General features: G+C 41.4%; 8 protein-coding genes across 9 annotated transcripts; 3 read left to right on the top strand and 5 right to left on the bottom strand.

The window, feature by feature from the left end:
• Positions 1–9,160: 9,160 nt before the first annotated feature.
• coro1b (coronin, actin binding protein, 1B) lies at positions 9,161–20,107 on the bottom strand. 2 transcript variants are annotated; one of them, XM_080741207.1, is made up of 11 exons: positions 19,945–20,107; positions 18,625–18,830; positions 16,694–16,816; positions 15,545–15,674; positions 14,061–14,242; positions 13,433–13,552; positions 12,415–12,519; positions 11,594–11,739; positions 11,399–11,456; positions 10,937–11,260; positions 9,161–10,626 (listed from the first exon to the last, which is right to left on the bottom strand). In XM_080741207.1, the coding sequence occupies exons 2-11, from the start codon at positions 18,826–18,828 to the stop codon at positions 10,504–10,506; spliced, it is 1,515 nt and encodes a 504-aa protein (XP_080597333.1). In that variant the 5' UTR covers positions 18,829–18,830; positions 19,945–20,107; the 3' UTR covers positions 9,161–10,503. The 2 variants fall into 2 exon arrangements, with proteins under 2 accessions (XP_080597333.1, XP_080597334.1); XM_080741208.1 differs by lacking the exon at positions 19,945–20,107 and adding an exon at positions 19,614–19,937.
• Positions 20,108–24,009: 3,902 nt separating this feature from the next.
• On the top strand, positions 24,010–26,229 carry LOC308297958 (cullin-2-like; the record flags this gene model as incomplete). The annotated part of the gene is made up of 1 exon (XM_080741522.1): positions 24,010–26,229. One exon carries the CDS (start codon positions 24,010–24,012, stop codon positions 26,227–26,229), a length of 2,220 nt encoding a protein of 739 aa, XP_080597648.1.
• An 8,050-nt stretch (positions 26,230–34,279) lies between these two features.
• Positions 34,280–52,477, top strand: LOC308297672 (oxysterol-binding protein 1-like). The gene is made up of 17 exons (XM_080741204.1): positions 34,280–34,571; positions 35,370–35,543; positions 36,106–36,314; positions 36,813–36,972; positions 38,176–38,287; positions 38,618–38,801; positions 38,947–39,094; positions 42,681–42,738; positions 42,827–42,991; positions 43,653–43,898; positions 47,027–47,147; positions 47,635–47,738; positions 47,887–47,982; positions 48,243–48,430; positions 48,802–49,037; positions 49,164–49,202; positions 49,392–52,477. Exons 2-17 carry the CDS (start codon positions 35,407–35,409, stop codon positions 49,532–49,534), a joined length of 2,346 nt encoding a protein of 781 aa, XP_080597330.1. The 5' UTR covers positions 34,280–34,571; positions 35,370–35,406; the 3' UTR covers positions 49,535–52,477.
• A 1,946-nt stretch (positions 52,478–54,423) lies between these two features.
• LOC308297957 (N-acyl-aromatic-L-amino acid amidohydrolase (carboxylate-forming) B-like) lies at positions 54,424–58,100 on the top strand (the record flags this gene model as incomplete). The annotated part of the gene is made up of 6 exons (XM_080741521.1): positions 54,424–54,662; positions 55,548–55,743; positions 55,927–56,020; positions 56,148–56,255; positions 57,660–57,772; positions 57,864–58,100. The coding sequence occupies 6 exons, from the start codon at positions 54,424–54,426 to the stop codon at positions 58,098–58,100; spliced, it is 987 nt and encodes a 328-aa protein (XP_080597647.1).
• A 2,575-nt stretch (positions 58,101–60,675) lies between these two features.
• On the bottom strand, positions 60,676–64,548 carry LOC308297676 (claudin domain-containing protein 1-like; the record flags this gene model as incomplete). The annotated part of the gene is made up of 4 exons (XM_080741209.1): positions 60,676–60,896; positions 61,924–62,061; positions 62,945–63,052; positions 64,254–64,548. The coding sequence occupies 4 exons, from the start codon at positions 64,546–64,548 to the stop codon at positions 60,676–60,678; spliced, it is 762 nt and encodes a 253-aa protein (XP_080597335.1).
• A 2,269-nt stretch (positions 64,549–66,817) lies between these two features.
• Positions 66,818–75,446, bottom strand: LOC308297956 (tryptase-like; the record flags this gene model as incomplete). The annotated part of the gene is made up of 8 exons (XM_080741520.1): positions 66,818–66,953; positions 69,988–70,047; positions 70,305–70,369; positions 70,533–70,952; positions 71,551–71,690; positions 72,569–72,846; positions 74,271–74,433; positions 75,365–75,446. The coding sequence occupies 8 exons, from the start codon at positions 75,444–75,446 to the stop codon at positions 66,818–66,820; spliced, it is 1,344 nt and encodes a 447-aa protein (XP_080597646.1).
• Positions 75,447–75,608: 162 nt separating this feature from the next.
• LOC308297954 (serine protease 27-like) lies at positions 75,609–83,246 on the bottom strand (the record flags this gene model as incomplete). The annotated part of the gene is made up of 6 exons (XM_080741518.1): positions 75,609–75,677; positions 75,841–76,206; positions 76,832–76,971; positions 77,667–77,944; positions 79,385–79,547; positions 83,165–83,246. 6 exons carry the CDS (start codon positions 83,244–83,246, stop codon positions 75,609–75,611), a joined length of 1,098 nt encoding a protein of 365 aa, XP_080597644.1.
• Positions 83,247–83,405: 159 nt separating this feature from the next.
• Positions 83,406–117,477, bottom strand: LOC308297953 (serine protease 27-like; the record flags this gene model as incomplete). The annotated part of the gene is made up of 6 exons (XM_080741517.1): positions 83,406–83,474; positions 83,642–84,019; positions 84,646–84,785; positions 85,486–85,763; positions 88,069–88,231; positions 117,387–117,477. 6 exons carry the CDS (start codon positions 117,475–117,477, stop codon positions 83,406–83,408), a joined length of 1,119 nt encoding a protein of 372 aa, XP_080597643.1.
• Positions 117,478–144,179: the final 26,702 nt, after the last annotated feature.

Below are 144,179 nucleotides of genomic sequence, written 5' to 3'. Positions count from 1 at the left end.
TCACTCCATCCTTTTCTAGCCCAGAGCGCAGACAGAAAAGCAAGCAGTAGCTTTACAGACCAGCTAGGGCAGTGGTTCTCAACCAGTGGTCCGGGGACCACCAGTGGTCCTTGAGGGGGTTCCAGGTGGTCCCCAGCTAAACGATGGAGAGTTGGTAATGGACCCTTATAGATCTTTAACCCTTGAGAGTGTCAAATGAAACCAAATGGACCCGTGCATTACTTAACTTACTACCTAGCTGTTATCTCTCGTAATGATGGGCACCAATATCAACACAGCATGGAATTGTGGACAAAATCGTGTCCAACGATAGCAACATTGGGTCTGAGAGGCAAAATCTCAACAAATGGTGGTCCGTGGCTCAAATGCCGATTAAATATTGGGCCTTAACATGAAAGGGGTTAAAAAAATGTACTCCCTATCCCTATGCAGATAATGTGACGTCTACTGAAATCATTTCTGTGGTAGTAGGTAGCCTACAGTCAAGTTAGGGTGAGAGAGGATGTAATTTGGCTGTTTTGGGGGATTCGTGCAGCATGGGTGCAGCAGCACTCACTCATGAAGTAGGTTACTGTGTGACAACGCTCGCTGTGGATCTGCTTTGTATCCCAACCTGATCCCAACGCTTCGAGTCGACACGTTTAGAACAATGTTAAAATTTAACGTTAATGAATCTATCAGTGGAACGTTCAGTCTCGGACCACGGACGGACGGATGGGAACAAGACAAGACAACATCATATGATGTGGTGGAAAAACATTTTTATTTATTTACTTGAGTTAATCAACACAGCAATGAAACAAATACTCTGTTAATGTAACGGAATTCAAACATTTCTTGAGTAAAAGTAAAACAATCCAAATCTAACTAGTTTTCAAATTAGTAGTAGGCTAGTAGGCTATTAAGTGTATTGAAAATTGGAAATACTCAAGAAAGTACAAATAGTTAATAAGTACATTTATGATTTACTTAGTTAGTAGCCTAGTTACTGTGTACACCACTGTAGACAGCGCTGGCCTGGAAATCATTATACCGGCAAAAACTGACATGTATGTGCGTGCGTGGACTAGCATGCACATTGGCACGCCCCAGAAAGCAATATAGTCCAATCAAATTCAGGAAACACTTCCTTTCGTTGAATATTCTGCCAATGATGAATAGCCTCATTTGCCATTCATTCTTTTATTATTATGACCGATCATTTGGGTCACATAATAAAGCCTTGCACCTAAACTTACTAGTATTTGATTAAGCTAAAATAAAATGCTAAAGTTATGGAGATGCCGGGGATTGAACCCGGGACCTCATACATGCGAAGCATGCGCTCTACCACTGAGCTACATCCCCAACTGTCATAATACAGCTAAGAAATACTCTTACAAATGTAGAAAAAATAAGAGAAAAGTCTCGTTATTTAAGGTAATTAGTAATAACTAAGCGTAAAAAAAACAACAACAGCACTCCGAAATAAAAGTAAGTCCATATGTTTATTATTCCATATTCGGCTATCCAGCCTTCATCAAACCTCGAGCCAACCGCTCCTATGTCTGGCTTTGAGTGTAGCCTATCTGTATGAGTGTCGGTATGGATAATAACTGACGTCACGGACAGAACAGCCCATACAAGGAGATATGCAAGTGTTGAAGGAAGGGATTTTCATTTAATGCTGCAGGCAAAAGATTAAGTAGCCTAATTAAGGTAAAAAATACTGAATCTTTTTCAGATCTTCCGAATGCTGACATCATAGCCTAGCTCCTTTACGGGTTCCAAAAGGAGCTATCATAGCCATAGGTTCTCCTGGCCATGAAGTTGTTGCTGAATATTGAAATAAACCCCGGGCCCAGCCTTCCAATCCAGAAGGCTATCTATTTTATAGCATTTTCAAGTACAAGTAGACTACAGTAGATGTTGAGCAAATAGCATAAAATTCTAAAAGCATCACTAGCAGCCCCTAGAGTTCGTGCTGCTCTTTACATCCAACTGGGATTAGCAGATGGGTGATAGAAAGTGTTGAATGGAGACTTTGAGAGCAACTGCTGATGAAAAGGTGATTTGCCAAAAATGGAGATACCTGCATGAAGTTTTTGGCCTGAGGGTGGTGGCAGAGGATAGGTCATTTGGGCTTGCTGAAATAGGTTACACCACCACCATGGAGAGGGAGCCTGAATGCCCAGTAGGTTTCATTAAAGTTTCATGAATCTGTCCATTAGATTTTGAGATATTTTGTGTGCAAAGTTATTGGAAAACCTTGAGGCACTCAAGAGGGTAATATATTCAAAAAACCTTTAATATCATGGCTGGACAAGGATAAAAACACACCAATGGTTTCAGTCATTAAGGCCTTCATTGATTGATTGAATGATTGATTGAATGATTGATTGATTGATTGATTGATTGATTGAATGATTGATTGATTGATTGAATACTTTATTAGTCAGAAATGTAAACAGGCTAACAGCACGTGGTACAGTCAGACATGAAGGCTAAAAGGATAACACAGATTGATTTAATACTTTATTAACAGTTTGCAAAACAAGCACAGAGGTACAGTTCCATACAAAAGGATGCTAAAATGATAACCCAAAGAACTATGGCTTGTTTCCATTGGTCTTGAGTATTCAATTCATCTAAACTTTTAAAGACAAACAATAATATACAATAATATGCAAAAACATCATATAAACGAGTAGTAGGCCTATGTACAGTAAACAGTTGGGGGGTGGGGGGGTATTTTTGGTGATAATCTTAGACTTTTTACAGGGGCCAGTTATGAATTGCAGCCACCTGTAAGTGCTCTTGTTTCCATTGTGGTCCTATGAATTCAATTCTTCAACATGAGTATAAAAAAACAACAATCAACAAATGCAAAACATTATATGTACAAAGGAGTCATCAGGGCAGATATAAAATGGGCACCTTTAGGTTGCTTCCATATTGGAATAAGTCACATTACCAGTGACATGATCACCATAACAATCTGGTGACATTGCATCAGAAACCTCTGTTCAGAATCATTTGCATATAATATTAATATTAGAGCAGAAAAACAACAATGAAATACAAAACAACAGGAAACAAATAGAAAGACTACCCGTGATACTGTTTAAAGTACCTACATCAGAGACAATTACAGAAAAGGGGAAAAGTCAAGTTCCCCATTCCAAAGTAATTTCTTTCGTAAGCCTTTCCATGTGTGCAATCAGAATGAGGTCACCAAAACAGTAAGGGTCATCCTGTGGGGATGAAAGTGTGTGACAATTCACATGTTACTTCCAACCAGTAGGCTACTTTTTGAAATGTTTTTATGGACCAAAGTGTTGAACGGGACATTCCAGCACATAGACACTATACTTGGAGCCCTACCTTTTTCTTTTTTCCTCCTTTTTCTTTAATCTCCCTAACTAAATACCCCACTGCCTACTCTGCTTGCATCTGATAAGGAGGACTATCTACTGATTAGTGCCTGGACTATTGTGGAGTGTAACATATTTTCCATTCAGAGTTCCTGGTGATTTTCGTTCACCATTCCAGGGTTGGGATGGGAGAAAAAAAAGCAGAAGATTATTTTCTTGATAAATAAAGTTATGAATTATGATATGTGGTCTTTTATTGTAGGTCAGAGGAAAACAATATATATATATAAATATATTTAACAGAAGCAGGTACGTTTCGACCTTGCTGTCTTTTTCAAGTACATCCTTGAAACAACAGACAATTTGCCCTAACATGACATTACAGCCACTCTGAACTAAATTTGTAAAGCAACATACATTAAAAGTGTAGCATTTATATGGCACCTTTCTGTAAAGCGCTTCACATTCACACATTCGACGGCAGAGGAAACTAGGACCAACCTGTTCAAGTTTTCCCACACATGGACATTACAGCCACAATGAATAAATAAAATTGTTAAGCAACATACCTGTACATAATTTGTCAAATTCACCCACCTTGGTTTGGTTTGATAACCTATCCCTAATTCTTTTTTTTTATATTTTCTTATTATAATTTAAATTTAGTAGCCTAATTATGCCAATCATTTCATCCCCACACACGTCTGTGTGTTGTATTGTACTGATTCACCTGCCAGTGAAGAGCCCCCACCGGGAGGACATATAGCTTCCATATACTCGTCTGCTGACAGACACCACCCCAGCCTGTATAGGACTACATGCAGTTACAAATATTACCCTCCCCAAAACACAGGCCGATTGTGTTCGCATATTGCTCGACAAAGCCGGATGCACCAGAGTGAATTGAAACCAATGTGGGCAGGCATCAACTTTACCACACTGCGCCACCCAAGCACCTGCCTCCCTTCCTTTTGCACAATTCTAAAGCCTATACATCACAACCACCCTGGCCTTTGCTCTAGGCTCATTTACTGTATGTGTTCACAGCGCTGTCTGATCACTGTCCTTGTTGTCAGTTGTCTTTTCCTCTGACCAGATGGCACTTCCAGAGAACTGCTTTAGGTCTATCAATAGGCCAGTTCCTCCACTCGCTCCTCCTTCACTCTCCTTGTTTTCCTCCTCTTCCTCCAGCTCTGCTGACCCACCCTCTGCCCTCCCCATCTCCTCTCGCTGGCCCCTGAGTTTTGCCAGCTCCCTCAGGTCACAGCCATCCAAACTGGAGTAGTCATCCGATGAGTCGTCATCTTCTCCCTCTCTCCCATCTCCGTTGTCCTCCTCTCCTGCCTCACTCTCACCTCCCCGGCTCCCCCTCTCCACATCTCTCCCTCCACCATGGATCTCCTGCATTTCCCCTCCGTTCTCCTCTTCATCATTCCGAGGCCACAAGCGAATCCCAAGGCAGGACTGCAGCGCCATGGCTGCACCCCTCACACGGTCCCTAGCCCCTCCCTCCCCATAAACCATACGGCGGACAGTGTACTGTCCATCAGTGTCCTTGTTCAACTTCTTGTAAAGGAAGATAAGTACCAGGACCAGAAAGACAAGTAAACAAAATAATAATATAACTGTTTTGTCAATGTCTCTCTCTATTTTGACTGATGTGGATTCCTTAGACGTAGCCATGCCTAGAAGACAGGGAGAAGAGAAAAAGAAAAGGGAATTATTGTATTTCTTGTATTTCTGGTGGAGGACGCTGATGAATACTTGATTATATTGATATAAAAATGGAATTGTGTTGATCTTGGTATTGGTGTGGTTCCAATGTGGATCTTGGACTTCATGTGGCTATAGACTGTGACGTCAGTCATCTATGACTTAACAACTGTATGACATGAATCCATATCTGGGCAAGGTTACAGCCAAATCAAAGCCCCATTGACTTACTTATAAAAAGTTAAATATTTCAAAACATATACAAAATTAGTGAATGTATTGTCTACTGTGCATAACTAAGTTTGCGCACAGATCAGTCCAGGGGTTTGCGAGATCAGCTCTGGATAAACACACACGCACGCACACTTTATATAATAAGGAGAGACATTGTCCCATGAATGCTTGCAACGCCACTGTTATAATCACGGCCTTATCTGTATGATCAAAAACTTGATCTAAAGTAGGTCAGATGAGATGTAGAAATATTCTGTACCTTCTCACGAAGTTTTCTGCAAAATGCAATGAATCCTAATGGTGTGACGTACCAGTTCTGTATTAAATTCTGATCCAAATCCAACTTCTTTCAAAGAAAATGTGATGTATTCCCCAGGAGGACATTCAATGATATATATTCAGGGTCTGAAAAAGAAAAAAGGTTCTTTATTAGAGAAGTATCAAAGTAAATTCCAAGATACAGTAGATAGAATAGAGTAGTCCCCACTCCTTGGGGTGTTTTTTATGCCACTGTATATTTGCACATAATATGTGAAATTTATCCTCTGCATTTACCCATCCTATAACTATTAGGGGCACTGGAGCAGTGAGCTCGGGGATCAATTAGCGGTTAAGAGTCTTGCTCAGGGACAAACATTGCTGGAATCGAACATGCGACAACCAGGACCTCTGGCCCCAGTCGGGCTCACTAAACAACTATGGTGCTACTTAAATTGGCTAATGGGTGGGCAGGCCGGGTTAGGCTCGATATTTCTTTGTCATTAGTTCGACTGGGTTAGGTTTAGGTTTAGGCATAATTTTAGTGAGGTTAGGGTTAGAGTTTGGGTTAGGTTTAGGCATAGTGGTTAACAATTCACCAGGTTAGCATTCACCAGCGACGGCAGGTTAGCATTTCACCAGGTTAGCATTCGCCCACGTCAAACTAATGGGACGTCGAACAAATGTTGCAATATCGACACGCTCCCGTGCGGCGGACAACCCTGTCACATAACCATAGAGTTCCCACTGCAGCTACACTCAAATATGCCATAAATGGACAAGGACTGACACAAACAGAGATCTCCATATATGGGCATATCAGTCGTATCGGCGGCTTGACATAGATGTGAGCCAGGGCTGCGTAGCGGCCTGAACTCTAGGTGTGAGGGTAGAATAACGGACCAAAGTTATTGAAAATCCTCTTGCAGAACTAGGCCTACTAGGAAAAACTTACTACAACATTAACAACAGTGCAATGTGCAATGAGAGGATGTCTATACTATAACTCAACCATATCTTAGGCATATCATCTTTGGCAATAACATAAACAGCAGCATGAGATTCACTCAGTGAGGCTTTGGTTGTTGATCTCATTTTGATTGCGGTTATGCTTTAAAATATTATATATATTAAAATACTGTCTCGATGGCACTGAAATGCAATTTCTAATATCATATGATCCTCCACATTAAAATATCTTCTGATCTTATAACATATATTCAGATGTAAAATTGGAATAAAAATATAGTAACAGCTATAAATACTCACGTATGTTAGAGATGTTGTACCACTACTTACACAGGATATCCAAGTATGACCCTAACTGTGCATGACTAGAAACTCTACGAGACAGGAAACCAGCAGACGCTTGCTCACAGTTTTGCTGTTTCCTGTCTGAATGTCAATCAGTCAGCCCACAACACGTTGCACGCGGATGTACACCCCCATAGTGTGTGTGCGAGTGTGTTTGTGTGTGTGTGTGCGCGCATGTGCATGTGTGTGTGTGTGCGCGAGAGAGGGTGTGGGGGATGTATAAACTGGTTGATGGTGAGGTTGCAGATACTGTAGGTGGAGAACAGGAAGGAGCGTTAGTAGATTTTGAGCGGTAAGAGGCAAATCTAAATGAGGTGTTTGGTGCAAACATGTAAAGACTGCAGTACTGTAAGTGCATAAGTTAGATGTATTATTATTATTACTATGAAAGTGAAGAATAAATAAAAAACCTTTTAGCCTGTGACCCAAAAGGGAAATTTGCCCAGGATCCATTTGAAAACAGCAGATCTACACTACAAGCTCACAAAGCATCGATTTGCGTTATGTTTGAGTTTGTAGATCAGCTATTTTAAATACTTCTTAAACATTTTTTTTAATGGATTTTCTTAGATGTCTTTCATTTATTAACAGAATTACTTGTTACATTCAATCAAATGTTTACTGTGGTCAAACCTTAGGGCCTCAGAAGTGCTTCAGGAGTGTTTTTTCTGGTTTGTTTTTTTATTCAAAAGATTTCAAATGTGTTTCATTAACGCAATGGTCCCCATTTATGCCTAATACTTTGCAATCATTAACATTAAAAACTGTCTTGGGCTACCCCAACTGTAGCCCAAGACAGTTTTCAGCTGACAGTGACTAGGTTCTAAACAGTGTTCACAGCAATGCTATAAACATGAAATGGATTGACCACAACATCCTGTAGCTCTGTGGTCAGTCAGTTTCCACCCACCTTGTCGCTCTCTAACTTACTTTGGAACGAAATGGGGCTCATGCTATAGGCTACTTTTACGTTGATTTGTCTTGTGGGCTGGATTGATTAGTTTTTAAGAAACACAGTGACGGTAAATGGAAATCTGTTTGACCACGTTTGCATCACCACTGGCTCCCCACAGGATGTGTGCTTTTGACTCTATTATACAGTACACAATGTCAGTGTGAAAATTACAACCATTTTAACCACTCGTGCCCTTTATATTTGAATGACAAACAAAAAATCTCACAACTTTTAGCTGTAAGCTTGTAGATCGGCTATTTCCACTATTCTTGGGGAAAACATTGTTTGATATTTGAATTTCTTTAGTTTTTTCTATTTCTTTATTGATTGATGTCTTTATTGATCATTAAGTAAAATGTCACATACATACATTTTTAACAAACCTCTGACCCACCATAATCAACAGAATATAACACAAAAAAAGCCTACAGCTTGGTTCCATTGCTTTCCCTGATTTTAAGAAGAATTGTGTAAGTCTGCTCCAGGATAATGAGACCAGCCAGTCATGCCATCCAAAGGCCTTACATGCTGTGTGTTTGTTGCTTGGTACAAGTGTGAGCTAGCCTGAGCTATGGTTAGGGAGCCTTAAAGGAGTAGTTCACCCTCAAAATAACCTTTCTTCTATTGATTACTCATGCCATGGAGACTTGAGTTCAATAATGTTTTTTTTGTAATTATAGTAAATTTACTCCAATTGATTCCGGATGGGGACCCGAATGGATTTGGGTCCACATCCGGAATCAATGGAGGTACATTTCTTGCAATAACATTTTTGTCTTAGGAATGAGATTATTGAACTCAAGTCTCCTGGTGTGAGTAATCAATAGAAGAAAAGTCATTTTGGGGGTGAACTAATCCTTTAAGGTTAATAACTGAGTTATATGACATTTTTCGTTTGCACACCAATATAATATGCCTACAGGTTGTATGGACCTTTTCTCACTAACTGGAGAGTTACTTTATATGTGTACATGCTGATTACCGTATTACTAATCTTTCAAGACAGATTCAGCAGCTCAGCAAAAGAAGAAAAGCTGATGCGTTCCCAAAACTTCCCATATTGCCTTATTACTATTTGGATAGTAGCCAGTGGCCACTGTGCTTGGCTTTGAACTTTGACCATTAGACTCAGAGGGAACTATCTTACAGTTTCCTAAGCAAACAAAATTGCCCCCATGTCAGAATACAAGATTTATGTAATGCTTGGATTATTGCCGACCATTCCACAAAAGTGATTATGTACTTATGTAGTACAATCTGACTTGAAATTCACCATAACTCCATGAACAGGTCATTCATTTTAATAAACCAGCACAAAAAGAGGAACACGTGTTTATTCAGTTTGCACAAAGTATCATTTGCTACTGGTTTACAACCACAAAGAAAAAAATAAGTGTCAGACAGTCAGTGCATAATTAATTTCATTTTAGGTTACCCAATATATCAATCATTCCTGACATGGAATGTAGAGGTTACAGTATCATTGATTAAAGAGTGAGGTAACAAAAGAAAAGGATTACAAAAAGAAAAAGAAAATAGTGTAACAAACAAATATATATTTTTTTTAGCTGTTCTTTCAAAAATGCACTCTAGGAGCTTTAAATCAGGAAATGTGAAAGCAACAGCTGTGGCAAAATTAAGCCATAAGACTATAATGTAGGTGCTCGACTTGTTTCACTTCATTCACATTGTAAAAATGTCTCACTTCATTATCACTTCCTTTTTTCAGTGCACTGGAATCACTTATTGAACAGTCTGAATAACATTTGTTCACATGGTCAATGGCCAGCAACAGGTTTCTTACACCAATATAAATCACTGGAGTTTAGTGTGTTAACCTTTTTGATGCAGACCTTTCCGCGCTCCGTTTAACCATGTGAGATTACAGAAACCTAACCTCTGTGACATCGCCTTTGCAGTTGTTCTCTCGATACAGCGAGCACAAATGCTACCTTCTGTTTGAACATAAAAAAAAGACACAGATTTACAATATACACATGATTTCAACTACATTTTCATCAATTCTCATTCGCGTCCCACTATCAGTGTCATCGTTGTCTATTGGCAGACAGATGTACCTACTCATCATTAACGTTTATGAAATGATTAAAAAAAAAAGCACAAGCCAAAAATGTATGAGCCCACGTATGACACAATGTTAAAATTCAGCAGCTTATCAAACATCCCTAATGGATACAAGATATGTATCCATTAGTGATGTTTGTGCAATTTAGGGTGCCACATCAAACATTGATTCAGAGGTAACCGCAGTACCACTCTGATGTGTAAACTTTACCAAAGTCCATCGAAATTATGATGTGTTTCGGTGATTTTACTCAAGCTATTCAAACATCTAAATCCAAAAAGCTGCTCTATATGCACCCACAAGATGTTATTTTAATGCTCTAATAAAGAAATGCATTTAAGTTACAGTATATGCAGTCGACATCCCTTTTCAATCACAACCTATCAAAGAATCATGGAAACATTGTGGTCTTTAGTCCTTCACTAATCGTTGACCTTGTTCTAGGCAACTGTGATTCACAGTTACACAAGTCACTAAACCTACACTTCAAACTACATTCTCCAACACGCACAGCTTAAAGGTACTGTTGATTCTAGTAAGGCTATGGTCTATGGAGTTTAGGAAGAATGCCCCTTTGGGCTCCCTGCTGTTCATACGTCCCCGTCTTCGATGCGTGCCAACTGCCGCTCCAGAAGCTCGATTCTCTGGCTCTGAGCGAGCACCACCGCACGCAAGGCCTTCATCTCCGCGAGCAACTCGTTCAACACGTCGTCCTGAAAGCAAGACGAGACCTTAAAGAGGTGGTGCGATAGTTTTGTACTTTTTCTGTTTTGTATCCGTCTATGGAGTTAATTACTCTAATAGACCCCAAGGTGTGGTTAATATGCAAATATGTCTTCCCTGTGTATTTTTGGTTACTTCCTGGAAGCTGAAAGCCTTCGAGTCAAAAGGCCCAGTTGAAATACACCGATATAATGACATCCTAATATCATCCCCTCCCCATTTTACCATTCAACTGCCCCTTTAAGTAGAACTCTCACAAACCAATTACAAATAATTAAGCCTTTTTTGTCATTCACCAACCTCTCTCTTTGGCCGATCCGTCCCGTCCATCTCTTTGGCCACCTTGGGCTGTGGCACGACCTCCGGCTCGGTTTCCCTGGTACATGTGGTTGTTGTGGTGGCGGCGGCGTTGCCCCCTGCAGGCTGGGTCGCCCCAGAGTCTTGTGAAGTCACCCTGGGCTTGCCCCTGAGGGTGTCTCTGTGCTTGGAGGGGGGTGCACTGTACCCGCCACTTAGGGACACCAACAGGGGCGGGGCATCCTGCCCAGCAATCCACTCCTCGGCCAAGAGAGAAGGCTCCAAGCTGGCCGTATCTGGGTAAAGGTCTCCTTGGAACAGATCTGACTGGGGTCACACAGGTAAAATTAACGTTAACGGCAAGCTTTGAATGCAATTCTGTGTGCAGTGAATGATATTTATAATGTTCCATTATCCATAATTCCTCACATGTTTTATGTTATTAGTGTGGCAGTCATAGCTTACTTTTCGTGGCACAGTCATGGAGACTGGTTCAACTTTCCTTTCATGCAGCTTGTAAAACCTACAAAAGTGCAAGAGGAGATTGTGGCACACATGTTTGAGGTTGTGAAAGAATCAAGTGCAAAGGATAACATGATGTGTATTATCCAGGAATAACAATGATAACAAACACAGAACATGCAGAAAGAAATAGCTCACCTGGCAATTTCACACTTGTTCACATCTACACCTCTTTTGCTGAGAAAACCTGCCCCTCTCTGAGGCTCCTTGGTGCTATACAAGCTGAGGAAATGAAGGTATGGTGACTCATCTGTCACCTCAAAGTACCGGATGGTGCAGTCGCCCTGAATGAGAGGGACAGAGTGGTAGGTTGGATCACAAATAAAGGGACACCTTACACCAACTGAACTAAATGAAATGATGAAACCCTTAATTGTTGAGGATCATCATAGTCTATGGCCAATATTATTCATATACATCATATTGACACTGGAAAATTCCCATTTGTGTCTATTTCAAAGTTCTGTTTTCTTACAATTCCCATGATGCATTTCCAGCCTTAACTGTTTACACGGTCTCTGGCTGCCATTACATCAACCTGATTTATATTCTTTGAAGTCAAGGTCACGATTTTGCCATAAATGGTGGACAAGGACAATGTCACGGCCACCGAAGGTAGTGATTAAAATCCAGGTAGTAAGGGTTGTAGTTTTCACTTTCACAGGTTGTATCCGAGTGCGCAAACAATATGTAGAGATTAGAGAATGTTGAAATCGTTTCCCTTTAAGGTCTGCTCAAATTACATATCAGAGGAAGTGCAACTAAATTTCAAGAAAGTTCCTGCTGAAACTGAAAAGTAACATATTTGCACCTTGTAAACAGCAACCATGTCTACTGTATCAACAGCCTTTAAAACTACAGTATCTTTGAGCTAGGCATCGAACCCCAACCGGCTCACTTATTATATTACATTGAGTAAGAGCACCAGCTAAATTCCTAAAAAGCTCAATTGAATGTACCTTTCCACACAGGTAGACCATATTTGTATCGGGGTCGTAGAAGGGGATAAGGACCCCATTGCTGGTGTCCATCTCCTGAACTGCCATTGGCTCCGAGAGATCTTTCTGCATGAAAAACAAAAACAAGCCCTCAACATTGTACCCCTGAAACCGATAATAATCTCTCCAGAAGTAGGCTGAGTGGGTGCCATAGTTCACATAGACCAACTCAGACTTTGAGCCAAATGAAATTTGGAATGTTAAAACATAATAAACAACGTGTTTTAATGATAATAATAATAATGAATTGCATTTTTATAGTGCTCAAATTATATTATATGTACATATTTTGAATTTGATCATACGTTGTAAAGTCTCCAGGTTTATGTATGACACAGATTTACTATGACACTATGGCACATTATGTTTTCAGCAAATTTTGATTTAGTCTTGGTCTTTTGAATAACAAACCATTTAGTCTTAGTCCTGTTTTAGTCTAGTCAAAATATTATTTAGTCTTAGTCTTTACAGTCTTAACAGTATCAATCACACCTGACACCGTCTGCTACTCTCTGTGCATCATCTAAAGATAAAAGATGTATTTGGCTTTAATTTCAATGCACAGTTGCATACCAGTTACAGCCATTAGGCTTAGTCTTTGGAATAACACACATTTAATCTTGTAGTCTTTTAGTCTTAGTGAACAAAATTAACACTGGTGTCCAAGCTAGTATTAGTGGTTCTCAAACGTTTTATTTGCCACTTTAACTCTGAGAGTGTACAAATGGAACCAAAAGGGCCGGTAAGGGTAATTTGTACACTCTCAGAGTTACATACCTGTTAAGGTCATTCAACGCAATCTCTTTATGCGTTTCTGGTAATATTATTGTCCACTCCTTTTTTGTGTCCGTGGCCGAAAAAAAAAAAAAAAACACAAGCCAACATGGCACTATGCATTTGTTGTATTGTTGTTGATGTACTGACATTATTATGCCTAAACTGTAAACATGGCGATGACCCCTGGTCATACAGTACATACCGTGTCCCACAGAGCCACCTGTCTCTCACTCATACGGCTGAAGCCTGTCGTCAGAATCTTCCCATCAGAAAGGAACACGGCTCTCATTGGCCTGGTGCCATCATGGACCTTCTCTCTCACCTAAAAGCCATGTTGCATACACAAAGGATTGATGTCAGTCAGGCATTCATTCAGCTGAACACAATTAGTGTTTTTTATGGGTGTGTGACGGTAGACAAATGTGTGCACCGGTGTACAAAACACAGGTACAAGCTTCTGTGACGCGTTGTAAGCTTGTAGATCTGCCATTTCCGGGAAATGTTTGAAAAATGGAAACGATTTATTATGCAAAGTAATTGCGATCATCTCAAATGACAGGCCTAGCTGTGTCTTCTATTAAAAGCTGAATTTTAAGTGTTTATGCTGGTCTATGAGTAAGGAGAGTTGCTCCCATTTATTTAAACAACTACATGCCTCCCCTGTGGTCCCCAGACGGAGTTGCTGTTCCTGTTAAACAGGTGAGGCGAGTGCGCAAACAAGAACACTCACAATGGTGTTTGTCAAAGCCGGGTCTCACCACCCGGATGTCCCCCCACTTTAACTTATTTGTATACATGATTTGCGTGCACAGAGACGGGAGTATTGTCACCTTGAGGACGGTACCCCTTCGGGGATCAATGACACGTAGAGCCTTGTCCTTGCAGACAGTGCAGATGGCACTGCCGTCCTTGTTCCAGCCGACGCTGTAGATCAGGTCTGGGTGTGCGTCGCTCAACTGGTACACAAGCTCTCCCGTGCCAACATCCCACACACACATCAGATTATCACAGCCTAGGCGAGTGAGGGAAAGCGAAAAGAAGGTGTTAATTCGCCATTAACATCAGTTTAAAAGCTTGCTGCAAATTGAGATAACGTAGTATTGTGAATAAATGTAAAACATGAAACACAACACAACATTGCATTATGAAGCTACCTAACTAATATAAAAGGCAGAGTTGATTAATGTGAATGCCCATTCTAGACTCAGAGGCTTTCAGCTTTCAGGAAGAAACCACCCAGGGGTCTATTAGAGTTATGTTAACTCCATAGACACATAAAAGTACAAAACTATGGCACCACCTCTTTAATGTGTTTACTCTGGCAGTCGATGAGTGAAGATGAAAATATACCATTTCCATGTGACCCTTAACTACATAGTGCTTTTAACTAGTATTACATACTGTTAATTGCAGAAGAGAGAAATTCAATTCCTTCCCTGTATAATGCAGGAGGGATTGAGTTGGCTGTCATAGAACACCAACTGAGAACGCCAAGAGCCGAACCCTCAACTCTCACTATATGTTAGTTGGGTCTAATGTCAAATAGGATCAGAATTATTTGTATTGCCAGGTTTGCACAAACAAGGTAGTTGTCTGTGTGGTGCATTACACTAAATAATTACATTAAGAAATATTTACAGTACACCGTAGGTTGGCTACAGACAGTACAGTAGGCAACAAATATTAAGATAACACTAAAGACTGTAGACAACGAAAATAGAAGCAATATGGCAAATATGAGTAAATAAATACTGTATGAATTATTCCACTTGTGCTGTGCACACAGGAATATACACAGAACCAATACACAGAATCCAACACAGCATATACATTCAGCATTGCACTTGTTTTTGTATTACATAACAGGACTACTAGAAGCAGCAATTGAATTTTCAAATGAATGTGCCAGACTGATCTATTTTATATGGGTCATAGTCGAACCATGCCTGTATAAAGATGCCATACCTTTAGATGGCATCTAAAGGGAATACATTCTGCTGTCAATTATGGGGAATTACGTGGGGAATTGTTAAATGTAGTCATTTAACACATCGCAAATAAAAGGCAGAATAGTAAATTCATGAATACCAATGGTTGGTTGCCATGATCAACAACAACAAAAAACCTGGTGGGCCTATTGGTTCAGACTTTTGTTCAAAGTTACTTTCCAAGATGTTGATAAACTGGAACGGTGACTTACGACAATTATAGAAACTTGCAAACCTCTGAACTTGCCCTTAAAAATAGTCAAGTCAGAGGAAAGCAGTCAGCATTACCACCACACACAACAAAGGTTGAAGACAGCTGAGATTACCTGCAGTTAGGAGAATGTTTAATGCTGTTGGATGCCAGGCCAGGATCCCCACTCGTTTACTGTGACCCTCAAGGGTTACTGCAGCATCAGTGATGGGAGCAGTCAGGCCCCCATCGGGAATGTGCCACACCTTCAAATTAGACACAGAAAAAAAACACACTTGCTATAGTAGACTGAACTGAACTGCTTTTTATTTCACAAAATTCACATGGAGTAGTACAGTTGGAACCTTTAAAACCACTGTTTCCCAAACAGTGGGTTGGGACTCGGGACAGTCGGGAGGGACCCATTTGTAGGTCGCGTGTTGATTTTTAAGGGTTGCAAGCAAATATCCTTCATTTTTGTTTATTCCTACATTTTGTTTTTAATTATTTTAAAAGATTTTACATTTTACCCCCCCAAAGGATTTAGTTTTCATGAATTAAAAACAAATTCAGATGCATGAATAAATACCAGAAATCTAAGAACCATAAATTCGAAAACGAATGTTTAAGAAGTAATGAAAATAGCCGATGTTCAAGCTCACAACGTGAGCTTGTACACAGCTTGCACTTTTTTTCAAAATGTTCAGAAATAGCAGTACTAGCTCGCGGCGCGGCACAAAGTGGTGCGCTGTGAGCTTGTAAATATGCTATTTTTCTACTCATTTACTGCCCAAGCCAGAGTTTCCCTGAGTTATTCCCGATGTCTTATTGAGATTTTTGGAGGCGGGACAACATATTTCTCTGTGGCCCCTTTCTGCTGTTTACTTCTTTGTCTGCTGGCGCAGCAATGCTAGCATGGATTAACATGGGGTCTTTTGTATTCACAAACAGACCACGTTAAAGGGTTTTATGGGACAGTCAATAAGTTATTATTAGTCAACGCAAAAATCTAAAATTACACAGATTATTTAATGGTTTTAATGGGTTAATACAAGAGAATGATCAGTAACATTGTTGTTACAATGGCATAACATGTCGCATCACAGCACATTGTTAAAACGGATTAATATTAACACAAAACTTCTCTGAAGTGGGCCCCCGGCATCAATTATTTTCAAATGGGGGTCTGCGGCCAAATATAAAATCTAAATTTGGGAGTTCTTGACATGAAAAGGTTAGAGAATCGCTGATAAAGACTATGCAATACTTTTACACCGTTACTTACCTTTACAGTGCAGTCCTCTGAGGCACTTGCAATAATATTGTCATCATGAGGGCACCACTGGATGTCCAGCACAGGTGCAGCATGTCCACAAACAGTGGGTGAAGACTGGTCAATTCTTCCACTCTGTAAGGGGGGAAAGTGGACATTTATGACATAACTCATCATTAGATGAGCCAAATAATTCAAAAGGAACCAATTCGGGCACTCAGGTGTTGTTCCTGTCCACCAACACCAGCATCAGTGTGCCACCACCACATGCGCTGCATCCTCCTAAATGGCAGGTGAGACAGCAGTTGTCAGCAGTGACTACATACAAGTGTGCTAGGAATTCAGGAATTAGTATAACAAAAAAACGTGAAAATAATTATTGGCAACTCAAAGAATACATAAATAAACATTTATAGAATTCTTCTTCTTAAGATTCTATATAAACACAAATGGCCTGTGTCGGGCCGGGGGACAGTAGCCGGGCGGGAGGATGTTATTTGTCACTGCATGTAGTCCTATGGGCTTGGGCGGCACCTGTCAGCAAGGAGAGTTGGGTGGGAGGTCAGGAGTAGGACAAAGGCTCCACGTTCTCCCTTTGGGGACTCCTAACAGGCAAGAGTAGGATACAACAGTGGCAACACAGAAATGTGTGTGGGGAAGAATCGAGTATCGACCAGTACTATTTTGCAAAGTCACTCGACTCTAATCTAATGACTCGAAACATAAGGGACAGTTTTTATTTTTACTGGATGCTTCAAAGTATGTAAGTCGGTTGGATCAGTGGATCTCCCAAAAATATCTCTATTTGAGGAATACGCTGATGTGATTAAATTATGTCAGACTAGCATAGATAGATTTCATATTTTGGGAGACATGACACAAAAGTCCATATGGGCATAAAAGGGACATAGATACAGAAATCTCCATACATGGGCATAAAAGGGACAGACAGACAGCCCTAGTCATAATTTCTTGAGAGAATCTCTGTACAGATTGTGAGTAGGGATGGTCCGATCAGGTTTTTTGGAACCGATCAGCGAGCACCGATCACAAAAGTTTGATCACCCGATACCGATCAATCACCGATCCGATCAAGTTATTATTTATATTTTCTAAATGTTAATGTTTTAACTTTAATTCATTAATTCACTCATGAATTCATTTATATATTTGCCTTATAGTTATTTACCAGCATTACTATGTATTTATTATCATAGCAGTAACTAATTATTCCTTCAGCACTGTGGAAATCAATACCCCAAAATGGCCTCAAGTGGGCATACTGAACGGCTGGTTGATCGGATGCACCGATCGGATCGGATCGGTGAATTTACCTTTTGATCTAAACCACCGAATATCGCCGATCACGCTTTGATCGGCCCGATCCGATCCATTGCCGATTGATCGGTAACATCTCTAATTGTGAGTAGGTCAGGTCAGGGAATGTCCACTAATCTCTCCATTCATTTCCCAGGCAAGAGGCATGCAACCAAAGTAGTGCTGACAGTTTCCAGCGCAAATGACAAACGGCTCTTAAATTAGCACCACTCCAAAATATTCATTGAGTGTTTTGAACAAAATGCCTCAAATCATGAAAGCAGTGTCCGATAACAGTTATTTTCGATAACGTCCGAGCTTGGAGGAAGAAAAAAAAAACAGTGACGTCACACTGATATATTACGCACCTCCCCTGAAATAAAATTGCACCTGTGCGAAGTGAGCACATGCTACCAAACACAACACACATGCATATCTCCTTGTATGGGCCGTTCTGTCCTGATCTGCTCCGGTGATGTCGGTCTCTGTGTACTTTCTATGACTTTAGTCTCGTGCTCGTACGGACACATTCAGACATAGGGCATAGATAGACCTGTGCTCAGAGGAGCACAATTTCCTCGTCTACTGTCAGTATGCTGAGTTGATTGATGCTGCATGCGTCTCACCTTGTTAAGTGGCACAACAAGGAAGGACCCTCCTCCGCCTGCTTCAATAATGACAGCGATGAACTTGGGGTTCACCACACACAGAGGACCATCCCATGTCACACGGGAGACCCGAACATCATCTATGCAATGCTCTGCCTTCCATGCCTGGGCAAAGACGTGACGAAACTTGCTCTGTCTGACCACACCTCTTCGGAAAGACATGACTGTGAAGAAACATATGATGCTAGAATTAATTACACACATTCAGTGACTAAAGAAGAGAACACAGAATGGCATAAGAAAGCAGTCCAACAGTCTTGAATCAACAAAAGCGAATTTCACCAACTGTTTTACACCTGTAAAACTGTGATGTGATAATGTCCAATTTAGTTAAGGAATCTTGTGTGATTCAACCAACATGTCATATCATGGAGGTGATTGCTGGACACACTAGTACATTATGGACTCAATAGCTTTATGCAGTGAGAGACCCTGCATCATGATGATGAGGAAGCAAGTATTTTTCTAAGCAGCAGCAGAATGTGAGGCAGTTAGTTGCAAAGTTCAAGTTATAGCTCAGTGGACAAAGGGGCATGATCCGCCTAAAACCAAAACATGGCAGGAGAACAAGGGGGGTTGGGCACACAGAAGAACTGACCACTGAGGAGGAAGGGCAGGGGAGGAGAATGTAATTCTATACTCACGGGGGTGCCACCTAATGCTTTACAGTTGTCAAAGCAAAGCATGCTACATTGTAGCATCTACTACACACATCTAACGTGTGATAACGAGGCCTCGTTTAGGCGCAGAATCCAGTCTGTTTTGTAAAGTAAAATGGGGAAGAGAACAGTCTTAATCATGTGCAGGCTGCAGCTCATCGGAAAGAATGAGAACGGTGTATTGTTTAAAGAGTGGCTGGTTGAGCAACAACAACAAAGAACATAATCCTACAAGGAAAACACCAAAAACAAGACAGTCTGGCAGACACTGATGTTCAAGTACTGTACCTCCTCAGTTTGAGCAACCTCTCCGAAATCGAAAAGGAACGCAAAAAAATGAAAAGAAAAAAAAAGACTCGTGCGTGAGAACAGGCCAATAAAATAATCCGTAAACTTAATCCTTTCCTATGTCGGAGAGGTGGATATAATAGCTGACCGACCGATAACGGCGAAAAAAAGAAAAGTGTCGCCTGTTTATTGAATAGAGCTACAATGGTTGCAAAATATATATTTTATCCTCACGGCGAGTAATGTCCAGTTTTTTCCTGCAGGCCTGACTGTCACACCAGTTCGGCGCATGTGTTTGTACTTGTAGTGAATGATGATATAAAACCCTAACCTGCAATGGCATGCCCGCCCCCCTCCTACGTGCTTCTTCCAAATGTCAGGCGACAGACAGACAGAGAAGAGAACGATCGATCGATGGACGAAATGATGGGATCGGGCGTGCGGCGCCGTGCAGTGCAGATGAGATGGGGGAGAGATGCTGACACAGTGCTCAGCACTCTTCTTCCTGTCCGTGTTGGAATGATTGTTGTCTGCATCCCATTCCCGGGAGGGACAGCCGCGTTGCCATTGGCTAGTTGGTGCACTGTGGTCTGTGTGGCGTACACAACAATACAAACAACACAACTTGGATGATGACGGTTGAATAATAATAGACCTACAAATCATATGTGTGTGAATTTTGGCCACTAGTTAGGTAAGTAGGCTACATAACACATTAGTTAGTTAGTAAAATAACTAATAACACACACGCGCGCGCGCGCGCGCACATGCACACATTTGTGATTTAGGGCTTATGCACATCCATGTTTCTACACAAATAGCTTACATCTCGCCTCCCTCCTTCGCTCCCAAGAAAGGAACCGATAGGCCTACATAGTAATCTTGTTTGAGTTGTAAAAGGGACCCCCATTTAATCAAGCCAAAAGCTTTCTTGTGGTTTTATCCTTTTAGTTGACCAGAACCATATAACTGTACTGTCCTCCTGTACCTTTTCCTATGCAAACTATCTCAATAAAATCTTCAATCAATCACTCAATCAAGCTAACAATGTAGACCTATTATTCAAATAATGGCAGAAGAAGCATCCTCGTTTCTTAGCCTTACATTAATTCTGTCCTGTAGTAGCTTCTGCTTTGATGACGTCTATGGCGTCATCAAAGCAGAAGCTACTACAGGAGAGCATTAATGTAAGGCTACTCGTTTCTCATTGACCACTCTGAAAAGGAAGCAAAACGTTTAACAATTAAACTGCACAATCTTCTAAATACATTTTACCAGTTGGGTTTAACCACAGTGGTATAAAGTAACTAAGTACATTTATTTAAGTACTGTAGGACCAATACTTTTACTTCTACTCTACTATATCTCGGACTCGGATCCAAATATTGTAGGCCTACTTTTACTATATATTGAAATCTTTATTTACTAGTTACTTGCAGATATAAATTATAATATTACAAAACATACATTAACCACTTTAGCCCTATATTTTAGACTTAAAATAGCCGATCTACAAGCTCACAATCGCTATTTTATAACATTTTGTACTTTTACTTTTGGTATTTTAAGTACATTTTCATGCCAACACTTTCATACTTTTCTCAAGTGCATTTAGAATTCTAGACATTTATTTTTAACAAAGTATTTCTAATTGCAGACAGTATTGATACTTTTACTTAGTCAGGCCTAAGTAAAAAAAATGTGATAAGGCCTACTTTTTCCACCCGTTTATATTTGCCACAGTATGAGCGACCATCCCTCTGGACTATGGGATCTAGCCTCCACCATAATCGTTTTGTGGCAAAGAATTCCAGACACTTCCGCCCATCACAGGATATGCCTTGTAATGTAGATGAAGTTTGTGTTGTTTATCTCAACCAAAGATCTCAATTGAAGCCACTATAGTGGTGAGATGCTATAGGTCCCGGGCCTATAGGTCCCGGGCCTGTCAACTCTCCTGGATTTCCCAGGAGTCTCCTGGATTTTGAACCCCTCTCCTGGGAGTCTCCTGGATTGGCAAATCTCCTGGATTTCTCCTGGATTTTGTATCAAACTCCCAAAATTCACCAGAACACAGGAAATGACATCTACTATGTTGAAAGTTTTCTGGGGGAGGACCCCCAGACCCCCCGCTTTAGGGGTGGGGGCAATGCATGCAAGCAAGATCATACAGATATTCACTTAAGTAATGACTTAAGGATGAGAAATCATTATTAAAGATGTCCTTTTGCTTCAGTCATCAAATCTGTACACCAACATTTGGCATTTTAAGGCTGAAATTGTACCCATGCTTGATGCTAGTAAAGCAAGCCTGATAAAAGTATCAAACATGCACAAAATTCACCAGAACACAGGAGATTAAATCTACTATGTTAAAAATGTTCTGGGGGAGGACCCGCTTTAGGGGTGGGGGCAATGCATGCAAGATCATATAGATATTCACTTAAATAATGACTTACAGATGAGACGTCATTATTAAAGATGTCTTACTTTGCATCTGTCATCAGATCTGTACACCTACATTTGGCATATTAGGCTGAAATTGTACACATGCTAGTAAAGTAAGCCTGATAAATGTATCAAACATGCACAAAATTCAACAGAACACAGGAAAATATATCTATTAATAAGTTTTGGGGAGAGGACCCCCCAGATCCCGGTTGGGGAGTTCCGCGCACCCCCCAAAAATAAATCTCCTGGATTCTGACAGTCCAATGTTGACAACCCTGTAGAGTGTGTTGTTGGGAGTCTTGGGACAGAGAAAGGTCGATAATAAAGAAGAGTTTCTCCTTATCTGTGTCTATCCAATATTTAGTTCCACGACCGTGGGGCTAGTTCATGCTCCCGTGCTAGAAATTAATTGACTTTAACCTGCTTCCGGTCTCCTAAAAAGCTATTATTGCTTTCTTCTACTACTATAAAGGTTTATTTCCCTCTCAACCAGTTTTATAGTATTATGATGTCACATAAGACTTGACCAATCAGGGAGATTGGCCCATGTATTGTCTGGTTGGCCGAAATGTCATGTGAAGCTCACCAATTAACCAATCCTCAAGATTTTCACCAAGAATGCTGGCCTCTCATTGGCTGTTGATGGTGATGATGTTGACATCATGACCCAGTTGATGACACATCACTCTGTGTTATTTCAAGGGTTTTCCCATTGGATGATGTAAGGCAGCATTGGATGATGTAAGGCAGGCAGACAGACAGACATAGTTAATTTATTGATTTATAGATAGATAGATAGATATGTAACAGAGGTGATCCGAACCTCCCCACCCGGCTTCGAACCCGGGTCTCCCGCGTGAAAGTCCAATATCTTAACCATTACTCCAAAGGGATATCCCTGGAATGAGGGCAGATACTAGACTTTTGAGGCTTCAGGCTGGGGCTGCGACTCTCTCCGCCACAGATAGATAGATAGATAGATAGATGTAAGAAAATAGCACCTGTGTGAAGTGAGCGGTGCTCACTTTGCATGGTATCAAACATGACACTTGCATATCTCCTTGTATGGGCCGTTATGTCTGTGACATCAGCTGTGGTGATGTCGGTCTCAACATACTTTCTATGTCGTTGGACTTACGGATCCCGAGGCACAGGATATTCTGAATCCCGAGGTCTGAGGCAGAGGCATCGGTTCTATGATTCTCTGGCAGGTCTGTCAGACACCTTGAGTGATACTGTAGCTTTGTGTGACGTTTGTGCTGGATAGTCTGTGGAGAATGTCTCAAGAGTCCAAACTGACTGTGAACTGTGAACTGACTAATCAAATGGCAGGTGTGGCAGTGGCTCAGGGGTAGAGTGGCCTGTCCTTCACCTATCAAAAAGACCTGACTGATCAACTTTAAACTCTGCGTGTATATTGCAGAGGACCCAAGGGAGTGTGGTGCCCAGTGTGAAGTCGAGCATTTGTCATCTATGCCCATTCAACCAATATGCCCATTTATAGACATGAAATACAATGTCGTCAACCAATCATCAAGGACAATGATACACTTAAGAAGAAGAGATCCAGTTGTCCAGAAACGCATATATATATATATATATATATAGCCTATATATGATATGCACATATCTGGGCATATACTAAAGACATCAGAGGTCACCATATATGGTCATGAATGCTAATGGATTGACACACCGCAGTGATGTAAGTATGACATCAGTGTATTCAGCATATATATAAGAAGACAGGTCAAATTAAATTGCAGTTGGATTGCAGAGAATCAGACTATCCCACTGTAATATTGTATTATATACAGCAGAGAATACAGAGGAGATTTATAGCATAGATTGAAGAAGACCTGTAACAACTGAGAGAGATCGTACCAAGACCCTGTGATTGACCGGAGAACTTGACTCGACTTCTAAAGCCTGAAAGAGGACCACAATGTCATTGAAGCCCAGGGTGGTGGATTTTGACAAGAAATGGGGCACTCTATTGCCGACGCTCACAGCAGTGCTGAAGCTTCAGCCTGTGGCCAGAGCTACATGGAGTGACCTTATGGCTGACATTTATTCCTTGTGTGTTGCACAAAACCCGCAAAGCCTGGGTGAAAGATTGTACTATTCAGTCAGAGAGTTTCTGCAAGATTATGTCAAGCAGTTGTGCCAGCAGACGAAGGATTCAGATGAGAAGATTTTGCAGATGTACGCCAGGTTCTGGGAAGCGTACCGTAAGGGCGCAGAATTGTTGAACCACTTATTCCACTATCTCAACCAATATCTGAACCCTCTTCATTTCACCAAACAAGAAAACAAAACAGATACTGAACTGCAGAATGACAACAGCGAGCCACTCCCGGGGATTCAAGAGCTAGCGATAGACATTTGGATGGAGGTGATGATCGAGCCACTCCTGGACAAGCTGATCCCTATGCTGTTCAATGAAATAACAAATGACCAGAAAGAAATTTCTGCGATCATCGACTCCTTTCTTCAGGTTGGGCAGTACAAGAAGAACCCAATGAAGTTTTATCAGGACATTTTTGAGAAGAAATTTCTCTTAAAAATGGGGGAGCATTACAAACAGGACGCCTCCAATCTAAAGCTAGAATCCAACGTTTCAGAGTACATGGAAAAGGTTGTAGCACGGTTGAAAGTCGAAGAGATTCGATTTCATAAGTACCTCATCAAGAGCACCTACGACAAAGTCATCCACGCATTCCAGCATAATATGGTGGCAGAGAACCTGGGCTTCATCCTTTCGGATTGTTCTGACTTTATCCGTCAAGAGAACACGAAAGACATGTCCAACATGTACACTCTAGTGCGGGATGTGAAGGATGGTTTAACCGACATGACCCAGAAGCTGCAGGAACATATCAATGAGGAGGGCCTCCAAGCCACTAGTAACCTCTCTCAGGAAAATATGCCAACCCAGTTTGTTGAGTCTGTGCTAGAGGTTCACGGTAAATTTGATCAGCTCATTAAAACAGTTCTGTGTGCGGAACCACATTTCTTGAGTGCACTTGATAAGGCCTTGACAACTGTGGTGAACTACAAGGAATCCAAGCCCAACCAAAAGGAATCCAACATCTGCAAAGCCCCTGAACTACTGGCCAGGTACTGTGACAATTTGCTGAAGAAGTCTGCAAAGGGAAGGACAGAGAGCGAGGTGGAAGAAAAACTAAGCAGCTTAATCACAGTGTTCAAATACATTGATGATAAGGATGTCTTTCAGAAGTTTTACTCCAGAATGCTATCGAAGCGATTGATATATGACTTGTCATTGTCAATGGACATGGAAGAAATCATGATCAACAAACTAAAACAAGCATGTGGCTATGAATTCACAAGCAAGCTCCACAGAATGTACACGGACATAGGCGTGAGCAGCGACCTCAATACTAAGTTTGAAAACAGCAAAGAGGTTGACCTGGGCATCAACTTCCACATCAAAGTGTTACAGGCAGGAGCCTGGCCGCAAACACACACCGCCTCTACCTTCACCATCCCACAAGAACTAGAGAAGAGTGTACAGATGTTTGAGAAGTTCTACAGTGAAAAATTCAGTGGTAGAAAGTTGACCTGGGTGCACAGTTCTTGCACAGGTGAGGTCAAGATGAACTACCTGACCAAGCCTTATGTGGCTATAGTGTCCACATTCCAAATGTCTGTGCTGCTGGCCTTCAATAACAACATTCAAACAGTGACCTACAAAGAGTTGCAGGATAGCACGCAAATGAACGAGCTGGAGCTACAGAGGACCATCAAGTCCCTGGTGGAGTACAAGATACTCAACCAAGACTCGCAAAAGGAAAAACTAGAGGCGGAGTCCACGCTTTTGTTGAACATGGGCTTCACCAGTAAAAGGATCAAGTTCAAGATCACAACAGGGATACAGAAAGACACACCACAGGAGATAGAGCAGACAAGGAGCGCCGTAGATGAGGACCGCAAATACTTTTTACAAGCTGCTATAGTGAGAATCATGAAGGCCCGCAAGGTTCTGCGACACAATGACCTCATCCAAGAGGTCATCAACCAATCCAAAGCCAGGTTCAACCCTAACATCAGCATGATCAAGAAGTGCATTGAGATACTCATCGACAAGGAATACATTGAGCGCAGTCAAAGCTCTTCAGACGAGTACAACTATGTGGCGTGAAAACAAGAAGGTCCAGGAGCATCCACAGATATCCTCCCTTCTCAACCACACATTAACACGACTGACTGGCCGGGTGGCCCATGTAGGTAAAACATGGGCCGAGACTCATTAATGTAGTCCTGCCGTCAGTGCGTGTATCAAAACAGTAGTAAACCAGTGGGCCAGAATAGTAAATCTTCGTCCCCCTCGACTTTCGGCACCTCCACACGGTCCAAGTGAACACAGCGGAGCACTCCCTACCTCCCGTTCAGCCAATCACAAGCTTCTGCTGTAACCCAGGCGCTGTTTTGATACACGCACCGTCAGCAGACAAAGGAACTGGCTGTGTCCTCCAGCTTCAGAAAGCAGCAAAAAGGAAAAAGGTTGCCACATGATGTTTAGACAACTACAACACACCACCCAGCCCATCCACCGGTCCCCCATTCCACCCACTCCCACCCATTAACATTTTATATTGTACAACATTACTTGTGTGTCAATGAAAAATTGAATATATATATAGCTATTGGAAGCTACTGGAAAAAAAAGGGAAAAAATATGATAAAAGAGGAAACCATTGGGCTGTGACATTGATGGCATGTTTGGATTGACATTTTTTAATATGAAAAAGAAAATGCGGGAGTGAATTGAAAAGGGTTGTGAATATGATTTTTTTTAATTAAAACTTTTACCAAATGACAGCGTTTCTTTTTTTCTGATATTTTGTTGGTTTGAATTGATACATTTTACTTTGTGGCATCAGCACCAACAATATCACCGTAGAACACTACGGCTCCTTGTAGGCAAGCCGTTTAGAAGGGTCTGTGTGTGTTTGTGTGCACAGTATGTGTGGTGCATTCGGCTAATCTTGCACACTACTGGACCAATCAGTGCCGAAATTCTTGCGCATGCTGGCCAATTAAGTAAATGCCTGCATTTTTTTTTGATGTGAATTATTTTCACACCTCTTTAAATCCAAGAATCTCTGTGTTTCAATCAGTTTTATGTGGATTGGCTGAAAGGCATTTAAGCTATGTGTGATGTGTGAAATATGGACTTCACCAGTAAAAGGACATAGTTCAAGATCATGATAATTATGATCCTGAATAAAAACGCTACTGATGAAGAGCACTGTAGACAACCAAGAACAGCAGAATGCATTTAAAATCTGCTATAGTGAGTGAGAATCATGAAGGCCTGCAATGTGCAGCACCACTACACCCTCATTGAAGAGTTTATCCACCAATCCAAAACCAGATTCAACCCCAGCATCAACATGATTAAGAAGTGCAATCGGGGCAACAAGCAGTATATCAAAGCACAGCCAGCCAGAGAAAAACATCAGACTAGAGTGTAGCTATGTGGCATTGAAAAACCAAACATCTATGGACAGACATTCTCCCAAACCACACAGGTGTGTAAAAAAGATCAAAGATCAGAACAGATTCATTCATCCATTTATTTTTGGACCGTTGCTGTCTTGTGTGCTGTCCTTGGTGCACCGAGCAGGACTGTCTCCTGTATCTCCTGAAATCAGCAAAGAGGAAACATCTTTTTTTCCCCTTTCTTTTACCTGATGGTCACTTGATCAGAGAGCTCTTTGTAAGACCATGGCCAATATGGAAGTTGCAAAAGACACATAAAAAACATAAAAACAATAATATTCACAGTCCAATTTACACATAGTACCTGAGATATCTTACAGTAAATACGAGAAGTCTCTGCGTGCGTGCGTGTATGTATGTAATCCGTGTATCTTGAGAACCGTTCGTCCCACTGGCTTCAAATTCGGCACACACGTTCCCCGCTGCAGCAGGTAGTGCAGTGCCTGGCCTTGACCCGACCCGATACGCGATTTTCCGGAACCGACACGAAAGGTTCGGATTCTCCGTATGCGGAACTGATGTCTGACATCAGTGTTTTCCGGAACCCGGCACTGTGTCTGTGCAGAGATCTCCATATATGGGCATAAAATGGATGCAGACAGACAGGTACAGATATCTCCATATATGGGCATAAATGGACACAGGCAAACAGATGGTCAAAGCGGGTCCTATGATAACAGGTATAATGGGGTTTGCATTAGACAGATATCTCCATTTATGGGCATAGAGAAAATGGACACGGATAGACAGATACCTCCATATATAGGCATATATGGGCATACAATGGACACAGAATCACAAAGATCTCCATATACAAGCTTAAAAGGAACACGGACAGATACAGAAATCTCCATATATTATATGGGCATAAAATGGATGCAGATAGAGAGATATCTCCATATATGGACATAAAATGGACCCAGAATCACAAAGATCTCCATATACGGGCATAAAAGGGAGACAGACAAACAGATAATGAGATCTCCATATATGGGCATAAAATGGACGCAGATAGACAGATATCACCATATACAGTATGGGCATTCTGACATCAAAAAATCTCTGTGAGTGTGTATGTATGTATGTATGTATGTATCTCGAGAACCGTGAGTGCAGTGGCCTCGACCCGACCCGATATGCAATTTTCCGGAACCGGCGGGAAAGGTTTGGATTCTCCGTATGCAGAGCTGATGTCTAACATCAGGGTTTTCCGAAACCGGCACTGTGTCTGCAGAGATCTCCTTATATGGGCATAAAATGGATATCTCCATATATGGGCATAAATGGAAACAGGTCCTATGACAACAGGTATAATGGGCTTTGCTGACTAGACGCTCGGTCTGTGAACTGTGCATGATGGACCACACAAAAAAGACAAAAGAATGTACATGGGATTAAGGTGCAAAATGTCAGTCTTTGCACCTTAATGCACATGCACTAAGCAACAAGAAAACACTATATGCAATTTGCACAATAAGCCATAGAAACAAAAGCCTGAACTTGAGAGAAGGAGGATCATGCAATTAACAAATTAGTATTTTAAATAGCTTTATTATGTTGCTTAGAATGGCAGATTTCCAACTCTTGTCATCAAGACAAATGTTTCCAATTTCTCTGCGTCATCCCCCTACAGCAAGTTGTATTATTCTAAATAGGCTATAGCTTTTCATCACTAATTCTGGTAGGTTTGTTTAGCCGGAGCCTGGAACTGAAGCTGTGGCCTTCATTTTGGGAGGTGCCCACTCGCATTCAGCTATAACAGCCTGGTTTAAATTAGCTGCAAAGCATTACGTTTTGCCTTTTAATAAGACCACTTAATTCCTACAGGGGAAACTAGGTTTCATATTTAACTTACTGAGGAGGTCATATCTAGCAGGCAGGAGAGCAACTAGGAGATGGGAATGCCATTGATGAACACCTCAACACATTGTGGGGGACAGAAATATAACCATTAGTTAGGAAATAAGTCAACACAGGGTACCGTTAATCTCCACCACCTGTTCCCTCCCCACCAGGTAAGACTGCATCCAACTCACTGCTGCGCTGTCAAGGCCGATGGCTTTTAGTTTCTCAATCAGAATAGAATGGTTTACGGTGTCAAATGCCTTCTGGAGGTCCATCATGACCATGCCGCTATATTTGCCGTCATCTGCTTCGCGTTTGAAGCGGATGAGCCCTGCCTTTCATTTCAGTGATTTTCTGAATGGGCGTGTCTGAACGGTACTCTTTTGAAATCAGCCCCTTGTTTATGTCACAAAGGGGCGCATTTCCTATTGGGCCCCCTAGAGAAGGGAGGCTATATGAGGTGGAACCATGAGGTAAAGTGGTACTAAGATTGCCTTGAATGGATTGACTCTACATGGTTCTAATCATGGTACCATGCTATTCTTCTCTGTATTATTCAAATTTTAGCCCAAAGACAGCGTTGTCAACAAAGCATTTTGGTATTGCATCTGAAATGGTTTGGAATTAGAGAAATTTTAATATCCGAGTAGTTGTTTAGGCTAAAACCTTCATAGAAATGTGAGTCTGCATGTACAGTATATGTTAGGGGCAGACTCAGACTGTTCTGTAATATTTATTGGCTCATAAAAGCTAAAATGTTTAACTTAAAAACATTTCAGCTTGATTTCTTGTAGGTATAGGTCCAAAGTTCACGTGTAGAAGGTTTCGTGCACATTGCGCAAAAATCCCAGGAGGAGATAGATTTTAACAGTTTTTCATATAATTCAAAATGGTGGGAGATCTAAGGGTCAGAGGTCATACTCTTAGGTCACATACCTTATTTGTTCCTCATAACGAGACAAATATGTGTAATGTAGTTTCATGGCTGTAGGGGCATTAATTATACCTGTTCAAAGTTGAAAGTCCGGTGTGAGCTCCTGGGGGACCTGAAGATGGACAGGCTGCAATTCTCCAGGAATGTCCTTCATGGCCCAACATATGGACTACATCTTTGCCATGCCGGGGAATAAGATTTTTGTGTTGGTCTTTGCAACCTTTGTTTGTGTGAGCAATGTGTGGACCGATTCCGCCAGAAAACCCAACAGAACCAGAGACTCGTTGCCAGGAATCCCCTGGAGAACATCCTTTTGACTCCCCTGTTAGTGAGAGACACAAAGACTGTGACTATTATAATGTATTCTGAGAACGTGACGACCGCAGAAGTAGCAACCTGGCTGGCCTTCCATTGCAAGGTGGAGAGAGGAATGGAGTTGAGGGACCAGGATGGAATAGGAACCAGGGCACGTCGTTTCTATGTGAAACTGAGGCAGTGTGTTTTACCAAGGCCAACCCAGGAGGTGCAGAAAGTGCGGTTCGCTGAGCCACCTGGCGGCCGAATGTAACAATACCACATATTGCAAAAGATGCAAATCGTCCAGACACACCACCAGAGACTGCGTTCAGCAAATAAGATGCAACCTCTGCAACCCCGTTCCAGACACTGACCCTGATCCAGACCCCAACTCTGCTCCAGACCCCAACCTTGCTCCAGATGCTGAACAACCCCAGCAGGATGATGTAGCTCCCAACCATCAACCAGCTGAGCCAGCCCACGACACCCAGGGAGACCCCCCCACAGCCAGCACCGTACCAGCACCACCAACAGTGGCGTCAACCCCCTCAGCCACACGAGAATGGACAACTCGGAGAGGATGGTCATCTGGACTGGAGTGCCACCCCAGCAGACGACAGCCGTCAGAGACTCAGCTTGACCTGCCACAGCGACTGGCAAATTCCACCGACATCTGTGCTGAACGCACTGTTCGTCAACTTCCCAGCAACCCCAGAAGATCCCAACATCTACCAGCCTAGTCACAGACCCGAGGCAGCTGTAGGACCTTCCCAGTTTTCATCCCTTTTCTCGGGCGGCTTGACGGACCAAAAGTCTGCATCCCAGAAGCTCCCCCAGCACTCCTCAGGAGAGTCCATCAACGCTAACCCTAACCCTAAGTGCCTAAGAGCCATGAACTTTTCAATGTCATTGTCATTGTCTCTTACAGGGTTGAAAAGGTAAATACTAGGGATGGTCCGATCAGGTTTTTTGGAACCGATCACCGAGCACCGATCACAAAAGTTTGATCACTCGATACCGATCAATCACCGATCCGATCAAGTTATTATTTATATATTATTTATATTTTCTAAATGTTAATGTTTTAACTTTAATGAATTAATTCACTCATGAATTCATTTATATATTTGCCTTATAGTTATTTACCAGCATTACTATGTATTTATTGTCATAGCAGTAACTAATTATTCCTTCAGCACTGTGGAAATCAATACCCCAAAATGGCCTCAAGTGGGCACACTGAACGGCTGGTTGATCGGATGCACCGATCGGATCGGATCGGTGAATTTACCTTTTGATCTAAACCACCGATTATCGCCGATCACGCTTTGATCGGCCCGATCCGATCCATTGCCGATTGATCGGTAACATCTCTAGTAAATACTATTATATGGTTTAAGAGGACAGTTGGAACCAAGGACATTCAGTAGGACAGTAGCTTATAGGTCATGTTAAAGTGTTTTTTTGACAGAAAAAAAGAGAGAGTTGACTATGCAAGGTTCAAGGTTACGTCTTTTGTACAGGTACATAAGAGTAAAAGTTATTTTTTGTTCAGCATCCTTACAGACAATGCAGAGATATATATACAATACTGCAGAACAACAGAAAACAACACATCTAAAGATAAAATAATAAGTAATAATTACTTAGGAAAGAAAGAGTGCAAAAGCAAAAGAGCAAAGAGAATGAGAAAAGCATCTCAGCTGTACATGTGCATAAAGTTTGGTGTATTTTTACACCAATGGCATTTTTTTCCCATAGTAGCTACTGTACTGTAACCTTTTGTAAATAACTTCACAGTGTGTTCTATGTGCAACAGGTCGGTATAATAAAAAACTTCACAGTAATATTTATGTACAATAATAATAATAATGCACGTAATTTTGTAATTGTTGTGATTTATTCTGTGTTGATTGCCTATAGATGCTGAACATGTATTTGTTTGTTTTTAAAGCGTCATTGATAAAACAAAATGTATCTTATGTATGCACTTGCCTTATAACTTATGTATTTTGTTACAAACATGATGTGACTACTGTATGTTGTGATTGCCTGTAATATATTGACAGAATCAAATAAAACTAGAAGCAGTGCTCTTACGAGCACAGGTCTCCACCAGGTCAGGTATTAGTTATTGTGGCCTCCTGGTGGCGCTAAATGTGAAAAGGGTGCCATGTCTTCTTTGGCCTTTAAACGTGACACTGCATGCATGATTTGAGGCATTTCGATAAAAAAAATTGTTTGGCAAAAGTTGACCTGCTGGTGGCGCTATAACAGGCCAATATGAAAAGAGTGTAATTTGTTCCTTGACCTAGTGGGAATGTGCGTACAGAATTGTTCTGTAATCACAAGCTGTGTTAGTCATTTTGTTCAAAATGGACCAATCCTGCAAACTTTGGAAGCCAATATTAGCCAATTAGGATGGATTATGGAAAATCGGACAGATCCATGTCGATCACACGACAGAGATACTGTAGAGATACTGTCTACCGATTTGTGTGATTTTTTGACAAAATCTGTAGGAGTACTGGCAAAAGTTAGTTTTGCAAAAATCGGCCTCCTGGTGGCGCTAGAACAGGCCCATGTGAAAAATTTGGGGCAGAGGTTCTGAATTGGTATCCAGGAAGTGTGTGTGCACAGTTTGGCAGCGACCGGGCCAACGGCGCCGGAGATTAGCTGGTAACAGACGGACGGACGCACGCACGCACAGACGGACGGAGGCGAAAACATACTCTCCCCCATGCCTTCGGCTGGTGGAGACAATGACTAAAAGGTGAAAGTGAGTTTTGCAGTGAGGTGATGGGAGCTTCCACCACTCGTATTCTAGCTCAATGGTGCCATCAGGCGTTCCCTACTAGCTACTGCCATATTGATTTCTCTCGTGTATAACTGTGTATTCCCCGCGCAGCGCGGCGGTCGCCGTGGGGAAAATAGTGCTGAACAGTGCTTGATTCAGTACTTGTTTACAATTAGGAAATAAGGAAAAACTGATAATAACTAAAGTAACGTCACCACTCACCATACGTTTACTTTAAACTTGCCTTCTCTGCCCATGCGCAACAGGTGGCTCTGTGGCGCAATGGATAGCGCATTGGACTTCTAGGCAAAATTTCACTTGCGATGTGATTCAAAGGTTGTGGGTTCGAGTCCCACCAGAGTCGAGTTTTTCCTCTTTCCTCAAACATCGATCTGTCGTGACTTCTGGCACATCTGCTATTTTCAAATGGCCGAAACCGAAACTAAAGCGTTTAATGTCCTTTTTTATTTATTTATATATAATAATAATAGTTTAAAATGTCAAAGAAAGTAGTGACCAAAGTTTTCATCAAATAATAGACTAATTATTGGAATAAAAGTAGGCCTACAATATTTCACCCTGAGATGTAGTAGAGTAAAAGTAGGATATTGGGAATACTCAAGTAAACTACAAAAACCTCAACATTGTACTTAAATACGGTACTTGAGTTTTCAGAAAGCCTGGTGGGCGAGGTTAGTACTTGAGTAAATGTACTTAGTTACTTTCCACCGCTGGTGGTAAACAGGAGGGGACTGTCTGTTTCCAGACGACATAGAATTGCGTGGCACCAGAGTGTCAACCAACCAACGAGATGCTAACACATTAGCCTGCTCTGCTGCTGCTGCTCACATAGCTGTCTAGGCTACTAGTCCTTATGAAACATGGCAGAGTAAAACTCGGCTCCACGGCGTTGTCGTCTGAACTCCTCTTCGCGACTGTAATTCACAGTCCTAACATTGTTGTCTGACAGGTCGTCGTGGTGGATTTAGCCCTCGTTTTATTAATTATATATAGTAATTAGCCAGCTAGCTAGCTACATAGCTAGCTTATGGGCGTCAAAGTTAGCCGTGACTTCACCCTGATCTCGCATTACGGACACGTCAAGGTAAACACAACCACCACCACCACCACCACCAGCTAGCTAGGGAAGCTAACATGCTAAACTTTGCCTCGACGATGCATATTTTTCATATTATGAACTTCTCAAAACATGAATTAATGGGAGAACGGTGTCTCACAATCTGTGAGCCGTAATGCGTTCACCCTGACGTGCCTATTTTGGGCATGTCATAGGCACAAAATGTTCAGATGTATGTTCAGATCTGCAAACTGACAAGGCTGATTTTGTATTTTCGAATAGGGCTTAAGTGGTTCATAATATAATATTAACCACTCAATTAACTCGCATATTAACCGCATATGTACGTTACGTAACTTTGTTAACTATTTCTTATTTTCTTATGATCAACGAGTTGTTAGGTGTATTATATTTTGGCTGGTGTTTAACTTTAGTGGTTGACAGGAAGAAGAAAAAACTGCTATACTATCTAACTAGAATCGTCTGATTTTGATTTGGTTGACAACAACCATTATATTGCGTTATATTGCCATTATATTGATGAAGTGAACTTAGTGAAGCAAACCTACATCTGATGAAAATAAATCAACTTCTAGAGTAGTCCAAGTTAATGACATTGGATGGATTCTAGTCTTGACTTAATTTTTGTTGTTATGCAATCTTCCTTGATTCTTACCCTTTGACTTGTCAATCGATGAGCTCAGCTGCTGCTATCTATAGCAATAAAGCAAAGTCATCAAGTCTAAATAGGTCTCGTGATTGCGCAGAACAAAATCATTATACGCATCCCTCTTTATGTCCTATGATGTCTGTATTTCATCAAAGGTCCCCCAGATCTGTGTCTTCCTTCGGGGGGGCTGTGATGTCAGAGCCCAGGAGTCCCACGCCAACCCCAGCCGGTGACACATACAAAGGCTGGGTGTTCAAATGGACTAATTATATCAAAGGATATCAGCGCCGATGGTTTGTCCTGAGCAATGGCCTGTTGTCTTACTACAGGTATGGATTGTCAGTGCTACATATACCATGGGTCTTCAACAGGGAGTCCGGGACCCCTAGGGGTCCGGGTCCTCAGAGTTACTAAAGGGGGGTCCTCCAAATCTTTGAGTGATAGAAAGTGTTTTTCCTCCTTTTTTATATTATATAATATTTCCAAATCCATATTCCGTGAACTTTAGCCAAAAATAGCTGGTCAGCTCTCTCTCTTAAACTAAGGGGTCCTTGGCCTGAAAACGTTGAAGACCCCTGACATATACCATAGAAATGTGTAGCATCTTGCTACGGTCATGTTACACTTGAAACCTGCTCTAAATACTGTTTTATAACACTCAATAGATTTTCTTGATCCTAAACACAAATCCATATGAGAAATTGAGAATCTAAACTTGGGGGTATTGTATGTGCGATCATCGAATTTTCCTCTTCCTTTTATATCAAGTCTTCATGTCTGTTGTCCAATGCTTAGTAGTGAAAGTATTAACACCTTCATCTTTGTGGCATCTGGTCTGATCCATGCTGGTCTATGGAAGTGACTTAAATGCCGCTTGTCCCTGAAAAACAGGACCCAAGCGGAGATGGGCCACACGTGTAGAGGAACCATTAACCTGGCTACAGCAACTATTTCCGTGGATGATGCCTGCAACTTTGTCATCTCTAATGGTGGGGCACAGACCTATCACCTGAAGGCCAGCTGTGAGGTGGAACGCCAGCGCTGGATCACTGCCCTGGAGCTGGCCAAAGCTAAGGCTGCACGCATGCAGGCTGAGTCAGGTACTTGGGCTTGTTTTATCGTCAATCTTGACAAAATCATCCCACACCACAACTCTTATTGACATTTCCAAGCGAGCTTTCAAGCACGCACAAGCAGGAGGAGGAGGTAAACAAAACCAGTCAGCACGCACATGTCACGAGAAGACCGTGCAGACGTGCACTAGCGCAGACATGCACTAACACAGACTCTATGAAACATTGTGAATAGAAAGATGTAAAGCACATTTTTCATAGTATAGATGTGTTATGAAATACTCATAATATATACATAATGTATGCATAATATAAACATATACCTAGGACCGCTTGTATCAGTATCACATTTTGTTCCATGGAGGTTTACCATTTGCGATTTTCCTACTGTACTGATACTGTATTGAAGATTAATATTCTACTTCTAAGAAGTTTCTTTGACCTCATGAGTCATGTTAGGTGAGTGTGTAATTTCTGAACCTTTTAATCTGAGCATTGTGTCTGTGTTGCCTTGTTTGTCCTTAGATGATTCTGGGGATGACTTTCCCACAAACTCTCCCCAAGGGCAAGGTGGGGGATCTCAGAACTCAGAAGTCCAGTCCACACTCAGGACACTGGGCAGTAAAGTGGAAGATCTGAGCACGTGCAATGACCTCATCTCCAAACATGGTTCTGCCCTCCAAAGGTTAGTCTGTAACCCAGGAGTAAATAAAAATAATTGGAACTCAATGCTGTGGCTCTCTCGACCGTGCCCATTTTATGCAAATCATAGCGACCGCTCTATCCGGTTCTTCCGGTGTTTACAGTCTGACCACAGCAACAGCACTGCAAAAGAAACATCTAGATAACAGATAAGATGTTGATAGCGTTCTTTTACAAGTTGATAAGGTACAATTCCTTCCTTAAAACCTCATTCAACACTTTTGTTTGAGGTACTTGTTAGAGCATCAGGACACTTTGGTATGTCTGGATCATTTATTTTACTTGGCCAACAGTAGGGTCACTAATGATTTCGGTAACCAGAATAGCGATAGCCAGAATGTGATCCACTTAACGTACAAGCTATTTTGACAGTTGCATATGTTTGTTACGGTTAAATAGTGGTTGCTGTAGTGGTGTGTTATTTTGGGAAAGTCCCGAAAGCGCGAAGCCCGAAAGCGCGAAGTGGGGAAATGTCTCCTACCGCACCGTTAGCGCGAAGTGGGGAAATGTCTCCTACCGCACCGATATTGTATGGTAGTACAGCTCCTTGTGAACGTTGATAATATGCAGTGCTCGATATTGTATGGTAGTACAATGTCTCTCTTTTCATTCACATGCTCCACTGTGCACGCACTGAGCACGCAGCTCCTTGTGAACTTTGATAATATGCAGTGCTGTCTGCACTCAGCTTGTCTCGCAAAATAGCTGATCTGCAAGCTCACAACACGTCGCATCCACGAGACAACGTGAGCTTGTAGATCATTTCTCTGCCTTCAGCCCTTCACAATAAGGGTCCAGGAAGATATATTGTGTGGTAGTACAATAGTTTCGACAGGGGGCACCCTTTTTCATTTAGTCAAATATATTGTGTGGTTGTGTAGTTTCTTACGGGCTTAAAATGTCCTCACGCCTCCCCTCTCGTTCGCGCTAACGGTGCGGTAGGAGACATTTCCCCACTTCGCGCTTTCGGGCTTCGCGCAAAAGGTACGCACCCGTTATTTTTGGTGAGAGGTTTTGGGGCCGGGGGAACAGGATGTAAAATTGACTGGAGGGTCAGGGGACCTTTAAGCAGTCATATGTATTGTTTACACATGCACGTTTGTACACAGCCACACACATACTGTATGTGCATGCATGCATATATGTATAGAACAGCTTTCAAAGATATTTTGGCAATCTATTCCAGGTCTTTGTCAGAGCTAGACAGTTTACGTCTTACCGGAGAAGCTGGGGATAAGATCCGTCAGGTGACAGAGAGAGCAACACTGTTTCGCATCACGTCGAATGCTATGATTAATGTGAGTGTCACCTCTGTTTTGTATGAATGTATCTCTGCCTTTTACTCTTTCCCTTCCAATCTGTGTTTCATGGATCAGCTTAATGCACAGGCTCCTGCAGGTTTTTGTTAGATCTGAAACCTTTATGATGCCAGTGGTGTCATCAACATTGTGCATTGTGTCTGAAATATGTTGTGAATGTGCCGGTGATCATTAACACTTAAATGGGTTGTTGAGCGGCATTCTGTAAAAAAGTTAAAAAGCAATTCTCAGCGTAATTAAAAGCATTTAAATTAAATGAACCTTTTAGACCCAGGTATATTGGATATGTTGTGACATTTCCCTCAATAGGCCTGCCGAGACTTCCTATCGTTGGCCCAGGCCCACAGTAAACGCTGGCAGAAAGCCCTCCAGGCTGAGCGGGAGCAAAGAGTGAGGCTGGAGGAGACCCTCGAACAGCTAGCTAAGCAGCACAATAACTTGGAGAGAGCTTTCAGAGGAGCCTCACAGGTTAATGCTGCCACTGACAGCAAAGGTAAGCACACAGGCCCACGTGAAATTGCAAGGTGTCTGTGATTCAAAAAATACATCAGTGCCTGTTTGAGCAAATACCACGACAGCAGAGAACAAGGTCATCACAAAGCACACCTGACTCGTCATAATCATCATTTCCCCTCCAGGTATTGCCGGGCCAGGTATTTCTGGACCAGGTGTTTCCGGACCAGGAAAGGGTGAGGCGAGTGATGAAGATGACGACAACGAGTTCTTCGATGCCATGGAAGAGGCACCCGAGTTCATCACTGTACCCGCAGACCCGCAGTTCCATAAGTCAGTCTGAGTGATGCTTGATTACAAATGTGTTCTTGCCTCGAAATGAACACATTCAGAGTGTTCATTATGCCAGTGCTGTTGCTTATTTGATTGTTTATTGCTTACTTATTTGTTTTGGTTCCTTACTTCCTTGAAGTTGATTACAATTCAATTGTGGGAAATTATGAGTGTTGTTGCTGTTTCTGCAAAATGTCATGTGAAGCTTGACCAATCCTCTGGAGTTTATAGACTAACATTTAGCCAATGAAGAAGCAGAAAAAATGCTTTTAGCCAATGAGGAATCTGCATAAAGGTGACGTTACAAGAACGCTGGCTCCTCATTGGAGTTATATAAACTCTAACCGAGAACAATAGTGTGTTGGCAACAACTAATAATACAGTATATATATATATATGAAGAGTTCATTTGCAAAAACAGATAACTCCGTTTTTATAAATGTTCACAAATCCAGTTTTTTTATAGTGCACTCAAAGTAATATCAATCAAACTGAAGTTGGGTGGATTTGACTAAGTAAAAATGACTTAACAAAATAGATGTATCATAAAAAATGTAACTTTATTAGAAAATAGTTTTTCTTTTAATTTAAACTTATTTTTTTGGCAAAAACAGATAACTCCAACAGTCGTTTTTTATCAAAAACAGATAACTCCACAATTGATGTTTCACCATTGAATTTTGCCATATCGAGGACGCAAAAAGGATTTCCAGAATTTTACAGGAGACAAAAACAAAGTTTTGACAACATACTTAAGCAGTCTGTACTTTTATAGGGGCCACATGTAGCCACCAGGGGGCACAATAGGGGACAACTCAGGGGCCCCTGGGGTGCTAAAGGTGCACCGTTGCTCCAATCTGCACCAAACTTGGCACAACCACTGTTCAGGGGTCTACCATGACAATAGTCACACCAGGGGCCACCTCACAGGCCACACCAGGGGCCCCAATGTACCATATCAAGGGCCCCCGGGGGCCCCAGGGTGCCAAAGGCACACCATTGCTCCAATCTGCAACAAACTTAGCATGAACACTGTTTAAGGGTCTGCCATGACAATAGTCACACAAAGGGCTAAACCATGGGCCCCAGTGTACCATATCAGGGGCCCCCGGGGGCCCCGGGGTGCCAAAGGCACACCATTGCTCCAATCTGCATCAAACTTAGCATGAACACTGTTTAAGGGTCTGCCATGACAATAGTCACACAAAGGGCTAAACCAGGGGCCCCAGTGTGCCATATCAGTGGCCCCTGGGGGCCCCTGGGCCCCCAGGTGCCAAAGGCGCACTGCTGCTCTGATCTGCACCAAATATGACAAAAACACTGTCCATGGGTCTACCATGACAATAGTCACACCAGGGGCCACCTCACAGGCCTCATCAGGGGCCCCTGTATATCAGGGGCCACTGGGAGTCACACGCCACATGGGGCCACATGGTAGACCCCTGAACATTGTTTGAGAAAATGTTGGTGCATAATGGGGCAACAGTGTGCATAATGGGGCAACAGTGCGTATATGGCACCCAGAGGCCCCTGGGGGCCACACATGGCCCCTGAGAGCCACACATGGCCCCTGGTGTGACTTTCCTCATGGCAGACCCCTGAACAGTGTTTGAGACACTTTTGGTGCATAATGGGGCAACAGTGTGCATAATGGGGCAACAGTGCGCCTATGGCACCCAGAGGCCCCTGGGGGCCACACATGGCCCCTGGGAGCCAAACATGGCCCCTGGTGTGACTTTCCTCATGGCAGACCCCTGAACAGTGTTTAAGACACATTTGGTGCATAATGGGGCAACAGTGCACATAATGGGGCAACAGTGCGCCTATGGCACCCAGAGGCCCCTGGGGGCCACACATGGCCCCTGGGAGCCACACATGGCCCCTGGTGTGACTATCTTCATGGCAGACCCCTGGAACAGTGTTTGAGACAAGTTTGGTGCATAATGGGGCAACAGTGTGCCTATGGCACCCAGAGGCCCCTGGGGGCCACACATGGCCCCTGGGAGCCACACATGGCCCCTGGTGTGACTATCCTCATGGCAGACCCCTGAACAGTGTTTGAGACACTTTTGGTGCATAATGGTGGCAACAGTGTGCATAATGGGGCAACAGTGCGCCTTTGGCACCCAGAGGCCCCTGGGGGCCACACATGACCCCTCGGAGCCACACATGGCCCCTGGTGTGACTATCTTCATGGCAGACCCCTGGAACAGTCTTTGAGAGAAGTTTGGTGCAAAACGGGGCAACAGTGCGCCTGTGGCACCCAGAGGCACCTGGGGGCCACACATGGCCCCTGGGGGCCACACATGGCCCCTGGTTTGACTATCCTCATGGCAGACCCCTGAACAATGTTTGAGACAGGTTTGGTGCATAATGGGGCACCATCTTGGATCACATGGTCTAAACACGCTGCCCAATGGATTTATCTGTTTCTGCAAACAAAGAGCTATGTCACTTGTCTGTTTTTGCTACAAAACCTTATCTTTGAGGTCGTTTAGAATGGTATATATCTGCCTTAACAACAAAATTGATTTTATATTCTAATAAAACTCTAACTTAACTCTTACTTACAATAGTCATCTCATTTTTTTCCAAAATGGCTTTTATCTGTTTTTGCAAATGAACTCTTCATATATATATATATATATATATATCTATATATATATATATATATATATATATATCAAACAAGACAGGGGTCCAATAACGGCATGGCTCTCATTTGCATCTTTGACATCATCACATTGATGTCATCATGTCAGTCATGGCCATTGATGTCATCATGTCAGTCATGGCATGATGGGATTAGTAAAAGGTATTTTGTTGTAAGCAGTATCGGGTCTTGCAGAGCCATGCCTTCACAATAAATGTGCATTCTTAAGCTTTAATCCTTTAGTTACTTGCGCCTGCAGAGCATGCAAGTATTACGTTCGGTGGCGTATCTGTCTGTGTTTATGCCCGTAGCCAATCAGGGACCAGCATTCCTGGTGACGTCACCATCAACAAGTGTGACCTGTATAACAAGGTGCGCTCTTCTGGCGCACAAGTTGGCCATACATGGCCACGAGTGACCAAGGAGCAAGTTCGCACCTCGACTGTGTGCAGTCTAGTTGCTGCTGTATCGATGATGTAATATTGATGACTGATGATAACATTTTATCACGGTTTTATAGACTTCCATTCTAAAATTAAATGAAAACTCCTAAAATGATATTATATATTATATTAACTAGGCATACTGTCATTGTGCACCAAATACATTGCTGGTGCAGTTTGTGAGATTAGCTCCGGACAAACGGATGCACAGACTCACACTGTAGACTGTCTAGAGTATTTTCTAGAGCCACGTAAAAAACTAACCCTTGTCAAAGTTGGTATTAGATACAGGATGTCAACCAAAACAAATAATCATAATCATGCCTTTGGATGTCACAAGTTGTCTAATTGTGCATTTAGTTTCTAGTATCTCATTGTTAGGACTACTTCATGTCTCCTTTTTTAGACATGAAGTTACACTTGTGGAATTTTCAAAAATAGTCTGTGCTGTCATTAAATGTCTTTGATCTCTCTGTGTCTTGGTGAACAGAAGATCAAGCAGCAACATCAGTGGCTTCAACAGTGAAACTTGCTCTGATGATCAGTCGGTAGGTATCACGCTTGTTTCAACTAATCACTAAGCGTGAAACATAATCATACTGCACATTATATTAACATATCCTCCCTCATCTTTAGCTTAACGAGGAGCCGCTAGCCATCAACCACGAATCCCCGTCTCAGGAACTGGTGCCGCTGAAGAAAAGACGCACCCGTATCCCAGACAAGCCGAACTACTCACTCAACCTATGGAGCATAATGAAGAACTGCATTGGCAAAGAGCTGTCCAAAATCCCCATGCCTGTCAGTATCACCACAAATACTACTAGGTCATCCTCAAAATAAACTTTAACCAATTAGATAACACATATTGATAACTATGTGCTCAGTGGACTGCAAAACTCCACCTATGCGCATCATAGGTGCGTGGGTACATTGTAACATTCAGCATCTTGGTGTTAATGTTAATCAGATGTGGGCATCAACTGAACGGCGTCTCTCATGTGCACATGGCACCATCATAGATGCATGGTCTCTGTCTGTGTCTGGTGCACGAGCATCATTGAGATTGTGTGGTCATTCTGGTGTAATGTTATGCACACTGACACTGCATCTCTCCCGCAGTCTCTTTCTCTCTCCATCTGTGTGTCTGCGTCAGTCTTGTAGCTGTGCACAAGAGACAACAATGTTGGTGTAGCTAAGAGATTTATGTGTAAAAATATATTTGTACATGCCTGGAGTATCAAGTTTGACGTGAGCAACGAGGTCGGATATATTTAGCTTTTGCATCTCCGTTCCCCATAATGTCTGCTCACCAAAACGTTGCTCCGTGCTCCATTGGAAATTAAATGAAAATGTTAACATCCAAATGATGTATTTATTGCGATGTGTCCAAAGCAGCTTACAGTATTGGACGTGTACACTTTGATGCATGCTTGTATCGTCTCTCTCCTTGGACTTCCAGGTGAACTTCAATGAGCCCATCTCCATGCTGCAGCGGTTGTCAGAGGATCTGGAGTACCATGAGCTGCTGGACAAGGCGGCCAAGTGCCAGAGCACTCTGGAGCAGATGTGCTACGTGGCTGCCTTCTCCGTCTCGTCTTACTCTACCACTGTCCACCGCACCGGCAAGCCTTTCAACCCTTTACTGGGCGAAACCTATGAGCTCGACCGCCGGAGAGAGAGCAGTTACCGTTCCCTCTGTGAGCAAGTGAGTGAGGGGTGAGGGAGCGAGAGAAAGTTACCTCAAGTAACTCGATCCGACAAGTTATATTGTTATTTATCAGTTGGGAGGACAACATCAATTTAGGCCACATTCACACCCTTAATTCGGTGGATTGGGGGGAGAAGTTGCAACATTCTTGCATTTTTAATTTAGTGCCTTTGCGTTCACACTGCACTTTGTCAACCACAGCAAGGAATCACACCAAACACGTTTCCACGTTTCCTTGTGGGGGCCGGGAGGCACGAGCGAACTGGTGTAACTAACTCCCCAGATCCCTTGTACTGTAGGTCAGATAGCACTCTGGCGTCAGCGTTAACCGTTAGCCCAGCATCCCCAGCACCTCAGGATCGATTCCCACTTACCACACTTTATTCATCGGCCTGTTTGGTAAGAACAGACTACAGCAGTGTTCAAGTGACGGTGTGCCTCTGACTTGGTAAATCATGTTTTTTGCCTAACTAACTACTGCTGTAGACTGTTCTTACCAAACGGGGAGATAGATAAAAAGTGCGATGAGTGGAACATGATCCCGAGGTGCTGGGGAATGCTAGGCTAAAGTTTTAACATTGGCGCCACGGTGCCACCTGATATATGAGGGGTCTGGGGAGTTACTTAAATCATCCGGGAGAAACACCTGTGCACTTCTCCCCCTGTGTTTACAAATTCTTCAACCCACAATGCCACATGTTTTGGTTAATGTCCTGCATTTCATGTGGATTGCATTCACACCAACAGTGCTTTTGATGTACTGGACATATGTCACCGATTTTATGGAGTAACATTTAGCCAATGAAAAAGTAGGAAAAAAAATGCTTTTAGCCAATTAGGAAGCTACACTTTTCCGACAATACGCTCTAGGATTCGTTTGAATTGCAGTAAAACATCCTGGTGTGAATGCCACCTGAGAAATGTGGGGTGTGGGTGAGGAAGACGGCAGGCCATGTTTTTTATGATAAGAGTAAAAAGAATAGAAGTCCGCACAACGGCTGATGCTCCACAGTGTTTATTGGGTTTAAAACACTGACATAAAGTATGACAATGTTTTGGCCATCAGCTGGCCTTCATCAGGTCTGCTGCTGTTGTGTGGACTTCTATTCTTTTTAATCCTATGACGACCTGAGCCCAGCACCAGCACAAGATGTGTGCATCACCTTCGTTCTTTTATGATAAGAGTGGAATGTAAAGGGTAATGTGGGTTAGTATTGTTGGAATGTGGAAAACACTACAGGTGAAGGCCACGCTTCATCATAGGAACAGATAAGACAGGTATGGGCATTTGGGCACATGTTTGGAAATGTATACTTGGAATGTTCACTGAGAAACTTACTGTAAAATTACTGTAAGTCAGACAGAGACTATGAAACTTAGTAAAAGTATTGAATGTCAAAGAGAGACTTTGAAGCTTTGAGGTGAGGTGGCCATCTTGTAAAGAACACATTTCTTCAACTTTTATATCCATTTGTTGGTCCTCAACAATGCTCACTTTATGATTGTACCATCTAAAAGCTGTTACTTAAAAAACAAAACTGAGGAATCAGAAAATGAAATGTTAACACATCGGATGCCCACATGGTGTCTACAAGTCAATTTCTTTGATGTCGCTGGAGGCCCACGACGCGCTTGACGCGTTGTACAGTAAACTATACTGTACTGTAGCTACTGCACTTGGCTACCGCGGTGATGAAACAAACTCCATTTCCCAACATGCAGCGCGCAATTACGTCACCCGGACGTGCTGTGTGTCTCGTTGACTTCCTGTTTAGCGGCTGCACAAAAATGCTGTTTTCTCCGGATTCTCTTCCTTTTTTCATTTTTTGGAGCTGTGTGAAGCACAGGCTCCCTATACATGGCTGTGTGGGTCTGTGTGTGTGTGTGTGTGTCTGTCTGTCTGTCTGTGTGTCTGTCTGTCTGTATGTAGCCTGAACTTCCTAAACTTCGGCACGCCACTAGTCCCACAGTTTTGCCACCACACACTCGCGCCATATGTCAAATCGACCGGCTTACTCGGGAATCGTGGGCTATTACTTTTCTAAGAGAAAGGTTCTATAGTTTAATTGATATTAATTTATTAGTGAATTAATTTTCCCCATTGACTTATAATGGGAATCGCAAAAACTCACATTCAATTATTTGTCTCTCGCAAACCATAGGGGCTAGAGTTTCAAGACTTGGAGAGGAGGTTCATAATGATTTCAAGGATTAAATAAAAAATAATTGTGTCATTTGGCCGCATGGTGGCGCCATAACACCCCACTTTACGTTTTGGCCTGTAACTCTTGAACCGTAGGTCGGAAAATTAAAAATATTTTTTCCCTGGATTCCTTGGGTCATGACGCATCTCCCCATATAGGCCACGCCCATTTGCGCCATGATAGATTTTCCGCCATCTTGAATTTTCTCCAAAACACACTTTTTGCTCCTTTTCCTACATATTTTCTTCAAATGTCACAAAAATCGGTACACATGATCCACACACACACACACACACACACACACACACACACACACACACACACACACAGCTCCACTTCACACGGGTGTGATTTTTTATTTCTCAAAACGGCAGCCTCTTCTACATGCCGTAACACAAACACTGTGGCTTAGAAATGATAAAAAACGGTCCTGACTGAAAGAAAAGATTTTCGCGAAATAAACAGGACATACTCGGATTACATTTACTCGGATTACTTTTCTCGACAGTACTCTCGCCGGTAGGTAAAATGACGCGTTGCCATGGGCACCAGCAAATTAAGACGTCAAAACCATGTGGGCGTCCGATGTGTTAATCCAATACAATGCTTTCAGGCAGCAAATCCAGTGACTGGGCTGTTGCCATCAGATTATTCTGTCCCCACGCTTTTAAATAGAATGTAGATCATATAAAGTAGTCCTTTAAAGCCTTCATTTAAGTATAAGGTCATATTGTCTATGTGATGTTTCTGTTCTGTTTTTATTTTTAAGAGGATCATTCACAGCCCATCACCCGTGATGTTTTTAGTAATAACATTTTCATTGGGCCTATTTCCTGTAGTGAGTTGAAATGCACTAATTTGACAAATATACAGTGTATATATATATACTGTACATAACACAAACTATCCATTTATTCTTAGGTGAGTCACCACCCCCCTGCAGCAGCACATCATGTGATTTCCGATCGAGGCTGGACCCTGAGGCAGGAGATCACAGTTGCCAGCAAGTTTAGGGGCAAATACATATCAATCATGCCCTTAGGTGAGTAACAGAGACTTTGAGAACACACACTTGATCGGGAGTCGTGCAGTATGAAGGTTTCATGCCGTTCTTCCAAATAGGAATGGGATATGATAAAGGGAATTAGCTGACGTATGAACATTTCGGTTGTATCAGTTGATGAAGTGTGACTTAACACAATGTAAATATCAGGCTAACACATCAAGTTAAAGGGATATTTCACTTTCAAAATAACGTCATTTTATTGTTTAATCAGGCTTTTATGAGCACCCTGAACAGTTTTTAATTTGCTTCATTCAATATTTAGATATTTGATGTAAATGCTATCAGTCCCCATACACACCCGTTGTAACGTCAAACTCCATTTTAACCATGATATTAAAACATGACATTAAAAACACCCATTATTTTTCTGATTAGACAATAACATGACCAAAAGCTTTTTTGAAAGTGAAATATCCCTTTAAAACAAACATTGAACAAACATTGTGTTTCATCATCTTTGCAGGTACAATCCATGCCATTTTTGAAAAAGGCAACAATCACTACACATGGAAGAAAGTTACCACCACTGTGCACAATATCATCGTGGGCAAACTATGGATCGATCAGGTGAGCCAAAACAGTACTGTTACAATGTCGTCTTGGTATGAATTGCCATTAATCCAGAATGATTGCCAATGAATGCACTTGCATGGCCAAGTAACAAATAAGACATCATTGTCCATTTTTGTCTGTGTATACTCCATCTCTTCCCCAGTCAGGAGAGATAGATGTGGTGAATCATACGACAGGGGATCGTTGCCATCTGAAATTTATCCCCTACAGCTACTTTTCCCGAGATGTGGCCAGGAAGGTAAGGGGGGGAAAAAAGAGAAGATTTCAATCTTGATTGCAACAGTTCTTTCTTCACACTGTTACTCATAGACAAGTTCTGCTTTTTCTGCGATACCGCCTGACACATTATTCTGCAGCCCTTTGCACTTTTCTGTCGAGCATTGGTCACTGCGGTGGTGCTGTGGTTTTTCTGTCTTCCGTAGAGAGTCGCAGCATGATGAAGAACGCTCTTTTTTTTCTGCTTTTCCTGTCTCGTCCTTTCCCTCCTTCTCTGGTCAGGTGACTGGTGTGGTGACGGACAAGGATGGCAAAGCCCACTATGTGTTGTCTGGAACGTGGGACGAGAAAATGGAGTTCTCCAAGGTGATGCAGAGCAGCCGAGGGGGAGAGAACGGCACTGAAGGCAAACAGAAAACGGTGTACCAGACACTCAAAGCCCGCGAGATCTGGAGGAAGAACCCACTGCCGTGAGGACTGCCTTTGTACACTTGAATCTGAGTGTGTGTGTACTCGGACCTATTCATTTTGTCGCACAGCCCTTTTGACAAGTTGAGAAACTTGTCGTTTTGTCAGTTGAGTACATGTCGAAACGGTCATGCGACAAAAGTATTGGCCTGTAGTCTCATGAGTGAAAACCGTATCTCTTGGAAGCTCAATGAGTTGGCATAGCAAGGCAGTATTATTGCCACAAATAAAGTTTTTATTGCCAGGGCAACTCATGAGATGTACACTCATAATATGACGTTTCTGATCATCCTTGCTTCATAGGCCTTTCTGTGGTACACAAATATGAGTGTTGATGAAAGACCCTCTTTTGCCACTTGTGACTGTTATACAGTGAGGGTGCAGAATCCATGTATTTCTTCACTGACCTGGCTCTCACGCTGAACGAGCCTGAGGAAGGCATGGCGCCCACCGACAGCCGGCGCCGGCCTGACCAGCGGCTGATGGAGGAAGGCCGCTGGGATGAGGCCAACGCTGAGAAGCAGAGGCTAGAGGAGAAGCAGCGCAGTGTCCGTCGAGAGAGAGAGAGGGAGGCCGCCAGCCAACGCACCGCAAGCCAATCAGAAGAAGGTGAGATCACAATGGTTATTATGCCTTCTAATGCTCTATCCTTCCTCCCAACGCAACCTCAATTGAAAAATATTGGAACTAAACTGACAGCCGGAATCTCTGTAACTCGTTTTTCTTTCTCAAAAGCTATCGATGAGGACTCTTTTACTGACCCCTCTATAAAAAGCAAGTATTTCTGATTTTTTTCCCCCCCTCTCTCCCACTTTCCTCTCTCTCCCACTTTCCTATCTGTCAGCATTTAGTTTCTTTGGTTCTGATTGCTGGTTCTCTTGAAAGCAATGAGACTTACTGTAGTGTGTCTCTTTATGGCAATCTATTTACAGAGAACTAATAATTTGTTTTTCTTTTATTCAGGTGCACACCACGACAACTACAAGGCGCTGTGGTTTGAGCATTGTGAAGACCCCATCACAGGTGAGCCAGTTCACATCTATAAGGGAGGTTATTGGGAATCCAAGGAGCGTGGCATCTGGGAGGATTCTGCAGACATATTCTGACCTCAGCATGGACTGGAAACCGTGGAAAGTGCCACAAACAAGGCTCTTGCACTGGAGAAATCCAGCGGAGAGTTCCCGTAAAGGCCTGCCTGTCACCCATCGTACCCACCCCACAGCAGATAGATCCAACAGCGGCTCTCTGTTCTAAGAGACCTGAAGGACGGACACTGCGGTCTGATCGAGCGGGACAACAGGGTCTTCCCTCCGGCCCCATCCAATTTTGGTCCCTGGCTCCTTGCCCTGGGTTTTAGCCCCTTCCCCTCTCACCATCACATGTCTGACGAAAACGGGAAGATGAAACAGTTGAAGCTTTTTGTCTGCAAGAGCCAACCGACTGTAGCGTATAGGGTTTATTTCCACAAGTCGATAAACAATAAACTTTGACATGGTGAGGATAAGGGACGAGGGAAGGGAATCAAATAATATAATGGGCAGAACCATAGACATATAAAGGTAGACGCCTCCTCCGGCTCTGGGGCGTTGGTAAAAGAGGACTGGCAAGCTTCCGTAATTCTGAAGGACGCTTCCTTGTGCGTCACAGAATGGTATGCTCGTTGCTCGGTAGTCCAATCAGATGCAGGATTCCCTCTTTCCCACTGCAGGGGGCAGAGTGCCTTCCACAGTTTCACAGTTCTGCACTTCTGCCAGTCCTGTTATACCAGTCGCGCCAATGAACTGCAGCGGCGAATGAGGTATCTAGCTTTTTATATCTGTGGGCAGAACTGCCTAATGTAGGTCACCCTCTTTCTTCCCGTCTTGATCCTGTCGTAGTCACTGTACCGGATCAAGAGCAGATGCTGTTTGATCAGTCACATCTTCTCTACCATTGTGTGCGGCTAGCACTCTTATCTGTGAGATGATTATTATTGATTATTATTTTCTAACCTTCGTCCAGGGCCTTACGCTTAGGTCCTGAAGCAGGGGGCAAACCCTGGATAACATAGTTGAAATAGTGTTGTTAAAATGCTGATTGGTGGCCTTCAAGAAACATAGACGTCTCTTTTTACCTAATAAACTGAAGGTTACAGTGTGCTTGTACAGTACGTACAACTCATCCATCAGTTACCTGTACTGCCATTTTGCAGTATACAAAACAAACCTAGTGCCCAAAATACTGCACCCCCCCCCCCCCAAAAAAAAGAGAGAAAGAGATAATTTTTATTTTTCAGATTATTCTATTGTTAACAGAGCCTTTTTTTGCATATTGTGTTTTAATTTTCAATTCATCAGTGCAATTACGTTTTTATGATTTTAATTTTGGAATGTTCTTGGGTGGTAGTGTTTGAAGACCGAGACACCCTCTCTCTTTGCTGTTACTTTGCGCTAATTCGCTAATTTATATTTTGTTGATCATCCTTGTCACCGGACGAAAATAATATTGCTGAAAGATCGCTTATTTTCGTTGAGCAACACTCACATAATATTCAACAAAGTATAAATTTGACTTTAGAAAATGGGCAAGTTGCTCTCACCCGTCTTTAAAATCACAACAGAGTAGACATTATACTAAATGTTTAGGTTGGGTCTCACAAAACACATTGAAAATGGATAATAAACAATAACAAATACACTATGGAAAGAATTTGTTCCATACTGAGGAAATCCTAGTCATTTGCAGTCTTTGTTCTAATAACAATGAATGAAGTTAAAGGACCGCTTTACCCATTTTCAACCTAATGGTCATTTTAAGATGGCACCATTTCAATCTACTCGCTCTTTTGACTTGACTTGAGCACCGTGGACAATTCAGAAACCGGCTTACCACTGACATTATCGGTAGTCAGGTTTGGAAACTTTTTTATATTTTTTTATATTAGAACAATGACTTCTACTTCAGCATGTTCACTTTCCATGATGAGAGAGGCTGTAATTTCTATTAGCTTGGAGTCCCCATCGATGATGTCATTGGTAGCAGGTTTCGGAACTGTCCATAGCCCATAATGAGACGCAGTGTGAGTAGATGCAAATTGTGGCATCTTATAATGAGCATTATTGTGTGGACCGATTATATGAAGATCGAAGAGGTTGAAAATGGTTCAAGTGCATCTTAAGTAGATTTCACAATTAACCACTCATACCCTATTTTATAAGTCATACGACGGTATTGTGCAAAAATAGCTCATCTACAAGACAACAGTGAGTCCCATTGCGATGCATTGTTAGATTGTAGATGGGCTACATTTTTGCCTATAATGACATGCACATAAAATACAGACGCAAGGTTTAAAGTGGTTAAGGAATAGTATTTTGCAATTTTTGTATGTAGAAAATCACAACCTAGGTTTCATGGCACTAATTTTAAAGTGTGTTATCTGGTGAAGTACTTGCTGTGATTTTGTGCTGTAAAGAGAAACTGGCGTGAGTAATGCAAGAGAGTGAGTGCAGGAAATGAACGCATTGGTGAAATAAAACGACCATCACATCGCAGTGAATACACATTTGCGTATTCGGACAAATTCATACATATGCAAGTGTGTTTTGACACCAAAAATATGGGATATACTGTGTGCGTGAATTTCTTAATTTTGTTTGTAAGTGTACTTAAAAAAATGAAGAATAAAGAATAAGTATGATTTTATAAATGTATAGAAAATGGTATTATAATATAGTATTGATAATTGTGCGGTAGGTTTTTTTTGTCTTATACTGTATTTCCTCTAATATTATTGGAAGAGGAACGTATAAAGGGAGCTTCCAAACTTATTGTGTGAGAACCAACATGTGACACTGTTCAGTATTGTCTTCAAAATAGGAGCAAAAAAATAAATGCTGATACTGTATGTCAAACAAGTGAATTTCATACAGTTGTCTTTCAATTTATTTCATTCCATTTTCATAATTTTTCATTAATTAGATAACACAGTTGCAGATTGTTTGCCAAATCAGTGGAGGAATTTCTGTCTTCTTCAGTACAAACTGTGCAGTTGATGGGGATAACTTAATCTTGTGTTGACCATGAAGTAATAAAACACAAACCAAAACGTGTGCTACTGCTGTCTTAAATTTTTGTTTGAGATTTGATTGAGTTGATTTGTATAGACAAAACTGTTGACAAATTAGATCATATAAACAGTAGACTAACAAAATAATTGACTAGTTTGATGTGGAAAAGAAACAATCTCATCTGAACAGACCAAATAACATTTATTTATTTGTTTTTGCTATTTTAAGTTTGTATCAGAACATTTACTTAAATGAGTTTACAGTCAAAAGTAAAATCCTATTTCATCGAAAGGCAGCAAAAATTGCCTGAAAGCGTAATTACAAATTCCCTATGAAAGTTTTGATAACTAAAAACGCAGCTGTGCAAGTACATTTCTGATGAATAGCTGCCACATATGTTGTGATGTATGGTAGAGAAACATACTGTCATAATGTCATGTTATGGCTTTCGGACAGCAACCATTGCTTGCAATGTATTTGCCGCAGGCCTTTCTTTATGCCTGTGTCATGCCAGCATGTTTATTATGAGCAGATTTTGTGAAAGGCAGACTGGAAGCTACCATCCTATACACTGTGGACACTGTTAGGGCTGTCTGTTGGTGCGTTGTTGTGGACACTGGGCGGGGCTTTTGAGTCAGTCGACACATGCCAGCCAGGAGGACCAAAGGAATTGCTGCACTACACCACACTCAGAGCCCAGCCCGCCATACACTACCACTGCCTCGGAGGGTTAGAGAGAGGGTGAGATTTTACATAAATACAGTAACGGGGTCGAACATGATTACCGAGAGTGAGTGGTGAGGTATGAAAATGCTGAATCACTGAAACTTTATGAAAGCCTTGGAGAGGGTGGAAGAGGGTAGACTGTCTGCACTCTGCAGGGGAAGCGGTAACGTCCAGGATAGACTGGATAAGATGGGTGATGTCGAATCAAAATGACCCTTCATTTGTTTTAACTGTTAGGCTGCCTGATGTTTAAAAGCTAGCTCCTAGTTACAGATTCAGGCTGCCCACTGAGACCAGTTTCCACAATAGCACTTAAGAGGAAATTAAAGTAATTCATGCTGGTGTGAAGACTGCATTGGTCCTGCACGTTTCGACACGTCATAAAAGTGATCAGAGGTAAGGTTTTAGAAATCAATTTGCTTCGTATTACGATGTTACTTGCATTATTTGCACTGTGATAATAGCCAGGTGCCATTGATACTTCACTGGACAGCAAAGTGCTAAATAAAAACAGGTGTAGTGGTCATTACCAACAGATGTTTGAATTGGAAAAACAATTGTTCAGGGAAGAAGGCTACAATGCATTTTCTCTTATATTATGAAAAATTGGTTAATGTAGGCTATAGCGCCTTTATCCAACATGCTTTTTCACACACTGACACCGGAGGAAACAATGCAAGGCACCAACCTGCTCATCGGGAGCAATTATGCGTTCAGTGTCTTGCTCAAGGCCACTTAGGCACTAACACTGGGGGAGCCTGGAATCGAACTGGTAACCTTCCTTTCCCAAGCAGCCATTCTACCTCATAATATAAGCCAGTGGTTGCAATACAAACATTATGTTGATTTTCTTTTTTAAAGCATGTTCTTACTTAAGTATGACTGTCTAAAAGGATAAAGTGTTGTCCAAGAAATTCTCTGCAGTACTCAACAGCATTTTGCCTCTAGTCTTCCTGTGGTCTCAGTATCATCATCTTGATGATTGGGTCGAGACATTTGTTAATTGTTTGACAAGATTTTCTTTTTACTTGCAGGAGAGGCCACGTGGAGGTCTGTGGATGTTGATCTAGTCAAATTAAATTGTAGAAATCACTCAAATGTCAGCATCTACTGCAAATATAAAGCGGAAATTCAAGTTCTACTGTGGGAAGACCTGAGAACATTCGTCTTAAAGCTGTGACGTAAACTAAGTTTCACTGTATTACTTTCTCCACAGCCAGATGGAAGAAGAGGTGATGCATTTGCCACCTGTGTCCAGAGTGGCCGTGTGTGGTGGTACCCATGGGAATGAGCTGTCAGGAGTGTACCTGGTGAGGGAGTGTCTGAAGACAGCAAAGGCGGCGGAGGATGATGGCCTTGTCTCAGTACTAACGGTGATGTCCAACCCTCGGGCCGTCCAGCAATGTCGCAGATACACAGAGACTGACTTGAACCGCTGCTTTACACAGGCCACCCTCAAGTAAGTATGACTTATGGTGTTTGATCGTATAGACCAGATCAGATCAGAATGTTTGTTTGTAAAACAAACTGGTATTTCTGGGTAGAAAGTGAAATATATGTGAATATATAGAACTAAATAATAGTTTTTCTAATTGCCAATAACAATATTCTAAGTGTCCTGTTCTCCCAGAAATAAGGTTAATGAATAATATTGCTCCAATGTTATGCCTCTGGTGTTAGGTACCTGACATTTGTGGTGATATCGTGATGATTCGCTTTTACAATTAACGATATTCACACGTCACCCATTTTTATTTTATGTATTTTGTCATACTTCCAAACATTCGTGATGATTTTGTGATGTAAGAGCAAAATGGCTGCCACGTGAATACGGTCAATAGGAAGTCTCTGGTACTGAAAGTGATATTCTTTTAAGCACAAAGCTCTGTCATAACCAGGGGTCATCGTCATAGCCATGCTGGCTTCCAGTGGATATGTTTTGTAAAAATCCCATTTTTGCCACAGACATGCAAAATGAGTGGTCAATAATATTACCAGAAACTCGTTAAGAGCTAGCCCTGAATGACCATAACAGGTATGTAACTCTGAGAGTGTACAAATGGAACGGTCCATTTGGTTCCATTTGTACACTCAGAGTTACGGGGGTCCTTGCAAATAAAACATTTGATAACCACTATAGTGGACTCCTATAGCTATAAATCAGTGTCAAACGTATTCTGACGAAAACCCGGACAATTGACATTCAGTAATTGGGACTTGGGTCTTATGATCCACATAAGACATTATAATTGTGTGTAAAAAAGAAAACCCTGTGTTTCTGTATACGGACATATTGGAGACCCCTGATCGTAACAAATGTTTTTTTTTTTGCTATCTTTCCCAGTGGGCCTGTATCAGACAGAACCCCTTATGAGATTGTCAGGTCACAGGAGCTCAACTCTCTGCTGGGTCCCAAAGGCACTCCTCAGGCAGTGGATCTAGTCTGCGATCTCCACAACACCACCGCCAACATGGGCCTCTGCCTCATTACTTACTCTGACTGTGACTGGATCTGCCTGCACATATTCAGACACCTACAGGCATGCATGAACAATTTCCTATACAGCGGAGCGATGTATTATAACCAAGTCCTTCTTTTCGAGACTTGAGGCCGCAACATATTCATCCACCTAACAGTGTTTGAATGGTACTAGAACAAGTGCTGCTTAATCACAAATGGCTAGTAGTTACTGTTAATGATAGCACTGACATGTTGTTTTCAGAGACAGATGTCAGACACTCCAGTGCGGTATGTCCACTTTGATCTCCCCTCAAAAGAATCATATTCCCTTGATTCAGTAGGAAAACATGGCTTTGGTGAGTTTTACTGTCAAGACGCTCGCTCATTGCTAAAGCATAACATGCTTGTCACAGCATCTTCTCGGTAGAATCACGTGAATGCTACCATAGCTATTGTAAGTGTTTTGTGTCATGTCCTCTGCAGCGATAGAGGTCGGCCCCCAGCCGCACGGTGTGATGAGGTCAAACATCTACACGACCATGAAACTTGCCGTCCAGCATATACTGGATTGGGTCCGTCTCTTCAACTCAGGTACTAGGATCATAATGCCACTTTTATCCCCCAACACCCACAAGCACTCATATAGACTTACTGTACATACTTACATGCATGCACATTCCCACCCAATGCCTTTCCCCAAACCAGGGTGGGATTTTCACATTATATACACAATGTGTGTTAATAGCTCTTAGTAGTGTTGTAGTCGAGTCCACCTAAAGCGAGTCAAAGTCAAGACCAAGTCCGGGAGGGGGTCATGTCCGAGTCGAGACTGAGACCAACGGGGGTCAAGACCAAGTCAAGAAGAAAATAAATAGAAAATCCTCATTTGATAGGTACTGAGGTGTGGTCAGTGGGTATTATCCCTTTTCATTGCATTTGCTAAGTTAAATGTATTGCTTTGGTGCACTTTGAGAGCAAAATGAAGAAGATAGATCTATGTACAGTATAACGTCGTGAGATTCTCAGGACATCATTTAGTTTCTTGAAAGGTTTATAGTTCCTGCTATTATTTGTAATTTTTGACAAAGATAGCTCTCTTATAATGTTAATGTGAATGGGCTCATCATAATATGGGTATACAATTATTTCATTGTCTTGAATCTTGTCTCGTGTGGACTAGTGGGGGAGTCCCAAGTCCCTTAGTCCGAGACAGAGTAAAATCATGGGCGAGACCGAGACAAGACAGTCAATGAAAATTTGGACTGAAGTCCTGACTTGACTCGAGTACTGCAACACTAGCTCTTAGCATAAAAGCTGCTGTAAGTCTGCTATTCACTTTTTTAATCAGTTTTTACATAGTTTTATAGTTCATTGGAAACTTCTGTAAAATAATTTGAGTTAACTTATACGTGTGAAAGATGACATACAAATACATTTTATTAATCATATTATCAAGGTCCTTTAAATTAATGTAATTTACATTAATTTAAACTGACGTATTTTTTATGAGTACATCCACACGGAGCATGAATATAACAATACAAGGCGATAAAACATTTTGCCACGCAGATAAAGGTATCTGCATGAAGGTGGCATCACTAAGATAGCTTGATGTGAAATATTCACAGCGCATTTTCAGATTGTTTATTTGTCATACTAGTATGACTTTATTATTATCATCATTAAAAAATCAGTCAGACATTGAAATAGAATAAATAACAAAAGGACTGCTAACAACCCCCCTTGCTCCCTCTCCACCCTCCAGTCCATAGTCTGCATATAGCATAAAGCTGCTAGGAGCGTCACAGAAAAAGTGAAACCAAGAGCCACATTTTTAATGAGCTTGTCCGGAAGGATTTATTACTTGTCTCGGACAACATGACAAGCCTTAATGTCAAGCCCTGTAAACCCTCCCAAGCCTTAATAAGTTTAGTGTGGCTTTTGACCTTTCCTCAGTTAATGTTGCACTATCTTTGCACTATTTACCTCTTTGAGGTGCTGTCTTTGAGGGGGAATTGGTAGAGGTGTACACCATGGTTAAGAACATCGACTACCCAAGAGAATGTGAGACTCTCAACATCACAGCAGCCATTCATCCTCAACTTCAGGTAGAAAAATCATGTTTTTGTTCAAAATGAAACATTGAAAATGTACCAGGAAGCTCCTAAAATCTAATACAATTTACTGTTATCTTCTTAGGACCAAGACTTCTACCTCCTCCATCCCAGTGACCCAATGTTCCAGACTTTCTCAGGAGAGACATTGAGGTATAAAGGGAATGAGCCTCTCTATCCATTCTTCATTAACGAATGTGCTTACTATGAAAAGGGCATCGCTCTCTCCTTGGCTCGAAGGAGGTGTGTGAAGATACCTGCCATCCAGATGCAGAAGGGGACAGAGCTTCAAGACAATGGAAGCACCAGCATGTCAGAGTAGGCCAGATTATTCAAGGCATATTTGTAACAGTAAAGAGTATCATGGGAACTACCACAGTTCGGAAATGGGCAGTGGATTTGTTGTCATCATGTCCATATAGGCAGAAAGTCAGAGGTGAAGTTGGATAAATAAAAACAATCTTTATTTGAAATCGTAACAGCAGTTGCTTGGAACACACGCGCGCACACACACGCGCGCGCATACACACCATTTGTAAGTATACGACTACAACGTGCTCACTATTGGAGAATACATAACACATTCACTGCAGATTCACAAACGCACATTTATACAGTAATGTTTGCCATATATTTAACGCTACAGTAGAGCCCAAAATAGAATAAATCTTCACATAATAAAAACAAGGGCTACCGAGAGGTGTGCAATGCATAGTTTACCTCAGTGCATGCCAGTAATCCAGGATATTTCGTTTTTGCGAGTAATTTCAGAATTCCTTTAAAAATTCATCACCAGCTGCAAGCCTCGATATGTTTAAATATTAAGTGCAAAAGGAGAAGAGTATATTATCTTAATATGGCCTTTGAAAATACATTCATAATGCTTAATAAAATAAATCCACCAATTAAATGCTGTTGGTTGTCAAATCTATTAATATATTTTTAACCTTTCTCCTGAATGGTAAGAAATAATAGAAAATGACCCATGGAATAATGTACAAAAATGCTTAAATGTATGGCAAATTAGTTCCACAAAACTTATACCACAAAAGGAAATTTACAATAGCATATAAGATCATGGAAACATAACAATGATACACAGCCATCACCTGTTAAATAGGTGCCTTAATGACTGGTCTACAAAAGCCTACAAATTCAGCCAAAACATTGAAAATATTATGATATAAATATAAAATGAAACATACAATTATTCATCATTGTAGTTATTAATTGAAACTATGAACAACTAATATGAACAAAAATACTACAAAAAACTATAAATAAATAAATAATAAAACGGTTTATGTGGTGCCTCTCATGACACAATGTGGTGTACAATAAATGGCTACATTTTGTAGCAGTATAAAGGACAACTTTGTTTTTTACAACAAGGGTTCATCTTTTAGATTGTAATTTGAGAATAGAAAAGATGAGTGTTAAAATGTTTTCATTTACTGCTTTCTATCGTTTTAGGGATTTTGATTTCAGTAGGTGGGGGAATGCGTACAAGTGGCTAAATGTCTTTTTAGACACAATAAGCTGGCGATTTCTTTATTACTATTTACAGTAACACTACTAGCCCCCATAAGTCACATCTGCCCATGAAAGAAAGCAGTGCATCTTGGGAATGGGCTTATTGTGTCTAAAAAGACATTTAGCCACTTGTACGCATGCCCCCACCCACTGAAATCAAAATCATTAAAATTGCTAAAACGATAGAAAGCAGTAAATGAAAACATTTTAACACTCATCTTTTATTTTCTCTAATTAAAATCTAGAATATGAACCCTTATTGTAAAAAAAACAAAGTTGTCCTTTAAGTAAAAGACTGCTGTACAGAGAATTGTACAGGCTGTTAAAAACTATTTATATTGTATGATTATAGAATAAATACTTCAGTCTGAAAACCAAAAGTTTAAAGCCAAATCTATATCACCCTTTGGCCCCAACACAAATGGAATATATTATATATTTTTTTAATTATTATAATTTCTTTTCTTCAATGCAATGGATAGGTATCAGTAAAAGTTCAGTCAGTAAAGGTTTCAACCACTACCTTCTTTCTGCACACTGCAAAATCCTGACCTGTGCGTTAATTGACACATAGACATCAAAGGGGGCTTGAGCCCTTGCTCTGTAAAAAGTGCCCTCTCCAGACCATGAAATCAGTTTTTCCTATGGTGAAAGAAATTGATTATGCTTAGTTCAGTGTGGTATCACGCACCGAAAATAGCCAACCTCCAAGCTGACGTGTTGTGAGCTTGGAGGTCTGCCCCTGCCTCTCTAACATTCTCTGCACGTCCCTACTTAACAGTGTAAAAAGAAAAACGGAAGGTCCCATTTCTACACTTAAGATGTGGGCTGGGTGTGAGTAGGGTCCAGATTAAACAGGTTTTATTGTGGGAGATGATTTGAAAAAGAACAATTTAAAGACTTCACAACATCTACGGATGAATTGGCTAAGGAGGAGTCTAAGCCAGGGATTTTCAAACTTTGCACCCCTGTAAATAACTTTTTCATCCACGACACCCCTGAATTACACATTTTTAGAATCTTACATCATATTCCACGACGTAAATATGCACATCTTTCCACCGGAGATACGGTTGGCTTTGTCAAAGAGAATTATCAGTTTCCATCAGACCTCTTGAACCTCAGCATCCCTATTATGGGGGGAAAGGTTGTAGATCTGCTATTTTTTAAGAGAGTTGGCCGTAGATGGAAAAATAACTCATCAAGTACTGTGCAAATCAGGTCTGTTTTACTAAGCATAGTGAACTAATATTGATGTAGTGGTTTTGATGAATTCCAAATATTATCAAATGATTCTGCGGCACCCCTGGACTGGCATCACGGCACCCTAGGCTGCCACAGCACCCACTTTGGGAAACCCTGGTCTAAGCCACCCGGTATGCAGTCATGCGGTAGTAGTTCTGACTGTGGCTGCGCGCCGCCCATACCAGCAGCGCGGCAGCCATCATGTGGAGCGGAGAGGACATCAGGGCCAAGTAGAGGGACCAGCCCAGAGAGCCATCTACTCTGTCTGGTAGCACAGACACCCTGTGGAGCAGGTCCATCCCTGCCAGGTAGCAGCACACAGTGGCGAGAGTGCATAACCCTGCAAGAGAAGAGAGACAATGCCTCTGATTATTCTTCTTGAATGTGGTTTAGTAGTTTCACTTGCGCTATGCCCCAGGCGATATGGATCAAATCTAATATCACAATAAGTTTCACCAAATACAGTATTGCATTATCAACACAGTGACAATAGTTTTGTATTTGTGATGATAACATCACAATTCTTTTTTGAGCGGTGCAAACAGATCCTACGTTTCACTTTGTGTGTCAGGTTTACTGTTGTGTGTCAGGAGGTCCGTGCTACTGCTCGTCACGGACAGAACAGCCCATACAAGGAGATATGTACGTGTGTCGTTGGTACCGCTCACTTCAGGTGCATTTGGAAGACAACCGCTGTATGACTGTCATTTCAGAGATCTCAAAAAATGGCTGAGGAAGGTCTTTGACCGAAACTTTTCTATTAAATAAACGTTTTTTATTTATTGAGAAAGCAAAGACAGCGCGTCTGCTTCTTACCTGTTGCTCCACCAACGCACCTGTCACTGAACTTTTATCAGGTGTGCAAAAGACTTTGATTGCTTTTTTTAATAAAGAAATATATAAAAATTAAAAATCTAATAGCAGCAAGCTCACAACGCGTCATTGTAAGCCTGGGGAAACGTTTTTTTTTTTTTAATGTTTGACAGTTTCTGGAAGTAAAAAATAAGGCTTAAGTGATTAAAACCAGGAAAGGTACACGTATGCCATGTCACAATATTATTACGATATCCAAAATCACGATATTGATTTAATATCGATATATTGCCACGCCCTAAGTTGCACTTACATTCACCCCCTTCAAATAAATAGTTCTACTTTCCTCTGTTATTACTACACAGATTCTGTTTTGAACAAATTTCTGTTTACAAAAACCTAAATAACTTGTCAGCAATATCACGCAAAATGGATATAATATATATAATAATAATATCCATGTCCACGCAGCAGGTACATTTTTGTCCAGTGACATGGCAGTGCGCCCAACTATAAATTGGCCTATAGTGTGAGAGTGGTTGATCAGGTCTTACCAGCCAGCAGATGGAGCACACCTATTCCCAGTGTGGGGGACAGGCTTCGACAGACACAGGCACAGAAGCCAATGAGGCCTGCCAATACCACAAGGCCCAAAGACACCAGTGGGAGCAGGAACTGGCACCTCCACAGATCTATGGATGCACATATATTATGCACAAACACATACACATACACATACAAGAGGCCTGTATGATACAGTGGCCACCCTGAAATCACCATCCTACATTCCCCCCTTGTTACATCCAAATCCTTCCATTCGCCATACACATTCCCAGAACTGCATTCCACTATTATAGGCAAAACAGCCTTTGGTTTTAGCGCCCCCTATAGCTGGAATGAGCTACAATGCACTTTAAAACCTGAATCCATGGTTTTAGGGACAATTTAAAAACTTGCTTTCCAATCGTATTGTTTTAAATTGTAATTTGTTTTCATTTAGATGTGTTACTGTTTTCTTACTGTCTTCTTACTGTTCTTTTTTTTCTTTTTTTTACAAACCATACCCTTTTTTACATATCCATCTCACCCTGTCCTCTGCCTCCTCTTCTTTCACTCCGACTAACGTCATGTCCTCTTTCACAACATCCATAAATCTCCTCTTTGGCCTCTTGCCTGGATGTTCCAACCTCAGCATCCTTCTACCGATATACTCACTATCCCTCTTGCTGTTCTTATTTTGTTATTATTGTTGTTGTCTGTAATCTCGGCATCATTGAAAATGAGGGCTTGCCCTCAATGCATCTCAGAGAAAATAAATAAAGGTTCAAACTAGACAAAAAAAAAAGGGTTTCCACGAACGCACTCATGTCACAGATGGAAGTGCCCATAGGGCACTGCCATTGTGAGTAGTTAATATCACATGATGGACATACAGTACATGATTAATGCACTTGCATAGTTTGGACCAGATACCGCAATAGATGTAGCCTTGCCTTCTACCACATTAGAATGGTCTGGATATAATTTATGAAAGGTCATTTACAACCATAGCGTGTCATGTTTTGTTTTACTTACAGGTACGCAACATGTCTTCTCCACTGTTGTGATTCCCTGGTTCCTTGTACTTGTGAGTGAACTGCTGGGATAAAGTGAAGCTCCTACAGTCCATCACCATCTTGGAACCTGAAACAAGAGGTATAATCACTGGACTGCTTGACCCTGTACATAATAATGGATGTGCCATATCGCAGTGGTTCTCAACCTTTTCAGGCCGTGACCCCCCAAAATAATCATATTATACCCCCCACCCCAACGAGTTGAGGCATTACATTTTGTATAACACGGTTCTATTGTGAAATTGGCAGATCTACATGCTTGCAAGGCGTTGTGAGCATGTCGATCGGCTATTTCCACAATATTCTGTCTTTAATATTTGACAATTTGGCCAATGTTTATTTTAGTGGTATTAAAAGTCCTTAAAAATGTGCAGATACCCTCTATACACTTAAACTTTATGTTGGTTTGTTTGCTGTTGAGTGAGAAAACAATGTTGCCCCAAAATAATTTGGGGACCCCCCTGGGTCCCGACTCCCGACCCACAGGTTAAGAACCACTGCCATAATGGATACAGGACATCTGGGCATCTTTGATGTAAAATTGGCTGTGTCTATGTGAGTAGGCTGTCGCAGTTTACAAAGGCAGGCTAATCCATTGGTTATCAAACCTTTTTATGTCAAGGACCCCCAAATTGACACTTAAAAATGGTAAATGGTGCATTTATATAGCGCCTTTATCCAAGGCGCTTTACAGAGATTGTGTGTTGTTACACCCACCCATTCACACACACATTCATATATAGCCTACCAATGGCAGAGGAAACCATGCAAGGCACCAACCTGCTTATCAGGGGTTCAGTGTCTTGCTCAAGGCCACTTCGACAGTAACTTTGGGGGAGCCCGCCGCTCAGCCCGGGATCGAACTGAGAACCTTCCAGTTGACAGGCAAGCGGCGACTCTACTCCTGAGCCACTGCCAACCCACTTTTTAGCTCACAGACCCCCATTTGAAAACATATGCCAGGGGACCACCATTAGAGAAGATGTTTATTGCCACAGCAGTGATTTTCAACCATTTTCATTTCAAGGACCCCCAGTTTGACATGCTGCTACGGTCTGAGACCCTAATATTGTAAAAGCAATGTTAATTCAACTCGGAGAGTGTAGGCGAAGAAACATTTGTACAATCTCTGAGTTACAGACCCCCATAAGGGTCCATTTGGTTCCTAACTATCATTAATAGCTGGGGCCCCCCTGAAACTTCCTCAAGGACCCCTGGGGGTCCCCGGACCACACTTAGAGAACCAATGGGCTAATCTATCATCATACCTGGCTGCTCTTTGTACCAGTCGTTGGCTGGAACCAGCACACAGCGCCACCAGAGGCCCGTGGTCCCGTTGAGACGGAAGAGGGTGTCGCTGCACGTCTTCTCGTCCAGCTCCTGGTCCTCCATGAACTCCTCATGCAGGGAGCGCAACTCCGACACGTTGGCCGCGCCGCGCACGCTGGGGCTGGAGTACTGGTACCAATGCTGCGTCCCCACCGCCACGGACAGATACACCGTGGCTATGATGCTCAGAACACAGCCGATGACCAGAGCGGTGGCGTAGCGGTTGTCAACCATTGTTTTTACCGATCCCGAAGACACGTAAAAAAAAAAAAAAAAAAGGGATTAAGTTTTATGCCAGTGGCTGGATGTATGCACGATTGCGATGCATTGATCTTCTGGTCACAGCTGCGGCAGTTCGCGTTCGATCTCTCCCAGTACGCAAGCCATTATTACCGACATTCTAAAAGTAGCCCATACAGACAGTGGGGGGGTAAACCTACAATGAATACATACGTTGTCAATGACAGTTAGCCGCCTTGCTCATGTCCAATAACCTATTTGTTGCCACATTCGATCTTCTCAGGGGCCCAGCAGCAGTCGCGCTGCTCGTAAACGCCATCTGTTGTTGTCCCACTTTTCAAGTTCTCCACAATCACTGATGATGGGTGGGTGGTCCGACCGACGCAGTGACAGAGATTATAGTTCAGGCAGATACCGCGCACAGTCATTAACACGAAATAATGAATGCCTGCAACTGACTAGCCTACCAAAATGTCGATCTCATTCTCGATATAGGCTACGAATTCGCAAAACAGTAGCTGCTTACTTCAACGGTGCTGCTGCTGCTGCAGCAAATAGCCTAATAGTACCGGCGTTGCATAGGACAGTTTCGCGAACTGTAAACAGTACACACGCTACTAATCCATGCGTTTTCCTTTTCCGGCTGTAGGCTCTCAGGCTGCCTGTCTGCATCATATGGGACAGGGATGAATATAGATAGACTACAGTTGTCGTGATGATGTCCACTGGGAATTAATCAGCTTTTGAACCGTGCAGGCCTACACAGGCTGCTGCATTCCTATCCACAATATTAAGGATCTATCTATAAAATCTTAAAGCAGGACTTTATGAAATGTAGGCTAATATTCTGTCAATTATCCACTTGTTTAAGTAGCACTTTATTACTGTGGAGCGTGGACATCTATCAGTGCACTGGAAAGTAACTATATTTACTTAAAGGGATACATCACTTTTTAATAATTCTTTTGGAAAATGGAAAAAATCAAATCCAAAAAAGATATTTTTAAATTTTTTAAATAAATGAAAAAGGTTATAGAAAAAAAGGACGGTATTATGAGTCACCAGAAAAAATAATAATGGGTGTTTCAATGAATCTATCATGGTTAAAATGGAGTTTGAAGTTACTATGGGTGTGTATGGGGAGAGGACCAGGAGGAGGAGGGCCTGATAACATTTACATCAAATATCTAGATATTAACTCAAGCAAATTAAAAACTGTCCTGGGTGTTCATAAAAGCCTGATTGACCAAACGTTTTTTATTTATTATTATTTTTTTTTAAGTGAAATATCCCTAAGTACTGCACTCAAGTAAAATGTTGAGGTATCTGTACTTTACTTGAGTATTTCCAATGCTTTTACTTCTACTCCACACTAGCCTACATCTCAGATCCAAATATTGTATCTTTACTCCACTACATTTATTTGAGAAAATCAGTTACTAGTTACTTTGTATAGTGATTATTATGACAAAACATTCATTAATCACTTTAACCCTATATACATTTTGGCGATTTGAAAATAGCTGATCTACAACCTTGTAGACCTTGTAGATAAAAAAAGAATAACCGTTATACATTTGAAAATGGGACATTCTGCATAATGAGTATGCCTACGTTTACTTTTGGTACTTTAAGTAGGCCTACATTTTGATGACAATACTTTTGTACTTTTACTCAAGCACTACATTTTGAATTCCAGACCTTGTAACATAGTATTTCTATGTTGCAGTATTGTTACTTTTACTAAGAAAAATATTTGAGTACTTTTTCCCACCACTGCTGTCTCTCTGTCTGTTTCCGTCTGTCTGGCTGTATTCAAGAATGTGTTGCCGATGTACGCCCTAGGTCTATTTTGCCGACAAATGCTTGAAATGAAGACAAAAGTACCAGGTGTTCTGATAATGTATGCATTTTATTGAATGCTGACACTTTTGGGCTTAAGTATACCTATGTGAGTTTTTAATGGTTCTGGTTTGTCCCACCTCTGAAGTTGACCTTTTGTGCATGATCTGCTATATCTGTGCCATGTTAGTGCAACTAGACAAACTGAGACATTGGTTCCAAAAGTGCCTATGCTGGAAATTGACTGGCAGAGGCAGATTAAAACACCAGGTTTTGATTTAAAACAACATTGAAACATTTTAAAATGTAAAATAATTATCATTCTCATTAATACATACCATTACATTAAAAAATAAATAAAGAAAGATTCTGGTAATGATTTCAAAGTCCTCTAAAATGTGAGAGCATTATCATCTGTCATCTACCATTGTCCTTCTTCATCTTGGATGTACTTCATGAGTGACACTATTGCCGGCTTGACAGCAGCCATGCCAACACCACCAGAGACAATGCAGTGAAGATGCTCATCTCGTGGCGCGCCCCACTCGAACAACACACTGTGAATCAAGAAAAAACAAAGCATGCTATACATCAAAACAAAACAATATGTTATAATATTTGTCCGTCTTGATTGGGTAGGCTACTTGCTTACGTGTTCCATTAACAGAGATGGAGGTGGTGTCGATGGTGAAGGGTAGGCCTTGAGCTGCTGCTTTGACCAAAACCTCCGCAATCTGAGCATCACTTGGAATGGATGAGGAACTGAATGATAGGTCTATATCATTGATGATTGATCCATTGCTGGAAACAAGATCACTAAATATTTTATACACTTGACTTGATTTGACTAAACAACAAAGTTTTTGGAATAATCATGACATTGCCATTGTTTCCTTAAAGCTGCAATCCGTAACTTTTGTGTCCTACCCAGGATTTAAACACCGGTCTCCTGCAGGAGAAACCAATTAACACTCTGAGATGGAATCCCTGCTTTGCCTGGGAAGATATTCCCCTCATGAGCTTGAGATAGTACTACTTGTCAATCAGTAGGTGTCCTACCCAACACCAGGGTCTACATTTCTCAATGGAAATGTTGGGATGACCATTGTCCTACACCAATGGTTCCCAAACTTTTTAGCTTGTGACCCAAAAAAGAAATCGAAAATTGCAGATCTACAAGCTCACAACGCTTCACTTTGCGCCGTGTTGTGAGTTTGCATGCAGATCGGCTATTTTCAGTACTTCTTAATTATAATTTATTTTTAATTGATGGAATTTGTTAGATGTGTGGGGAGAACATGCAGGGTAAGATGAACCACTTTTTGCTTAATTTGCCCTGGAAGCAAGAAAAAGTGAGATGGCAGTTAAATCAAAACATCTACACATATTTCAGGATATCTTCTATCATTTGAAATTACGAGTTAGCATCTATGACAAAGGGCCATAAAAATATGACTTATTAAAAAAAAGTGTTCATGGGGTTCAACTTGCCCCAGGTTAGGGTAAAGTAAGTTGATCCAAGTAAAAAAAAAAAGAAAAAAAAAGAAATGAAGTTTAAACCTGAAAAAATAATGCATTTACTTATCAGAAATATTTTAATAACAAATTTCCCTTTTGCAAATAGTCTTATTTTGTTTCTTACAGTCAGAACCTTTTAATATTTGCAATTATTAATAAAATATTGAAAACTCAGCATAATTAGAGTAGCAAAGACCTAATAAAAAATATGAATGGTCATTTATTTTAGGATAATTGGTTCAATTTACCCCAAGGCATTTGGTTCATCTTGCCCCACAGCCACCATTTTGACAAAACCTGGCTAGCTTAATGCTTCAGGCTGATCTTTAGCTAAATGATTCACATAGTTTTATATTGGAATATCACCAACATGCATGATACATAAGTTTAGACCTGGGATAAGTTTAGACCTGGGTACATTTGCTTTAACAAAAATCATTAAATAAAATATTTACTTCGACCAGCAAAAAACAAAGTTTTAAGATAAAATAAAACTTCAAATTATTTTATTTCTTAAAAGGTTGGGGGAGGGTTAAATATTTTGTAACATAGTTTTTTTACATCTTATATATACATTCCTTTAAGAGCCACGCCCACACTCCACACAACGGACATGAAGCCTCCACAAAACGGACATGGTTGAAGCCTGATTCGCCCCCTGTCGCCACTGGGGGGCACTGTTCACTAATATATGAGACAGCAATGTGTTCACTGCTCTCAGAGATCTCCATATATGGACAAATCAATGTGATTGCTGGTATACCGTGAGGGCCCCCGGAGGGGGCCCGAGCTCTAGATTTGAGGGCCGAAATTCTAGTAGGAATAGAAAATGAGAATTTTACTTGAGTCGTGATCCATAAAAATTGGACCGTGACCCACAAATGGGTCCCGACCCACTGTTTGGGAAACCTACAGTACTCGAACCACTGCAGATACTGTTCGACTGCCCATTAGTCCTATATCTCATTAGACCTAATTTGGTTAGGGTTAGGTTTAGGCGTAGTTTTACTGAGGTTAGGGTGAGGTTTAGGCATAGTATTTTCACCAGGTTAACATTCACCAGATTCGGACTAATGGGATGTAGGAACAATGAAATGTCGGACCAATGCCATGGCACCGTGGAGATAGAGTTATGAGCTTGAGGCAGTACTACTGGTATTTGTCAACCAGTGGGTGTCCTACCTGACACCAGGTTCTACATTTCTCACTGGAGAAAAGGGACAGTTTTATTGTACTCATAAAATCTATCTTACAGATTGATTCAACTAGTGTTTGATTCATTAAAACAAGTTCAGGATTGCAGCTTTCATTGAATAGCATATTACCTGAATGCAAACACTGTAAATGATCTGAATGTGCTGAATGTTCTGTAGAAGGGTTCAAGCTGTAGAAATAAAAACAAGGAATCTTTCAGTGAATCACTTTACACTGTGATGAAGATATCAGACCATTTTACCTACAACCTGTACACATTGCTTTCTTTAATATATCATTACCACCGTTTTTCTTTCTTCTTTGTTACATACTTTTTCCTTTAACAGTTGAGATCGACTCTGAAAAGCAGAAGATGATGGATTCTGCAGGTCAGCTGTAAAGGTTTCTCCCACAGTTCTGAATCTCAGACGCTTAGTGATGAGTGCTTCAGCAGCCGTGGATGCTGCAAAAACAAGTTTTTAACCACATTAATATATAGAGTAATATATATATATAGAGTGAATATGTATATATATATAGTTAGTTAAGTTATTAGCTTTGCATTGTTAGGCAACCTAGCTCTTAGAAGAACACATGATGTCGCATTTGCGGTCCACCCATCTGACCACATAACACAGAAACTGTTAAGTGGTGAAATGAGTGGGCCCGGCCGCATGCATTTTCAGGCCATTTAAAAATAAAAGGAACGGCAACAGCTATATATTTAACATTTAATTACAACAACCTGACAGCAACAGCTATTGAATTAAATGTATTCTAAGAGCTAGGTTGCCTAACAATGCAAAGCTAATAACCTAACTATATAGTAACTCTATATATATATATATATATATATATATATATATATTACCACTGTACCTGAAGGTGCAGCAGTGGTGGTTGCACCTGAAGGTGCGGCAGTGGTGGAAATGGTTGCACCTGAAGGTGCGGCAGTGGTGGCAACGGTTGCACCAACGGTGCCAGGGATGACTTTCAGGGAGGTGGAACCGCTATTGATTGCATCATCCATCGCTGTTGTTACTGCGCTTGTAGAAGGAACTGAGTCTTTTGGGAACACCAGTCTCATTTGAGTAATAACTGATCCTGGCCTGTAATGTGTGAGAAAGACAATGTGACTTTTAAGTTGCAAATCATTGCCAAACTCAAGTAAGCAATTGATCAAAATTCTGTCTTACCTGAAACTGTCGACAATAGAGCGTCTGAAAGATGTAATGCCACTGCTGCTGTAAATCGTGTCTACCTGAAAGAGAAGAATGTAAATTAGTTTAGCTCAATTGCTGATGGAAACATTGTGTCCCAGCTAGAAAATATAGATAAATAAAAAGCTAAAATCCTGCATTGCATATTGATAATAAGATTCAGAATATTCTTGCTTATACAACAAAGCACATAATTTGTCTTACTTCTGAGACAACTGTGGCAGCCAATATCTTAAATGTTGTAGTAGATGAGTCGGAGAGCTCCGGACTGAAGGTTTGGTTGAGACTAAACGTAAGAGTTACAGTGTCCTCATCAACAGTAGGAGGATCTGTCAAGGCAGTGGTAGCAGCTGTGGTGGCAGCAGCAGTGGTGGCAGCTGTGGTAGCAGCAGCAGTGGTGGCAGCAGCCGTGGCAGGTCCAGCAGTGGTCCCAGCGGAGCTGACATGAGACACAAATCCTGGTTGGTTGCTGGTGATCTGGCTGTTGATCCAGGTCTGGTACTGGGACACTCTGGCATAAACACCAGGGAAGTTAGGTTCGGCGCAACCTCGGCCAAAGCTCACAACACCAGCCTGGATCCAGCGGGTATCCTGTTTGGAAACCATAGGGCCTCCTGAATCTCCCTGCGCAAGAAAACACAAAATGGATATTTGATATTTGATTATCTGTGCATCTCTCATCTGGAACTAGAACAATACTCCACCCCAAATCTTTCAAATCAGCCGTATGACTCCTGAACCATAGTTAGCACTTTTTTTTAAAGACTCCCCACATAGGCCACACCTATTTATGCCCCCTTGCATTTTCTGTAGAACCCACTTTTTCTAGAGTTGTATGTTGTTTCAAGGAAGTGATAGTGACACTACAGCCCAAGCCAAAGGGGTTTTAAATGCACAAGCACAAAGACAACAACATCCTCTGTGCTAATTTGTCTTAAACTCTATGCAAGTGCTTATATCAATCCATGCAATTACTTAAATGTATAATTCTGCTTGCCAAACTGTAGAGCATATATCAATGGCATCACCTATGCATGTACAGTAGAAGTGAACAAACCACTCTCAATTGAACACTGGAGAACTCTACATAATTGTGTCCTGGATTAGTCAATGCACCGTACTTCCCGGTACCTGTCTCTGCAAACTGCTAATAATCAATCAATCAATCAACATTTATTGTGTCTAAAGGGAGAATGAATGACACTGGACTTAGATGACATACCTGACAAGAGTCCTTTCCTCCTTCTGTAAGACCAGCACAAATCATGTTGTCAGTGAGGATGGAATAGCTGACCTTACATTGCTCGTTGGACACAACAGGCACATCCACTTCCTGCAGCCTCTGTGGAAAAGGCAGAGGCTCTGGAAGAGAAGATAATGTTGTTCAGTATAAAGAGAAAGGTATCAATGTACGTGTTGTGTTGTCTTACAATGTTCTAATCTGGCCCAATAACTACTCTGATGTGATGTGATGGGTTGTGTGACTGTGAGCCAGCCCCAAACAATGCGCACAACAGATCACTTTATTCAATTTGGTGATTTTATACACATATTCGCGTCGCACTTTGGTGTGTATGGGAAAAGGCGTAAGGTGAATAATAATCATTTTCAGGTAGCTTTTTCGTGACGCTTCGATAATTCACCCGTGTGTAAAGACCTTTAGAGTGACTTTGTCCATGTGTTACTCTCCATATTACTTTGTAGACTGAGCTGCAATACCGCTGGTGACCAAGTGGCGCTGTTGTGTCACACACACACACAGACACGCACGCGCACACGCAACACACGCACAACCCTGAAATGAACTGGTACACACACGGCCACACACACGCACACACACGAATCACAGCTCACTTCAAACTTGGTTTAATTAGGTGATGAGTCGCCAAAAATGTTCGCTAATAATATGGGGTTGTGAGATCAAAAAGTTTGAGAACCCTTGTATTAAGGTAATAAAATCAAGTGTAATCAAGTGTAAAGTTAGGCAAAAAAAAAACATCCACTTGAATGGTGCATTATTCTTTCTAACACCAGCAGGGGGTAAACAGCGAAACTAGCTGCCATTCGTATGAACTTGTACTTCCTATATGGAGTCATCTTACAATGAACTTCCTTGGCACTTGATTGAAAAGCAATGCAAAACAGGAGCCTGAAGATGTTGCCCAAATCATACCACCATTATGACCTGGGAGTGAGAATGTGTAGCTTCATAGTACAACCACTTGAAAGATATGGCTCACCGTCACTGCGGATATGGCCCCAACCGGTGACCCAGCTGATTGTGCCAGCGCTGAAGACGCTACCGTCCGCCGCCAGACAGACAGGTTTGATGTAATCGGTAAATTCAACCGAGGAGGAGAGTTGTATCAACGCGATGTCGTTGTCGCTGGTGGAGGTACTGTAGTCCGGGTGGTTGATCAGCTGGGACCCGGTTCTGTTCACCTCATTAGGATTGGTGCTCTGCTGGGTGTCTCGTCCGAGGTACACTGTGATATCACTGGCGCCGATACCGCTGTCCCTGAATGTGTGTAGAGAGAGAGGGCGATGTCATTGGACGGTATAGGCTCTATGCAGCAGAACAGAGAAATCACCTGTCTAATATGCACAGCAGCCATATTGGCTGCTTCCTCCTCGCTTCCTCAGGTGTTACCAATAATACTAATGAAGGCCCTGTTCCATTTCATGTAGCATAGTGGTTCTCAAACCTTTCAATTTCAAGGACCCCCATAACTCTGAGTGAGAGATGTACAAATGGAACCAAAATGGATCTATATAGGTCCGTTTGGTAATTTTGTACACTCAGAGTTACACACCTTTTATGGGGACATTTATAACCCCATCAAGGAACCATGAGGGTCCCTGGACCGACATGCACAATGTTCCGTTGACCACAATGGAACAGAGCCTTCAATTAGTATCATTGGTAACACCTGTGAAGGACGTGATTTCTCTCCAAAATGGCTGCTGTGCATAGAGCCTATGCGGAACATATATAGCATTATACTCAATATTTATTACTACCTTAAGTGTATATTTAGATCATGTAAACACTAACCCACCCAGTTAATTTAACATTTTGTGATTGTTAAACTGGCTCCAGCAAAGGTCCCCCATTAGCCATTATAAACTCTGAGTGAACCAAACGCCTTTCGAATCGATCAACTACAAATAGTAGCAGCTAATGAATCAGCCCTGTGAACATTAATGTGTAGAAAATGGAGTTTAATAAATAGCACTTGTGAAATAATAATAACATCTTACAATCTAAGTTTATTTGATTTGCTTTAATCTGGATGAACACATTGGTTTGATTTGATTCCCAACGGTCACTGTGTGATTGATTATAATAAAATAGGACCAATTTGATCTCTCTTAATAATTAAATCACATACATCTTTGTATTCGTTTTGGGGCATGTGTAAGTAAGTAAGAAATGTGTAATAAAACACTGGGGGGTACATACTTGCTCCCCTCCTTTTTTACAACAAATTTCTTTGCTGAAAATAGCCAATCTACAAATGAGCTCGTAGATTGGCTATTTTCAGCCAAACGTTCACCAGGTGTTTGCAAAATCTTCCCCTATAATGTCATGCCCAGAATAATAGGCAATTAGGGTCCATGTTAAAGCAGTGGTTCCCAAACGTATCAGGTCGAGACACAAAAAAGAGAATAGATGTTTGCCCGGGACCCAAACTAGTGAGCAACGGGCGCTTTGTGAGCTTGTAGATCGGTTATTTTCACTACTTCTTAATTATTATAACGTCTTATTTATGGAATTTCCAAGATTTGTTTTACTGTATAAACCTAATGAAATAAATGGGATTTTTGCTTAAATAAAAATTGGTCCGTGACCCACAAATGGGTCCCGACCCACTGTCTGGGAACCAGTGTGCTAAAGGAATCACACAGATTGTGGAGTGTTGAGAGATGAGCAAATCTCACGGTGCAAAGCAATGAGCAGCCGTCAGGATCCACTGGCTGTTAATGAGGGATCCTCCACAGCGATGGGACCCCAGGTAGTGCAGACTGGCCTGCCAGGGCCATGTTCCTGCTGGAGCGTCAGCACCTCCTACGATCTTGGTGTTCAGTGGAGCCTGGCCGCACACTGCAAGGAAACAGTGATGGGAAAGGTACTGCAATGTAGAATTAAGCTGGTTGCACACTGCTGCGTTTTTCGGGCCGAATATCGGACTGAATTTCGGAGCACGCAAATAAAAAAATCAACCTCACGTTATGTCAGTCACGTTTGCACACTGCCGCCCGTTTCGCGCACCGCTCGGTCCCTTGCTCTCTCTATCTCTCTCTCTCTCCTTGCCCTGAAAAACGCATTTCGCAACGAAAAACGCAGCAGTGTGCAACCACCTTAACTCTGTTACATGTAATAGTCCGGAATTCAAAAGGCACTTGAGTAAAAGTACAACAGTATGTAAAAGTAGAACCAGGGTCGGCCCTATGGGTGGGCAATGGGGGGCCAAGCCCCCCCAGATTGCCTTTTGTGCCCCCCCCCCAGTTCAGATTGGGCAGTAGTACCCTACAACATAATTATTTTATGTTTTACAGGCTTTAAATATGTTATTTTTATGTTCTTTGTGATTATTATAAATATATACATCTTCAAATTAATTAATAGAAAATATTGAAAATGCAGTGCACCCCACACTGGAGGGCTAAATCTCGATATTCTGACGGCCTGAAAATCCGACGGCACGGAGATCCGAATCCGATGTCCCAGAGAGAGAGATAGAGGGCAGAGGGGTCCGGTCCCCCCCTCATGTGCAGAGATTGGCATGATTAAAATAATTAATTAATTAGCCTAAAAGCCAGGAAATAGCCAAATCTGAACACATATCAATATTTAAAGCCAAATCTCATTAAAACAATGTTTATAGATTAGAATCGTTAAACACCTGCTGCCAAATAATTCATTATAAAATTCCAGTTCACTCCGCAAAATGTAGGTCATTTCAATACGCACGCACGCACGCACTCACTCACGCACGCACGCACACACACACACAGACACACACACACTGTACCTGAAGCGGTGGCAACGTTTGCACTAACGGTGCCAGGGATGACATTCAGGGAGGTGGAACCGCTACTAATTGCATTATCCATTGTTGTTGTTACTGTGCTTGTAGAAGGAACTGAGTCTTTTGGGAACACCAGTCTCATTTGAGTAATAACTGATCCTGACCTGTTATGTGTGAGAAAGACAATGTGACTTTTAAGTTGCAAATCATTGCCAAACTCAAGTAAGCAATTGATCAAAATTCAGTCTTACCTGAAACTGTCGACAATAGAGCGTCTGAAAGATGTAACGCCACTGCTGCTGTAAATCGTGTTTACCTGAAAGAGAAGAATGTAAATTTGTTTAGCTCAATTGCTGGTGGAAACATTGTGTTCTAGTTAGAAAATATAGATACATAAAAAGCTAAAATCCAGCATTGCATATTGATAATAAAATTCAGAATATTCTTGCTTATACAACAAAGCACATAATTTGTCTTACTTCTGAGACCACTGTGGCAGCCAATATCTTAAATGTTGTAGTAGATGAGTCGGAGAGCTCCGGACTGAAGGTTTGGTTGAGACTAAGCGTAAGAGTTACAGTGTCCTCATCAACAGTAGGAGGATCTGTCGAGGCTGTGGTGGCAGCAGCCGTGGCAGGTCCAGCAGTGGTCCCAGCGGAGCTGACATAAGACACAAATCCTGGTTGGTTGCTGGTGATCTGGCTGTTGATCCAGGTCTGGTACTGGGACACTCTGGCATAAACACCAGGGAAGTTAGGTTCGGCGCAACCTATGCCAAAGCTCACAACACCAGCCTGGATCCAGCGGGTATCCTGTTTGGAAACCATAGGGCCTCCTGAATCTCCCTGCGCAAGAAAACACAGAAAGGATATTTGATATTTGATTATCTGTGCATCTCTCATCTGGAACTAGTTTTGTCTAGAACGATACTCCACCCCAAATCTTTCAAATCAGCCGTATGACTCCTGAACCATAGTTTACTTTTTTTTAAAGACTCCCCACATAGGCCACACCTATTTACGCCCTCTTGCATTTTCTGTAGAACACACTTTTTCTAGAGTTGTATGTTGTTTCAAGGAAGTGATAGGGACACTATAGCCCAAGCCAAAGGGGTTTAAAATGCACAAGCACAAAGACAACAACACCATCCTCTGTGCTAATTTGTCTTAAACTCTATGCAAGTGCTTATATCAATCCATGCAATTACTTAAATGTATAATTCTGCTTGCCAACCTGCAGAGGAATATCTGCCCCAGAGCCATATCAATGGCATCACCTATGCATGTACAGTAGAAGTGAACAAACCACTCTCAAATGAACACTGGAGAACTCTACATAATTGTGTCCTGGATTAATCAATGCACCGTACTTCCCGGTACCTGTCTCTGCAAACTGTTAATAATATATCAATCAATCAACATTTATTGTGTCTAAAGGGAGAATGAATGACACTGGACTTAGATGACATACCTGACAAGAGTCCTTTCCTCCTTCTGTAAGACCAGCACAAATCATGTTGTCAGTGAGGGTGGAATAGCTGACCTTACATTGCTCGTTGGACACAACAGGCACATCCACCTCCTGCAGCTTCTGTGGAAAAGGCAGAGGCTCTGGAAGAGAAGATAATGTTGTTCAGTATAAAGAGAAAGGTATCAATGTACGTGTTGTCTTACAATGTTCTAATCTGGCCAAATAACTACTCTGATGTGATGTGATGGGTTGTGTGACTGACTGTGAGCCAGCCCCAAACAATGCGCACAACAGATCATTTTATTCAATTAGCTGCAATACCGCTGGTGACCAAGTGGCGCTGTTGTGTCACACACACACACACAGACACGCACGCACGCAGCACACGCACAACCCTGAAATGAACTGGTACACACACGGCCACACACGCCAACACACACGCACCACCGCTCACTTCAAACTTGGTTTAATTAGGTGATGAGTCGCCAAAAATGTTCGCTAATAATATGGGGTTGTGAGATCAAAAAGTTTGAGAACCCTTGTATTAAGGTAATAAAATCAAGTGTAATCAAGTGTAAAGTTAGGCAAAAAAACATCCACTTGAATGGAGCATTATTCTTTCTGACACCAGCAGGGGGGAAACAGCGAAACTAGCTGCCATTCGTATGAACTTGTACTTCCTATGGAGTCATGAACTTCCTTGAAAAGCCTTGATTGAAAAGCAATGCAACACAGAGGAGCCTGAAGATGTTGCCCAATTAATCATACCACCATCATGACCTGGGAGTGAGAATGTCAAGCTTCATAGTACAACCACTTGAAAGATATGGCTCACCGCCAGTGCGGATAGCGCCCCAACCAGTGACCCAGCTGATTGTGCCAGCGTTGAAGACGCTGCCGTCCGCCGCCAGACAGACAGGTTTGATGTAATCCGTAAATTCAACCGAGGAGGAGAGTTGTATCAACGCAATGTCGTTGTCGCTGGTGGAGGTATCGTAGTCAGGGTGGTTGATCAGCTGGGACACGGTTCTGTTCACCTCATTAGGATTGGTGCTCTGCTGGGTGTCTCGTCCGAGGTACACTGTGATATCACTGGCGCCGATACCGCTGTCCCTGAATGTGTGGAGAGAAATAGAGGGCGATGTCAGTGGTATAGGCTCTATGCAGCAGAATGGAGAAATCACCTGTCTAATATAAACAGCAGCCATATTGGCTGCTTCCTCCTCGCTTCCTCAGTTGTTACCAATAATACTAATGACACTTTGGTAATGTAAACGTATGTTTTCTCATGCCAATAAAGCTCCTTTGAATTGAATTGAATTGAATAATAAAGGCGCTGACGCCTGTTCTATTTCATGTAGCATAGTGGTTCTCAAACCTTTCAATTTCAAGGACCCCCATAACTCTGAGTGAGAGATGTACAAATGGACCTGTACATTTCTGTTTGGTTCCATTTGAACACTTAGAGTTACACACCTTTTATGGGAACATTTATAACCCCATCAAGGAACCATGAGGGTCCCTCGACCAACATGCACAATGTTCCGTTGACCACAATGGAACAGAGCCTTCAATTAGTATCGTTGGTAACACCTGTGAAGGAAGTGATTTCTCTCCAAAATGGCTGCTGTGCATAGAGCCTATGAGGAACATATTATATACTCAATATTCATTACTACCTTAAAGTGTATAATTAGATCATGTAAACACTAATCATTAAACTGGCTCCAGTAAAGGTCACCTCTGAGTGAACCAAACGCATTTTGATCAACTACAAATAGTAGCAGCTAATGAATCAGCCCTGTGAACATTATGTGTACAGGAGAAAATTAATAACACTTGTGATTGTGAAATAATATGTTACAATCTAATGGCATAAGTTTATTTTATTTGCTTTAATCTGGATGAACACATTGGTTTGTTTTTATTCTCAACGGTCATTGTGTGGTTGAATATAATTAAATAGAACCAATTTGATCTCTCTTAATAATTAAATCACAGTCATCTTTGTATTAGTCTTGGGGCATGTGTAAGTGAGTAAGAAATGTGTAATAAAACACTGGCGGGTACATACTTGCTCCCCTCCTTTTTTACACCAAATTTCTTTGCTGAAAATAGCCAATCTACAAATGAGCTCGTAGATTGGCTATTTTTAGCCAAACGTTCACCAGGTGTTTGCAAAATCTTTCCCTATAATGTCATGCCCAGAATAATAGGCAATTAGGGTCCATGTTAAAGCAGTGGTTCCCAAACGTATCAGGTCGAGACACAAAAAAGAGAATAGACGTTTGCCCGGGACCCAAACTAGTGAGCAACGGGCGCTTTGTGAGCTTGTAGATCGGTTATTTTCACTACTTCTTAATTATTATAACGTCTTATTTATGGAATTTCCAAGATTTGTTTTACTGTATAAACGTAATGAAATAAATGGGATTTTTGCTTAAATAAAAATTGGTCCGTGACCCACAAATGGGTCCCGACCCACTGTCTGGGAACCAGTGTGCTAAAGGAATCACACAGATTGTGGAGTGTTGAGAGATGAGCAAATCTCACGGTGCAAAGCAATGAGCAGCCGTCAGGATCCACTGGCTGTTAATGAGGGATCCTCCACAGCCATGGGACCCCAGGTAGTGCAGACTGGCCTGCCAGGGCCATGTTCCTGCTGGAGCGTCAGCACCTCCTACGATCTTGGTGTTCAGTGGAGCCTGGCCGCACACTGCAAGGAAACAGTGATGGGAAAGGTACTGCAATGTAGAATTACTCTGTTACATGTAATAGTCTGGAATTCAAAAGGCACTTGAGTAAAAGTACAACAGTATGTAAAAGTAGAACCAAGGTCGGCCCTACGGGTGGGCAATGGGGGGCCAAGCCCCCCCAGATTGCCTTTTGTGCCCCCCCAGTTCAGATTGGGCAGTAGTACCCTACAACATAATTATTTTAATATGTTTTACAGGCTTTAAACATGTTATTTTTATGTTCTTTGTGATTATTATAAATATATACATATTCAAATTAATTAATAGAAAATATTGAAAATGCAGTGCACCCCACACTGGAGGGCTAAATCTCGATATTCTGACGGCCTGAAAATCCGACGGCACGGAGATCCGAATCCGATGTCCCAGAGAGAGAGATAGAGGGCAGAGGGGTCCGGTCCCCCCCTCATGTGCAGAGATTGGCATGATTAAAATAATTAATTAATTAGCCTAAAAGCCAGGAAATAGCCAAATCTGAACACATATCAATATTTAAAGCAAAATCTCATTAAAACAATGTTTATAGATTAGAATCGTTAAACACCTGCTGCCAAATAATTCATTATAAAATTCCAGTTCACTCCGCAAAATGTAGGTCATTTCAATACATACATGCGCGCACACACGCACACACACGCACACACACACACACACACACACGGGTCAGTGACGTGACGCCCCAAAAAATGTGTTTTTAAAAAAACTTTAAATTGCAGGCATAAAGGTTATTTACTTTTGTTCTACTCACTCTCAACCTTATGGAAATACATTTTGTTTTTAGATATTTTATTGGAATCAGACTTTATTCAGCAGTTTGTTGTACTTGTGCCTAAAATCGTCATATGGTGTGACATGAAAATAATTGTTCATAAAATGAAAATGGAGTACATCTTTCTTAAGTTACTCACTTTATCAAAGTCCTTTATCATAACTAACCAGTGATCCACTATAGTCTTTTGAAAATTAATTATATCTGTATATTTTTTTCATAATCAACACTCTGTGTGAGGCCCATGTTCATGATCTTACAACATATTTTAAATGTATTCTGTCAAAACTTTCTCTAAAATTACACAAATATTTGTGACTCTTCCTGATAATATTCTCTATGTAATCCATAAACATTTTTTTGGTTTAATCATTAATAAAGGTATGATTTTTCACTATTTGGAATGTCACACCAAATGATTTAGTGTCACACCGTATGATCATATCTTCATGTGTCAAAGCAAACTGTGTTTTAACCTACCTATTAGTGAGTACTGAACTTTACTGATTGATTAAACAATTACCCAGGATAACATGGCCTTAATATTTCTGAACAGGATATTATTGTAGGGCTTTAACATGGGATAAGAAATAATTGTAGTAGTAGATGGATGATGAGGATGTGCACAGGAATGCTACGCACACCTAAGTCTTCTGCCGGCCCACGGCAGAAGGATCCTAAAGAGACAATAAGGCACATAGCCACACTTGGAGCCAAGGCAACATTTTATTAACACCAATTAGTGGAAACAGAACTCAGCATTCAGGTAAATTGCTTTTTTCCGAAGTCTCCTAAACTTGAACACAGCATTTTGTGTTGAACAAATGTAATTAGGAATCATGACATTACACCACATCTCCACTAGCTAAAGAGTGCTGGGTTGCGCAACTCCGAAAATAGCTGATCTACAAGCTCTCGCAGCACAACGTGTTGAGAGCTTGTAGATCAGCTATTTTCGCTAGTTTTGTCTCGGGTCCTACCTTCATACAGTGCCAGGCGACTTTTAGAGCAACTTTCTCACTATGGGCTTCCCTGCCAAGCGACTTTGGGCGACTTTTACTTAGAAAAAAAACAAAAAAAAAATTTTTTTTTCAAAAAAAAATTTTGGACCCCAAAAAATGTAGTAGGCATGATAGAAATCGCGAAATTGCATGTTTAACCCCCATAGCAACCCCATCTATCAAACATGGCAGCCATCTTTGTTTACATTTTAGGAAAACATAATGGCTATTATCTCAAGAATGCCTGAACGGAATTCCAATCTTTTTTTTTTGTTTGAAAGCTGTGAACAGCCTGCACAAACATGGTGCATGATCTGTGCATGGGTGTGCATGATCTGTGCACTACAAATTACATGGAAGTCTATGGAGAGGGCTGGCACTAATGCCACTCGAGGGCATTTTTAATTGGCAGTAAGTGAGTTAACACTGTCCACTGTCCAGTCCAGTGAGTGAAAGTACAAAAGTATTAGATCAGATTAGATTATACATTTAGACTGTATTGTACATCAGCCAGTCGTATTTGGTGAGGGTAGCAAACCGGCTGCCTTGTTGCGGTTCTGCTATGCCACAGACAACCTCCTGCTCTTCGTAGAAAATGCAGTCTCGCCCCTTTGGCTCCTCTCTCCTTGCTGGGTCATTGTTTAGTTTCTCCCTGTACTTTCTCGTTCTCTCAGCACTTGTCATTTTCCAGCTGACAAAAGAAAATGGAATGTATAGTTTAAGACAAAGAGAAAATATTGTTTAGATTGAAACAATATGTTAAGGTTTCTGTGAAGGGGTTTCTGCTCTGTCTGATGAATTTGAAGTATCACTGAATGAAGCTAAATTACATTTTATGTAAAAATGTTTAAAACAAATGTTTAAATGTACAAAAGAAACATGGAACTTTGTTATTTATTGTTATATCTGTAGTTAAATACAGTATAAATCATATGGTGTGACAATCAAGTCATATGGCGTGACAAGCAGACATGTCACACCATTATGATTAAGTGTCACACCATATTACATTTTCTGCATTTAGGTTTACCCTTGAGGCTACTATGTACACATTAGCATGCTAACAGCATGCTAGCTATAACAAAGCAACCTAGATCTACATGGAAATATGACCAAAACTTCAAATAACTTAAGCTTTTTTTAATGAAAAGGTGTCACACCAACAGACATCCAAAGTGGTGAGTTTGTCAAAGTTTCAACAAGATGGCATTTCATGAAAATGTTAAAATCATAACTCACCTCAGACACCTGTCTTGCAGTTGTGCTGGGAGTGCTGAATAGCCTTACAGAAGAAGGACCTCTCTAGCCAATAGGTGTCCAAATAATTGCCTGTTTAATTTGTCCAAACTAGTGTCACACCAAATGATTTTGGTTTGGGGGACAAAATGTTTTTGATCAGAAATGACTGAAAACATTATGCTTTGACTTTGAAAAGATATAGGCTCACAAATAGACATTTTTTTAGCCTAAATTCATTTTCAAATGATTTTTAGCAATTCTTTTTCTTAGTTTTATTCAAGTTCCCACTTTGAGAAACAAGGTCAGGACAGTCACACCATATGAGTTTTGCCATGTTTGGTTGAAAATTCTGAAGAAATGAGGAATGAAATGTTTTAATCTTGAGTAAGTTCACATAAAGCTTAATGTCCTGCACAATATTCAGAAGGTTTTTGACAAATATATTTTTTATTTATACATGTTTGACACCGAGGACAGCGAAAACGTTACGTCACGTCACCCACCCACACACACACACACACACACACACACACACACACACACACACACACACACACACACACTGTACCTGAAGCGGTGGCAACGTTTGCACTAACGGTGCCAGGGATGACATTCAGGGAGGTGGAACCGCTACTAATTGCATTATCCATTGTTGTTGTTACTGTGCTTGTAGAAGGAACTGAGTCTTTTGGGAACACCAGTCTCATTTGAGTAATAACTGATCCTGACCTGTAATGTGTGAGAAAGATGTGACTTTCAAGTTGCAAATCATTGCCAAACTCAAGTAAGCAATTGATCAAAATTCAGTCTTACCTGAAACTGTCGACAATAGAGCGTCTGAAAGATGTAATGCCACTGCTGCTGTAAATCGTGTTTACCTGAAAGAGAAGAATGTAAATTAGTTTAGCTCAATTGCTGATGGAAACATTGTTTTCCAGCTAGAAAATATAGATAAATAAAAAGCTAAAATCCAGCATTGCATATTGATAATAAAATTCAGAATATTCTTGCTTTAATATACAACAAAGCACATAATTTGTCTTACTTCTGAGACCACTGTGGCAGCCAATATCTTAAATGTTGTAGTAGATGAGTCGGAGAGCTCAGGACTGAAGGTTTGGTTGAGACTAAGCGTAAGAGTTACAGTGTCCTCATCAACAGTAGGAGGATCTGTCGAGGCAGTGGTAGCAGCTGTGGTGGCAGCAGCCGTGGCAGGTCCAGCAGTGGTCCCAGCGGAGCTGACATAAGACACAAATCCTGGTTGGTTGCTGGTGATCTGGCTGTTGATCCAGGTCTGGTACTGGGACACTCTGGCATAAACACCAGGGAAGTTAGGTTCGGCGCAACCTATGCCAAAGCTCACAACACCAGCCTGGATCCAGCGGGTATCCTGTTTGGAAACCATAGGGCCTCCTGAATCTCCCTGCGCAAGAAAACACAAAAAGGATATTTGATATTTGATTATCTGTGCATCTCTCATCTGGAACTAGTTTTGTCTAGAACGATACTCCACCCCAAATCTTTCAAATCAGCCGTATGACTCCTGAACCATAGTTAGCACTTTTTTTAAAGACTCCCCACATAGGCCACACCTATTTACGCCCTCTTGCATTTTCTGTAGAACACACTTTTTCTAGAGTTGTATGTTGTTTCAAGGAAGTGATAGGGACACTATAGCCCAAGCCAAAGGGGTTTAAAATGCGCAAGCACAAAGACAACAACACCATCCTCTGTGCTAATTTGTCTTAAACTCTATGCAAGTGCTTATATCAATCCATGCAATTACTTAAATGTATAATTCTGCTTGCCAACCTGCAGAGGAATATCTTCCCCAGAGCCATATCAATGGCATCACCTATGCATGTACAGTAGAAGTGAACAAACCACTCTCAAATGAACACTGGAGAACTCTACATAATTGTGTCCTGGATTAATCAATGCACCGTACTTCCCGGTACCTGTCTCTGCAAACTGTTAATAATCAATCAATCAATCAACATTTATTGTGTCTAAAGGGAGAATGAATGACACTGGACTTAGATGACATACCCGACAAGAATCCTTTCCTCCTTCTGTAAGACCAGCACAAATCATGTTGTCAGTGAGGGTGGAATAGCTGACCTTACATTGCTCGTTGGACACCACAGGCACATCCACCTCCTGCAGCCTCTGTGGAAAAGGCAGATGCTCTGGAAGAGAAGATAATGTTGTTCAGTATAAAGAGAAAGGTATCAATGTACGTGTTGTCTTACGATGTTCTAATCTGGCCCAATAACTACTCTGATGTGATGTGATGGGTTGTGTGACTGACTGTGAGCCAGCCCCAAACAATGCGCACAACAGATCATTTTATTCAATTAGCTGCAATACCGCTGGTGACCAAGTGGCGCTGTTGTGTCACACACACACACAGACACGCACGCACGCAGCACACGCACAACCCTGAAATGAACTGGTACACACATGGCCACACACGCCAACACACACGCACCACCGCTCACTTCAAACTTGGTTTAATTAGGTGATGAGTCGCCAAAAAATGTTCGCTAATAATATGGGGTTGTGAGATCAAAAAGTTTGAGAACCCTTGTAGGCCTATTAAGGTAATAAAATCAAGTGTAATCAAGTGTAAAGTTAGGCAAAAAAACATCCACTTGAATGGAGCATTATTCTTTCTGACACCAGCAGGGGGGAAACAGCGAAACTAGCTGCCATTCGTATGAACTTGTACTTCCTATGGAGTCATCTTACAACGAACTTCCTTGGTACTTGATTGAAAAGCAATGCAAAACAGGAGCCTGAAGATGTTGCCCAAATCATACCACCATTATGACCTGGGAGTGAGAATGTGTAGCTTCATAGTACAACCACTTGAAAGATATGGCTCACCGTCACTGCGGATACGGCCCCAACCGGTGACCCAGCTGATTGTGCCAGCGCTGAAGACGCTACCGTCCGCCGCCAGACAGACAGGTTTGATGTAATCGGTAAATTCAACCGAGGAGGAGAGTTTTATCAACGCGATGTCGTTGTCCATGGTGGAGGTACTGTAGTCCGGGTGGTTGATCAGCTGGGACCCGGTTCTGGACACCTCATTAGGATTGGTGCTCTGCTGGGTGTCTCGTCCGAGGTACACTGTGATATCACTGGCGCCGATACCGCTGCCCCTGAATGTGTGGAGAGAAAGAGAGGGCGATGTCAGTGGTATAGGCTCTATGCAGCAGAATGGAGAAATCACCTGTCTAATATGCACAGCAGCCATATTGGCTGCTTCATCCTCGCTTCCTTCACAGGTGTTACCAAAAATACTAATGAAGGCCCTGTTCCATTTCATGTAGCATAGTGGTTCTCAAACCTTTCAATTTCAAGGACCTCCATAACTCTGAGAGATGTACAAATGGAACCAAAATGGACCTGTACAGGTCCCTTTGGTTCCATTTGCAAACTGTCAGAGTTACACACCTTTTATGGGATCAAGGAACCATGAGGGTCCCTGGACCAACACGCACAATGTTCCGTTGACCACAATGGAACAGAGCCTTCAATTACAGTACAGTACTGTAATTGCTATGCTGTGCATAGAGCCTATGTGGAACATATATAGCATTATACTCAATATTTACCAGTAAGACTCCCTAATCGGTAGATAAGCGACCGTTGGTCGCTTATCTCCACAAATAGGCCAAAAGTTTGTTTTACCAATTATCAAGACATACGGGCAGTTGACAGTTTGCCATGGTTACTCATTGAAGTTGAATCTCCATATATGGAGACATAAGTTGCTCATACCATAGCAACCATGTTTTTTACAGGGCCTGGGATTGATGACATCAGAAATCTCCATATATGGGCATGAAAGGGATTTTGTTTCTGGAAATATGTCTGTGGGGTGCCACATTTGGAATAAAACACTTACATCACACATCTGGATATCCATACAGCCCATCTAGTTTGCCTGTGTCCATTTATGCCCATATATCTGATGACATTGGGACAATGATCTCCATATATGGGCATAAAACTTATGTTAATTAGTAAAGCCTGGGGATCTCCATATATGGGCATGAGGGGTACCCTAAAAGGGCATCATCTGGGAATAGCAAATATAGTTATCCTAGAAAGTGAAAATCTTACATCAAAGGCCATAACTACCTACCTACCACCATACTGCATTCCTCATTAAACTACCTACCAGTAAGATGCCTATAGGGAGAAAAGCAAAGGGCGAGGTTGCACCATTTCTTGGTCTTCTGGCCAGTGATGTATATCGGACCATTTAACCATATATGGAGACATCTGGTACCCAAAGATATTCACAGATATGGGCTTAATATTGATGACATAAGGGATCTCCATATATGGGCGTAAAAGGGATTTGGTTCCCCTGGCATCACAGGGATCTCCATATATGGGCATAAAATGGATTTGGTTACCCTGGCAACACGGGGATCTCCATATCTCCATATATGGGCATAAAAGGGATTTGGTTCCCCTGGCATCACAGGGATCTCCATATATGGGCATAAAAGGGATTTGGTTCCCCTGACATTACAGTGATGTCAGTGGCTGGTTCTACAGAGGGGATCTCCATTTATGGGCATAAAAGGGAATGTATGTATGATGATGTCAGATATCATAGACGTCATAGGACTTTCACATAACGAATAACTGAGTAAGCATGTAAACCCGTAAAATCTATATTTGGGCATGGCTGATTTATGACCTCATCATGATGACACGAGCAAACACAGCTGAATTGTATAAATGATCAGTGCAGAAACCAACAGAAGTATTTGACCAAGACTCTTCGATTTAAACATCAACAAAGGTGTGACGTTTGTTGATGGTCACAAGTGACGTGTGACGGACGGACGGACGGACGGACGGACGGACGGACGGACGGACGGACGGACGGCCGGTGGAGGTTTTCATAGTAAACTGCTCCCTGACGGTCGCAATTACTACCTTAAGCGTATAATTAGATCATGTACTAACCCACCCATTTAATTTAACATTTTATGATCGTTAAACTGGCTCCAGCAAAGGTCACCCAATAGCCATTATAAACTTTGAGTGAACCAAACGCTTTTCGATCAACTACAATTGTTTTATTTGCTTTAATCTGGATGAACACATTGGTTTGATTTGATTCCCAACGGTCACTGTGTGGTTGATTATAATGAAATAGGACCAATTTGATCTCTCTTAATAATTAAATCACTTACATCTTTGTATTAGCCTTCGCTAATTGTGGCATGTGTAAGTGAGTAAGAAATGTGTAATACAACACTGGGGGGTACATACTTGCTCCCCTCCTTTTTACAACAAATCTCTTTGCTGAAATTCCTTTAGCCAAATGTTCACCAGGTGTTTGCAAAATGTTTCACAAATGGGTCCCGACCCACTGCTGGGAACCAGTGTGCTTTAGGAACCACACAGATTGTGGAGTGTTGAGAGAGGAGCAAATCTCACGGTGGAAAGCAATGAGCAGCCGTCAGGATCCACTGGCTGTTAATGAGGGATCCTCCACAGCCATGGGACCCCAGGTAGTGCAGACTGGCCTGCCAGGGCCATGTTCCTGCTGGAGCGTCAGCACCTCCTACGATCTTGGTGTTCAGTGGAGCCTGGCCGCACACTGCAAGGACGGGTACTGCAATGTAGAATGACTCTGTTACTATGTAATAGTCCGGAATTCAAAATGCACTTGAGTAAAAGTACAACAGTATTGCTATCAAGAGGTACACTTGAACCCCAGGGGGGTCCAGGGGAAAAATACGCCTAAAATGCATGCCATTCCGGAGATACACTCCTTCACCCATGCTTCACCGTTCACCCGAGTATAGAGACACACGGGAGACTACAAATATGGCCGCCCTAGCGACCCCACTCCAAGATGCGCTGTGATTGGACGGCAGTGTATAACCCTCGCTGTGATTGGCCGGTAGTGTGATGACGTAATTTTGCCGCGAAAACCGGGGCCCGGTCAGGATCATAGAAAACATATAAAGAGAAGGCTTTAGAAGCTGAAAATAACGGAGTGGGTGTTCTAAAACTTTAGCGATTTAACAGTTAGGACAATTTTAAGATTTGTTTTATAAAAAAAGTGACATGGTATAACTTTAAAGTATAGGGTGAGTAATGATAAAAACAAGTAAAAATAAGGTGTAATAATACTGTAATATGAGTAATGCATCATGGATGAAAAATACAATGGCAGCTGATTATATGTGCTGTTTGCACACGTAAGAGTTCCACCCAGCGATAACATGACAATCACTTCTGTTTCCTTTTTTCTACCCCAAACATCATCCACTCTCTGGCATGCTTGCACAATTGTTACCAATGCATGTATAATTTGTCTATTTCTCGCTCCCCTTTCATTTTCTGTGCACCATTTTTGCATAAGTCTGGACAGCCTGCACTTGTCACTCAGATTAAGCCATGGCCTGCAGAGTGCAGACTATTTGATGTAAGATTGTTGTGAATTGTGGGATTAAATTGAGACAGTTTAACACAAATGTTCTTAATCTTGCAATTGTGAATACACTTTTTTTTTTTTTTTTACTGTGTAGGGTATGTCTACATGACCTTAATCTATATTTATTAGATTGATACATTAGCTGTGTTTTAACACTAGAATCCCAGTATTTCTCTGGGTTAACATACACCAGTGAGGCGCCTCAGGGCGACAAGGGCGAGGTCGCGCCATGTCTTGGCCATCTGGCCAAAGGGATTTGGTTCCCCTGATTTGGTTCCCCCGGCATCACAGGGATCTCCATATATGGCAATAAAAGGGATTTGGTTCCCCTGACATCACAGTGATTATATATTGGCATTCACAGATATGGGCTTAATATTGATGACATCAGGGATCTCCATATATGGGCATAAAGGTGATTTGGTTCCCCTGGCATCACAGGGATCTCCATATCTCTATAAAGTATATGGGCATAAAAGGGATTTGGTTCCCCTGGCATCACAGGGATCTCCAAATACAGTATGACAATATCTGGAGACGAACCAGGCGTTGTTGGACCAGTTGTTGTTGAACCAGGCGTCGTTGTTGGACCAGTTGTTGTTGAACCTGCAGTTGTTGTTAGACCAGACGTAGTTGTTGGACCAGATGTTGTTGTTGGACTAGTTGTTGTTGAACCAGATGATGGTGTTGCTCCAGTTGATGATGATCCTACAGTTGTTGATGATTGTGTGGTAGCTAAATCAATGCTCACCACTTGGATGGAATACAAAATAAAATAAATTGTAAATAATACTACTAATAATAATACTAATAATGTTAAAAAGGGACCTTATTATCTCATACAAATCAACTTACCCATAAGAAAGAACAAGGTTGTTAGTATTGGTCCAAACCCCATCCTGTCTCTTTTGAATCTACAAAATAAAAAGGTAGGAATATCATACAAAATAACACTAATTGCCTTCACAATATGTTGACAAAATGCAACATTTTGGGTTTTCGGATTATTATTATTATATTACTAGTAAGACACCTCAGGGTGACTTGCGACCTCAGGGTGACATGCGACCTCGCCCTAAAGGGCGATGTATATGGGACCAGTTACTCATATATGGAGACCCCTTCATGATAGTTATGTTATGTCAAAACATGCCCATATATGGACATTACCAAATATGGGCATTCCCATATATGTCCTTAATATTGATAACATAATATCCTTAATAATGTCCTTAATATTGACAATATAGGAATCTCCATATATGGGCATAAATGCCCATAACATGATAGTTATGTTAATGTCAAAACATGCCCATATATGGACATTACCAAATATGAGCATTCCCATATATGTCCTTAATATTGATAACATAATATCCTTAATAATGGAATCTCCATATATGGGCATAAAACGTAGGGCCTTGGTTTGATGCCTGTGGATCTCCATATATGGGCATAAGGGGGTACCCTAACATTTCGGCCTCGATTTTCTGTACAATGTCACGTGACATCCCTTTTATGCCCATATATGAGTAATTCTGTACCACATCACTGTGATCAACTTTGGCTTTGCCATGCAATCAACTTCAGAGCAATGATGTGGCACAGAGTGACAGTGAGTCACAGTGATGTGGTACAGAATGACTCATATATGGGCATAAAAGTGATGTCACGTGACATCACTTCCTGTACTGAAAAACATGTGACATCACACTGACATCACTTCCTGTACAGCCGGATAGACAGTCAAGCGACAAGGTTTTTCAGGGTATAATGCGACCTTCGGTGGCAATAATGCGACCTTCGGTCGCAACACTTATTTTTTGTAACCCATTTTTTCACCCGGTTTCAATTGTCTAATGCAGGGGTCAACGTTTTCAGGCCAGGGACCCCCAAACTGATGGGGAGATGGAGGAGGGACCCCCTATGTATAAAAATGGGTTGTTATTGTGCATTCAATACTATGCTATTAAAATAATAATAGATTAATATATACATGCTTTTATTTTAAACATGCATGTACAAGTGGCCTTTTCACCTGACAGTGGGAGATTCCCTGGTTGGACAAGGAACACATTATTCCAACCAGTTCCTTTCCCCTCCATCAGGTGCCCCGGCTGGCCAGGTGGAGGCAGTATAGAGACCAGGATTACTGCATGTTTTTTTGTGAGGGAACATGCAAACTCCACACAGAAAGGCCCTTTTGCCAACCCCACCTAGGGTATGGGCACTGATGAGAGAACCCCCCCAGCGCCCACAGCAGGAAACAAACCCAGGACCTACTAGCTGTGAGGCGACAGCGCTACCGACTGCGCCACCGTGCCCCAGATTTCTGATTTCCATTTAAAGATGACTGTATTTTCCATAATGATTAGCACCAGATTCAGATTTTACTAAATGTTACAACAAATGAGCCGGTGAAATTCTTTCTCATTCAAACTCATAACATTTAACAGCTTCTAGAAGAGGGGCGCCAAGAGAGAGAGAGAGAGAGGCTATGTCTGGCCACCAAAGTCCACTCGCCCCAGTCAAATCTGGCGAGCTCGGAACGGTTGGACCCGCTAATCCCGTGACCTCGGAACGGCTTGTAGATTTTCACTATCTGACATACAACAATGTATATTCAAGGGGGTAAGTGTTAAATCACCTCCTCCCATTCTCTCTCAAACTTGTTTGCTTCTTTTTTCAATGGTAACATTAATAATAATCACTTTACTATAATCTGTGACTACACTTTATGTTGCATTAGGCTATTACATGGTTCAAATTGTTGTGAATTTGTAACTGGCAAATTCCTATATGTACACAAAATGCATTTTCAAGATATTAACTAATCATAATCAATTTCTAATCAATAATTGCATGTGTAATGTCATCAAATAGGCATGATGTGGCCCATATAGGCTGGGCTGCCTATCTCCTGTTGTGTTTTTTATAGTCTTTGGTATGACTCTGACGGGGCTTGAACCCCCCACCTCTCAGTCCCAGGGCAGACACTCCAACCACAAAGCCACTGATCTGGTATTTAATCATATTAAATAATAAAACATTGACTAGTGCAACTTATGTTAAGCATTATCCACCCAGCTTTATATCCTATTATTCGTATCCTATAGGCTATACAATATATATTTGTCATCAGCCAGTTCCCTGGCTAACTATTTAATATAAATATTCTGCTTACTTTTCATATATCATATTATCGCCTTTTATTAGAGGGTGAAATCGTCAAACATTTCTGAGAGAAGTACTCATCACATTGATAGATGGTCTTCAATAGGTCTACTTTGTGATTAACACCATGTGATATGCTTTAAACCTGCCTTTCCCCTTTATTATGCTGAATTGCAACACAAGTTATTTAAGTTTGAGATCTGAGATGCAGTCACATCAGTCTTATTCTATATTTTGTTACAAATAATACTAACACAATCATGACATAGGTGTAATAAACTCCCTGTCCCACTTAGAACAACAGACTCACTCCCTAACTCCCGCCATGGCCTGAAGATTCACCTCTTCAAACTCCACCTAAGCCCATAGCACTTACCGTAGAACTCGCCTACCCTCAATGACCACACATGAAAGCCAGATAGCATTCTTAGGTTTTATGTATGAATTCAGTGTCATCTTTTAAATCCCTTTTAAAAACACCTTTATGTTCAAACTTCCTGTCATTTTTTTTTTTTTTTTTTATATCTCTAGTAATTTAAGGGCTCATATAAGATGAGCATATGCATGCATCTTCATAACGTGTGTGAGAATATATATACTTATAATAAGACATTTGAATATTAATTCATATTAATAAATGCAGTATTGGAAAATGAGCTAATATAGATAACAATGGAAAATGGAGTGAAGGATTCCACAATATGCTTCCTAGTCCAAGGTGTTTTAGATTATGGATTTCCTATTAGCCAGGAAAATATCATAAGAAAATTAAATGTAACTTACAAAGGACCAAACTAAGATAAATAATAATGGAAGCAATGACAAAAACAATACCTTAATATTAATAATAATATGCACTGTTTAACAACCATTTCTTATGATCAGCTGCACTGAGAATACAGTAAATATGTGTGTGTGTAGGTTACATACCTGTCAATCCCTTCCCCTTTTAGGAGAAAAGGCATCTAAATGTGTGTACTGTAAAAGGTATACTTACTCAAAATTAGAATCCTTCAAGAAAGTCAGAGTTCATGAATTGTGCCCTTTTATAATTTGTATTTCTATTCTGTTTTGCTATAAATTGAAATTCCCAGTCAAGTGATTTGGTTGATTGCTGTGCCCCTCTTTGGTGACTTGCACTGCCAGTAAGAACTTATATATGGGTGAAGTAGCAACACGTACCGTAGTTGTGGGTACGTGATTAGTAAAGGTTACAGTACAAAGGAACAAAGGATAGCCATCACCTGTTTCATTTCCTTAAGAGAGTCAGCAGGAAATCTGTGAATCAGTGTGCCAGTAATGCAAACCATTTATCACCCTTGCTAAAGCTGTTTCCTTGTTCAAAATACTTGAAAACGTGTTATACTGTACTGCCAGTTTGATCATTTCATCATCCTTCATCTTTCAGAGTTCAGATGCCGAACTGGTTTGGAGAAAACAATCAACAGTTATGTTGATGAGTCATGATGAGTCATATGTGGATACAGTAGGCCTATGCCCTATGCCATACTGGCACATAATGAGTATGCCGTGAAATAATGATCATTCAGTGCATGGTGTCACATAATATGCTGTGTGTGTGTGTGTGTGTGTGTGTGTGTGTGTGTGTGTGTGTGTGTGTGTGTGTGTGTGTGTGTGTGTGTGTGTGTGTGTGTGTGTGTGTGTGTGTGTGTGCGTTTTTGATTGATTGATTGAAGAATTTATTAGAAGTTTGCAATAGAAAAAAGTACAGTTTCATGACAGTACAAATCACTGGTACAAGGTCAACTAAAAGGAGATCCTAGAAAGCCGAGGCTTATTTCCACAGGAACCACACTTTAAGTATCTCACGCGTGTGTGTGTAAATGTCATCTCAAGCTAGGTTCAGCCATTATGGTAGGGGTTGGAGGTTGGGGTGTGTGAGCCCACTATATGGTTTGACTGGTAATTAAAGTTATGCTGTAGCAAGATGTTGCGGGTTCTTTAAAAGAATATTTCACACTTCTGGGGTCATTTTAACATCTATTCTTGTTTGCACCCATGACAGTTTTTAAGTTGCTCAATACAATATTTAGATATTTGATATTCAATGTATTAGACACGTATCCGTATCACATCCCTTCCTATATAAACCTGTTGTAACTTCAAACTCCTTTTTAACCAAGGGTGCTTTTAACCAAGGGTTAAAAGCAATGGTGTGCCTGTGGTCCCTGGGGTCCCCTGACGTGGCCCCTGGTTAAACTATTGTCATGGCCGACCCCTGAACAGTGTTTGTGCCAAGTTTGGTGTGGATCGGAGCAACGGTGCACCTCGCAAGTCCGGATGTTACGTTTGTGACCGCGGTCTGTGGGTCACAAACTGTGGGTGCCCGCCCACCATCCCTTTATTCTTTGTTGTATGATGGTTGGTGCACTGCGCACATTTTGCTGATCTACAAGCTTGTGTGATTTTCTTTTAAATGGTCGAGAATGGTTAACTACTGTATGATGACATGCCCAAAATAGGGATTGTTGTGTCATTGATATCCTGTCTGTTCTATATTCTGTATGCGTGTTCTATTGGTGTTCAGCAATGATGATGCAGCAGTTTTCAGCAGTGTTGCAGATGCTTCTGCAGCTACTGACATTATGTTTTGGAATAGTTTTGCATTGATTTCAGAGGATAGTGGATATTGAAGGCAATGCCATTAGTGGTTTCTCTGCAGTTTGTGCTGTCAAGGAGGTTGCCTATAGACATGTATTGTTGTGAGTACTTACGGACATGGACATGTAATTGTCACTCAGGGATCACCAAAAAAGGAAATGGAGGTGATTTGTAATGATTTGTAGTCTGCAACTCTGTTGATGTTGTATTTCTTAAATATCCATTTACTATTGGATCACCAATATAAGAGAGTAAGAGCTTATTAATGAGGTTAATGCACTGACAGTCTTGTCCCACTGTGGGTTGTCATGCACATGTTTTTGTTTTGCAGTAACTGCTGCAATGGGCAGTAGCTTACTGTTATTGTCATAATCTCTCAAGGACAGATTCTCTGAGGGAACAAAACAGAGAGGGTGCTGTTTTTCCCTTTCCTTTGACGAGGCTAGCCAGATTGGTGTTGTGGAAGCCTTTGTCATCGGTGTAGATAGGAAACTGTTGGTTAACCTCTTAAACCTTTTATACTTTGTTGATTGGGGTCCCCCAGTGGTATATCCTCGGCCCACCCATTTTTCCCCTCTACAGTCTACAACTCTTTCTAGAAAAAAGATCTACAAGCTCACAACGCGTTGTGTTGGCGCACGTCGTGTTGGCGCACGTCGTGTTGCGACGAGTTGTAGATCTGCTTTTTTTTGCCAAAGCCTTTACATATTATTATATGCCCAGAATTGGAACGTTAAAGGGTTGAAGTGGTTATGACACTGAATTTATTACTGATATACATGATCTTGTCATTATGGATGCTATCGTTTTTGTTTGTGTGGTGGATTTTGTTACTATAATGTACTGTAAAATGTGTGAGGATTCCATTTGTTATAGCAGAGGTTTCCAATTTAGTTAAATCTAAACTAGCAATAGTTGCAGTTGAATCTATGTTTGCAGTCCCAAATGGTCTAGCCTAGACGGCAAGCCTGTAGATAATTATCTAGTGTTAAAATGTATTTCCGCCCGCTGGCCTGCTGGTCCAGGCGCATACCTCTTGGGCATTGCCATAGGCGTGGATTCCTGGCGTCAGTTCGTTTTCGATCCGGACAACATTTGCCGCGTGTCGCTCCCCATCTCTCCCCCTGTTTCCTGTCAGCCTACTGTCCTATCTAATAAAGGCATAAAAGCCCCCCCCAAAAAACTGTATTTGAATACATTTAAAGACATTTCATATTGAATTTGTTGTAAATACCACTGTTGAATTTCTATCTTTTAAATTGTCAAGGTTGAAAGGAGTGCGATTGAGTGTTGCGCCAACCGAATCTGGTTGTGTGCCTGGGGAGTCTTATTACAGATGAATTCTGTGATGAGCTTTGTGTTTGGAAGGATGCCAAGGGGCAGACCAGTTGGAGAGATTATATCTCCACGCTAGCCTGGCTACGCCTCGAGATCTCCCAGTCAGAGCTAGAAAATGTGGCCAGGGAAATGGAAGTCTTGGTTCCCTTGCTACCTCTGCAACGTGACTTTGGATAAGCAGTTGCAGATGGATAGATGGATGGCTGGATTCGTTTTTTTTAATGTATTTGGAATATTTTTCTCTTTTTTAACCGCTCCTACATTATGTTTTGTATGTTTGTGTGCACGTATGTCCCACATACGCAGGACGCTTAATGAAATGAACTCATAAAAATCATTGCTTACTTTACTTCACACTGGGTGTGATTTGTTTTAAACAGTGGTTGCGATTGTGCTATTATCTGTATGTCCCCTAGGTATGAACTGGTCTGTCTTGTTTCTGTGGGTGGTTTTAAGATAAAAGATTGATATGCTTGTCCTTGTGTGCTTTGCTTGTCTGACTGCAATAAGTGTCTTTATACTGTAGGTGAATAAGTAAGGCCATGATTGGTTATTGATATATTCATAGTTATTAAATTCGATGAAGGAGAGGCCAAATCTAACTGTGACATAGCTTCAGGTTATCAGTGCATTTGTTCCACTGTTAGGTCACCGAATATAGCAGATCTACAAGCTGTGACACTCGTGCATGAATAAAAGAGGTTTTACAGTCAAGGGGAGTTTCGATAATCAATTTGCCAGTTCCTAATATAACTTTTTTTTGGTGTTGGTGGACTAGATAAGGTTACAGAAGTAGAAGCCTCTGGTCTTTATTCATCAGTGTGACCATTGATGCCAAACAGCTTGTGGTCATACAGTAAATTGAAGTAGTTACAGTACATATGGGAAGGTGCATTGATATTGTTAGCAGACTTGGTGTCAGGGCTCAGTGGTGCTGGGATTCAAGCCTTTCCTCTCATCTTGTTGGTTATGGTGCATTCCCAGTAGTCTGTCAAAAGAAGATGTTGATACCCTGTTGCAGCGTATGATCGAGCTTCAATGGCAGAATTTAGTGCACTTGTCTGCTCATATACTGCATTAATAACCTTTTTCACGTTTCAGGAATTGTTGCTGGAGCATTCGCTGCGTTTGTTAGAGGAACCAAGTCTATTATGTAGTGTTAGGGCATCTCTGTACAATAATAATAATACAAAATAATAAACGTTATTTGTATAGCACCTTTTATGACATGAAATGCAGCTCACAGTGCTTTACAGAGCAAAAAAGCAATGGTGCATAATCTGCATATGACACAATAAACAATAACAATAAAACAAAAAAGAAAAGCAAAATCACAAAACAACACTAAAAACATTCAAAACTTCAATATGAACTCTACCATAAAAACAAAACATTTTCAAAACAATGCAGACATGAATAACAGCACAGGGATTTAAAAATCAGTGTTTCTGTGTCTATCCAGGGGGCAAAACCCTCTTTTTTAGAGACCTGCATTTTCCCTGTTATAAAAGGTTGGCCACCAGAAATATTATCTATGACCCAGTAAGAACACAACCTATATGCACAACCCAGGTCAAATTGCTGCTGGAAATCCAATATGGCCAACCTCAATATTGGCCCCTATCAGAAAATAGCGTTGGCGATAACTTTCAACCAGATATTTGATATTCAATGTATTAGACACGTATCCGTATCACGTCCCTTCCTATATAAACCTGTTGTAACTTCAAACTCCTTTTTAACCAAGGGTTAAAAGCAATGGTGTGCCTGGGGTCCCCTGACGTGGCCCCTGGTTGAACTATTGCCATGGCCGACCCCTGAACAGTGTTTGTGCCAATTTTGGTGTGGATCGGAGCAACGGTGCACCTCGCAAGTCCGGATGTTACGTTTGTGACTGCGGTCTGTGGGTCAAAAACTGTGGGTGCCCGCCCACCATCCATTTATTCTTTGTTGTATGATGGTTGGTGCACTGCGCACATTTTGCTGATCTACAAGCTTGTGTGATTTTCTTTTAAATGGTCGAGAATGGTTAACTACTGTATGATGACATGCCCAAAATAGGGATTGTTGTGTCATTGATATCCTGTCTGTTCTATATTCTGTATGCGTGTTCTATTGGTGTTCAGCAATGATGATGCAGCAGTTTTCAGCAGTGTTGCAGATGCTTCTGCAGCTACTGACATTATGTTTTGGAATAGTTTTGCATTGATTTCAGAGGATAGTGGATATTGAAGCCAATGCCATTAGTGGTTTCTCTGCAGTTTGTGCTGTCAAGGAGGTTGCCTATAGACATGTATTGTTGTGAGTACTTACGGACATGGACATGTAATTGTCGCTCTGGGATCACCAAAAAAGGAAATGGAGGTGATTTGTAATAATTTGTAGTCTGTTGATGTTGTATTTCTTAAATATCCATTTACTATTGGATCACCAATATAAGAGAGTAAGAGCTTATTAATGAGGTTAATGCACTGACGGTCTTGTCCCACTGTGGGTTGTCATGCACATGTTTTTGTTTTGCAGTAACTGCTGCAATGGGCAGTAGCTTACTGTTATTGTCATAATCTCTCAAGGACAGATTCTCTGAGGGAACAAAACAGAGAGGGTGCTGTTTTTCCCTTTTCTTTGACGAGGCTAGCCAGATTGGTGTTGTGGAAGCTTTTGTCATCGGTGTAGATAGGAAACTGTTGGTTAACCTCTTAAACCTTTCATACTTTGTTGATTGGGGTCCCCCAGTGGTATATCCTCGGCCCACCCATTTTTCCCCTCTACAGTCTACAACAACTCTTTCTAGAAAAAAGATCTACACAAGCTCACAACGCGCTGTGTTGGCGCACGTCGTGTTGGCGGACGTCGTGTTGCGACGAGTTGTAGATCTGCTTTTTTTTGCCAAAGCCTTTACATATTATTATATGCCCAGAATTGGAACGTTAAAGGGTTGAAGTGGTTATGATACTGAATTTATTACTGATATACATGATCTTGTCATTATGGATGCTATCGTTTTTGTTGGTGTGGTGGATTTTGTTACTACAATCAGTACAATGTACTGTAAAATGTGTGAGGATTCCATTTGTTATAGCAGAGGTTTCCAATTTAGTTAAATCTAAACTAGCAATAGTTGCAGTTGAATCTATGTTTGCAGTCCCAAATGGTCTAGCCTAGACGGCAAGCCTGTAGATAATTATCTAGTGTTAAAATGTATTTCCGCCCGCTGGCCTGCTGGTCCAGGCGCATACCTCTTGGGCATTGCCATAGGCGTGCATGCATTCCTGGCGTCAGTTCGTTTTCGATCCGGACAACATTTGCCACGTGTCGCTCCCCATCTCTCCCCCTGTTTCCTGTCAGCCTACTGTCCTATCTAATAAAGGCATAAAAGCCCCCAAAAAAAACTTAAAAAAAAATGTATTTGAATACATTTAAAGACATTTCATATTGAATTTGTTGTAAACACCACTGTTGAATTTCTATCTTTTAAATTGTCAAGGTTGAAAGGAGTGCGATTGAGTGTTGCGCCAACCGAATCTGGTTGTGTGCCTGGGGAGTCTTATTGTCTCCACCAGCCGAAGGCTGAGGGAGAGTATGTTTTCCCCTCCGTCCGTCCGTCCGTCCGTGCGTCCGTGCGTGCGTCCGTGCGTCCTCGCAGTTTGTGAACAGCTAATCTCAGTCACCGTTGGCCCGATCGCTGCCAAACTGAGCACACACACTCCCTGGATGCCAATCTAGAACCTCTGCCCCACATTTTTCAAATCAGCCTCATGGTGGCGCTATAACAGGCCGATTTGTGTGGCCTGGTTGTTACCAGCTAATCTCCGGCGCCGTTGGCCCGATCGCTGCCAAACTGAGCACACACATTCCTTGGATGCTAATTTAGAACCTCTGCCCCACATTTTTTAAATCAGCCTCATGGTGGCGCTATAACAGGCCGATTTGTGTGGCCTGGTGGAGACCTGTGCTCGGAAGAGCACTGCTTCTAGTTACAGATGAATTCTGTGATGAGCTTTGTGTTTGGAAGGATGCCAAGGGGCAGACCAGTTGGAGAGATTATATCTCCACGCTAGCCTGGCTACGCCTCGAGATCTCCCAGTCAGAGCTAGAAAATGTGGCAGGGAAATGGAAGTCTTGGTTCCCTTGCTACCTCTGCAACGTGACTTTGGATAAGCAGTTGCAGATGGATAGATGGATGGCTGCAGGTTTTTTTAATGTATTTGGAATATTTTTCTCTTTTTTAGCAGTGCTAACCGCTCCTACATTATGCTTTGTATGTTTGTGTGCACGTATGTCCCACATACGCAGGACGCTTAATGAAATGAACTCATAAAAATCATTGCTTACTTTACTTCACACTGGGTGTGATTTGTTTTAAACAGTGGTTGTGATTGTATCTGTATGTCCCCTAGGTATGAACTGGTCTGTCTTGTTTCTGTGGGTGGTTTTAAGATAAAAGATTGATATGCTTGTCCTTGTGTGCTTTGCTTGTCTGACTGCAATAAGTGTCTTTATACTGTAGGTGAAGAAGTATGGCCATGATTGGTTATTGATATATTCATAGTTATTAAATTCGATGAAGGAGAGGCCAAATATAACTGTGACATAGCTTCAGGTTATCAGTGCATTTGTTCCACTGTTAGGTCACCGAATATAGCAGATCTACAAGCTGCCTGTGACCAATGTTCCCTCTAAGCTGCGCGCATGCGCGCCCGCGCACTACTCAGGACCCTGTCGCGCACGACAAATCTTTGTAGCGCAGGGCAGATTCAACGCTGATAGATTTGTGAAACGTATTTGATTATTTTGTGGTACTCAGTCTCTGTCTGCCTGCATATGCTTAACATAGACAGCGCTAGGTCTCTCTCTTACAACACCAGAGGCAGCGCCACAGATCACTTTCAACCCAGAGTCAAAACCAACAAAGGGTCAAACTCTTTTTTCTGCTATACCACCAAAATGTGGAAAGCCTTACCGAAGGCCACAAAGGAGTGTGGATCACTAGCATCCTTTAAAATTGCCCTGAAAAACCACTTACAGGCAGCAGCCGTTCGCAACTGGTAAAAAAGAATCTAGCCCAACCCTACCCTCCCCTGCCCCTTCTTTGTATATACTGTTTGTTTTGACTTACTGTCTTCTATTTTGTTTTTCTTTACATATCTACTGCATAGTACTGTGTTCTATTTGTCTGTCATTCAATGTTATATGAGATACTTCAATGGTTTCCAGTGGAAATAAGCTTAGTCTTTTCATGGATCTCCTTTTAGTAGACCTTGTACCAGTGAACTGTACCGTCATGAAACTGTACCTTTTCCTATGCAAACTTCTAATAAAGTCTTCAATCAATCAATCTCTCTCTCTCTCTCTCTCTCTCTCTCTCGGTCTTTCGTTGCCTCCCCCCTCTCGCCTAATTCTCTCCCTCTCGCTGTCTCTCGACTCGATTCTCGCTCGCCTCCTCCGCCCCCCTCCCCCCCCCCCTCTCTCTCTATCTCTCTCACACACGCACGCACGCACGTGTGGTGAACATGAGACTTCTTTGGACTACTTTATTGTTTTATTGCCGTCATAAAACTTTCTCACATCTTCTATGTGTGCATTGACGTTAGCAACAGCGTGGCTGTAGGGCAGGCTACCAAAACAAAACAAACGCATGTGCTTTGCTTTGCGTATCAGAAGCTCAAAGGACCATGGTTGATAATGTGCAGTTTCATAAAGACGTCCCCCGCCTGTGCACAGCGGACATTAGACCTTCAGTACACACTATACTCCTCCATCCAGCTTCCAGGTATGAACTATATAAACTGCAATGTTTCTCTGGAGCTGACGAGCTTGGCGTCTCCTTCACGACGAGTTAAAATAACTCCAGTCCTGTAATGCATTGGTCTCAAAGTGGGTCCGAGGACCCCCGGGGATCTTGAGGTAGTTCCAGGGGTCCCCAGCAAAAGTTAGGAACCAAATGGACCCTTATGTAACTCAGAGTGTACACATGGAACCACACACTCAGAGTTAAATTAACTTGATTTTATAACAAATATAAATTGGGGTCTCATTGATAGAAATGCCATTAAATGGAGGTCCATAGCCTAATGTATGTCAAATAAGGGGTCTTTGACATTAAAAAGGGAATCACTGCTAAAGCCATACACATATTATCTTATGGGGGTCCCTGGGAATATCTTTTCAAATGGGGGTCCGTTGGCTAATAAGTGTCAATTTGTGGGTCCTTGACATGAAAATGTTTGAGATCCAGCCATAGAGCTGTAAGGTTATGGGCTATAGACTATATAGCTTAGGTCATATTATATGATTTAATTTTTTGGGAAAGCAATCTACATGGTCAAAAGCCAGTGTTTATTTAATTGAGTGTGAAAATGGTAGGCCTATACCAAATTTTCGCATGCATGCTTACATTGGCACTTTGGCACATAGGCTACACATAATGCTTTGGACTGTATTTTATTCATAATAATGACACTTCTTAGTTAGCGATGGCTATACCTTCTTTAGACGTGTCAATGTCAATATGTCAAAGTATTGTTATTTTGTAGACTCATATTTAGGCCCATTGTTTGAATTGTATTTACACAACATGTTGTCAACATGTGTATATACTATATAAGATAGATAGATACCTTTATTATCCCAAGGGGGAAAATCAGTCTGTAGGCCTAATACTGAATAATAATGGATATAAAACCCTTTTTCCCCCCGTCTTTTTAAATTTAACAGTCCTATAGTAGCCTACAGTTTCTTAACAGTAGTCGAACCGCTATTACTTATTCTGTAATTAAATTTGAATAAGCCATAACTTGACATGACTTGACGCACTGGCGTAGTAGGCTATACCTACTATATATCGTGCACTCGACGTATGTTGCTCATCAGTGCTCAAGTTGTGCTCAGAAGGTTGGAGTGTTTGCTCAGACCGAAAAAAAATTAGAGGGAACATTGCCTGTGACACTCGTGCACAAATAAAAGAGGTTTTACAGTTAAGGAGAGTTTCCATAATCAATTTGCCAGCTCCAAATGTAACTTTCTTTTTGGTGTTGGTGGAAGGTTACAGAAGTAGAAGCCTCTGGTCTTTATTCATCAGTGTGACCATTGATGCCAAACAGCTTGTGGTCATACAGTAAATTGAAGTACTTACAGTACTTAAAGGAAGGTGCATTGATATTGTTAGCAGACTGGTGTCAGGACTCAGTGGTGCTGGGATTCAAGCCTTTCCATCCTCTCATCTCGTTGGTTATGGCGCGTTCCCAGTTGAATATTATTGTCTGTCAAAAGAAGATGTTGATACCCTGTTGCAGCGTATGATAGAGCTTCAATGGCAGAATGTATTGCACTTGTCTGCTCATATACTGCATTAATAACCTTTTTCACGTTTCAGGAATTGTTGCTGGAGCATTCGCTGCGTTTGTTAGAGGAACCAAGTCTATTATGTAGTGTTAGGGCATCTCTGTACAATAATAATAATACAAAATAATAAACGTTATTTGTATAGCACCTTTTATGACATGAAATGCAGCTCACAGTGCTTTACAGAGCAAAAAAGCAATGGTGCATATGACACAATAAACAATAACAATAAAACAAAAAAGAAAAGCAAAATCCCAAAACAACACTAAAAACATTCAAAACTTCAATATGAACTCTACCATAAAAACAAAACATTTTCAAAACAATGCGGACATGAATAACAGCACAGGGATTTAAAAATCAGTGTTTCTGTGTCTATCCAGGGGGCAAAACCCTCTTTTTTTAGAGACCTGCATTTTCCCTGTTATAAAAGGTTGGCCACCAGAAATATTATCTATGACCCAGTAAGAACACAACCTATATGCACAACCCAGGTCAAATTGCTGCTGGAAATCCAATATGGCCAACCTCAATTCAATTCAATCTTTATTTCAGACCCAGGAAGATCCATATCAGTCACAATACAATAAAACAATACAAGAACAAGTAATAAAAACAATACAAAAAACAAGTAATAAAAAAATAAAAATAAAAGCACAGAGCACCAAGCCCAAAAAATCAGTTTCTGACATACAGACATGTGCGCCAATGGTTCCACAGTCTAGATGAGAACCTGACAGCACTGCGTGTAGGGTCCGTTATAACAGCAATGATGTCATTAACTGACTCAGATGCCCTACACATAAACCTGTACATAAGGTTGCGTAGTACAGCAGAGCAGGTGGGAATCCCCACACTGACACACATCTGGCTCGCACTGGAGCTTCTCGGAACTCTTAACAGCAGCCTCATACATTCATTATAGGCCACTGTGAGAGGTCTGATGCTGCCTTGTCTGTAGCGACACCAAAGCTGGGCAGTATACAGTGGTGTACAAAAGGATCTAAAAAGAGATATCTTCACAGGTACAGAGCACATGCTAAATCTGCGACACAGCATGTTGGCTTGGGCATACAGCTTCCGCCACTGTCTATAGATGTCCGTGTCATCTGACAGGTCATTGGAGATAATATGACCCAAATAAGTAATCTCGCTACATACATTTAGGGTAGAGCCAGCTAGATTGAAGTCAGGGAAGGTAGATTGTCTGTCTTCCCTACTTCTGATAATCATGATTTTACTCTTTTTAGCATTGTATTTAATATCAAAATCAAGGCCATACTGTGAGCATACACTCAGAAGCTGTTGGAGACCAGCACTGTACGGACTAAATATATGACCAAATCATCTTCATACATCAGGTGATTAATTAGTGAGTCACCAATCCTACACCCAGTTCTACATGCATTTAACATCAGTGATAGATCATTCATATAAACATTAAAAAGAAAAGGGGACAGAATTCCTCCTTGACGGACTCCATTAGTTACATGAAAGGAAGGAGAGATTGACTTCCCCCATTTTACACTCATCGTCTGGTGAGCATACCAGAACACCAAAATTCTGACTAAGTAACTAGGGACCCCTCTTTGTGTCAATTTCAAAAACAACTTCTCGTGATTAATGCGATCAAACGCCCGAGAAGCATCAATAAAAGATACAAACATAGTAGACTTCTGTCTACTGTATTTTTCTAGAATCTCTTTGAGAGCAAAAATACACAAATCAGTGCCATGTTTCCTTTTAAATCCAAATTGGTTATCAGCAGACGAAATCAACCTCTCAAGTCTACTCAGTACAATTGACTCCAACACTTTGGACAAAACACTGGCCAAAGCAATTGGCCTATAATTATCTGAGCTGTTGAGCTTTCCCACTTTATCTTTAATGACCGGCACTAACAGAACAGTGAGCATGGACTCAGGTAAAAACCCATGTACAAAAAATCCTGTAAAACCCATAGCAACCAAAGGACACAGTTTCTTACTGGCAGGTTTAAGATGTTCTGCTGTAATATTGTCCAGACCACAGGCCTTGTTATCCCCTAGCTTCAACAGAGCTTCATGTACTTCAGCAGGGGTAACAATCACCTCATCATTAAAATCTACATTTTTAACTACACAAACCGATTACTTTTTACACAGTTGAACAGATCAGAATACTGTTTCTGCCACAACTGTGAAATTTCATCAGACCCACTTACACCGTCTATTGATGGAAGGGATGTTTTGCAATTATTTATCATTTTAATTTCTTTCCAAAATTCATTTACATTATTCTTTTGTAGTTTCTTTGCCAGTGAATCCGACCTCATTATATTCTCATTTCTTTGAATATACCGGAGGGCATATTTAAAATTGGCATTAGTCTGCTTTTTATTCTCAAACAGAGGGCCATGTCTAACCTTACCAGACTCCTATGACCCAGTAAGAACACAACCTATATGCACAACCCAGGTCAAATTGCTGCTGGAAATCCAATATGGCCAACCTCAATTCAATTCAATCTTTATTTCAGACCCAGGAAGATCCATATCAGTCACAATACAATAAATAATAAATAAATATATCTCCACGCTAGCCTGGGTACGCCTCGAGATCTCCCAGTCAGAGCTAGAAAATGTGTCGAGGGAAATCTCTTGGTTCCCTTGCTACCTCTGCAACGTGACTTTGGATAAGCCATAGATGGATAGATGGACGGCTGGATTTGGGTTTCTTAATGTATTTGGAATATTTGTCTCTTTTTGAGCAGTGCTAACCGCTCCTACATTATGCTTTGTATGTTTGTGTGCACGTATGTCCCACACTTGACTCATTTGCCAAGCTTCGCAGGACGCTTAATGAAATGAACTCATAAAAATCATTGCTTACTTTACTTCACACTGGGTGTGATTTGTTTTAAACAGTGGTTGCGATTGTGCTATTATCTGTATGTCCTAGGTATGAACTGGTCTGTCTTGTTTCTGTGGGTGGTTTTATGATAAAAGATTGATATGCTTGTCCTTGTGTGCTTTGCTTGTCTGGCTGCAATAAGTGTCTTTATACTGTAGGTGAAGAAGTAAGGCCATGATTGGTTATTGATATATTCATAGTTATTAAATTCGATGAAGGAGAGGCCAAATCTAACTGTGACATAGCTTCAGGTTATCAGTGCATTTGTTCCACTGTTAGGTCACCGAATATAGCAGATCTACAAGCTGTGACACTTGTGCACAAATAAAAGAGGTTTTACAGTCAAGGGGAGTTTCCATAATCAATTTGCCAGTTCCAAATGTAACTTTTTTTTGGTGTTGGTGGACTAGATAAGGTTACAGAAGTAGAAGCCTCTGGTCTTTATTCATCAGTGTGACCATTGATGCCAAACAGCTTGTGGTCATACAGTAAATTGAAGTACTTACAGTACATATGGGAAGGTGCATTGATATTGTTAGCAGACCTGGTGTCAGGACTCAGTGGTGCTGGGATTCAAGCCTTTCCATACTCTCATCTCGTTGGTTATGGCGCGTTCCCAGTTGAATATTATCATCTGTCAAAAGAAAATGGCCACCAGAAATATTATCTATGACCCAGTAAGAACACAACCTATATGCACAACCCAGGTCAAATTGCTGCTGGAAATCCAATATGGCCAACCTCAATATTGGCCCCTATCAGAAAATAGCGTTGGCGATAACTTTCATCCAGATGGGCTAGAAATGTAGACTCTATTTCATGGTTTCACAGCATAAGAAACTCAATGGAATACTTATCTATACTATAATTTTGCGAATGTCTGAGTGAGTGTCTGTCTGTCTGAAACAGCGTTTCTCCTCAGTGGCTGGAGCAATTGATCTGAAATCGCATCACAATTAGCATATGAACACACCTAACATAACTGTGAAGCCCGTTTGTCACTTTCACAAATCGTATGCTGTATATTAGCATTTTTATGGTGTATCTATCTATTCTGCATCTAGCTTGAGGCTAATCTATTCTGCATCTAGCATGAGGCAACATGTTTAACCAGCTCTCTCTGTGTGTGTGTGTGTGTGTGTGTGTGTGTGTGTGTGTGTGTGTGTGTGTGTGTGTGTGTGTGTGTGTGTGTGTGTGTGTGTGTGCAGGCAGGCGGGTGTGTGCGCAGGTGGGTGGGCGGGCGGGCGGGCTGGGGGGGGGGGGGGTAGCCATTAAACGAAACGGGTATTTCTTACATTGATGCTCCTACATATTATCATGCAAGCACCAGTTAAAGTTACTTTCCATCCCTCATATACTGTATGCACAGTGCACATCCCATAACCCACACCCCACACACTGCACATCATTTTGGAGCTCATATCTTTGAACGGGTAAGGGCTAGTCTTTATAATTGGGTGTGTCTGGACCTTTAATTTGCATATTTCCAAGATGAGTTTCCTATAACTTTTACAGTGACAGCTGGCTGTTATGGCAAAAGTCTGCTTTTTAAGCAATATGAACTCAGTTTGAGCGTTCAATATTGACTCATCACTACATATTAAGCCACATGGGCTTAATATTGATGACATCATGGATCTCCATATATGATTGCCGGAACAGGCTGTCTTTGTCATTGTGTTAAAAATGTGATGTCACAACAGGTCAGCAATAAACATTGAGGCCTTACGGACAGGATCTACCGGGTTTCATAGTAAACTGGGACCTACGGTCGCAATAAAAAGGCACAGCGTTTTTATGAGCAGAAGGGATATCTGATCATTTTAGAGACACAAGTAGTTTGTATCCCAGCAATCTCTTGGCTGATGTTTGCAGTCACACGCCATGCATTAACAAACAAACATATCACATGTTTTGAATATTTGGTCTTCATTTCCACACTGTGCACTTACTAGTATTTGCATATTATCTCCTCCTGAGGCAGCTTGGTATGACAAAAGGCTTGAGATGAGGTTAAAGAGGCCCACTCTGTTCTTGTGCAAATTATTGTTAGTGTAATATGTCCTGAATATCATGCGGTTTCTTTGTTTAGTAGATTCCAATAATGAAAAAAACATCACAAGGATGCAACTGGGACGTATCATCAGTGATGTAGCCTGGGGTCGACGGGTGTTTCGGGTCTCGCAACATCATACACCCTCGCCCAGGTGACCCAGCCGGGGTTGATCAAGTCCCGACTTACGTCCCAGTAGCTATCCACGATCAGTCCTATTAGGGAAAGACAGGGTCACTCAATGTGCTGCACCGGAACTACTCTGCCGGGATTGGGGGTACTATTCTGGCGCGTGGAAGAACTAGGCTCTAGGGGTTGACTCCTGGCCGGGCTCCTCCTACGTCTCACCAGGTCCTCTCCTGCTCTCACCAGGTTCAGAACCTGTGCAGACTAATTAATAACACATACAAATGAAAGTAAATTATATTTAAAATAGTAATAATAATATAGCAGATTCAATGTATGTTTATTTCATGTCATGATGTAGTCGCTTTCGCATTTGGTTGTTACCTGGTACCAATCAACCATGTGTCTAATAATTTCTGTAGAAACCTTATTAGCCACCCCCCTCTTTGAGCCCTGATGGCATCATCCCATGACTTACATATAAAAGCATCATAATAGGATTTCAAATCTTACCTTATTTATACATCCCCTCATTTTGCAGTATCCATATTATGAATAATTTATTTGCCAAATGAGATCATTTGAGAAAATGGCCACACATGATCACTGGCATGATAGACATTTATTAGATAGAGCTATGAAAGCAGTATATATAATACAAATCATAGTCAACAGCAAGATTACACAGAGCGAAAGAGGAAAACATTATTATATTGTCGGACATTGCAGATAAGCTCAAGGATATAATTCAAGAAGTCACTACGTAGTGGTAATGGCCTGGCACAATCAATCTTAAATTCCATGTTGGTCCGGGGAAAGGGGGTGGATAGGTTTGTTTTTCTTCTTTTCTTCTTCTTGTCTTGTCATAATATATTTGTGTAACTTTCTACATTCATGATTTGAATTTAAAAAAAGAATTGATAACAACAAAGAAAAAAAAATCATACTAGCATGTGTATTTTGAAAATTGAATTGAATTGCAGAAAGCACTGTTCCTTGTATAAATGTCTTTATTGAAAGCCATTTTAGATGTAACACTTCTATTCCCTAATTCCCTTGCTACCATGTCAAAGGGTACCTGTCCTCCATGAACTAATGAGCCCAGGGAAAATGGTTAAGTAATTATTCATTAGTGTTTAACAACAATGTATAGGATATAGTAACACATTATTCATGTAGTGAAGGAGACTGTAGAACGTGCAGAGATGTTAACACACTTGAACCTTGGTATCTATCTATCTCTATCTGTGCTGTCTGTTTCCTTCTGTCTGGCTGTATTCATGATCTGTTGCTGAGTTAGGTCTTGCCCACACATACCCCGATGTCTCTGGTTGACATTGGCACATTTCACTCAGGTTTTTTCAACTCACTCATGTCACTTTGTCTGCTGACCTCACTCAGCAACAAAATAAAAATAAAATAAACAAAAATTAAAATAAAACAATTCACAGGAGGCAAGCAGTGATCACCCCATGATGTGCACTGCAATGTAGTTTCAAATGCACTACATTGCAGATGCTTTTTTGAGAGTAAAACAACTAAAAAAAGAAGAGAAGACAAGCATGACATGCATGATCTGGGCAGATTGCCCCAGGAAATGTGTCAATGTGAACCAGAGACATCGGTACTTGAAATGAAGTCAAAAGTAGTGGCAAGGCATTAAAGGACCTACACCATGAATTTTCACTTTTTCTATTTTAAAACCTTTTTTTGGGGTCCCACTGGCACCTTCTATCCTCACAAAGTCCTATTTCTGACCGTTGTGTCCTTCTCTGGTTTTGGGCAGACAGAGATGAAAAGCTTTCCACGGGTTCTCAGAACAGTGCTGTTCTGAGAGTTGACGAGAGTGACGTCACTCTCGTTCCCCCCCCCCTCCCCCCCGCCCTTCAGGTAAAAACCAGAGCTACTCTTCTAAACCCAGCCCCTCATTTGTTTCTAATTTGCTTAGCCTCCACTTCCATCTGCAGCTGGCTTACTGTTCTGGGGCTGCTCACTCAGTGCTCTCACTCACTTTTATTCTATGAACATTTTTGCTATCAACATGTCCAAGGAGAAGTCTTAACGTTCCTGGATTGCACTATAAATGTGACGTTATAGACTGCGAGGACCCAAGCTTCGTCCCTTCTAACAAGGAAACAAAAGACCTATTTTTAATGATCCGAGGCCTTCTGAAGCCTGGGCCTAAATTTTCCGCGGTGGCCGGGTGGGAGCTCGCGGTGGCCGGGTGGGAGCGAGCCGCGGAGCTCGCCGCGGTGGCCGGGTGGGAGCGAGCCGCGGTGGCCGAATCCACCGCGATTTCTTAACCAAGTAGCTGCTTGTCGCGGCCGGGACCGCCGCAGCTCCGACCCGGTGGACAGAGCGGCGGCCCCGGTCGCGACAAGCAGCTCCGACCCGGTGGACAGCGGCGGTCCCGGCCGCGACAAGCAGCTCCGACCCGGTGGACAGAGCGGCGGTCCTGGCCGCGACAAGCAGCTCAAGCAGACTGTCCCGGTCCTCCCTTCACTCTCCCCGGCTATAGAGAGCTTAATCACTGTCCCCGGCTAGAAAGAGCTCCACACCCCGCCTCTCCTCTCTCTATCCACGGCTACACGCCGCCTCTTCTATCGCTGTCCCCGGCTATAGAGAGCTGGCCACCCCGCCTCTCCCTTCACCCTTCTCTGGAGGGTGGAAAAACCCCACTAGATGCGCCACTGAGCAAACAAAGGCCGTTTTGGTATTGCAGCTGCAGGGCCTAATAATAGCACAGCTATAAGAAACAAGAGGAATGGTCAGGGTGTGTGTTGGGGGTTAAGACCTGTCTAAGACTCAATTTTGAGCATATATTTATACAAAAAATATAGTTTTAAAAGCATGGTGTAGGCCCTTTAAGGTAATACCAGGTGTTCTGATAATTCATGTACAGTATTTTGTATACATTCACATGTTGCTGTAGCCTGTTGCCTATGCCTATGTGAGTTTTTAATGGTTCTGTTTTGTCCCACCTGCTCTGGACATGTTGTGCATGATCTGTGCCATGTTAGTGCAACTAGACAGACTGAGACATTGGTTCCAACAGTGCCTATGCTGGATATTGACTGGATTAAAACCTCAGGGCTCGATTAAAAAAAACAAAAGAATTAGCCCTAAATTGGCTACTTCTTTGTATGACAATTAACAAAGAATTGTGTGACACATTGTGAGCTTTGTTGACTCTGAAGAAGGCCGGTCGGCCAAAACCTCAAATATTAATGGTACATTGCATGAGCCAGTGCGCATGCAGCACTTTTGCTCTTTTTAAAAAAAAATCCCCAATTGTTCAAATTGTGATATTATAAAACATAAATATGTAACATATCAGCCAAGAGGAAATGCTTGTTTTTAATTCAGTCTGACAGAAGCAGGGATAAAACGTATCCCCACTGGCAATACAAATGAACCAGCACTGCACTCTGTAGAGGTGCCAACTTGCGACAATGTGTACACACCTGAACGTACACATTTTTGCCACAGACACACAGATGTATTCCGTGCATCATAAAGATAAATCTCTAAGAAAAACGGTACTCAATTATCTCACTGAATATACTCAAGTCTGATAAATACAGTGCATTATCAACCAGTAAGACTCCCTAATCGGGAGATAAGCGACCGTTGGTCGCTTATCTCCACAAATAGGCCAAAAGTTTGTTTTACCAATTATTACACTCTATATGAACATTTACATCAACAAATCCCAAGTACTATGCAGAACGACCCATTTCAAGTTTTTAATGTACAACAATATTTAGAAAATAGGTCTACAAGCTGACAGTCCTCGTCCCTTATATTCCCATAGGTTATATGGAGATCTCAGTGTTTGTCAGTCCTTGTTCATTTATGCCCATATATGGACATCTCTATATCTACTGTAACAGTCCTTGTCCCTTTATGCCCATATATGGAGATCTCTTCACTGTAAGTCCTTGTCCCTTTTATGCCCATATATGGATATTCCTGATGTCATCAGTATATGAACATATATGGGCTTTCTGATATGCCCATATATGGAGATCTCTTAACTGTAAGCCCTTGTCCCTTTTATGCCCATATATGGATATCCCTGATGTCATCCGTATATGCCCATATATGGGCTTTCTAATATGCCCATATATGGAGATCTCTGTATCTCCATATATGGGTATAAAAGGATACTTCAGGTCTGACATCAGGTTTGTTTATATTGGGTTGCTAGGTTTGACATCACAAACTCTATGGGCCATCTGACCTAGAAATCTATATTTGGGCATAGATGACTCATCGTGACCTCATCACACGTCGACCGCACGTGTGACGTGCGGTCGACCGCACGTGTGACCGACGGACGGCCGGTGGAGGTTTTCATACTAAACTGCGACCTTACGGTCGCAATTATTAATATAAAATTAACTAAATCATTCAGACCATTGCTTTTCTTTAATATAATCCATCATTATCCTTGCCTGCACTGTCTGCAACATACAGTAGTACTGCTTTATTCTTTATTTCTTCATACAAATAACCAGAAATCTCCTCTCGTGGTAGAAGACCACGAGAGGAGTCAAATCCAAATAAGGTGCTCTTTGGTATAAGGGTGATACAAGGCACTTTTGTGAAAAAAAAAAAAAAAAAGTAAAGCCTTTGTTCTGCACAAGAGAAGATAACTGTAATCAAAGAACCCCATTTTTAGAAACATTGTAGTTGTGATCCGTCTATCTACTAAAATCGGACCTTTGCCTCAAGTCCCAATCTATAATTGCAGTACGGAAGCCTACCCCTGTCACCCAACTGTTGACCTAATGTAAATATTTAATAACTGTAAAACATATACCTACATCAATAAGCTCTGTATACATTGCAGTAAATCTGTATTCTTTATGGTTAAAGAAGAAAAAGAAAAAAGAAAAGAAAATGTTACACCCATGATTCAAACCCAGGTCTCCCACGTGGAAGTTCAATATCTTAACCAATTGACCTATGTAGATTGGGGGGAGATATTAGACTTTTGATGCCATCAGGCTGAGGCAGTGAGTCACTCTGCTACACTGAACCCCCTTTTGACCTTCTCCCATGGGGAAACCAATTTAACAGAATTATTATTCTCATCAACATTTGACAATTACATTAAAATAAATAAAAAATAAAGATTCTGGTAATGATTTCAAAGTTCTCTAAAATGTGAGAGCATTATCATCTGTCATCTCCAGTGACTTTTAAGTCTCTTCTCATACCATGGAGGCATGGACGGTCACGTACCATTGTCCTTATCATCCAATATCATCTTGGATGTACTTCAGGAGTGACACTATTGCCGGCTTGACAGCAGCCATGCCAACACCACCAGAGACAATGCAGTGAAGATGCTCATCTTGTGGCGTGCCCCACTCGAACAATACACTGTGAATCAAGAAAAAGGATACATCAAAACAAAACAATATGTTATAATATTTTTCTGTCTTGATCGGGTATACAGGCTACTTGCTTACGTATTCCATTGACAGAGATGGAGTTGGTGTCGATGGTGAAGGGTAGTAGGCCTTGACCTGCTGCTTTGACCAAAACATCCACAATCTGAGCATCACTTGGAATGGATGAGGAACTGAATGATAGGTCTATATCATTGATGATTGATCCATGGCTGGAAACAAGATCACAAAATATTTTATACACTTGACTTGATTTGACTAAACAACAACGTTTTTGGAATAATCATGACATCGCCAATGTTTCCTTAAAGCTGCAATCCGTAACTTTTATGTAACTTTTATGTAACAATTTTGAGGTATTTGTACTTTACTTGAGTAATTCCAACTTCCAATATTCTACTTATAATATTTTACTTTTTACTCCACTATATGAAAACTTTAGTTACTAGTACTTTGTAGTTTTTTTATTTATTTATTATTATTATTACAAAACACAACCACCCTGCCAAAAAAGACGTTTCTATAATAAAAACGTCTTTTTAACTATGGACCTCCCGGCCAGACGTCTTCTGAACGTCTTTTTTTTTTAAATAATAAAAAAAAAAAAAAGAAAAAAAAAAAAAAAAAAATGTTGGACCTCCAACAGTGTACTAGGCATGATCGCGATCGCGAAATTGCATGTTTAACCCCCATACCAACCCCATCTTTCAAACATGGCAGCCATGTTTGTTTACATTTGAAGAAAACATAAGGGCTGCCTTCTCCTGAATGTCTGAACGGATTTCCAAGCGGATTTTTTTGTTTGAAAGCTGTGAAAAGCATGCACATGCATATGCATGATCTGTGCACGAATGTGTGCACCAGCGTACACACTATTGTTTTAACCCTTTGTTGGCGAACCGGCAATATAAGAGGTCCCACTTTAAATATGGCACCGACTGAGTTAAGCCCTATATAGATTTCGGCCATTTGAAAATAGCCTATCTATGCGTCGCAATATGTCAGTTTACTGTATATTTAGACACAATAAGCCAGCGTCTGCGATTTCTTTATTACTATTTACATGAACACTACTAGCCCCCATAAGTCACATCTGCCCATGAAAGATTGCGGTGCATCATGGAAATGGGGGTCTAAAAAGACATAGGCCTATTTATAATTTATTTAGCCACTTGTATGCATGCCCCCTCTGAAATCATAACATTAAAAACGGTAGAAAGCAGTAAATGAAAACATTTGAACACTCATCTTTTATTTCTCTAATTACAACATTCAGAATGTTACATTCTAAATGCAACATTCTGCACAATGAATACTTTTACTTTTGTTACTTTAAAGGAGTAGTTCACCCCAAAATGACCTTTTTTCTATCGAGAGTCCCCATGGAGTCTTGAGTTCAAGGCCCATTGGTTCCCGGATGGAGACCCAAATGCATTTGGATCTCCATCCGGAATCAATGCGGGTACATTTATTATAATCAAATTATTGGCTTAGGAATGACATAAACCAAAGTGTGGGTGAACATCTCCTTTAAGTATATTTTGATGCCGATACTTTTGTACTTTTACTCAAGTACATTTTGAAAAAAAAGTACTTTTACTTAAAGGAGTAGTTCACCACTTTTCAACCTGTCTTCATATAATAGGTCCTCACTAATGTTCATGATAAAATATCACAATTTTGTTCTACTCAGTCCAAGTCTCCTAGGAGAGCTGTGGGAAGTTCAGAATCCATCGTCTTGTGACATCATCATTTTCCCAAAAAAATAAATTAATCAATATTTTTGAAAAAAATATTTAGATTTTTATTATCGCGAGAACAATGGCTTCCACTTTAAAATTGCAACTTTTCAGGAATAGAAAGCCTGCAGTTTCTATAAGCTGGATTGGCAATCGATGATGTCACAAGACTATGGGTTTCTGACCTGCCCTCAGCCGTCCTCTGAGAAAAAAAAAAAAAAAAAAAGGAAAAAGCTATTTTTGAGAGAGGACCAATTATATGAACATAGGTTGAAAAGTGGTGGAGTGCCCCTTTAAAAAGAGTATTTCTACATTGCAGTATTGACACTTTTACTTAGGTAAAGACATTTAGTACTTTTTCCACCACTGGTGTTGGGAGACCATTACAGAACTCCAACCACTGCAGATATAATGTTCTAGTTGTGGAGATAGCTATGAGCTTGAGGCAGTACTAGTTGTCAACCACTGGGTGTCCTACCTGACACCAGGTTCTACATTTCTCACTGGAGAAAAGGGACAGTTTTATTGTTCTCTGCATATTACCTGAAACCAACCACTGTAAATGATCGGAATGTGCTGAATGCTGTTCTGTAGAAGGCTTCAAGCTGTAGAAATAAAAACATGGAATCTGTCAGTGAATCACTTTACATTCTTAAAATAAAAAAAGCATATCTTGTAATGAAGATATCAGATATCAGACCATTTTAGCACCTTCAACCTGTACACAATGCTTTCTTTAATATATATATATATATATATATATATCACAATTTTCTTTCTCTGTTGTTACATACATTTTCCTTTAACAGTTGAGATCGACTCTGAAAAGCAGAAGATGATGGATCCAGCAGGTCAGCTGTAAAGGTTTCTCGCACAGTTCTGAATCTCAGACGCTTAGTGATGAGTGCTTCAGCAGCAGTGGATGCTGCAAAAACAAGTTTTTAACCACATTAACCCCGGGCGTCCCGATTTTGTGCAAACATTTCAAAACATTACACAGTTTTCATCTTTTAAGATAACGTAAAAAAAAAAAGTCATAGGCATTTGTGAAAATAGCCAATCTTCAAGCTCACAGATGCAATGTGTTGGGAGCTTGTAGATCGGTTGTGTTGCAGATCAGCTGTATTCACAATTTATTATTACAGCCAGAGCTTAAGTTGTTAAAGACGGCCCCCCAGACCTAGTTCTCAGGTGGGTGGTGACCCAGCCGAAGTTAGCTACATCCACAGTGTTGTTTGTAAAAATGGGAGGGAATGCTTTTATGATGTCATTAAAGCGGTGTATTTCAATTGGGCCTTTTGAGAGGCTTTCAGGAAGAAACCAAAAATACACAGGAAAGACATTTGCATATTATAACCACACATAGGGGTCTATTAGAATAATGTCAACTCCATAGACACATACAAAACAGAACAGTTGGTGCTAAGGCACAAACTCACTAAGATTGCCTAATTAACGGTGTAAAGAAGGGTGAGGTTGTACTGGAATTATTATTAGCTTTGCATTGTTAGGCAACCAAGCTCTTAGAAGAACACATGATGTTGCATATATATATATATATATATATATATATATATATATATATATACCGGTATATAAACATACCTGCAGGTGCAGCAGTGGTGGCAATGGTTGCACTAACGGTGCCAGGGATGACTTTCAGGGAGGTGGAACCGCTATTAATTGCATCATCCATTGCTGTTGTCACTGCGCTTGTAGAAGGAACTGAGTCTTTTGGGAACACCAGTCTCATTTGAGTAATAACTGATCCTGGCCTGTAATGTGTGAGAAATTCAATGTGACTTTTAAGTTGCAATTATTGCCAAACTCAAGTAAGCAATTGATCAAAATTACCTGAAACTGTCGACAATAGAGCGTCTGAAAGATGTAATGCCACTGCTGTTACTGCTGTAAATCGTGTTTACCTGAAAGAGAAGAATGCAAATTGGTTTACTGTAGCTCAATTGCTGATGGAAATATTGTGTCTAACCTGCACTGAAAATACTAACCTACAGCGCAATGCAGTTTGTTAAATTAAGTGTAATCCCTCCCTTTCTCTTTTTCATCGTTTCATGTTGAACTGATACTGAACATGTCATTAATGTCATTCCATGATTTATCTGATTTAAATTAGATACATATTAAAAGCTAAATTCCTGCCTGCATATGCATATTGATAATAATATTCAGAATTGTATTGCTTAAGTATGACAAAGCACCTCATTTATCTTACTTCTGAGACCACTGTGGCAGCCAATGTCTTAAATGTTGTAGTAGATGAGTCGGAGAGGTCAGGACTGAAGGTTTGGTTGAGACTAAACGTAAGAGTTACAGTGTCCTCATCAGCAGTAGGAGGAGGATCTATCGAGGCAGTGGTGGCGGCTGTTGTAGCAGCAGCTGTGGTGGCAGCAGCAGTGGTGGCAGCATCAGTGGTGGCATCATCAGTGGTGGCTGCAGCTGTGGTGGCAGCAGCAGTGGTGGCAGCAGCTGTGGTGGCAGCAGCTGTGGTGGCAGCAGCAGTGGTGGCAGTAGCTGTGGTGGCAGCAGCTGTGGTGGCAGCAGCAGTGGTGGCAGCAGCTGTGGTGGCAGCAGCAGTGGTGGCAGTAGCTCTGGTGGCAGCAGCTGTGGTGGCAGCAGCAGTGGTGGCAGTGGCTCTGGTGGCAGTAGCTCTGGTGGCATCGGCTGTGGTGGCAGTAGCTCTGGTGGCAGCGGCTGTGGTGGCAGCGGCTGTGGTGGCAGTAGCTCTGGTGGCAGCGGCTGTGGTGGCAGTGGTGGCAGTGGCTGTGGTGGCAGTAGCTCTGGTGGCAGTGGCTGTGGTGGCAGCAGCGGTGGCAGTGGCTGTGGTGGCAGTGGCTGTGGTGGCAGCGGCTGTGGTGGCAGTAGCTCTGGTGGCAGCGGCTGTGGTGGCAGCGGCAGTGGTGGCAGCAGCAGTGGTGGCAGCAGCTGTGGTGGCAGCAGCAGTGGTGGCAGCGGCCGTGGCAGCGGCCGAGGTGGCGGCGGCCGTGGTAGGTGCAATAGCAGTTGTATTGGAGGTTGTGTTTGTTGTGGCTGGGTCTCCTGTGAAAATACATTTTCATGATATGGAATTTAATTGAAAGTATGTAAGAACTAGCTTATGTCAAGCATCTTGATAATATTTTCTGAATCAAATATGCTATGTGGTGATGGTATTGAAGTTAAACGTAAAATATGCACAGTGTTGAAGACACATGATCACGCATCCATCGCGACCATTTCTCTGGATCTAATGCAAGCAGTTGGAGCCTAAAATCGTGGATTTTAATGTTTTGCTGTTGTCCTCTCCAATTGAACAGCCAAGTAGGTAGTAGTAGTAGATCTCTATTTGAGATTAACAACAACTTTTTTTCTGCTAGCGTCTCCCCCTCTGCTCACTCAGTGAGTGTGTGGAGGGGGGAGCAGGCTGCGTTGCAGAGGGCAGCTGTGTTCTCGGCTGCAGTGAATGGGACGGTTATGCTGCGCATGCATAAATATATTATCACAATTAATCCCAAAAATTAATTACCGCCGTTAACGCGATAATTTTGACAGCTATAATGTATACTGTATATAGTATAGGCCTATATAACTATATAAAACATACTTGCAGGTGCAGCAGTGGTGGCAACGGTTGCACTAACAGTTGATGTTGGACCTCCAATTGTTGTTGGACCTCCAGTTAATGTTGGATCAGTTGTTGTTGAACCTGCAGTTGAAGTTGTAGGAAGAGCGGGTTTAAAATGTTATTGTCTATATAAAAATGCTATGTGGGGAGGTGGTGTTTACTTTTATTGAAATTGTATAATCTCACAACAATAATAATAATAATAACGAGTAAGGATCCCTTAGGGATGGGTGAGGAGAGGGGTAATTATCTAATAATTATAAATGATGCAACAACCAGTATTTGTCTGTGTTTGTGGGGAGGCGAAGATTGTGTTTTGTACGACAGCTTACCAGGTTGGTCCTGAACGTTGGTAGAAGTCACGCACACGGTCTGCAGCACTCTGTCCGTCGTATTCTGCAGAGCCTGGAAGCTAGCAACTTCGAGAAGGAACTGCTCATGGGGCTGGCTGGCGATGGACATGAGTTGAGTCACATCATAGGCCCCCACTCCGATGGCAAACATAATGACACCCTGACTCCTTAGGAGCTGCGACGAATTCTTAACGTCGTCACGGGATTGTCCATCTGTGATCACCACAGCGATCTGCGGTACCCCGTCGTCAGCGCGGCTTCCGGCCTCCTTCGTGAAATAATTAGACTGGAGGAATGCGATGCCCTGGCCCGTATTGGTGCCCCCGCCTAATTGACGGAGCTTGTCCACTTTCTCAAGTAAAGATCTTTTGTCTGTGGTGTTCTTCAGTAGGAACTCCTGCTGTGGTGATGCATGATTGTATTGTGCCAAGCCAATACGTACTTTGTCTGAACCAATATCTAGGCCATCGATGACACTGCGGAGGAACTGTTTGACCCTGGAGAAGTCAGGTGGGTTGATGCTCCCAGAGCCATCCACTAAGAAGACAATGTCAGTCTTGGTGACACATGCTGCAGAGCAGGGGACAAGATAAGGCATCACAGGCTTGAGTTAGATCTACTTACTTGAATGGAGACTGTGCAGCAGTCAGCAGAGAATGTTTAATCAGTGCAAGGACATAGAGTAGGTGTTGGTGCATTCATCTTTGATTGATTGATTGATTGATTGATTGAAGGCTTTATTAGAAGTTTGCATAGGAAAATGTACAGATTCATGACGGTACAGTTCACTGGTACAAGGTCTACTAAAAGGAGATCCATGAAAAGACTAAGCTTATTTCAACAGGAAACCATTAAAGTATCTCATATAACATTGAATGACAGACAAATAGAACACAGTACTATGCAGTAGATATGTAAAGAAAAAAAGAAAACAGTAGGTCTATACAATCAGTAAGTACAGTACAGTACATCTGACAAAGGCTAACGCTGATGTAAAAAGAAAAACATGGTTCTGAAAAAATTGGGGGGCAGGTTTGTGTCTAAAGTAAGTTTGTGTCTTGCTCATGGACAAAGGGACTTTATATACCAGACCTTGGGAGCTTGGTTCCATTTGTACACTGAGGGCTCCGTTTTGATTGTCTTAAAGGGGAGAACCACCCATTTTCAACATTGAATTATGTACTTATACATTATTTCCACATAACAACTCAAAGTTACAGTATATTAATGACATAGTTCAATGTTGAAAATGGGTGGTTCTCTCCTTTAAGTACCTGCACTTATGCCTTACTCATCCAGTGCCCGGAATCACCACATGAGGGCGCCCAATGGCCAGAGATTCCACCATAGACATACGCTGTATAATATATGCACAAGCCGTGCGCAGCCATGACGCGCCTGAACACTTTCCTTTGTGTCATGAACAGGAACGGGATGAAGTTAGCTTGAAGTTAGCTATTGGCTACCACTCATTTTAGAAGCCCAATTTTCGGCGATTTAGCCGTGATTAAACCTTGCGCACCTCATGGATAGACATGGAACAGAGAAAATGAGCTCTAAAGATCCTGGATTGCATTGGAGTGGACGGCAAATATCGGCGGCGCGACGCTCTCGCGGGCCGATGTAAACAAATCGCGGCCGGCGGCCGGCTCGAAAACTTTGCCCGGTGCTTCAATAAGGCCTCTGGGTGTTTAAATAATTTTATATAAAAAGCCGAACTAGTTCGGGATCGGCACACCGGCCGATCAAAAGGCCGAAATAAAGCCAAACTAGTTCGGGATCGGCACCAGATGAGTTAAGGCCTGTCCATACTATCTTCGACCATCGAACTTTTCGGCGGAAAGGTCCAGTTAAACTACAAAATTACGTCACTTGCATCTTCTGAAAAGCATTACCCAGAATTAGAGTTTGGAAAACCGAACGTCGGAAAGTCGGAACTCTTCGACGAAAGGTTTGGTGGTCTGAGACAGTATGGACAGGCTTTTAAGTTAAGGCATAGGAGCTGGTACTTAAGACAATCAAAATTCAGCCCACAATCTCAGAATGGAGGTCAGAGAAATAGAAAAGTTTGAGAAACACTGGCCTAATCCGATGTCCCCTTAGTCCGACGATACCTAACCCTAACCTTAACCCTAACCCTAACCTCAGTAAAACTATGCCTAAACCTAACTGTAACCTCAGTAAAACTATACCTAAACCTAACCTTAAACCTAACCCTAACTCTAGCCCTAACCCTACCTGCAGTCCTTGTAGGACCAGTTGTCGTTGGACCAGTTGTTGTTGTAGGACCAGTTGTTGTAGGACCAGTTGTTGTTGTTTCTGCAGTTGTTGTTGGACCTCCAGTTGTTGTTGAACCTGCAATTGTTGTTGTAAGAAGAGCAAGTTTAAAAAATGTCAAGCACCTTGAGGTTATTATCTATATCAAAATAATATGTGGTGAGGTGGTGTTTACAGTTATTGAAGTTGTATTATTTCCCAACAACAACAACAATAATAATAATCATAATAATACTAATACTAATAATTAAAGCTGCAAGCAGCGATGACCAGGCCCTCGCAGCTTTACCCACATCACGAGGGGCAGATGTTACCCTATTACACTTATTGCCCTATTACACTTATTACACTATTACACTTAATGCCCTATTAAACTATTACACTTATTCCACTATTACACTTATTGTGCTATTATGTTATTAAACTAGTACACATATTGCGCTATTACACTTTTACCCCTATTACTCTATAACACTTATTATACTATTACACTATTACACTTATTAAACTATTACACTATTACACTTATTACACTTATTGCACTTATTACACTATTACACTATTACACTATTACACTATTACACATTTTACACTATTACACTGATTGTGCTATTACACTTATTATACTATTACACTATTACACTTATTACACCTTTTACAAACTATTGAAAAGATATAGGAAATAGAAACTATCAAATATCAACCAATCAGAAGAGGGGGCGGGGTTAAGTTACATCAATGAAAGACAAGGAATCTGAAACAAGTCAAATGACACCACCCACAAGTCTGGACGACAAACCGTTGATGAGTTATAGGGGAAAATAGGAACTATCAATTATCGACCAATCAGAAGAGGGGGCGTGGCTAAGTTACACCCATTAAGCACAAGGACTTTGGAACAAGTCAAATGGCACCACCCACAAGTTTGTACCACAAACCATTGATGAGTTATAGCCACAATCAAGGAACAATCAAGTTTCGACCATTAAGAAGAGGGGGCACTTCCTGTTTGGCGAAGGAAGTTTGACGCTTCACCACGCTCACGCCATTTAATGAAAACTCTGATAACTTTTCATCGTTAAGGTGTCTTGTGTATACTGAGCGAATTTGAGGTTGATCCGATTATCCGCCTAGGAGGAGTTCTTTAAAGTACGACACGTGAAAACAGACAAGAATGCATGTGAGTGTACCGATTTTACAGAAAAAAAGGATCTAGTAATTATAATTGATATAACAAACAGTATTTGTGTGTTATCTTAATGTGTGGGGAGGCGAAGATTGTTTTTGTGCTTACCGGTACCAGGTTGGTCTGGAACGTGGGTAGAAATCATGCACACAGTCTGCAGCACACTGTCCGTCATATTCTGCAGAGCCTGGAAGCTAGCGACTTCGAGAAGGAGCTGCTCATGGGGCTGGCTGGCGATGGACATGAGTTGAGTCACATCATAGCTCCCCACTCCGATGGCAAACATAATGACACCCTTACTCCTTAGGAGCTGCGCCGAATTCTTAACGTCGTCACGGGATCGTCCATCTGTGATCACCACAGCGATCTGCTGTACCCCGTCATCAGCGCGGCTTCCGGCCTCCTTCGTGAAATAATTAGACTGGAGGAATGCGATGCCCTGGCCCGTATTGGTGCCCCCGCCTATTTGGCGGAGCCTGTACACTTTCTCGAATAAAGATCTTTTGTCTGTGGTGTCCTTCAGTAGGAACTCCTGCTGTTGTCCATGATTGTATTGTGCCAAGCCAATACGTACTTTGTCTGGACCAATATCCAGGCCATCAATGAAGCTTTGGAGGAACTGTTTGACCCTCGAGAAGTCGGCTGGATTGATGCTCCCAGAGCCATCCACTAAGAAGACGATGTCAGCCTTGGTGACACATGCTGCAGAGCAGGGGACAAGATGAGGCATCACAGGCTTGAGTTAGATCTACTTTCTTGAATGGAGACTGCCAACAGAGAATGTTTAATCAGTGCAAGGACATAGGTTTTGCTGCATTCATCTGACAAAGACTAACGCCGACTTAAAAAGAAGAATTTGGGTCTGAAAGAAATTGGGGGACAGCACCCCGGGTAGCAGTAAGGGGTTTGTGTCTTGTTCATAGACAAAGGGACATTATATACCAGACTTTGGGACCTTGTTTCCATTTGTATACTCTCAATCTTAAACTGGGTGTCCGAGAAATAAAAAAGTTTGAGAAACAATGGCCTAATCCGACATCCTGTTAGTCCGACAATACCTAACCCTAAACTTAACCCTAACCTCAGTAAACCTAACCCTAACCCTAACCTCAGTAAAACTATACCTAAACCTAACCCTAGAACGAACACTAACCCAAACCATAACCACTGTCTGACTAATGGGACAGACAATCTGGCCAACCAACATGCAAACCAGAATATTTCAGAATGTTGGACAAGTTGTTGTTGAACCTGCAGTCGTTGTTGGACCAGTTATTGTTGAACCTGCTGTTGTTGTAGGACCAGTTGTTGTAGGACCAGTTGTTGTAGGACCAGTTGTTGTTGTTGGACCTCCAGTTATTGTTGAACCTGCAATTGTTGTTGTAGGAAGATCGAGTTTAAAAATTGTCAAGCACCTTTATGCCCATATATGGAGATCTCTGTATCTGTCAGCTCCTTTCCATTTTGAAGTAGAAGGACAAAGACCACGTGATTTGACCATGTTAAGTGAGTCACTTGACTTCTGTTTTTTTTAATTCAGAAACAAAACATTGTGCCATGTTGACTTTTGGGATTTTTGGGGGGGGGGGAAATAAATCAGAAATCAGAAAAGGGACAAGGACTAACAGTTACAGACTAGAGATCTCCATATATGGGCATAAGAGGGAAAAACTAAGACATTTCACCATTGTCAGTCACAAATCAAAAAATGACCAAAGGATCATTGACAGAACGCAACAGTACCTCCTGTTGAAGACGGGTTGATTGTTGTTGAAGGTGCTGCTGTAGTGGGTGCTGGAGTTGGTGGCAAAACCACTGTTAAAATAAAACATTCATATTTGTGCAGTTCATAATATCTCATTATAATAAAACAAAAATGTATGTAATTATCCATTACACATGTCATTATAAAGATGCATTCTGAGCTTTTATCTGTTGAGTCAACAATTCTTACCAGTGGCAACAATAGATGATGTATTCACATGAAGGGAGAAATTAGAGCTGGATGCAGCCTCCACCAGAGTATTTACCACAGAAGTGGCATTTAGTGCTGTGGCATTTTCCACTTGGTTGAATATTAATTCAGCATCCACTTTCACTGATCCTGCGCTGTAAAAGTGATGTTGGGAGTTTTTTAAATTGCATTATCATTATTATTATTTTATTTTACTACATTAAAATTGTTGTTATTTATGACTACATTAATGGTACAAATCAATATGAATAAAATTACACACAAAAAAAACAATACTGTAAACACCATTGGTGCATACCTGAAGCCTGTTATAACAGTGCGATTGAAATGATCAAACTTTTCTCTATAGACATTGTCAATCTGGAAACAAACAACGATTCAGTCATTGAAAAATAACAAATTATTCCAGAGTAACAGTAAAATAATCCCCAAAGATCATTAACGATTAATAGATTTATAGTAATAATGAATAAGAATGTTCTTGAAAACATGTTGAATGCAGGAGGCAGGTATGCTATTTATTAAAATGTATTACATAAATCACATAACATAATAGTTTTTTTCTTTTTTTTCTTTTTTGCTACTTGAGAACTGTATAAAACAAGCAAAACATTTCCATACTGTATACATTATTGTACCTTTGCCAAATATCAATATTATAATAATCTTCATAATAGGAGGAATCCCTGAAGATATAGGGAATGTTTTATTCAAGGGCTGTAGGCCTACACCATAATAATGGACTTACCGCTGCAACTACTTGGTTTGCTAAGCTCTGGAATTCGGGAGAAGATTTGTTTTTAAGCTCTTCTGTGAAGGACTGGGATATTTTGAATACCAACACGACCTTTGGCTCTGCTGTGAAGCACAATGGGTAGAAACAGTTAGTTGTAGTTATATTGTGTTAGTATCACTAAACTGAGTAGCGTTTCAATCAAAGGGATTAGTGGTACATCAGTTGAACCTGCAGTTGTTGTAGGACTTCCAGTTGTTGTTGTTGTTGTTGATGAACCTGCAGTTGTTGTACATTTCTTAGGCCATGCAACATGCGTAAACAATGATGAAGGCTACCTTACTTGTGTTTACAAGTCATTGATGATGAGGTACCTTTTCCTATGCAAACTTCTAATAAATTCTTCAATCAATCAAAGGTAACGGGTGCCAATGGGCTTTTTTGGCAGCTGTTGATGATGATAATGTTTTAAATGGGCCCTTCTGCCCCACTTAGAGGCAGAGCATGCAAAGTGCATCTAAATCCTAATAAGATAAAGGTCCATGTGATCTGACAGCTGGGCCCCATGGAGTCCCGGGCCCGTAAGCGGCCGCCTGTCTACGCCTGTAGCCAAGCAGAGAGAGGCAAAGGGTGACATCTTAATATCGAGGTATATATAAGGCTGCATACGAATATCTATCCAGTTTATAAATAGACGATCTCTAGACGTGAGCGGCCCGAGATCAGACGGGTAAGGACGAGTAAGGATCCATTAGGGATTGGTGAGGGGAGGCAGGCTCGGACTGCCCATCTGGAGACCCGGAAGAATTCCCTGTCGGCCACTGTGCCACCGGCGGCCTGTATGATTAAGGGGGGTGGAAACTTCAATTTGAGGTCACCCTGGGGCACCACACAGGGTTAATCAGGCCCTGACAGGAGCAGTTGCATATATTGAAAATCTCACCACTCATTTAAATGAAAGTAGATTGCGCAAATAGGTGTTTGTTACTGTTTATATTAACTCTCCTACTGCCAGATGTTATAATTTATTTATTGGGGCTGGTTCCAGCAAAAAGCAGCTTACCTTTTGTGATGTTATAGAAAATTATCTATTGATATTTTCAAACTAATTCTTTCTACAATACAACGCATATATGTGTACTTTGGCCTAGCTGGTGTCAGAGGGCAGCCTTATACAAAGAATTCATGTGAATTGGGCCATTTCGCTTGCCATCCATTCAGAGCACAGAAAAGCATCAGATCTGAAAAATCTGAAAATGAGTCCCAATCCGACCATGAGGGGAGGGGTAAGGATCTAGTCATTATAATTGATGCAACAAACAGTATTTGTGTGTGTTTGTGGGGAGGCGAAGACTGTGTTTTACAGCTTACCAGGTTGGTCTGGAACGTGGGTAGAAATCACGCACACAGTCTGCAGCACTCTGTCCGTCGTATTCTGCAGAGCCTGGAAGCTAGGAACTTCGAGAAGGAACTGCTCATGGGGCTGGCTGGCGATGGACATGAGTTGAGTCACATCATAGCTCCCCACTCCGATGGCAAACATAATGACACCCTGACTCCTCAGGAGCTGCGACGAATTCTTAACGTCGTCACGGGATTGTCCATCTGTGATCACCACAGCGATCTGCGGTACCCCGTCGTCAGCGCGGCTTCCGGCCTCCTTCGTGAAATAGTTAGACTGGAGGACTGCGATGCCCTGGCCGGTATTGGTGCCCCCGCCTAATTGGCTGAGCCTGTCCACTTTCTCAAGTAAAGATCTTTTGTCTGTGGTGTTTTTCAGTAGGAACTCCTGCTGTGGTGGTCTATGATTGTATTGTGCCAAGCCGATACGTACTTTGTCTGAACCAATAACCAGGCCATCAATGAAGCTTTGGAGGAACTGTTTGACCCTCAAGAAGTCGGGTGGGTTGATGCTCCCAGAGCCATCCACTAAGAAGACGATGTCAGCCTTGGTGACACATGCTGCAGAGCAGGGGACAAGATATGGCATGACAGGCTTGAGTTAGATCTACTTTCTTGAATGGAGACTGTGCAGCAGAGAATCTTTAATTAGTGCAAGGACAGAGGTTTTGGTGCATTCATCTGACAAAGACTAAAGCTGACTTAAAAAGAAGAATAAGGGTATGAAAGAAATCGGGGGGCAGCTCCCCGGGTAGCAGTAAGGGACATTATATACCAGACCTTGGGACCGGGGTTCCATTTGTATACTCTCAATCTTAAACTGGGGGTCCGAGAAATAAAAAAAAATGTGAGAAACAATAGCCTAATCCGACATCCCATTATTCCGACAATACCTAACCCTAAACCTAACCCTAACCTCAGTAAAACTATGCCTAAACCTAACCCTAACCCTAACCTCAGTAAAACTATACCTAAACCTAACCCTAGAACGAACACTAACCCAAACCATAACCACTGTCTGACTAATGGGACGGACAATCTGGCCAACCAACATGGAAACCAGAATATTTCAGAATGTTGGACAAGTTGTTGTTGAACCTGCAGTCGTTGTTGGACCAGTTGTTGTTGAACCTGCAGTTGTTGTCGGAGCAGTTGTTGTAGAACCAGTTGTTGTTGTTGGACCTCCAGTTATTGTTGAACCTGCAGTTGTTGTTGTAGGAAGTTCGAGTTAAAAAAATGTCAAGCATCTTTATGCCCATATATGGAGATCTCTGTTACTGTCAGCCCTTTTCCATTCTGAAGTAGGAGGACAGAGCACATGTTTTGACTATGTAAAGTAAGTCACTTGACTTCTGTTTTTTGATTCAGAAACAAAACGTTGTGTTATGTTGACTTTTGGGATTTTTTTGGGGAAAAAATAATCAGAAAAGGGACAAGGACTAACAGTTACAGACTAGAGATCTCCATATATGGGCATAAAAGGTAAACTAAGACCATTCACCATTGTCAGTCACAAATCAAAAAATGACCAAAGGATCATTGACAGAACGCAACAGTACCTCCTGTTGAAGACGGATTGATTGTTGTTGAAGGTGCTGCTGTAGTGGGTGCTGGAGTTGGTGGCAAAACCACTGTTAAAATAAAACATTCATATTTGTGCAGTTCATAATATCTCATTATAATAAAACAAAAATGTATGTAATTATCCATTAAACATGTCATTATAAAGATGCATTCTGAGCTTTTATCTGTTGAGTCAACAATTCTTACCAGTGGCAACAATAGATGATGTGTTCACAGGAAGGGAGAAATTAGAGCTGGATGCAGCCTCCACCAGAGTATTTACCACAGAAGTGGCATTTAGTGCTGTGGCATTTTCTACTTGGTTGAATATTAATTCAGCATCCACTTTCACAGATCCTGCGCTGTAAAAGTGATGTTGGAGTTTTTTTTTATTGCATTATTATTATTATTACCCTTATTATTATATTTTACATAATTAAAATTGTTGTTATTTATGACTACATTAATCGTACAAATCAATATGAATAAAATTACAAATAAAAACATTACAGTAAATACCATTGGTGCATACCTGAAGCCTGTTATAACAGTGCGATTGAAATTATCAAACTTTTCTCTATAGACGTTGTCCATCTGGAAACAAACAATGATTAAGTCATTGAAAAATAACAAATTATTCCAAAGTAACAGTAAAATAATCCCCAAAGATCATTTCATGATTTATAGATTTATAGTTAATTAATGAATAAGAATGTTCTTGAAAACATGTTGAAAGCCATGGGAAGGTATTTATTAAAATGTGTATCATAAATCACATAACATAGTTTCTTTCTTTTTCGCTACTTGAGAATTGCACAAAACAAGCAAAACATTTCCATACAGTATACATTATTGTACCTTTGCCAAATATCAATATTATAATAATCTTCATAATAGGAGGAATGGCTACACCATAATAATGGACTTACCGCTGCAACTACTTGGTTTGCTAAGGTCTGGAATTCGGGAGAAGATTTGTTTTTAAGCTCTTCTGTGAAGGATTGGGATAATTTGAATACCAACACGACCTTTGGCTCTGCTGATGCAGGTGTTGTAGCTGCATGTGAAGCACAATGGGTAGAAACAGTTAGTTGTAGTTATATTGTGTTAGTATCACTAAACTGAGCAGCGATTCAATCAAAGGGATTAGTGGTGCATCAGTTGAACCTGCAGTTGTTGTAGGACTTCCAATTGTTGTTGTGCATCTCTTAGGCCATGCAACATGCGTAAACAACGATGAAGGCTACCTTGCTTGTGTTTACAAATGATTGATGATGAGGTACCTTTTCCTATGCAAACTTCTAATAAAGTCTTCAATCAATCAATCAATCAAAGGTAGCGGGTGCCAATGGGCTTTTTTTTGGCAGCTGTTGATGATGAGAATGTTTTAAATGGGCCCTTCTGCCCCACTTAGAGGCAGAGCATGCAAAGTGCATCTAAATCCTAATAAGATAAAGGTCCATGTGATCTGACAGCTGGGCCCCATGGAGTCCCGGGCCCGTAAGCGGCCGCCTGTCTACGCCTGTAGCCAAGCAGAGAGAGGCAAAGGGTGACATCATAATATCATATATAAGGCTGCATACGAATATCTACACAATCTCTAGGCGTGAGCGGGTCGAGATCGGACGGTTAAGGATGAGTAAGGATCCCTTAGGGATTGGTGAGGGGAGGGGTAAGGATCTAGTAATTATGAATGAGATACAACAACCACTATTTGTGTGTTTGTGGGGAGGCGAAGACTGTGTTTTGTACAACAGCTTACCAGGTTGGTCTGGAATGTGGGTAGAAATCAAGCACACGGTCTGTAGCACTCTGTCCGTCGTATTCTGCAGAGCCTGGAAGCTAGCAACTTCGAGAAGGAACTGCTCATGGGGCTGGCTGGCAATGGACATGAGTTGAGTCACATCATAGTTCCCCACTCCGATGGCAAACATAATGACACCCTGACTCCTTAGGAGCTGCGACGAATTCTTAACGTCGTCACGGGATTGTCCATCTGTGATCACCACAGCGATCTGCAGTACCCCGTCATCAGCGCGGCTTCCGGCCTCCTTCGTGAAATAGTTAGACTGGAGGAATGCGATGCCCTGGCCGGTATTGGTGCCCCCGCCTAATTGACGGAGCTCGTCCACTTTCTCGAGTAAAGATCTTTTGTCTGTGGTGTTCTTCAGTAGGAACTCCTGCTGTGGTGATGCATGATTGTATTGTGCCAAGCCAATACGTACTTTGTCTGAACCAATATCTAGGCCATCGATGACACTGCGGAGGAACTGTTTGACCCTGGAGAAGTCAGGTGGGTTGATGCTCCCAGAGCCATCCACTAAGAAGACGATGTCAGCCTTGGTGACACATGCTGCAGAGCAGGGGACAAGATAAGGCATCACAGGCTTGAGTTAGATCTACTTACTTGAATGGAGACTGTGCAGCAGTCAGCAGAGAATGTTTAATCAGTCTAAGGACATAAAGTAGGTGTTGGTGCATTCATCTGACAAAGGCTAACACTGATGTAAAAAGAAAAACATGGGTCTGAAAAAATTGGGGGGCAAGTTTGTGTCTAAAGTAAGTTTGTGTCTTGCTCTTGGACAAAGGGACTTTATATACCAGACCTTGGGAGCTTGGTTCCATTTGTACACTGAGGGCTCCGTTTTGATTGTCTTAAAGGGGAGAACCACCCATTTTCAACATTGAATTATGTAATTATTATACATTATTTCCACATAACAACTCAAAGCTACAGTATATTAATGACATAGTTCAATGTTGAAAATGGGTGGTTCTCTCCTTTAACCCTTTCCAAGCCACGGGGAGCTCCTTAATATTAAAACCGGAATATACCGGACATCTGAGCAAGGAGTCTCAGCCGCGCCGTCTTTTACCGTACTGGGTCATTAAAAACGAAATAAATGATTTTTATCCGAAAATCGGCGATCGTCTAACCTTCCCTAGTCACCACTCGTGCATCGATAGCTCATGGCTGCTCTGACATGAAGCAGAAGTGACGTCAGGTCCATTCCTTCCCAGAGGCTCCTTGGCAGCCACCCATTTACTGTTTATACACGAGTGCTACTACAGCAGGAGTGCTGCGGGCTATGCGAGCGAAACTGTTCATATCTACTCTTGAGTCACACGTGGATTATTTGAGCCGACATTTACGTGAACGGATCGCGCACGCGAAACGCACGGGGAAATGATGCGTCGGCCGAATCCCCCACTCTAAGCCAATGCAGATTGAGAATTTCATTGGGAACTGTGGTGAGTAAACAACGGGGGATCGCGGTATGGTAATGGGGGATGAAGACCACGTGATATAGCGCTGGATGTCTGGTAAAATGAATGCGGTTCAGATCATAATATAATAATAGAAATTTCACGGCTAATCTACCAACAACCATTCTATTTCGGCTGGCGAAGTGTTAAGTACCTGCACTTATGCCTTAACTTAAAGGCCTGTCCATACTATCTTCGACCATCGAACTTTTCGGCGGAAAGGTCCAGTTAAACTACAAAATTACGTCACTTGCATCTTCTGAAAAGCATTACCCAGAATTAGAGTTTGGAAAACCGAACGTCGGAAAGTCGGAACTCTTCGACGAAAGGTTTGGTGGTCTGAGACAGTATGGACAGGCTTTTAAGTTAAGGCATAGGAGCTGGTACTTAAGACAATCAAAATTCAGCCCACAATCTCAGAATGGAGGTCAGAGAAATAGAAAAGTTTGAGAAACACTGGCCTAATCCGATGTCCCCTTAGTCCGACGATACCTAACCCTAACCTTAACCCTAACCCTAACCTCAGTAAAACTATGCCTAAACCTAACTGTAACCTCAGTAAAACTATACCTAACCTAACCTTAAACCTAACCCTAACTCTAGCCCTAACCCTACCTGCAGTCCTTGTAGGACCAGTTGTCGTTGGACCAGTTGTTGTTGTAGGACCAGTTGTTGTAGGACCAGTTGTTGTTGTTTCTGCAGTTGTTGTTGGACCTCCAGTTGTTGTTGAACCTGCAATTGTTGTTGTAAGAAGAGCAAGTTTAAAAAATGTCAAGCACCTTGAGGTTATTATCTATATCAAAATAATATGTGGTGAGGTGGTGTTTACAGTTATTGAAGTTGTATTATTTCCCAACAACAACAACAATAATAATAATCATAATAATACTAATACTAATAATTAAAGCTGCAAGCAGCGATGACCAGGCCCTTGCAGCTTTACCCACATCACGAGGGGCAGCTGTTACCCTATTACACTTATTGCCCTATTACACTTATTACACTATTACACTTAATGCCCTATTAAACTATTACACTTATTACACTACACACTTATTGTGCTATTATGCTATTACAGTAGTACATATATTGCACTATTACACTATTACACTTATTAGACTATTACACTATTACACCCATTACACTATTACACTTATTACACTATTACACTTATTACACCTTTTACAACCTATTGAAAAGATATAGGAAATAGAAACTATCAAATATCAACCAATCAGAAGAGGGGGCGGGGTTAAGTTACACCAATGAAGGACAAGGAATCTGAAACAAGTCAAATGACACCACCCACAAGTCTGGAGTCTGGACGACAAACCGTTGATGAGTTATAGGGGAAAATAGGAACCATCAATTATCGACCAATCAGAAGAGGGGGCGTGGCTAAGTTAAACCCATTAAGCACAAGGAAGTTATAGCCAAAAAAAGGAACAATCAAATTTCGACCATTCAGAAGAGGGGGCACTTCCTGTTTGGCGAAGGAAGTTTGACGCTTCACCACGCTCACGCCATTTAATGAAAACTCACGATTCTGATAACTTTTCATCGTTAAGGTGTCTTGTGTATACTGAGCAAATTTGAGGTTGATCCGATTATCCGCCTAGGAGGAGTTCTTTAAAGTACGACACGTGAAAACAGACAAAAATGCATGTGTGTGTACCGATTTTACAGAAAAAAAAAGGATCTAGTAATTATAATTGATATAACAACCAGTATTTGTGTGTTATCTTAATGTGTGGGGAGGCGAAGATTGTTTTTGTGCTTACCGGTACCAGGTTGGTCTGGAACGTGGGTAGAAATCAAGCACACAGTCTGCAGTACACTGTCCGTCATATTCTGCAGAGCCTGGAAGCTAGCGACTTCGAGAAGGAACTGCTCATGGGGCTGGCTGGCGATGGACATGAGTTGAGTCACATCATAGCTCCCCACTCCGATGGCAAATATAATGACACCCTTACTCCTTAGGAGCTGCGCCGAATTCTTAACGTCGTCACGGGATCGTCCATCTGTGATCACCACAGCGATCTGCTGTACCCCGTCGTCAGCGCGGCTTCCGGCCTCCTTCGTGAAATAATTAGACTGGAGGAATGCGATGCCCTGGCCCGTATTGGTGCCCCCACCTATTTGGCGGAGCCTGTACACTTTCTCGAATAAAGATCTTTTGTCTGTGGTGTCCTTCAGTAGGAACTCCTGCTGTTGTCCATGATTGTATTGTGCCAAGCCAATACGTACTTTGTCTGAACCAATATCCAGGCCATCAATGAAGCTTTGGAGGAACTGTTTAACCCTCGAGAAGTCGGCTGGGTTGACGCTCCCAGAGCCATCCACCAAGAAGACGATGTCAGCCTTGGTGACACATGCTGCAGAGCAGGGGACAAGATAAGGCATCACAGGCTTGAGTTAGATCTACTTTCTTGAATGGAGACTGGCAGCAGAGAATGTTTAATCAGTGCAAGGACATAGGTTTTGGTGCATTCATCTGACAAAGACTAACACCGACTTAAAAAGAAGAATATGGGTCTGAAAGAAATTACTGCCCCGGGTAGCAGTAAGGGGTTTGTGTCTTGTTCATGGACAAAGGGACTTTATATACCAGACCTTGTATACTCTCAATCTTAAACTGGGTGTCCGAGAAATAAAAAAGTTTGAGAAACAATGGCCTAATCCGACATCCTGTTAGTCCGACAATACTTAACCCTAAACTTAACCCTAACCTCAGTAAAACTATGCCTAAACCTAACCCAAACCCTAACCTCAGTAAAACTATACCTAAACCTAACCCTAGAATGAACACTAACCCAAACCATAACCACTGTCTGACTAATGGGACAGACAATTTGGCCAACCATCATGCAAACCAGAATATTTCAGAATGTTGGACAAGTTGTTGTTGAACCTGCAGTCGTTGTTGGACCAGTAATTGTTGAACCTGCAGTTGTTGTAGGACCAGTTGTTGTAGGACCAGTTGTTGTAGGACCAGTTGTTGTTGTTGGACCTCCAGTTATTGTTGAACCTGCAGTTGTTGTTGTAGGAAGATCGAGTTTAAAAAATGTCAAGCACCTTTATGCCCATATATGGAGATCTCTGTATCTGTCAGCTCTTTTCCATTTTGAAGTAGAAAGCCAAAGGCCACGTGATTTGACCATGTTAAGTGAGTCACTTGACTTCTGTTTTTTTTAATTCAGAAACAAAACATTGTGCCATGTTGACTTTTGGGATTTTTTGGGGGGGGAAATAAATCAGAAATCAGAAAAGGGACAAGGACTAACAGTTACAGACTAGAGATCTCCATATATGGGCATAAAAGGGGAAAAACTAAGACCATTCACCATTGTCAGTCACAAATAAAAAAAAAGACCAAAGGATCATTGACAGAACGCAACAGTACCTCCTGTTGAAGACGGATTGATTGTTGTTGAAGGTGCTGCTGTAGTGGGTGCTGGAGTTGGTGGCAAAACCACTGTTAAAATAAAACATTCATATTTGTGCAGTTCATAATATCTCATTATAATAAAACAAAAATGTATGTAATTATCCATTAAACATGTCATTATAAAGATGCATTCTGAGCTTTTATCTGTTGAGTCAACAATTCTTACCAGTGGCAACAATAGATGATGTGTTCACAGGAAGGGAGAAATTAGAGCTGGATGCAGCCTCCACCAGAGTATTTACCACAGAAGTGGCATTTAGTGCTGTGGCATTTTCCACTTTGTTGAATATTAATTCAGCATCCACTTTCACTGATCCTGCGCTGTAAAAGCGATATTGGAGTTTTTTTTAAATACATTATTATTATTGATATTATTATTATTTCCCCTTATTATCATTATTCTTATTATATTTTTCTACATTGAAATTGTTGTTATTTATGACTACATTAATGGTACAAATCAATATGAATAAAATTACAAAAAAAACAATACTGTAAACACCATTGGTGCATACCTGAAGCCTGTTATAACAGTGCGATTGAAATGATCAAACTTTTCTCTATAGACGTTGTCGATCTGGAAACAAACAACGATTCAGTCATTGAAAAATAACAAATTATTCCAGAGTAACAGTAAAATAATCCCCAAAGATCATTAACAATTAATAGATTTATAGTTAATTAATGAATAAGAATGTTCTTGAAAACATGTTGAATGCCGGAGGCAGGTATGCTATTTATTAAAATGTATTACATAAATCACATAACATAAGAGTTTTTTTCTTTTTTTCTTTTTTGCTACTTGAGAACTGTATAAAACAAGAAAAACATTTCCATACTGTATACATTATTGTACCTTTGCCCAAATATCAATATTATAATAATCTTCATAATAGGAGGAATCCTTGAAGATATAGGGAATGTTTTATTGACAGGTTGTAGGCCTACACCATAATAATGGACTTACCGCTGCAACTACTTGGTTTGCTAAGGTCTGGAATTCGGGAGAAGATTTGTTTTTAAGCTCTTCTGTGAAGGATTGGGATATTTTGAATACCAACACGACCTTTGGCTCTGCTGTGAAGCACAATGGGTAGAAACAGTTAGTTGTAGTTATATTGTGTTAGTATCACTAAACTGAGTAGCGATTCAATCAAAGGAATTAGTGGTACATCAGTTGAACCTGCAGTTGTTGTAGGACCTCCAGTTGTTGTTGTTGATGAACCTGCAGTTGTTGTGCATTTCTTAGGCCATGCAACATGCGTAAACATTGATGAAGGCTACCTTGCTTGTGTTTACAAGTGATTGATGATGAGGTACCTTTTCCTATGCAAACTTCTAATAAAGTCTTCAATCAATCAATCAATTAAAGGTAGCGGGTGCCAATGGGCTTTTTTGGCAGCTGTTGATGATGATCAACAGAACACTATGTTATCCTCATTATTTATATAGTGAGTTCCGCCGCATATTTCTGCCGCATATTTCGGCCGCAGACGATACAAAGGCAGGGAGGGCCCTTAGCCAATGAGGCGCAATTGATGGAAACAAATCTGGGAGTGGTGTTAGCTGGAGCATTGGTTTAGCTTCACATGACAGTTAGCACGCTGCAGAATATAGTCACGAGTGAGCCCACACTGTTTCATAGGAACAGTATTTCTAGTTATTTATCTATCTCCTCAAAATGACGTAATTTATCAGTCAAATTCTCCTCAGAATGACGTAGGACACAAGGCAGGGCCCTTAGCCAATGAGGTGCAGCCAAAGGGTAGATCTTTGTGCCCATACATGGTGTTACATGCGAGCCTACACTGTTTCGTAGGAACAGTATTTCTAGTGTTTTAAATGGGCCAGTCTGCCCACTTAGAGGCAGAGCATGCAAAGTGCATCTAAATCCTAATAAGATAAAGGTCCATGTGATCTGACCGTAAGCGGCTGCCTGTCTATGCCTGTAGCCAAGCAGAGAGAGGCAAAGGGTGACATCATAATATCAAGGTATATATAAGGCTGCATACGAATATCTATCCAGTTTGTAAATAGACAATCTCTAGACGTGAGTAGCCCGAGATTGGACAGGTAAGGACGAGTAAGGATCCCTTAGGGATTGGTGAGGGGAGGGGTAAGGATATAGTCATTATAATTGATGCAACAACCAGTATTTGTGTGTGTTTGTGGGGAGGCGAAGACTGTGTTCTACAGCTTACCAGGTTGGTCTGGAACGTGGGTAGAAATCACGCACACAGTCTGCAGCACTCTGTCCGTCGTATTCTGCAGAGCCTGGAAGCTAGGAACTTCGAGAAGGAACTGCTCATGGGGCTGGCTGGCGATGGACATGAGTTGAGTCACATCATAGTTCCCCACTCCGATGGCAAACATAATGACACCCTGACTCCTTAGGAGCTGCGACGAATTCTTAACGTCGTCACGGGATTGTCCATCTGTGATCACCACAGCGATCTGCGGTACCCCGTCGTCAGAGCGGCTTCCGGCCTCCTTCGTAAAATAATTAGACTGGAGGAATGCGATACCCTGGCCCGTATTGGTGCCCCCGCCTAATTGGCTGAGCCTGTCCACTTTCTCAAGTAAAGATCTTTTGTCTGTGGTGTTTTTCAGTAGGAACTCCTGCTGTGGTGGTCTATGATTGTATTGTGCCAAGCCAATACGTACTTTGTCTGAACCAATAACCAGGTCATCAATGAAGTTGTGGAGGAACTGTTTGACCCTCGAGAAGTCAGGTGGGTTGATGCTCCCAGAGCCGTCCACTAAGAAGACGATGTCAGCCTTGGTGACACATGCTGCAGAGCAGGGGACAAGATAAGGCATCACAGGCTTGAGTTAGATCTACTTACTTGAATGGAGACTGTGCAGCAGAGAATCTTTAATTAGTGCAAGGACAGAGGTTTTGGTGCATTCATCTGACAAAGACTAAAGCTGACTTAAAAAGAAGAATATGGGTCTGAAAGAAATTGGGGAACAGCTCCCCGGGTAGCAGTAAGGGGTTTGTGTCTTGCTCATGGACAAAGGGACCTTACCAGACCTTTGGACCTTGGTTCCATTTGTATACTCTCAATCTTAAACTGGGGGTCCGAGAAATAAAAAAAACTTTGAGAAATAATAGCCTAATCCGACATCCCACTATTCCGACAATACCTAACCCTATAAACTTAACCCTAACCTCAGTAAAACTATGCCTAAACCTAACCTTAACCTCAGTAAAACTATACCTAACCTTAACCCTGGACCTAACACTAACCCAAACCATAACCACTGTCTGACTACTGGGACGGACACTCTGGCCAACCAACATAGAAACCAGAATATTTCAGAATGTTGGACAAGTTGTTGTTGAACCTGCAGTCGTTGTTGGACCAGTTGTTGTGGAACCTGCAGTTGTTGTAGGACCAGTTGTTGTAGGACCAGTTGTTGTTGTTGGACCTCCAGTTATTGTTGAACCTGCAGTTGTTGTTATAGGAAGATCTAGTTTAAGAAATCACACCCAATGTGAAGTGAGCGGTGGTCGTGCTTGCATAACATCTTCAGACTAGGATTTGAGTCTAGGATGTACAGGCTATGCTACACATACACATTTTGCTATGGCAAAACGCTTAAGAAAAAGGCTACAGACATACAACATATGACATCACTAGACGAACATGATGCTACGCATACACATTTTGCTATGACAAAACGCTGAGGAAAAAGGCTACAGACACACGCACAGCCACTCTATGGAGCGGTTTACGTGCTACACACGCACGTTGTGCTATGGCAAAACGCTGAGGAAAAAGGCTACAGACACACGACATATGACAAGGGTTGCCACCTTTCAGAAATTGAAATAAGGAACACCTCTTCCGGGCACGCGGTGTGTGCGTTCCGTGCGCGTGGCACAGCCGCCGGCCGGCGAAAAACTGCAGTCCCAAACCCATGAAATGCATAGAATAGTTATAACTATAACACACAACATGGTATAACCTATATTGTTTTGCAGTTTGAAGTGGCCAATTGTTTCTAAAATATGAATACGTTAATTTTGTATGAAATAAAGCAATGTATGAATGATTTGAACCTGGTTCTTGTATTGGGTCACTTGGTGGTCAGTAAAGAGAAGGTAGTCAAGAAACCATTAAGTCATATACTTAAAGTTTAAAGTGCTTTATTAGCAACGAAGATTAAACATGTTTTACTTTAGGCTGAATAGGCTTCACTAGCCTAAACCTGAGCAACTTTACAGAAATAAGAGCCCAAAATACTTAATAGTCAGATTTGGCAACACTGCATGGTATTTCATCCAACCTAGCCCAACATGGCTTATATTATCAGACCTGGCAACTGCATGTTATTTTTCTCCACACGCTGTAGGCTAGGTTGCTTGGCAAGCAACCTTCACTGACGCTGTCAAGCCACGGGTTTGTTTCTTCCCACTCGCGTCTGTGCCTTTGTAGGCGTCTGTCCTTTTTTGAGGCGGTTCCGTATTGTCTTCAGACGACATTTTTAAAGCGCGCCGTGTGCGTTGACTGTAACTAGGCAACGGTGATTGACAGCAACATGCAGTGCATAATAAGACAGGGGCCGGGCGGAGAGGAGAGGAGAGGAGACAGTAGGCAGAGCGTAGAGCGCACCGCAGTGACTGCGAGTCGCCTCACAGGCGGTCCGTGCCTCTCCCTCCTTTTGCTGTCTTTTCCTGTGTTTTATTTCATTCATTATTGTTAAATTCTGTGTTGAGGTTTGTGTGACAGACCTTTATGGGGCATTTGGTTAAATACGGAACAAACCGCGTTCCGTATTGGTTCAATACGGAACGCATCTTTTAATTGTCCAATACGGAACGATTCCGTATTATACGGAACGGGTGGCAACCCTAATGACATCACTAGACAAACATGATGCTACGCACACACATTTTACTATGGCAAAACGCTGAGGAAAAGGGCTACAGACATACGACATATGACATCACTAGACAAACATGATGCTACGCACACACATTTTACTACAGCAAAACGCTGAGGAAAAAGGCTACGGACAAACGCACAGCCACTTATAGGAGCGGTTTGCACCATTTTACTATGGCAAAACGCTGAGGAAAAAGGCTACAAACATACAACATATGACATCACTAGACAAACACGATGCTACGCACACACATTTTACTATAGCAAAACGCTGAGGAAAAAGGCTACGGACACATGCACCTTGATGCACCGCTGAAAAATGTCAAGCACCTTTAAGCCCATATATGGAGATCTCGGTATCTGTCAGTCCTTTTCCATTTTGAAGTAGAAGGAGAAAGACCACATGATTTGACCATGTCAAGTGAGTCACTTGACTTCTGTTTTTTTATTCAGAAACAAAATATTGTGCTATGTTGACTTTTGGGATTTTTTTGGGGAAAATAAATCAGAAACGGGACAGGGACTAACAGTTACAGACTAGAGATCTCCATATATGGGCATAAAAGGGAAAAACTAAGACATTTCACCATTGTCAGTCACAAATCAAAAAATGACCAAAGGATCATTTACAGAACGCAACAGTACCTCCTGTTGAAGACGGATTGATTGTTGTTGAAGGTGCTGCTGTAGTGGGTGCTGGAGTTGGTGGCAAAACCACTGTTAAAATAAAACATTCATAATTGTGCAGTTCATAATATCTCATTTTAATAAAACAAAAATGTATGTAATTATCCATTAAACATGTCATTATAAAGATGCATTCTGAGTTTTTATCTGTTGAGTCAACAATTCTTACCAGTGGCACCAATAGATGATGTGTTCACAGGAAGGGAGAAATTAGAGCTGGATGCAGCCTCCACCAGAGTATTTACCACAGAAGTGGCATTTAGTGCTGTGGCATTTTCCACTTGGTTGAATATTAATTCAGCATCCACTTTTACTGATCCTGCGCTGTAAAAGTGATGTTAGAGTTTTTTTTAATTGCATTATTATTATTATTACCCTTATCATTATTGTCATTTTTATTATATTTTACTACATTAAAGTGGTTGTTATTTATGACTACATTAATGGTACAAATCAATATGAATAAAATTACAAATGAAAACAATACAGTAAATAAGATTGGTGCATACCTGAAGCCTGTTATAACAGTGCGATTGAAATTATCAAACTTTTCTCTATAGACGTTGTCCATCTGGAAACAAACAACGATTTAGTCATTGAAAAATAAAAAAATATTCCAAAGTAACAGTAAAAAAAATCCCCAAAGATCATTTCATGATTTATAGATTTATAGTTATGTTAGATTTATAAAGCCATGGGCAGGTATTTATTAAAATGTATATCATAAATCACATAACATAGTTTCTCTCTTTTTCGCTACTTGAGAATTGTACAAAACAAGCAAAACATTTCCATACAGTATACATTATTTTACCTTTGCCAAATATCAATATATAATAATCTTCATAATAGGAGGAATGCCTGAAGATATAGGGATTGTTTTATTGACAGGCTGTAGGCCTACACCATAATAATGGACTTACCGCTGCAACTACTTGGTTTGCTAAGGTCTGGAATTCGGGAGAAGATTTGTTTTTAAGCTCTTCTGTGAAGGATTGGGATATTTTGAATACCAACACGACCTTTGGCTCTGCTGATGCAGGTGTTGTAGCTGCATGTGATGCACAATGGGTAGAAACAGTTAGTTGTAGTTATTTTGTGTTAGTGTTCAGGGACGGACTGGGACTAAAATTCAGCCCTGGCATCTTGACTAGACCAGCCCCCACAACCAGCGCGCGCGCAGATACTCTACCGACTCGCCGGGTCGAGGGCAGCGCATATAAATACACAATTAATCTTTTAATACCACAACTTTTACACCACCAACAAGCGGAGTATGAACATGATTAGTGCCAAAATGTGTCAGAACTTTGGCAAGTTAGCTAATGAATGGAAAATAAGCATATTGATCTGAGAATTGGACAAACAAGTTGTATTGTATTGTTCAATATGCAGTAGGCTATTATAGGCTACTGTATATTATGTACTAGAGCATGACACAGACGCCAAACTGAGACTCTGCACGCAGAACTCTGCAAATCTATACTCCGCACCCAACAGAAAACAACAAACAATGCTTGCAGGGCAGAATTAGGACGATACCCACTCATTATAAAAGTAAAAAAGAGAGCACTTAAATTCTATAATCACCTAAAATAAAGAAACCAGACACTCTCCATAACATAGCCCTCAACCATAGTGAAACTGTACCTTTTCCTATGCAAACTTCAAATAGTCTTCAATCAATCAATCAATCAATCAATCAATCAATCAATCAATCAATCAATCAATCAATCAGGAATATATAGCACCTTAACTCTGCAGCCGCACTGAGGCGCTCCAACACAATAGTGCATCAGTTCTTTTAGTTGTGCATACTAGCCTAGTATCCACCAAATGTTTCCTCAGCTCCCCTCAAGTGCAACCAGTCATTACAGACAGCAATGTTAGCTTAGCTTAGCTAATGTGAATATTTTTTTGTTTACAGTGAGAAAACACTACAAACATAATGTAATGTCCTCTTCAAAGCATAAAACACAGACTGCAGTGAGGCCTCAGTGTAATCTCTTCCAGAGGGAGATTGACACGAGAAACTCAGCTGTTAACAGCTGAGTTTGTGTTAAACACAAAGCAATCTGTTGTACATTGAGTTTGATATGTCCATTCTAAATAACTGTTGCAGTGGGCTGCTAGCTAGGGGGCTGCCCAGTGGCAAAAAAAAAAGAAAAAAGAGCCAAATGGCCAGTCCGCCCCTGTTAGTGTCACTAAACTGAGCAGCGATTCAATCAAAGGGATTTGTGGTACATCAGTTGAACCTGCAGTTGTTGTAGGACCTCCAGTCGTTGTTGTTGTTGATGAACCTGCAGTTGTGCATTTCTTAGGCCATGCAACATGCGTAAACAATGATGAAGGCTAACTTGCTTGTATTTACAAGTAATTGATGATGAGGTACCTTTTCCTATGCAAACTTCTAATAAAGTATTCGATCAATCAATCAAAGGTAGCGGGTGCCAATGGGCTTTTTTGGCAGCTGTTGATGATGATAATGTTTTAAATGGGCCCTTCTAACCCACTTAGAGGCAGAGCATGCAAAGTGCATCTAAATCCTAATAAGATGGGCCCCATGGAGTCCCGGGCCCGTAAGCCTGTCTACGCCTGTAGCCAAGCAGAGAGAGGCAAAGGGTGACATCTTAATATCAAGGTATATATAAGGCTGCATACAAATATCTATCCAGTTTGTAAATAGACAATCTCTAAACGTGAGCGGCCCGAGATCGGACGGGTAAGGACGGGTAAGGATCCCTTAGGGATTGGTGAGGGGAGGAGTAAGGATCTAGTCATTATAATTGATGCAACAACCAGTATTTGTGTGTTTGTGGGGAGGAGAAGTCTGTGTTTTGTGTTTTGTACAACAGCTTACCAGGTTTGTCTGGAACGTGGGTAGAAATCACGCACACAGTCTGTAGCACTCTGTCCGTCGTATTCTGCAGAGCCTGGAAGCTAGCAACTTCGAGAAGGAACTGCTCATGGGGCTGGCTGGCGATGGACATGAGT

Source organism: Nannobrachium achirus (genome assembly GCF_963921795.1).
Source record: "Nannobrachium achirus genome assembly, chromosome: 14".
NCBI classification, from domain to species: domain Eukaryota; kingdom Metazoa; phylum Chordata; class Actinopteri; order Myctophiformes; family Myctophidae; genus Nannobrachium; species Nannobrachium achirus.
The sequence above is the reverse complement of the archived record's forward strand: the minus strand, read 5'-3'. Positions and strand labels throughout refer to the sequence as shown.

Bases quoted from the DNA above. Each gene is read 5' to 3' on its own strand.
- coro1b (XM_080741207.1), bottom strand. From the start codon at position 18,828: ATGTCTTTCCGAAGAGGTGTGGTCAGACAGAGCAAGTTTCGTCACGTC. The intron at 12,520-13,432 runs GTATGTACTGTA...TTTTTCATGCAG, and splicing joins AGGTGGCTCTGTGGGACACG to AAAGATCTCTCGGAGCCAAT. The intron at 11,740-12,414 runs GTACATTCAATT...CCTCTCATTCAG, and splicing joins TGGTCTACCTGTGTGGAAAG to GGCGACTGCACCATCCGGTA.
- LOC308297672 (XM_080741204.1), top strand. From the start codon at position 35,407: ATGTCAGAGCCCAGGAGTCCCACGCCAACCCCAGCCGGTGACACATAC. The intron at 36,973-38,175 runs GTTAGTCTGTAA...AATCTATTCCAG, and splicing joins CATGGTTCTGCCCTCCAAAG to GTCTTTGTCAGAGCTAGACA. The intron at 49,038-49,163 runs GTGAGATCACAA...CTTTCTCAAAAG, and splicing joins CGCAAGCCAATCAGAAGAAG to CTATCGATGAGGACTCTTTT.